Source organism: Neoarius graeffei, chromosome 23 (genome assembly GCF_027579695.1).
Source record: "Neoarius graeffei isolate fNeoGra1 chromosome 23, fNeoGra1.pri, whole genome shotgun sequence".
NCBI lineage: Eukaryota > Metazoa > Chordata > Actinopteri > Siluriformes > Ariidae > Neoarius > Neoarius graeffei.
Genome location: NC_083591.1, coordinates 46,227,697 through 46,334,804, shown reverse-complemented (window position 1 = coordinate 46,334,804; position 107,108 = coordinate 46,227,697). Strand labels below are relative to the sequence as shown.

At 43.1% G+C, this 107,108-nt stretch overlaps 5 protein-coding genes across 5 annotated transcripts; 3 read left to right on the top strand and 2 right to left on the bottom strand.

The window, feature by feature from the left end:
* Window positions 1-6,975: 6,975 nt before the first annotated feature.
* Window positions 6,976-11,449, bottom strand: si:dkey-10o6.2 (uncharacterized protein LOC100124608 homolog). Its single transcript, XM_060906261.1, has 7 exons — window positions 11,221-11,449; window positions 10,998-11,122; window positions 10,841-10,907; window positions 10,586-10,739; window positions 8,958-9,103; window positions 7,951-8,061; window positions 6,976-7,847 (listed from the first exon to the last, which is right to left on the bottom strand). The coding sequence occupies exons 1-7, from the start codon at window positions 11,374-11,376 to the stop codon at window positions 7,668-7,670; spliced, it is 939 nt and encodes a 312-aa protein (XP_060762244.1). The 5' UTR covers window positions 11,377-11,449; the 3' UTR covers window positions 6,976-7,667.
* A 2,826-nt stretch (window positions 11,450-14,275) lies between these two features.
* Window positions 14,276-45,482, bottom strand: ncstn (nicastrin). Its single transcript, XM_060906252.1, has 17 exons — window positions 45,383-45,482; window positions 44,949-45,050; window positions 39,796-39,919; window positions 37,671-37,789; window positions 35,672-35,817; window positions 31,229-31,379; window positions 31,017-31,129; window positions 28,747-28,899; window positions 26,968-27,072; window positions 26,813-26,890; window positions 26,530-26,699; window positions 18,982-19,084; window positions 18,782-18,880; window positions 18,589-18,691; window positions 18,329-18,492; window positions 15,741-15,953; window positions 14,276-15,587 (listed from the first exon to the last, which is right to left on the bottom strand). Exons 1-17 carry the CDS (start codon window positions 45,480-45,482, stop codon window positions 15,465-15,467), a joined length of 2,166 nt encoding a protein of 721 aa, XP_060762235.1. The 3' UTR covers window positions 14,276-15,464.
* A 4,203-nt stretch (window positions 45,483-49,685) lies between these two features.
* On the top strand, window positions 49,686-67,658 carry LOC132871765 (zinc finger protein 658-like). The gene is made up of 3 exons (XM_060906253.1): window positions 49,686-50,100; window positions 57,054-57,761; window positions 64,681-67,658. Exons 1-3 carry the CDS (start codon window positions 49,839-49,841, stop codon window positions 65,688-65,690), a joined length of 1,980 nt encoding a protein of 659 aa, XP_060762236.1. The 5' UTR covers window positions 49,686-49,838; the 3' UTR covers window positions 65,691-67,658.
* A 9,012-nt stretch (window positions 67,659-76,670) lies between these two features.
* On the top strand, window positions 76,671-82,698 carry LOC132871768 (hypermethylated in cancer 2 protein-like). Its single transcript, XM_060906258.1, has 3 exons — window positions 76,671-77,000; window positions 79,131-79,505; window positions 79,985-82,698. The coding sequence occupies exons 1-3, from the start codon at window positions 76,763-76,765 to the stop codon at window positions 80,749-80,751; spliced, it is 1,380 nt and encodes a 459-aa protein (XP_060762241.1). The 5' UTR covers window positions 76,671-76,762; the 3' UTR covers window positions 80,752-82,698.
* A 17,971-nt stretch (window positions 82,699-100,669) lies between these two features.
* Window positions 100,670-106,704, top strand: LOC132871767 (transcription factor hamlet-like). The gene is made up of 3 exons (XM_060906257.1): window positions 100,670-101,007; window positions 103,199-103,573; window positions 104,059-106,704. The coding sequence occupies exons 1-3, from the start codon at window positions 100,770-100,772 to the stop codon at window positions 104,943-104,945; spliced, it is 1,500 nt and encodes a 499-aa protein (XP_060762240.1). The 5' UTR covers window positions 100,670-100,769; the 3' UTR covers window positions 104,946-106,704.
* The last annotated feature ends 404 nt before the right edge of the window (window positions 106,705-107,108 follow it).

Genomic DNA, 107,108 nt, shown 5'->3' with positions numbered 1-107,108 from the left:
AATAACTCTTTTATTCTATCCACATTCACTGGATTTTGAGAAACAGAGCATTTTTATTTTCATTTTTTTGCAAATTCGATAAATAAAAACTTTATACAAAACGTCTGACAAAATCATTTCCGCTTAGAATGTAAACAAACCAGCGAAATGACAGTAGCAATTTGTGAAAAATGCTATAATAATAATAATAATAATAATAATAATAATTCTTGAAAAAAAAAGTTCTTACCATCAAATACTGTTATTCCATATTTTATTGCTTTTTTTGTATTTTTATTTTTTGGGGGGGTTTCAAGTAGAGTTTTTATTTTATCCTCGGTTGGTGAAGCAACATTCTCAGTCATTTTGTTTTGCTCTACTCACGGTATACAGTATGAGCTGATATCCTAGTAGTACAGTAGCCAATAAGCGCGCGCAATTGCTCATATCCAGTGAATGTGGATGGAAAAAAACACATTGTATACAGTATGTTGGAGTTTTGGAGTGAGGTTTGAGGCGGATATCCAGTATAGTTAAAATATAAAGCAAGTTTATAAGCAAACCCATATTTTAACTTGCGAAGTCTTGCCTTAACATTCATTATTCTGCAAAGGGTCTAACAGGAGTGTAATGATCAAACAATTAGATTTGATGCATTAAGTTAAAAGGCAACAATTGAAATTTGTCTGTGAAGATTCTCAGTCATCCAGGTCATGGTAAACTGTGGGTGGTAAAAGAGAGCAACTGGACTTGCTTGAAGATTCTTGAAGACGTTTCACCTCTCATCCGAAAGGCTTCTTCAGTTCTGTCTGACTGGTAGGGAGCATCAGGTATTTATCCTCTCATGGATGAAAAGCTCATCTAAGGTGTCATTGAGTCATCCTGTTGGTGTGGGTCACTGGGGGCTGGTTGTGAACGGCCTTGAGAGTCGTTAGGATGATCAGTGGATTGCCCGTTAGGGTGATCAATGGAATGCTGATTCTCACTGTCCTCCTGTGAGTCACTGAAAACACAGTTTTGAGCACACCAAAACCCAGCTATTTTCAGTGATATATTGATTAGAAACTATTAAATCAAATTGTATTGTTTCATAGTAGATTCCGTGATATCATCAAATGTCGAATAGTTTAAGCTCGAGAATCTAAGGTGGGGTTTACATTAGACCGTATCAGCGGATCAGATTAACGTTTTTAAAAACGATTAGCGTGCACACAGCAACGCCAATACACGATTCGCGTGCACACAGCAACGCCAATACACGGATACGCTAATCACATGACTAATTCGACACGTAAGTTGAAATGTGTCAGTGCGGCTCATCGCTTCCTCCTCAGCGGCTGCGCTCCAAATCACTCCGCCCTGAACAGCGAGTGCTCTCTGGAGGGTGCGCACTCCGGCCCTGCGCAGCTCACAGAGCGCGCGAGTGAAGCGCACGAGCAGTGATTCGGGACTGAGCCGCTGTGCGCAAGTCACTTACCACTTGCAAGTGGAAGGATGGCAAACCTAAAGACAATCATAACTACACAATGGGCAGTATTTGCATCAGTATTTGCAGTATTTTCATACTTTTATACTCTTTAATGAAAGGTGATACAAGGCGGAAGTCCGTGCCGTTTTTCAGCAGTCGCGTCACATGACCAACGCCAGCGAATCAGGAAGGTGGATGTCACAGTGACGTTGTCCAATGACGACGCCAGCTAGAGCTCAGCACAGCGTATCCACGTATTCTCAATGTTTACACAGCACCGGATCAGACACGATCTGGATTGAATACGTGGACCCTGGCGGATTCCCGTTTCCCGGCGTTTCCAGGCGTTTTAATGTAAACGGACAGTGCATCCGCGAAGAAAACGAGACAGATACGGTCTAATGTAAACTTGGCCTAAATTGTATCATATCATGGTACAATGGAAGCCTGAGTGTGTAACGTTTACATCACTCTAGTGGCCACTTTAAAATGAGGTGAAGAGTGTGTAGTGGAAACTGGAAAGTTTAATAAAAATGCATAATGTACCTTAATCTATGTCCTTGATAATTTGTACACCTTTTTTCCTGCATAGACTTAACTAGCAAGTTTCCTAACTAGCTTGAAATTAAATCAGCTATCATGAGTAGACTGAGACTGAGTGGTTATAATTTGACTGTAGCAAGTACATTTGGTCCTTATTCATGAGCCTGTTTTCACTGTTACATTCATAAATAGCTTCATCTACCATTCTTTTTGTAGAAGTGAAAAGGAAATTGCATCAGTTTCAAGATCCACTCCTGAAATCCACACGTAGGCAAGCTGGCCTAATTCTCTCATGTAACACACTTTATATGTAATGTAACACAGACGATTAAAATAATATATTTCATAAAGAAAGCCTGGTTTATGATTTATTTTATAATGTAGGCTAAAATGCAGGTATATATTCATTGAAATCATATTATCTCGCTATAAAAAAATCTAAAAAATTGAATTAAGCCTAGACAAATGTACAGAGGTGCTTGAAGGTTTGTGAACCCTTTAGAATTTTCTATATTTCTGCATAAATATGACCTAAAATATCATCAGATTTTCACACAAGTCCTAAAAGTAGATAAAGAGAACCCAGTGAAACAAATGAGACAAAAATATTATATTTGGCCATTTATTTATTGAGAGAAATGATCCAATATTACATATCTGTGAGTGGCAAAAGTATGTGAACCTTTGCTTTCAGTATCTGGTGTGACCCCCTTGTACAGCAATAACTGCAACTAAACATTTGCGGTAACTGTTGATCAGTCCTGCACACCGGCTTGGAGGAATTTTAGCCCATTCCTCCGTACAGAACAGCTTCAACTCTGGGATGTTGGTGGGTTTCCTCACATGAACTGCTCGCTTCAGGTCCTTCCACAACATTTCGATTGGATTAAGGTCAGGACTTTGACTTGGCCATTCCAAAATATTAACTTTATTCTTCTTTAACCATTCTTTGGTAGAACGACTTGTGTGCTTAGGGTCGTTGTCTTGCTGCATGACCCACCTTCTCTTGAGATTCAGTTCATGGACAGATGTCCTGACATTTTCCTTTAGAATTCGCTGATATAATTCAGAATTCATTGTTCCATCAATGATGGCAAGCCGTCCTGGCCCAGATGCAGCAAAAGAAGCCCAAAACATGATACTACTACCACCACCATGTTTCACAGATGGGATAAGGTTCTTATGCTGGAATGCAGTGTTTTCCTTTCTCCAAACATAACGCTTCTCATTTAAACCAAAAAGTTCTATTTTGGTCTCATCCGTCCACAAAACATTTTTTCCAATAGCCTTCTGGCTTGTCCACATGATCTTTAGCAAACTGCAGACAAGCAGCAATGTTCTTTTTGGAGAGCAGTGGCTTTCTCCTTGCAACCCTGCCATGCACACCATTGTTGTTCAGTGTTCTCCTGATGGTGGACTCATGAACATTAACATTAGCCAATGTGAGAGAGGCCTTAAGTTGCTTAGAAGTTACCCTGGGGTCCTTTCTGACCTCGCCGACTATTACACACCTTGCTCTTGGAGTGATCTTTGTTGGTCGACCACTCCTGGAGATGGTAACGATGGTCTTGAATTTCCTTCATTTATGCACAATCTGTCTGACTGTGGATTGGTGGAGTCCAAACTCTTTAGAGATGGTTTTGTAACCTTTTCCAGCCTGATGAGCATCAACAACGCTTTTTCTGAGGTCCTCAGAAATCTCATTTGTTCGTGCTATGATACACTTCCACAAACATGTGTTGTGAAGATCAGACTTTGATAGATCCCTGTTCTTTAAATAAAACAGGGTGCCCACTCACACCTGATTGTCATCCCAGTGATTGAAAACACCTGACTCTAATTCCACCTTCAAATTAACTGCTAATCCTAGAGGTTCACATACTTTTGCCACTCACAGATATGTAATATTGGATAATTTTCCTCAATAAATAAATGACCAAGTATAATATTTTTGTCTCATTTGTTTAACTGGGTTCTCTTTGTCTACTTTTAGGACTTGTGTGAAAATCTGATGATGTTTTGGGTCATATTTATGCAGAAATATAGAAAATTCATAAGGATTCACAATTTTTCAAGCACCACTGTATACAAGTCTAAGATATGGTGATATGAAGGTGTCTAACTTAAAGGAATTTAATAATTAGCAAACTAGACAATTTGTATACAGACCTTCTGATAGTAAACAGAGGTATAGCGCCCTCTGGTGATTAACTTTCCATACAGGAGTGCAAAAACATTCACACTTAGGAAAAATAAAATGTTTTCTTTCCTGCAATCCCAAATCAGAAAAAGTTGGGATGGTATGTTGAAATTGAAATTAAATCTGAAAACAGTGATTTGTCAGCCCTGTGATGACCTGGCGACTTGTCCAGGGTGTACCCCACCTTTCGCCCGTAGTCAGCTGGGATAGGCTCCAGTTTGCCTGCGACCCTGTGGGACAGGATAAAGCGGCTACAGATAATGAGATGAGATGGGAGATAATGGATGGATGGATGGAACAATCTCATCTCATCTCATTATCTGTAGCCGCTTTATCCTGTTCTACAGGGTCGCAGGCAAGCTGGAGCCTATCCCAGCTGACTACGGGCGAAAGGCGGGGTACACCCTGGACAAGTCGCCAGGTCATCACAGGGCTGACACATAGACACAGACAACCATTCACACTCACATTCACACCTACGGTCAATTTAGAGTCACCAGTTAACCTAACCTGCATGTCTTTGGACTGTGGGGGAAACCAGAGCACCCGGAGGAAACCCACGCGGACACGGGGAGAACATGCAAACTCCACACAGAAAGGCCCTCGCCGGCCCCGGGGCTCGAACCCAGGACCTTCTTGCTGTGAGGCGACAGCGCTAACCACTACACCACCGTGCCGCCGGATGGAACAATGATTTGTAAATAATCTTTGACCTGTATTGCATTCAGAATAACACAGCAGCACGTTATTTGATGTTTTACCTCATGAATTTTATTGTTTGTCAAAAGAAACATTTCAATTGAGAGTCTTGTAACACATTTCAAAAAAGTTGGGACAGTAAAGCTTTTATACTTTATAACATTTTGTAATGTTGCTATTCCTTCTCACAACACTTAAGATGTTTTGGGACTGAAGACACCAAGTGATTAAGCGTTTCAGGTGTTATTTTGTCCCATTCTTCCTGCAAACAGGTTGTAAAGTGTGCAACAGTATGGGATTGTCGTTGTCATATTTTTCATTTCAAAATCGTCTAACCACAATACACTGTGTGAAGGTCCATTCTAGATGCCTCCAAGTCCAGAGGAGTCTTCGGTGTTTCTGGACACAGTTGATATACAGACCCTTTCCAAAAAATTAGAATATCATGGAAAAGTTGTTTAATTTCCATAATTTCATTCAAAAAGTTAAACTTTCATAGATTATAGATTCAGGGCCCACAATTTTTAAACGATTTCAAGTATTTATTTGTTTATTTTTACATAATTTGGGCTTCCAGCTCATAAAACCCACGAAAACAGGAATTCAAAAAATTAGAATACTATGAACAAATTAGCCCAAATTTTGCAGGGCATGAATGTTTTAAACTGAGTGTCACACACTAATCATCTACTAAACTCAAAGCACCTGCACAGGTTTCCCCAGGTGTCATTAAATTGCTTCAGTTTGGTTCAATTGTCTCAGTTCCGTTCAATTTGGGGAAGACTGCAGTCTTGACAACTGGCCAGAAGACCATCATTGATACCCTCCATAGGATGGGTAAGCCACAAAAGTTCATAGCTAAGGAGGCTGGCTGTTCACAGACTGCTGTGTCCAAGCATATCAATGGAAAGTCTAGTGGAAGGGCAAAATGTGGCAGGAGAAGATGCACCAGCAAAAGAGATGACCGTGGGCTTCAGTGGATTATCAAACAGAGAAGATTCAAGAATCTGGCAGAGATCCAGAAAGAGTGGAATGAGGCGGGAGCCACAGCTTCAAAAACCACCACATTCAGACGCATCCGGGAGATGGGCTACAACTGTCGGGTTCCTCGGGTCAAGCCACTTTTGAACCTGAGCCAACGTAGGAAGCATCTCAACTGGGCCAAGGAGAAGAAGGACTGGACTATTGGTCAGTGGTCCAAGGTCCTCTTTTCCGATGAAAGTAAAGCGTGCCTTTCATTCGGGAATCAAGGTCCAAGGGTTTGGAGGAAGACGGGTGAGGAACAGAACCCAAGCTGCTTGAGGTCCAGTGTGAAATATCCACAGCCAGTCATGATTTGGGGTGCAATGTCCAGTGCAGGTGTTGGTAAACTCTGCTTTCTTAAATCCAAGGTCACCGCAACAGTCTACCAGAACGTTTTAGAGGACTTCATGATTCCTTCTGCTGAGGATCTGTATGGAGATGCAGATTTCATCTTCCAGCAGGACCTGGCCCCTGCCCATACCGCCAGAAGCACCAAAACCTGGTTTGATGCCCATGCCATCACAGTGCTTGACTGGCCAGCCAACTCGCCGGACCTAAACCCCATTGAGAATCTATGGGGTATTCTCAAGAGGAAAATGAGGGGCACCAGACCCAACAACAAAGAGGAGCTGACAACAAGCATCAAGGAAATCTGGGCTTCCATAACTCCCAGGCAATGCCACAGGCTGATTGCCTCAATGCCACGTCGCATCGAGGCAGTGATTAAGGCAAAGGGATTCCCAACCAAGTATTGAAGATTGACATATCGTTTTGAAAGTACCATATTTTGATTGATTTGATGTGATCCTAATTTCTTTCTTTTTTTTCTGCAAAAACTGAGAAGTAAATGGTGATTTGTTCACAGTATTCTAATTTTTTGAATTCCTGTTTTCGTGGGTTTTATGAGCCGGAAGCCCAAATTATGTAAAAATAAACAAATAAATACTTGAAATCGTTTAAATTGTGGGCCCTGAATCTATAATCTATGAAAGTTTAACTTTTTGAATGGAATTATGGAAATTAAACAACTTTTCCATGATATTCAAATTTTTTGGAAAGGGTCTGTAAGGCTTCCTTGTTGCACAGTAAGGTTTTAACTGGCATTTGTGGATGTAACTTCGTATCCTAGTGCTTGACAAAGGTTTGCCAAAGTAATCCTGAGCCCATGTGGTTATATCAGCGATAGATGAATGACAGTTCTTGATGCAGTGCTGTCTGAGGGATCAGCGATCACAGGTGATCAGCTTAGGCTTATGCCCTTGCCCTTTACGCACTGAAATTCCTCCAGATTCATTGAATCGCTTAAAGGTATCATGCACTATAGAGGGTGAGATATCCAAATCCCTTCATATCTTTCTTTGAGGAACATTGTTTTTAAACATTTCAATAATTTTCTCACGCATTTGTTGACAAACTGGAGATCTTCAGGCCATCTTTACTCCTCAAAGACTAGGCCTTTCCTGGATACTGATTTTGTAAATAACATCGTTATTTAATTGTTTTACCTCATTACTAGCCCTAAATTGCCTCCATTCCTTTTTTTTTCCCAAATGTGTTGCAGGCCTGAAATGCAGGAATGGATGTATATTAACAAATGAAATGATCAGACAAAACATGAAATATCTTGGGTTCATTCTGTCTGCAATGAAATACAAGTCAACGTCAATTTAGAAATCTTTCTAGTGTGAAAGATCCCATATGCAGAGATAATTTCTAAATGCAGTTGAGCATCCACTCACAATGAACAACACAGATCTATTTTCTGCCATAAGAGTCGTTGAATCTTGCGAGGAGATAATCCGCCGATGTCACTGGAGGATATTTGTCCGAGCCATCACAACACGTAATTATGGCATCATTATCCGGCTGCATGAAGAACGCCAAAGACTGCCTTGTGCTTGAGTCACCCACAGGAGGTAGTAGAACTCTGTGGACCTGCAAAAAGGTTTGGGTAACATAAAATACAAGATTAAGAATGGAATGTTCATATAAAACAAGATTATTACTGGATTTACTCTGAATTATTGGCTATATTTACAGCAGATACAAACACGTCACTGGTCCACCTCTGCATCAGATCTGCAATGTTGATCATCACTGTTCCAGGAATGCTTGGGGCTGAGATAAACTCCCCTTTACGATTTAATACCTTAAAGGAAAAATACAGCAGATGAAATATCTCATCTCATCTCATTATCTCTAGTCGCTTTATCCTTCTACAGGGTCGCAGGCAAGCTGGAGCCTATCCCAGCTGACTACGGGCGAAAGGCGGGGTACACCCTGGACAAGTCGCCAGGTCATCACAGGGCTGACACATAGACACAGACAACCATTCACACTCACATTCACACCTACGGTCAATTTAGAGTCACAAGTTAACCTAACCTGCATGTCTTTGGACCGTGGGGGAAACCGGAGCACCCGGAGGAAACCCACGCGGACACTGGGAGAACATGCAAACTCCACACAGAAAGGCCCTCGCCGGCCACGGGGCTTGAACCCGGACCTTCTTGCTGTGAGGCGGCAGTGCTAACCACTACACCACCGTGCCGCCCCAGATGAAATATTTATTTATTTATTTATTTCACTATGGAAGTCAGACAAGGGCATGAACTTACTGCAAAGAATTGTTAAAACGCTAGCAGGTACAGTCTGTAATGTTTAAAACTGTTTTCAGACCAATAATAATAATAATAACAACATATTAACAAAAAAAAATTAATTAAATAAATAATGACAACAGGAAATTATGTTTCAGGGCTGTGTTTTCTGGTCCTGAAAAAAGCCCCCCCGTCAGAACAGTTCATCATGTTGCCAGGCATAGTTTTAACAGACTGGGCAGGGAAAAACAATCATTTTCATTGTACATGCACTTCACCTAGCTAGCAGCAGAGGGCTCTAAAAATTACAAACTGCTCCTTTAATAAAATGTATCATTCTCTAGATTGATGAAAAATTGGTTCAATGATCACAAGAGCTGTAATATATACTGTAACTAATTTGTCCAGCATTATATTAGCAAATTTGCTGTGAAATCTTTCATACCTGCAAGCCTGCCTCTTGGCTCTGGAAGAGTAGTGTGATACTGCCATAGTCTGAGTGCTCACCACAGCGGATCTGACCTTCCTTCACACTCCCAGCCTTCACTGGAGGGTAATAGAGAACGCGCAGGGTGCTGACATTCTCATCACCTTAATATGGACAGGAATGTCATTCAGTAGGTCGGGGTTTGGGCTAGTAAATCTTTGAGTCATGACAGAGATTCACTGTGATTCTCTGAGTCAGTGAGTTTGAAAATCTTTTGGTCATGAATGATATTTATGCCATTCATTGATTCAGGGTTGGAGTTAGCAAATCTTTCAGTCATGACTGAGCTTCGCTCCTCTGTCATTGATGAGATTTGCTCCTCTGTTATTGAGTGTTTGAGTTATCAAGTCTTTCAGTCATGACCGAGATTCGCTCCTCTGTCGTTGAGTGAGTTAGTGTTTGAGTTAACAAATCTTTCAGTCATGACTGGGATTCACTCCTCTGTTATGGAGTTGAGTGTTTGAGTTAGCAAATCTTTCAGTCATGACGAGATTCAGCCCTCTGTCATTGATGAGATTTGCTCCTCTGTTATTGAGTTGAGTGTTTGAGTTAGCAAATCTTTCAATCATGACCGAGATTCACTTGTCTGTCATTGATGAGATTCGTTCCTCTGTCATTGAATGAGTTAGTGTTTGAGTTAGCAAATCTTTCAGTCATGACCGAGATTCGCTCCTCTGTTATTGAATGAGTTCGTGTTTGAGTTAACACATCTTTCAGTCATGACCGATTCGCTCCTCTGTTATTGAGTTGAATGTTTGAGTTAGCAAATCTTTCAGTCATGACCGAGATTCGCTCCTCTGTTATTGAGTGAGTTAACGTTTGAGTTAGCAAATCTTTCAGTCATGACTGAGACTCGCTCCTCTGTTATTGAGTTGAATGTTTGAGTTAGCATATATTTCAGTCATGAACGAGATTTGCTCCTCTGTTATTGAGTGAGTTAGTGTTTGAGTTAGAAATTCTTTCAGTCTGCAATTATTCAGTGGGTTATTCAGTGGGTTGGGGTTCGAGCTAATGAATCTCTCTTTCATACTGTGATTCACTCTAATCCTTCAGCAGGTCAGTTAGTGAAACTTTTGGTCATGACAGAGATTCGCTCCTCTGTCATTCAGCAGGTCAGTTTTGAGTTTGCATTTTTTTCAGTCATGACTGAGATTTAGCCGCTTTATCCTGTTCTACAGGGTCGCAGGCAAGCTGGAGCCTATCCCAGCTGACTACGGGCGAAAGGCGGGGTACATCCTGGACAAGTCGCCAGGTCATCACAGGGCTGACATGTAATAGTAGTCTGTGTTTTTTTTCTAAACATGCAAGTCTGTTCTAAAGCAACACAATAATTATTGGCTACTTTTACATTGATGAAGTTATTTGTTTGAGCAGCATGAGCTGATGGCACGATCAGGCTGAACATGTCGGCAGACTGGAGGTGTAACTGATTGAATCAGTGTACTGAAAGAACTCAAGTCATTCAAAAGTCACTAATCAGTTACTGATTTCATAACAACCTGCCCCACTGCTTCGATGGAAACTTATTGCACAAACTGCATAGCGCTGGTCATGTCAGTGCATGTGGGTGTGTGTGTTCAGCTTACTTCCAATGTGGCTATGTGCTTTGAGAAAAACCTCTGGATCCAGGCCTAAACTGAGAGCCATAACCCTGAGTACACGGAGAGCAAGCTCCTTACAGCGCAGGAAAAAGCCCACTTGGATGTCACGAAAGCGATCAACACCATCAGAGGGCCATTTCTAAGCAAGGTGAAGAACACAACAATTAGTGTTTCTTTCTTAATACTGTAAATTATATAACACTAGCTATTGCAGTGGTGTTTAAAATAAGAGGTAATTACAATATCTGTGCGCAAGGATGCAGTATTAAATGCCTCCTTCAAGTCACCTGGACGTCGAGGATTCAAACTGTTGAAAAGTGAGAGCGAACTGTCAGTTTAAATGACCATAAATATTTCCAACTCCGGTCTTTATATAGATGACAGATTAGCCAACTACCTTTCTGTCTCTGAAGACACCCAACCATGATTGCAGTTATTTGCGTAACTTCCCCTACTGAAAGGTTTTTTCCATTCTTCAGGAAGCAGGAAGAACTTCTTAGAAATGTCCATGACATGATCTACCTAATATAGATAAGACATTTTCTGCAAACACTTAAAATGAACTCATACTGTAATGGCCTGTTTTTAATTTTTAAAACTGTTAAAATGGAAATACACACCTCTTTTTGATCTATTCCAGTATTTTTGAGATACACAAACCCCACTTCGGTGAAAGCCTTTCGAAGTTCTTTGGATAACCCCTGCAGGTTCTTGTCAGTGACATCGCTGGTGCCAAGTTTGTAAACATTGAAATCAACCACAGGTATAAGTGCCATGATGTGGTTTATCCTAAAAATTGTATATTGAAAGCAGCTGCCTGGGCAAGTTAATATAAACCCCAACACACACTGGAGCATTCAAAAAAAAACAAACAAGCCAGGCCCATTGATTCCCAAAAGCCAACCACATTTATTCATCTGTGGAACATGCCTGCAAAGGTTGATAAGAAAAGTTAAAAAAATACAAATAAATCAGTAGCCAGCGCTCTCTACCACCATCATCATCAGAACATGAACTGAGGACACACTGTGTCTTTTGGAAGAACATCCAGTACAGTTCTCGAGACACTGAAACTTTTCTGGCAGCTAGTGGCAGTCCAATAGCTAACTAACACAACTTGTCTTTGTTTTCCCATTAATTTAATCCCCCATCTGTAATTGACGCCAAAAATATTTGCCAAATATAAAGTCCGCATTGAGGTATCACTTTATAGACGAAATGTTTAGGTTCCTGACCGTTTAGCCTAAATCGCTTGAACATTTTAAGAAATTATAAACAATTTTGCAACAGTAATGTGATATTTTATGCAATGCAGTGCAAAACCATTTCTCTCTTTTTTTTTACATTTTGACAAGTATGTGAAATCCATAGAGCCCCTCCACATTAAATTTGCATAGAATTCCAATGCTGTAAAGATAATTCATTCTCCTAAACTTTGCTACTTTGGACTCTCTTGCACTTTGGACCATTTTGAAGAGTTTATATCAGTGTTGCCCAGGTGACAGTATTGACTGAGTTACTTCCAACCTGATATCTGGGTTAAATTTTGTTCAGGCATTAGGGATAGTCTTTTGCATTCATTTGCTGGATTATATAAACCCTTTAGTAAACAGGTAAACTGAATTTGCAATGGGATCAGTAAACGCTTAGGCTCTTACATACAGTGGGGCAAAAAAGTATTTAGTCAGCCACCAATTGTGCAAGTTCTCCCACTTAAAAAGATGAGAGAGGCCTGTAATTTTCATCATAGGCATACTTCAACTATGAGAGACAGAATGGGGGGAAAGAATCCAGGAAATCACATTGTAGGATTTTTAATGAATTAATTGGTAAATTCCTCGGTAAAATAAGTATTTGGTCACCTACAAACAAGCAAGATTTCTGGCTCTCACAGACCTGTAACAACTTCTTTAAGAGGCTCCTCTGTCCTCCACTCGTTACCTGTATTAATGGCACCTGTTTGAACTCATCAGTATAAAAGACACCTGTCCACAACCTCAAACAGTCACACTCCAAACTCCACTATGGCCAAGACCAAAGAGCTGTCAAAGGACACCAGAAACAAAATTGTAGACCTGCACCAGGCTGGGAAGACTGGATCTGCAATAGGTAAGCAGCTTGGTGTGAAGAAATCAACTGTGGGAGCAATTATTAGAAAATGGAAGACATACAAGACCACTGATAATCTCCCTCGATCTGGGGCTCCACGCAAGATCTCACCCCGTGGGGTCAAAATGATCACAAGAACGGTGAGCAAAAATCCCAGAACCACACGGGGGGACCTAGTGAATGACCTGCAGAGAGCTGGGACCAAAGTAACAAAGGCTACCATCAGTAACTCACTACGCCGCCAGGGACTCAAATCCTGTAGTGCCAGACGTGTCCCCCTGCTTAAGCCAGTACATGTCCAGGCCCGTCTGAAGTTTGCTAGAGAGCATTTGGATGATCCAGAAGAGGATTGGGAGAATATCATATCGTCAGATGAAACCAAAATAGAACTTTTTGGTAAAAACTCAACTTGTGTTTGGAGGAGAAAGAATGCTGAGTTGCATCCAAAGAACACCATACCTACTGTGAAGCATGGGGGTGGAAACATCATGCTTTGGGGCTGTTTTTCTGCAAAGGGACCAGGACGACTGATCCATGTAAAGGAAAGAATGAATGGGGCCATGTATCGTGAGATTTTGAGTGAAAACCTCCTTCCATCAGCAAGGGCATTGAAGATGAAACGTGGCTGGGTCTTTCAGCATGACAATGATCCCAAACACACCGCCCGGGCAACGAAGGAGTGGCTTCGTAAGAAGCATTTCAAGGTCCTGGAGTGGCCTAGCCAGTCTCCAGATCTCAACCCCATAGAAAATCTTTGGAGGGAGTTGAAAGTCCGTGTTGCCCAGCAACAGCCCCAAAACATCACTGCTCTAGAGGAGATCTGCATGGAGGAATGGGCCAAAATACCTGCAACAGTGTGTGAAAACCTTGTGAAGACTTACAGAAAACATTTGACCTCTGTCATTGCCAACAAAGGGTATATAACAAAGTATTGAGATGAACTTTTGTTATTGACCAAATACTTATTTTCCACCATAATTTGCAAATAAATTCTTTAAAAATCAGACAAGGTGATTTTCTGAATTTTTTTTCCCTCATTTTGTCTCTCATAGTTGAGGTGTACCTATGATGAAAATTACAGGCCTCTCATCTTTTTAAGGGGGAGAACTTGCATAATTGGTGACTGACTAAATACTTTTTTGCCCCACTGTAAGTGCTCCCAGTGGTGAGTGAGGTACCTGTTAATTGAAAAGCATTCCAGGTAACTACCTCATGAAGCTGGGTAAGATGATGCCAATAGTGTGCAAAGTGCCAAGGTGAACACTGGGCTACTTTGAAGAATCTAAAATATGAAACCTCTCGTGTTCAAACGCTTCTCTCCCCTCCAAAAAAAAAAAACCCACAACATAATTCCATAGTTTTCATATGTTCAGTATTATGTAGAAATCATTAAAATACAGAGAAACCTATGAATGAGTAAGGGTGTACAAACTTTTGACTGGCACAGCATGTGTGTCTCTTTATGCAACACTTTTCTAATGAAATTTTAAATTGATTTTGCTTATATTTTTGGGGAAAAATCATTTAAAGTAACGTAAAATTTTAAATGAAATAACAAATGGAAGCTTTATCAGATACCAAGGTTTATTCAGACATCAAGTTCTTTCATTCATTCTCACAGAGGAGGAGGGAAAAAAAAAGACTAGAAATTAAAGCATTTCATCTACTGTTGATTTGATTTACCAGTGTTCTTGAATTCTTTAATCTCTGGTAGCTGCAGAGATTCATAGTTACAGAGGACCCCCCCCAAAAAAAAAAAAAAAAAAAAAAAAACACCTGTCTTGCAATCTTTAGAGTTTAGTAGTGATCTTTCAGATTTGACAGGAAATAATGCAGTCCTTTTTTTTGAGAGACTTTACACAGAAACTAAGGATTTTAAGTTTAATGAATCCTGTTACAGGTACACAAATGATCATATAGACAAATGCAATCATTAAAAATCATACTAATCGGTTATCTCACTCCTCATTTTCTGTCACACCACACATACAAATTAAAGATGCAGTTGGTAAGTCTTAAAATCCACTAAACCTGCAATAACCATAAAAGCTTGAAGGCCATTTCCAAAATGAGTCAGTCATAATATAATAGATGTAACAGCCCTGATTAGTTTGCTCCTTTCAGGTTTCTGTTTACATCTTTCTGGCCCAGAAATTAACTCATCCTCTAGTTGAAGCAAACCTTCAAGATTTTTCCTTAAAAGGCAACTCGCAAGTCATACATAGCTCCAACGTACCGGTGAAGTCCATTAGGCATGGGGGTCGTCTCCCCCCACACATTGCAAATGCCTTACAGACAGCAGAGGGCTCTAAAAATTACAAACTGCTTCTTTAATATGTAGTCATACACACAAATGACGAGCACTATTTATACATTAAAAAGAAACTTCAGATTAATGCCAAACCCAAAGTACAGCAAGCACAAATAAATTCTGCCATTTAAAAAAAAAAAAAAAAAATTATGGACATCTTCCCCCTAGCCACATTTTCTGTACAGTCTGTAAACCCGGCCTTAAAATATTGAGTTCAGTCCAGTGTGACCAGGTCTAGTTAAAGTCTTTACATTTTATGGTGCATTTTCTCTACCAGCTTATAATAAAGTTATTTCAGGAGCACAGGTCTGCATATGAAGAAACATTCTTGCAAGACGGTCCTTTGCACAACGACGTCACCAGGTGATAGTGGTAATAAAAGTTTGCATGAATGTATACGAGTGTGAAATCTTCTGTGGGCTGAGCATGAGAGAGAGAGAGTGTTCAGTAGGTGGTACTTGGGGCATCGTGGGCAGAACCGAACAGAACGTCTGCCTTTGAACTGATGAAATAAGTGACCACTAGAGATACCAGCAAAACAGCTATGCCCACTCCTAATGTCAGCATCTGTGAGGGGGTGGGAATTATAAAAGTTTGGCAATTTGCACAAAAACAAATAAAAACTTGCCTTTTAAATGACTAGTGGTGTAGAGCTACACAGAAACCTATAATATTCAATTTATAAAACAATCAACTGCTATATTGAAATCTCCACGTTACCTGTAATTGTGGACTTGCGACTAGAAAGATACGTGCTCCGATGTTCTTCCAGCGTGACTCTGTCCATGTAGAGTACTCCTTGGAACCATACTGTCGAAGCTCGAAGGCAGGGGACCATGCTTTTGCCAGGCGCACTGGTGCACGTACACAAAAAGGTTCCCCTGTCGTGTGGTTCTCCGACACAGGGCCAGACACCCACTCGTACGTGTACAGCTAAGGCAGAACAGCAAGACAAGTTCTCAGTACAATCTCAACACTGAATGTCTTTATACGCATACTAATAGAACAACTTATCTAAATTAGGTGATCCTTTACACAGCATATAATTAGAAGAAATCTGATACTGCATTATAACTTAATCATAAGGTTCTCCAGTGCACATCATTAATATGACTTGTGTATGTGTGCTAGTGTAACTGGATAAAAACAAGAGATGCTCAGGAAGAAGTCGTCAGAAGTCAGTCAAACACATCCTGTCTCTTTAGTGACTTCGCAGACAAAATTGCAAATCGATAGCAAATATTTGGAAGAAAGAAATCTGGGTCATTTAGTAAAAGCATGTACATCCAGAGTACCGAATCTTCATCCGTTGATCGAATTATCACCAAAAATTGTAAGTGGTGCTTGAAAGTTTGTGAACCCTTTAGAATCATCTACATTTCTGCATATATGACCTAAAACATCATCAGATTTTCACACAAGTCCTAAAAGTAGATAAAGAGAACCCAGTTAAACAAATGAGACAAAAATATTATACTGGTCATTTACTTATTGAGGAAAATGATCCAATATTACATACCTGTGAGTGGCAAAAGTATGTGAACCTCTAGGATTAGCAGTTAATTTGAAGGCGAAATTAGAGTCAGGTGTTTTCAATCACTGGGATGACGATCAGGTGTGAATGGGCACCCTGTTTTATTTAAACAGGGATCTATCAAAGTCTGATCTTCACAACACACGTTTGTGGAAGTGTATCATAGCATGAACAAAGGAGATTTCTGAGGACCTCAGAAAAAGTGCTGTTGATGCTCATCAGGCTGGAAAAGGTTACAAAACCATCTCTGAAGAGTTTGGACTCCACCAATCCAGTCAGACAGACTGTGTACAAATGGAGGAACTTCAAGACCATTGTTACCCTCCCCAGGAGTGGTCGACCAACAAAGATCACTCCAAGAGCAAGGCGTTTAATAGTCGGCGAGGTCACAAAGGACCCCAGGGTTACTTCTAAGCAACTGAAGGCCTCTCTCACATTGGCTAATGTTAATGAGTTCACTATCAGGAGAACACTGAACAACAATGGTGTGCATGGCAGGGTTGCAAGGAGAAAGCCACTGCTCTCCAAAAAGAACATTGCTGCTCGTCTGCAGTTTGCTAAAGATCACGTGGACAAGCCAGAAGGCTATTGTAAAAATGTTTTGTGGACGGATGAGACCAAAATAGAACTTTTGGTTTAAATGAGAAGCGTTATGTTTGGAGAAAGGAAAACACTGCATTCCAGCATAAGAACCTTATCCCATCTGTGAAACATGGTGGTGGTAGTATCATGGTTTGGGCCTGTTTTGCTGCATCTGGGCCAGGACGGCTTGCCATCATTGATGGAACAATGAATTCTGAATTATACCAGCGAATTCTAAAGGAAACCGTCAGGACATCTGTCCATGAACTGATATCTCAAGAGAAGGTGGGTCATGCAGCAAGACAGCGACCCTAAGCACACAAGTCATTCTACCAAAGAATGGTTAAAGAAGAATAAAGTTAATGTTTTGGAATGGCCAAGTCAAAGTCCTGACCTTAATCCAATCGAAATGTTGTGGAAGGACCTGAAGCGAGCAGTTCATGTGAGGAAACCCAACAACATCCCAGAGTTGAAGCTGTTCTGTACGGAGGAACGGGCTAAAATTCCTCCAAGCCGGTGTGCAGGACTGATCAACAGATACCGGAAACGTTTAGTTGCAGTTATTGCTGCACAAGGGGGTCACACCAGATACTGAAAGCAAAGGTTCTCATACTTTTGCCACTCACAGATATGTAATATTGGATCATTTTCCTCAATAAATAAAAGACCAAGTATAATATTTTCGTCTCATTTGTTTAACAGGGTTCTTTTAGGACTGTGTGAAAATCTGATGTTTTAGGTCATATTTATGCAGAAATATAGAAAATTCTAAAGGGCTCACAAACTTTCAAGCACCACTATGTTTTGCAGTCATATTTTTCCCCTTGCTTAAATTAAGCAACAAATTTAACAGGTGTCTGGAGTTCAACATTCATAATCCAACTCTCACATTTGTGGTTTAACAGATGCCTTTGCGTCATATCCAGAAATGCTGCAACGTTAAGCCAGTTACAACACAGGATTGAATATGACCCAAAAAACACACCACCCAAAAAAAAGCCCTGATTTGTGAATGGGTGTTCTCATTTCACAAGACTTCGAGATGGGCCACTGTGAAGCTCTATTTTCAGAGAGCATTAAAGTTTTTCCACCTACTCGCACTGAAACACTCGCACAGGGCAATAACACTGGAACTGCTAAGATCGACAGCTTTAGTCTACAAGTGCATTCATTTGACTAGACAAAGACATACATCTCTGCTTTCGCCGGAAATGTCTTTCGGATTCTGGCACTGACTCTGGTTCAGGCTGGTGGCAGTGCCAGTCATATTGGCCAGAATGTACTTCACAAAGGTGGTCACACTCTTTGGTTGTTGGCTCTGCGACAGGCTGACGTAGTACTGAGGAGGGCCTGAACCTGCAGAGGATGGAAGGAACAAGACAAGAATGAATGGAGGAGGATTGAAGAGCGTGTGCTGGCTAAGTATATTTGGAGAGAGCCCACACAACACACCCAAGATGGGATTGCGCTCCTTTGACACCATGTCACGGGGCAGCAGGGAACGGAACCAACTGTTATTGGACTTAACCAGAAAGCCATATAGCAACTTGGCCATCTGAAACACACAGCAAGAGAGATGAGCTCAGTGCCTCCACTTCCTCCAGCAACAGATCATGTGAGTGAATTAGTGAGTCATGTGGCACACCGTCTTTGTATCAGCAGTGATGTTGCTGAGCATGCTGTCTTCCCCTCCAGCCTGCTTATACAGCGAGCGAGCTACCAGAGTAGCCACTTTAGTCAGAGACTAGAAGAGAGCGAGAGTGCTTGATTAGGCATACAACCTCCATTTCAACATGCACAATGGTTGTACTGATCTAGTTGTACTTCTGACTTGGGTAACGGTACCTTAGCAGCCGCAGTCTCGTACTCTAGCTGCTCATCTGGGCTCAGGTTGGGAGGGTAACTCACGTTCAGGTACTCCGACGTGTCATACAGGCTCTCGTAATACCTACACACAGACAAAACGTTTAACAAACCCTTCTTTCAAGAACTAGATACATTTGTACATAACCAATTTGACTCAATGGGTCTCAACATTTTCCTTGACAATTGCTCAATTTAACCCCTTAACTGCCAACCAGAATTAATGTGCTGGGCATATTGAGGTATTTCACTCACGTGACCAAGTCATGTGATGCTGCCATTTTGGACGGCACGGCTCGAATCAGTTTGAATGCGAGGAAGGCGACAAACGAAAAACATAAAAGAAAAAGGAGCGAGATGCAGAAAACACCTTCACTATCCAGTGATGTAGGGCATTTACAGGGCGAGCAGAGGGAGAGGTATTTGCAAAAATTGAGGTTAGCAGGCTTAGAGAACGACGTTTACCTGCTTCCACCAGGATTGTTCACTGACGTACGGAAGTACACGAAGCCCTCGTCTTTACCTGACTTCGGCCCACATGATCTGTATACCTATGTCGTTAAAAACCCATCGGCATACACAGGTATTGATCTGAAAGCGTATACGAGTTTGGATGCCTACAAATATTTTGTGTCAGGCTGGGTAACATGCCTACATCAGCGGGTCGTCCCTGGAGCCGGTGGTCGCCATCTGATTACAGCTAAGGTTTGTTCACATTTTCATTTACTTTCGGTCCTCAGGATAAACAAAATGTTATTAAATGTCATTGAAATAACTTCTTAGTCTGTTGAGACATGGCCCGTTATAAATTTGCTGTTACCAGGCAATGACTAAGAACTGTATTATTAGGGTCGGTGTAGTTGTAGCAGTGTATTAGCAACTAGCTGTTAGCACTAGCTAATGTCAACAACATCGTAGCTGGTATGTTACTGTAGCAATATTTACGTTCAGTCATTTGGATGACTGTTAAAACCTTTCAGTCTCAAGTTTTTCCTTTACTGGATTTACTAGTTTACGGAGCCATCGCGCGCTCGCCGGCCAAGCCGGGAGCCATCGCGCGCTCGCCGGCCAAGCCGGGAGCCATCGCGCGCTCGCCGGCCAAGCCGGGAGCCATCGCGCGCTCGCCGGCCAAGCCGGGAGCCATCGCGCGCTCGCCGGCCAAGCCGGGAGCCATCGCGCGCTCGCCGGCCAAGCCGGGAGCCATCGCGCGCTCGCCGGCCAAGCCGGGAGCCATCGCGCGCTCGCCGGCCAAGCCGGGAGCCATCGCGCGCTAGCTCAGTAAACTAGTAAATCCAGTAAAGGAAAAACTTGAGACTGAAAGGTTTTAACAGTCATCCAAATGACTGAACGTAAATATTGCTACAGTAACATACTAGCTACTGTTGTTGACATTAGCTAGCTTGCCGTCCAAAATGGTGGACACCGGGGCGTCACGTGACCCTGTGACGTCAGGTGAAATACCTCAATAGGACAAAAATAGGTCAAAATTGGGATATTTTGATAATCTAACTTGTTCAGAACTTTATTTTTAATATTTGTATAGAAAAAAAAAAAAAAAAAAAAACGGGTCTCGTCAATGAGAACCTGTCCACGAACATGAATTACTAGTACTTGAAAACACAATGTACACCAAGGGTCCATGTATTCCAAATAATTGGGTACCATTTTTATGATTGTCTTTGGTATGACCCGACCGTGAATAGAACTCGTGATCTCCCGATTGAGAGGCGGACACACTAACCACTAAACCAACACGCAGTAATACGCCACTGTGAAGTAAAAGTAATGTGCCACGTAAGGTACATAAAAGGCGGTGTTTATGACTAGTAGCGTACGTCATAAGGCACAGCAGTAAAAGACTTCATGACGTACATGACTTGTCCAAGGGCACTGAAGGGGTTAAATAACACTCACCTACTCGAAAAGGCATCCTATCATACTAATCAGTATGGCACCAATAGGACCTGTGATACTATTTAACAAGTGGCAACATCAAGCTTTTCTTATTTTACACACAATACTCTTTTTGGGTCCCTTTAAACCAAACTGGCTTGCTATTTCACAGTATATATTAAAACACCACTGTAGTGCACTTTATATCCCAAAAAAATTACATTTGACTCAAATATAAGATGGATAAGGGCGAAAGTTTCATTTTAAAAAGTTGCCCGACGGCTCGTTGGACAAAACTAAGGCAATTTGCACAGTTTGCAAAGCCGAATTTAATTACCACAGAAGTAACACGTCTTTAGCGTATCACCTCAAAGCAAAACACCCTGCTGAAATTACCTCCACTGGACCTCGCCAGTTGACACTACAGGAGTGTGGCACTCGTGGGCGAATAACGAAACCTGTAAGTGAAAAGTTAACCAATTCCTTGGTTACTTGGATAGTTAAAAACTGCCGCCCAGTTAGCACAGTAGAGGATGATGGACTGAGAAGTAATTCGTGTTGCATCGGGAGATACCTCTTATAATTTACCCTTGAGAGGAACCATCGTGTCAAGAATACACACTTTGTATGAGGATGAGCGGGCACAGCGGATGAACATGCTTGTGCAAGCAAAGCACATCGCTCTCACGGGTAACCATTGGACAGCTATCAACTAGGGGTGTGCAATCGCGATACTAACTTTCACGATATACTGCATCGATTCTTGACGCCAAATATCGATTATTAATTTTAAAAAATGAATAAATAAAATTGTATGAATGGTTGGCGAACATCAGCTAAAAACAAGTAGAATACAACTTCCAGTCCTGTAGATGTCGCCGTGGAGTTTTTGACGCCCGCTGCCTTCATGCCAGTGGCATTTCCAGCGGCGGGCTACTGCGACCTAGACATTCTGCATAGACATCATATGCGACTGCGACTCTGTTTACAAATCTCGCTGGAACAGCGCGCACGACATGCTTGAGCGCTTTTTAGAGCAACAGCCTGCCATCCACGCTGCACTCCTGTCTGCAGAAATACGTAAATCTGAGAAGGACATCTGCACACTCACCGAGTCTGACATAACTGCTGCGGTACTACAACATGCTAAAAGAAATATGCTTAGTGAGTGTATTGTTTCCTAATTTGAGGATGCTCCACAAACTATAAATGCATAAGGCATTTAAATATAATGTAATGTAACAAATAATATAATGATAATTTAATGCACTGAGTAATATAGTATATATATTTTGATATTTATTATTGCCTTGTCCTCCCATACTGCAGGTGCTGCAAAGAAATTGAAAACTGCTGCTATTAGTTTTCTTTTATTATTTTTAGTTTTATAAATCCTATGCAATTTTTGTCATTAGTGTGTCCACTTGTTAAGTATGGAAACAGTAATATTCATTTTAATGGCAACTACCTCCAAAGTCGTTTCAATAAATTCAGTTATGAACTGAGTTGCTCTGAGTTATGCATCAATTGGAGACACTATCCAGATCGTACACAGCCACTGGTAATTATGCTCTTTTTTTTTTTTTACATTTTCACTGAAGTATGTTGAATATATCGCAATGCATCGCAATAATTCAAGAATCGTGATGCATCGTGATAGTATCGCATCGTAGCATGTGAATCGTGATTCGAATTGAATCGTGACTTCTTTGCCAATACCCACCCCTACTATCAACAACGATAATTATTTGGGCGTCACAGCGCATTTCATTGATCAAGACTGGACTCTGCAGTCATTTGCACTTACTGTGAGTAAAACCGAGGAGCGACATTATGCCGAGGCATGTGCTAACCATTTTCTGGATGTTGCAAATGAATGGGAATTCAAGGAAAAGTTGACCACACTCGGCACGGACAGTGCTCGTAACATGGTTGCTGCCGCGAGGCTACTTCCATTTGAACACCTGCCTTGCATGGCCCACTGTCTGCAAAGAACGGTCACAGTCTCACTTAAAGACAGTGGGATTTGAAAGTGTTCTGGCCAAATATCACAAGATTGTCGGGCACTTTAAGCATAGTCCATCTAACGCTCAGGAATTAAACGAACAGCAAGTTGCACACGGACTTAAGCAAGAATCACTTGCTCAGGACGTTGCAATAAGATGGAATTCTATGCTGGAGATGGTAAAGAGGATCCAGAGAAACAAAATCTCCACTGACCACTACCCTGGCACAGCAAAAGAGCAAGGTTACCATGTTGACTGACCAGGAGCTTGCCAAACTGCAAAAGCTGGAGGAACTACTTGGACCTTGCAGGCAAGTTATTTATTTATTGTTTCTCCTCCCTCTCTTTCTTTCTCCCTATCTCCTGTGTACAGTACATGTGTACCGTTTTCTCTCTCTCCCTCTCTCCCCTTCTCTCTTTCACCTGTGCGTGTGTGTGCGTGCACAGGTTCTCGGTGTTGCTAATAAAGACTTACTGAAATGTTTAACACCTTGTGCTTTCCATTGCAGATATGTGACTGAACTGCTGGGGGGAGAGCAGTACATCTCCTGTTCAGTGGTCTTGCCAGCCTTACGCCACTTGTTCAGAGTTATGGAGCCCTCAGACAATGATCCAGTTCATGTTCTGAGGTTCAAGAAGGCCTTTACCACAGACCTAGCTCAACGGAAGGATAGCACCAACCTCAAACGGCTGAAGATCGCTACTGCCCTTGACCCTAGGTTTAAAGACCTTACAGTGGTGCTTGAAAGTTTGTGAACCCTTTAGAATTTTCTATATTTCTGCATAAATATGACCTAAAACATCATCAGATTTTCACACAAGTCCTAAAAGTAGATAAAGAGAACCCAGTTAAACAAATGAGACAAAAATATTATACTTGGTCATTTATTTATTGAGGAAAATGATCCGATATTACATATCTGTGAGTGGCAAAAGTATGTGAACCTTTGCTTTCAGTATCTGGTGTGACCCCCTTGTGCAGCAATAACTGCAACTAAACGTTTGCGGTAACTGTTGATCAGTCCTGCACACCGGCTTGGAGGAATTTTAGCCCATTCCTCCGTACAGAACAGCTTCAACTCTGGGATGTTGGTGGGTTTCCTCATATGAACTGCTCGCTTCAGGTCCTTCCACAACATTTCGATTGGATTAAGGTCAGGACTTTGACTTGGCCATTCCAAAACATTAACTTTATTCTTCTTTAACCATTCTTTGGTAGAACGACTTGTGTGCTTAGGGTCATTGTCTTGCTGCATGACCCACCTTCTCTTGAGATTCAGTTCATGGACAGATGTCCTGACATTTTCCTTTAGAATTCGCTGGTATAATTCAGAATTTATTGTTCCATCAATGATGGCAAGCCGTCCTGGCCCAGATGCAGCAAAACAGGCCCAAACCATGATACTACCACCACCATGTTTCACAGATGGGATAAGGTTCTTATGCTGGAATGCAGTGTTTTCCTTTCTCCAAACATAACGCTTCTCATTTAAACCAAAAGTTCTATTTTGGTCTCCTCCATCCACAAAACATTTTTCCAATAGCCTTCTGGCTTGTCCACGTGCTCTTTAGCAAACTGCAGATGAGCAGCAATGTTCTTTTTGGAGAGCAGTGGCTTTCTCCTTGCAACTATCATGCACACCATTGTTGTTCAGTGTTCTCCTGGTGGTGGACTCATGAACATGAACATTAGTCAATGTGAGAGAGGCCTTCAGTTGCTTAGAAGTTACCCTGGGGTCCTTTGTGACCTCGCCGACTATTACACGCCTTACTCTTGGAGTGATCTTTGTTGGTCGACCACTCCTGGGGAGGGTAACAATGGACTTGAATTTCCTCCATTTCTACACAATCTGTCTGACTGTGGATTGGTGGAGTCCAAACTCTTTAGAGATGGTTTTGTAACCTTTTCCAGCCTGATGAGCATCAACAATGCTTTTTCTGAGGTCCTCAGAAATCTCCTTTGTTCGTGCCATGATACAGTTCCACAAACATGTGTTGTGAAGATCAGACTTTGATAGATCCCTGTTCTTTAAATAAAACAGGGTGCCCACTCACACCTGATTGTCATCCCATTGATTGAAAACACCTGACTCTAATTTCACCTTCAAATTAACTGCTAATCCTAGAGGTTCACATACTTTTGCCACTCACAGATATGTAATATCGATCATTTTCCTCAATAAATAAATGACCAAGTATAATATTTTTGTCTCATTTGTTTAACTGGGTTCTCTTTATCTACTTTTAGGACTTGTGTGAAAATCTGATGATGTTTTAGGTCATATTTATGCAGAAATATAGAAAATTCAAAAGGGTTCACAAACTTTCAAGCACCACTGTAAGTGCCTTCCAAAAGATGAAAGGAGTGAGGTATGGGCTTCAGTACATGATCTGATGATGAGAGACACGTGCACAACAACCACCTGCTAAGACAACAGAGGAGCAGTCACCAAAGAGGAGGACATCCATCTTGCTGGGTTCTTCTGATTCAGATGACGAGGAGGAGTCCATAGAGCACTGTCTGGATCGCTACAAAGCAGAGCCAAAAATGGACATAGAGGGGTGTCCACTACAATGGTGGTCAAACAGAGAGGGAGCACATGCCAGGCTGGCACCCATTGCACACAAGTACCCGTCAACCCCTGCAACTACAGTGCCTTGTGAGAGGCTGTTCTCACTCTCAGGCCACATCATTCAAAAGAAGCGAGCTTCTTTGTCCCCCGATAACAAACAAACTGGTCTGCCTAGTAACTGGCTGAGTGTAAAGAAGGACTAAGTAAATCATGTCTATGGAGAGAAAAATGTTCAATGTTCTGAACTTTCAACAATATCTTTGCTCATTCTTTTTTGTATTTGCACTGTGCATATGTGCACCTTAAGCCATTAAAATGGTTTTTGAATTTAAATATACTTTCTCTGTGTTTACTCTACATTAATTTGATGATTTTACATAAATATTCAGTCTTAAGTAGAAAAATGCAATTAATTTATTGATAGATTAATCGCGGCGGCACGGTGGTGTAGTGGTTAGCGCTGTCGCCTCACAGCAAGAAGGTCCTGGGTTCGAGCCCCGGGGCCGGCGAGGGCCTTTCTGTGTGGAGTTTGCATGTTCTCCCCGTGTCCGCGTGGGTTTCCTCCGGGTGCTCCGGTTTCCCCCACAGTCCAAAGACATGCAGGTTAGGTTAACTGGTGACTCTAAATTGACCGTAGGTGTGAATGTGAGTGTGAATGGTTGTCTGTGTCTATGTGTCAGCCCTGTGATGACCTGGCGACTTGTCCAGGGTGTACCCCGCCTTTCGCCCGTAGTCAGCTGGGATAGGCTCCAGCTTGCCTGCGACCCTGTAGAAGGATAAAGCGGCTAGAGATAATGAGATGAGATAGATTAATCGCGATTAATTACAGAAATTTGTCCGATTAATTAGTTTTTTTTTTTTAATCGATTGACAGCCCTACCGTATAAACCATAGACTCCAGTAAGTGAACTGCCTATAACATTTGGACATTTAAAAAAAATCCTTGATTTAGATATTAAAACACCTGCTTATAAAACGGTAAAGATTATAAACATTTAAATAGTATCTGAGCAGCGCAATTTGTTCTTCCAGCCTCGACGTGGACATAAACTGTCGTACCGGTTGACAAATGAGGATCGATGATCCGTCAGCACCACTCCTGGGATTGGCCGAGCCCTCAGGAAGCGCTGAAAGGAGGAGGGAGGTAAAGCCTGAGTGGCATTTGGTTCATCCAATGAGACATTCAACATGGCGGCTGCAGACTTGATGTTGGTCACCAAAGATACAACCTTGAGAAGACAGACAAGTGAATCAGGAGAGTTAGACAAAGATGCCATGGCATAGAATCTTTGACTTATTGCTTGATTTTTTTTTCCTCCCCCACCGCTTTTTCATCACCCACCTCCTCGTTGACCGTGTCATTCCTCCGAGATACAGGATCCGAATGCATCCACAGGTTCTGTTTATTCCACAGCCCCACCTGCACATACACCAGGGTCATTCTGTATCTGTGCGTGCATGCAATGTATATCTGATTGCATTGGGCATGTCACAAACCTGCCCGATCTCCAGAAACGAGTGCACGTTGTCAAAATCGATCACGGATTTATTGTTCTGCATATCATACACCATCCGGGAGCTACCGATGTAATCGAAGGTTTCCTAAGACACACAGTGACTGGGGTCAAATACTGAAGAGTTACAGTGCTGAGCGTAAATGAGTGCACCCCCTTTGAAAAGTAACATTTTGAACAATTTCCAAAATGGTGACAAGACAAAGTTTAATATAACATCTGTTTAACTTAACGTGAAAGTAAGGTTAATAATATAACTTGGATTACACATTTTTTTCAGTTTTACTCAAATTAGGGTGGTGCAAAAATGAGTACACCTCACAACAAAAACTACTACAGCAAGTACTTTGCATGGCCTCCATGATTTTTAATGACAGCACCAAGTCTTCTAGGCATGGAATGAACAAGTTGGCGACATTTTGCAACATCAATCTTTTTCCATTCTTCAACAATGACCTCTTTTAGTGACTGGATGCTGGATGGAGAGTGATGCTCAACTTGTCTCTTCAGAATTCCCCATAGGTGTTCGATTGGGTTCAGATCAGGAGACGTACTTGGCCACTGAATCACTTTCACCCTGTTCTTCTTCAGAAATCCAACAGTGGCCTTAGATGTGCGTTTAGTCATGTTGGAAAAGTGCATGACGACCAAGGGCACGGAGTGATGGTAGCATTTTCTCCTTCAGTATAGAGCAATACATCAATGAAATGCAGCTCCCCGACACCAGCAGCACTCATGCAGCCCCACATAAGGACACTGCCACCACCATGTTTCACTGTAGGCACCATGCATTTTTCTTTGTATTCCTCACCTTTGCGACGCCATACAGTTTTGAAGCCATCAATTCCAAAAACATTTATCTTGGTCTCATCACTCCAGAGTATAGAGTCCCGGTAGTCTTTATCTTTGTCAGCGTGGGCCCTGGCAAACTCTAGGCGGGCTTTTTTGTGCCTGGGCTTTAGGAGAGGCTTCTTTCGTGGACAGCATCCATGCATGCCATTCCTCTGCAGTGTACGCCGTATTGTGTCACAGGAAATAGTCACCCCAGTTTGGCTTTCTACTTCTTTAGATAACTGCAGTGAACCTACATGCCGATTTTCTTCAACCTTTCTCATCAGAAGACGCTCCTGTCGAGGTGTTAACTTCCGTGGACGACCAGGACGTCTCTGTGAGATGGTTGCAGTTCCATCTTTCTTAAATTTTTGTGCCACTTTTGCTACAGTATTCTGACTGATAAGTAAAGTTTTGCTGATCTTGTAGCCTTCACCTTTGTGGTGTAAAGAAATTATTTTCTTTGGGGAATTCTGAAGAGACAAGTTGAGCATCACTCTCCATCCAGCCACTAAAAGAGGTCGTTGTTGAAGAATGGAAAAAGATTGATGTTGCAAAATGTCGCCAACTTGTTCATTCCATGCCTAGAAGACTTGGTGCTGTCATTAAAAATCACAGAGGCCATACAAAGTACTAGATGTAGTAGTTTTTGTTGTGGGGTGTACTCATTTTTGCACCACCCTAATTTGAGTAAAACTGGAAAAATGTGTAATCCAAGTTATATTATTAACCTTACTTTCACGTTACAAGTTAAACAGAGGTTATATTAAACTTTGTCTTGTCAACATTTTGGAAATTGTTTGTGTTCACTGAGATAGTTTAAAATGTTACTTTTCAAAGGGGGTGCACTCATTTACGCTGAGCACTGTACATATGCAACACAACGTAATGGCGCTGGAGTACATATGTTTAAAATAAATAAACAACTCACCCCCTGGAAAAAGGCAAAGAAAATATTGCGTGGGGGCGAAGCCACTTGAGTGACAGAGCGGAGAGCTTCTGCAGCAGCCAGCAGGGTCACGATGCCAGACACGGTTCCCTCTGCTGATGGAGCGAGGTCGTAGAAAAATGATCGCCCATCCAACTGAGACAGTGAGTGAGAGAGAGGGGAAAATGAAAGAGATGCATACACATACATTCAGAAGGTAAAGAGTGGTACAGCCAGCCAGAACAAAGCTTGCTTGTCTACTACTACACTGCAAAAAATGGCCTTTCAAAAATAAGAAATAAAACAAAGCATATTTTGCTTGAATCGGGTGAAAAAAAAATTTGCCAATGGAACTAGTCAAATTTGACTTGGTAAGATTTCTTAAAGTAAGATGAAAAATCTAACCTGTTTTTAGATGAAATAATTCCAAAATAAGATTGGGGAACTTATTATGCGAGATCTGATCAACTCAAAATAATCAAAATAGTTCTTATAACAAGATCGTACTTCTTACATTTAGCCATTCAAGTCATTTTTATTTATTTCATTTTAAGGGTATTTCACTTAAATTCATGACAAAGTCTTAGCAGTAAAAACTGAATTTAAGATAAATATACTAATATTAGGATTGTTAAATTCTACAACTAAGCATTGCTAGCTTAAAAGGTTCTCCTTTTGTGACCTGTAATTAGTAAAATACTCTAGATATGAGACCAGAGACTATCTTGAATCAAGTTGACGACACGTATAGCATTGCAACAAGTTTATTTTTTTTTCCTATTTCAACATTCAAACATCTCTTAAGATTCCACTTCCCTAGGACCTCAGGCACCAAAAAATAAAAGAATAAAAAAATAAAGTCTATGCATTTTGACTTACAGTGCTTACACAACGCCAAAGCAACAGTGCATTTTGGGGGCACTGACTATTCATGTGTACGAGGGGTTTACAAGATCAGGCACAAAAAAAAAAAAAAAAAAAAAAAACCACTGAACTTAACTCACAGCAATCCAAAAAGACCTCACTAAAAACGCCCTCCACTCACTCAGCCTTTTTGAAGGCACTTGTCTGGTCTAGAGTCTGTACAGCATCTAGAAGGAGCTCACGCTGAATGACTGAGAAAACAGTCGCAATAAACTTAGGATCTGTAAGGTGGCGTTGAATTGTAATGAAAGATTCAAAGATTTCAGTAAAGTTCATTTATTCCCAAAACAAGCATACTTTTTTTTTTCTTGAAACAAGATGAACCGCATTTGACAAATGTCCAAAATGTACATCTCTCATCTCATCTCATTATCTCTAGCCGCTTTATCCTGTTCTACAGGGTCGCAGGCAAGCTGGAGCCTATCCCAGCTGACTACGGGCGAAAGGCGGGGTACACCCTGGACAAGTCGCCAGGTCATCACAGGGCTGACACATAGACACAGACAACCATTCACACTCACATTCACACCTACGGTCAATTTAGAGTCACCAATTAACCTAACCTGCATGTCTTTGGACTGTGGGGGAAACCGGAGCACCCGGAGGAAACCCACGCGGACACGGCAAGAACATGCAAACTCCGCACAGAAAGGCCCTCGCCGGCCACGGGGCTCGAACCCAGACCTTCTTGCTGTGAGGCGACAGCGCTAACCACTACACCACCGTGCCACCCCAAAATGTACGTACTTGTTTTTAAAAAAAAAAACAAAAAAAAACAAAAAAACTTGTTTTATTTTCAAAGGTGCTCCAAATAAGACTAAGACATTTTGTCTATACAAGATTTTCAAGATGGCCTTTCTAGCTAAATGAGGTTTTGCTTGTTGGGCAATTATGTCTTATAATAAGGGTGGCTAGATGTTTTGACTTGAAAATAGACAAATAAACTTCCTAAGATTTTTATTTTTTGCAGTGCAAGGGAGAGCGCAAACCCATCACAAGGCCTCAAACAAACAAACTACAACCACAAGACACATTTTCTCCCAATATTAACATGCGAGATTCCATAACTATAAGCAGATCACAGTAGTGTTCATGGAAGTGCTAGTATGTCATGCTGGCTCACTTAACTACTGTAATTTCTGACTATTTAAAATATTAAACTGAGGGTCCATAGAAATGCACCATATTTGATACTGATGACTCACCGACAGCTAAAAATGCCAAAACTAAATTTAGCAGCATGTTTGTAGCAGTGCAGCAAGCTGGCTGCCGATTTCACAGCAACGTTGAACAGACGAGCTACGCGAGACAGATATTATTGATTTCTTCGCGTCGTTCTCAGCACTCACCCTGGCTGCTGCGATGACCATGCTCTCGTTCTCCTTGTGTCCCTTGGCGGTGGCGTTAATGGGTCGGATGGTCGCCCACACGTTGAAGTCCATTAAAGGATCGCACAGCTGCTCTGATAGAGGAGAAACGGAAACAGGTGTACGTAACTCCAGGCTGTTTATCTGGGCAACAGATAACTCTTTAGTGAGAGCCATATACTTTGTGTGTGTACCTGGGTTGATGCTGAAGCTGTTTTGCAGGTCTGTGCGTCGCATACAGGTTACTGTATCTGTGACTGCGTGCATGTGAGAGAAGAGCTGCATGGCACACAGTGGGTACTCAGGAGCACTGCCATTCGCACGCATGTTGTGATCCTCGTAACACTACAGAGAGAGTGTGGATATAGAATAGAATGCCTTCATTGTCACCATCATTAAAAAGCATACAACGAAATTGAGTGCAACTCCAGTAAGGTGCCATTACTGTACACAAAAAAAAGTCTCACGTGATAGGTAACCTTCATCCTGTATGACAATCCGTTTACGGTAGTCTGGCTAACGCAACTTCAAAGCTCTGCGAGCATTTGGTCTGGCAAAGATATTAAGCCCAACCGTTTCCCAAAGCGCGTGGTTGACCCGCCTCCCTGAAATGCCTCAGTTTGCTACTGGTCGAAGCCAGAAAAGGCTGTGACGAAGCTTAAACCAATCACATCACTCTTTCCTCTGATGCATGTGACGCGACGGAAACTGCTTGAGTAACAGGAAGAAGATAAATACCTCCAGGGCTGCTCTTTGCTCTGTTTTCAATGAGAACTTCCCGTTGAATGCTTTCAATACAGCATCTACCGCTGTGTCAAAGGCTTGCCGCTGCTCCATGTTCGTAATGTTTCTAGTGAATGAAGCGCTTCCGGCATAGATTCTGTAAACAATCTATGGCTTCCGGTCGCAGTTCTACTACGTCACTGCCTTGAACACGCCTCTACCCAGGGCCGTTGGAGATGCTCAAAGTTGATTGGCTCCCGATTTTTCGGGAGCCTGGAAGAGCTGGAATTAGCTTGCCTTGCCAGACTAAGCTCGCAACAGGCCCCCGTGTTGCGTCATACTTAGGATGGGCGGGCCCAGGCTACGTTTACGGTGTGTATTGCTACAGGAAAGCAGCTGTGATCGAGTCCGTTAGCACGAGTCTTGATTGATGCACAAACGGCAATAAAGATGTAGCTATTTGGGGGCGTCATGGCTCAGGTGGATAAGGCGCCATACCATAAATCCGGGGACCCGGGTTCGATTCCGACCTGAGGTCATTTCCCGATCCCTCCCCATCTCTCTCTCCCGCTCATTTCCCGTCTCTACACTGTCCTATCCAATAAAAAGGTGAAAAAAAGCCCCCCCCCAAAAAAAAAAAATAAAATCTAGATATAGCTATTTGTCTGGCTGTAAAACATTAATAACCACCTTTTAAAGGAGCTCAAATCATTTATTTCTTAGGTAACGTTAAATTCATATAAAGACCTTCCAACTTCAAGCCTTTTTTTTTTTTTGCTGCAGTTCAAGCCTCTTCTGAACATATAGGCCAAATCCCACATGGCTTTGCATTCATTTTATACGCTCACTACACAAGGTATAACAGTGGTATCCCAGCACCCATCTGCTGCATCGTATACCAAATAAAACATTCAGAAAAAGCATGTACAAATGTTAAAAATACTCCTTATTTGCTTGACTTTCGGACATAAACGTGTACAACTGTACACATGAAGTTCCATAGCATTTTCCCTTGTGTCTGAAGGGGTTAAAGGGGAACTAAAGGCAAATTTATGATCAAAATTCTCTCTCATTTTATAAAATGTAAGAATGCATTTCTGACAGCTATTTTCATGGGTGCAAGTATTCAAAAACCTGAAAAGTCTGACAAGGTCAGATGTGTTGGGGGGGGGGTGAGCCCCCCTTAGGGCTTGAAAAAAAATTTAAAATGGTTGTCTCATGCAAACATTTATATTAGTTATATGATTTGCATATTCACACCAAATGTTTAATACATTTCACCAGTTCATCTGAAATAATATTTCAAGTACAAGGCTTGATATTTCAAAATATCTAGCAACTACTAATTTAAATGTTGAAACAACCATTTTTAATATGCTTTTGCTGTGATACCTTTTTTACAATATATACACTGGAATAGCTGTGTTGATTTGGTTGAATGACGGGCTACGTGCGGGAAACATATCATCACACATGTATAACACCGTGAAACAACGGGCTGGTCAGGACCGCTCGTCAGTGAGCGGCGTAGAGAGACACCACCCTAAAAAAAACTCAATGGATTTACACGATTTGGAAAAAATTACTTTTTCAGAACCGAAAAAAATGCCGGAAAACTTGCACCCATGTATTTTGTCACTGCTATAGCAAGTTATGAGTGTTTGAAATGCGCTATGTAATTTATATAAAAAAATCAGTCCATATGTCAAAGCAATGGCCGTAAACGAGATTCGCTGAGACCTGTGCGAGACATCGTAGGACGGAAGCAAAATGTACTGCGGAAATCAAAGTGACTAACATCTGCCAATGTTGTCAAAAGACGCGATGTTGTCAAGCTTCCTTCGAATGCTGACAATCGAGCCGGAAGTTTTCCGTGTCCAAAAATCACTCCCTATTCACTATATAGGGCACTATATAGTGGGGACGCCATTTTGCAGTGCTGTCTGAAACCTTAGTGAGGATTATGTGGGAAATGCGTTCAGTATAATATGTATTTATCACAAAAATACATGCATGTATTCAGGGTGCGATTTGTCAAAAAACCAGAAAAGGGGGGGGGGGGATGTTTTTTTTTTAAATCATGAAAGGTCACAAAATTAAGGTAACAATAGGCTAACAGCTCAATAACATCCGATATCAAATGAATAACACTAAATGAAAACGAACACTAAACCAGAGATAGTAAATTCATCTTCCTATCTCTCTGACTAAATACACGAACACAACAAAGTTCGCATTGCTTGTCGCGTTGCTGTGATGTTTCTCTCCCTCCGGATTAAATGGACAGTGACTCGAAAATCATTAAAATACATGAATACTAAATGAACAGTTTGCTCTGATGGTGCAGTTCACATTGTGCGCAGCTTTTCGATTTAAACTGTTTTTTTTCTCATCCTTATACTTCCTGTTTCATGGACTGTAACGGATTTGCTTATTTAGTAATTTTAATACAGAATTTACTTTGAAATTATAAATCAGACACTCCAACGCCCCCCCCTAAAAAAAAAAAAAAAAAAGGCCATGAAAAAGGCGCCATCCGCCAAAAGGCGCGCTGTTTGCATCCCTGCAGATACATTGATACATTGTAGATAATAATATCTTTGCGTTCTATGAGAACGCAAAGATATTGTTATTATCTACAATGTATCTATTTGCTGGGGACGTTCGTGAACATCAAAGCTGCCACTTCGGGTCATTTTGAAAGTGAGTGCAATGTAGACCATAGAAAACTGTGTCACAACATGCCTGTCATGTCAACTTTTTTTTTTGGTTTGTTTGTTTTATTGACGGGGTTGTCCCCGAGGATTTTTTTTTTCAGCAGAGATAAAAACCGGGGGGGGGTGATCCCCACCATCCCCCCCAGCAAATCGCACCCAGCATGTATTTATTATTTTGAAAACCCACCAGCTGCCTGATCGGGCACGTTTTAATTATGCAACAGTAACGATGTAAATACCAGCACGATGGACTAGTCCTTATCCTGTCGTCTTTCCAACTCTTCTCTACTCCACGTTGGTTCGAAGTCGTATGGAATAATCTCCATATCACGTACATCCGCCTCCCTTGCGTATGTGCAGAAGTATACACTTTATTAACGTGCCGAATATATACAGTGAGACAATATATACACAGGTAAACAATCCAAAACGGCAGGCTAGACCAAAAACAAGAATACAGGCAAAAGGGTCGGTCGAGGCGCCAACAGTACCTCAAAAGGTTAAGCGAGGACAAGAACGAGAAACAGGAAATCAAGACAACAGGTAGAAAGGCTCGGTAATGCATACATGTGTATCCTAATACTTCGATGCAAATGCATCAGCACAGTCCTTAAATAGGCAAACAGTTCCTTAACTGAGCTCAGGTGCACGCGCCACAGCACGCAGGACTGACACTCCATCACTGATGAAGCTGGCAAATCTCAAAATTAATCTAAATTGGAATAATATGGCGATCTGGCCGCTGTGTAAACAGTTTTCAAAATGGCAGCGCTGATACTTCACTTTTGAAGTCTCGCACAAGTCTCGTGAAGATCGCGTGGATAAGCGACACCTGCCACGGACCAAACGAACTACATTCAACATGGCTAAAAACCGAAAAGGCTGATAAGTGTAATATAATATGCCAATACAAGTCACGATATAAAGTTAATAAAACTGAAAATATAATAGAATAATGTTAATTAAGAAATAAAGCGAGTTTAAAAATGACTTCAGTTTCCCTTTAAAGGTCACCGGTTCAATTCCCTGGACCAGCAGGAATGGCTGAAGTGCTCGAGCAAGGCACCGAACCCCCAACTCCTCTCCAGACTGCTCTGGGTGTGTTGTACATTGCTCTGGATGATGCCTGTAATGTAATGTAACTCTTCCGACATCGTGGGATGCCTGCAAGTTGATCTGATGCAAAAAAACACCCACCTTGCGAATGACTTGAGTCTCATTGTCATCACGGAGAGAGAAAACAGGGAAAGGGAAGTCTTCGTAGGACAAGCCGTTCCCCAGAGGGTTCCACACTGTAGTGCTGCAGTTGGCCAGTTCAGGACCGTATTTCTCAGTGTACACGCCTGACAGCAATCAAGACCAAAATGACAGTCAAAAAAAAAAAAAAAGGAAAAAAAAAAAAGTCTCACACAATTTAAATAAATACAACTGCTAATTGCTTACAAAACCTCAAGTTTCTACACTCTGTGGCTCTCATCCATTTCCCAACTACCTTCACGCATGTACACGTTCATATCAGGGCTTTGAACCGGTTCAAGGAACGAAAACCGGGAACTTTTTCTATTTCACATGGAACAGAAACGAAACCAGAAACTTTATTATTTTTTATGTTCCCGAACAGAAACGCTTATTAAAAATAATGGTAACCGGTTAATACCGGTTTTTATTTCGTTCCTCAAAGTTTCCGTTAGGGATGTCCCGATCAGGTTTTTTTGCCCTCCAATCCGATACCGATCATTTGATTTTGAGTATCTGCCGATACCGAGTCCCGATCCGATACTTCTTATAATCCATAAAAAATAAAGACAAGGAAAGAAACGGATCCAGGACGTTCCTCATTTTTTATTTAACACCTTATTTTAACATCCAACAACTCCGTTAGCAAATAGAGTACTTACGTGAGGCAGTTTGAACAATAAATAACAAATTTTAAAAAATAACCTTAAAATACCTGGCAGGAATGTAAACAAATAAAAAAAATAAAGTGCCACAGTGCCGGTAATTTGCTTTTAAGAACGCGTCTCACAGTGGTGTACAGTAATTTCAATTAAGGAAATGAACGTTTTTCTTGATGAAAACAAGCATTTCTACCCTTTCAGGTTTGAGCCCGTTTCTTTCGTCATCCAACGAAAAAAAAAATGATCTCATGCTTTGCTTTCCGCTTCGAACTGCTTCCGTGTTCAACTTTGCCGGCAACAGGCAGCCAATAACCAATAGTGTCTCCGCTACAAAGTGATGTCATGCTGCACGCGTTGATGTTGCTGTGTTGAGACAAGAGGTCTGGTCTCACTCTGTGCCAACGCATAGCTATTGATGTGTTAAAAATGAGAATATATTATATAGATATATATCCGATCCCTGATTGGGAGGCAATGCCCGATTCCGATCGAGTCTGAAACCATGTGATCGGGCCCGATTTCCGATCACGTGATCGGATCGGGACATCCCTAGTTTCCGTAGCCTACAAACAAAAAAGTCATTCTTCTCCTGTGCAAGTTTCTATGACCCGCTGGGGTTCACTTCCTGTGTGACGTTCGCTGACTGAATGGAGAGAGCGGGAGGGTGGACTACTATCACGTCTCCACATCTTAAATAAGAGGTAAATATTGCAGTCTATCGTTATTCAAAAACGTCAATTTCAAACACGATATCAATATATTTGTCCACGTTAATGAGAGGCTCGCGAACATTAAATGACGTTAACCTCTGTTAGCCTATCAATGCATAGGGCCTGACTAGCCTTTGGTAACACACTAAATGAATTATTTCATTTTTGGCCCTTTTTCTGTTTGTGTAGATGGGAAGACATACTGAGAATCCAAATCGCCAACATTTGAAATAATTGTTTTGAATTATTTCTTGTCTTATTTAATGAAGGTTGTAATAGAATTAGCCTACATTTGGCTTAAGCTGGATGAGACAGAGACATAATTTTATAGCCATTTGTTAAACAGCTGACAGGGAACGTAATTTTTTTTGTTCTAACTGGTTCGGGAACGTCTATTTAATGGTGGAACCCAAAACTGGAAACGTTAAAATTCCGTTTCTGTTCGGAACGAACCAATAGGAAAAAAATTCTGGTTCAAAGCCCTGGTTCATATACACACCAAAACAAAGGGGTTAAGAGTTTCTTGTTTTATAATGGAGTACAGTGTCTGTCGCTCTCCATCTTTTGCATTGTGTGCATCATACAGACCCATGTTCTGGTTAGGGCATGATGTATGAGGAGAGAATCCCTGCTCTGGAGGTGTGCTCATGTGAATGACCGCCACTCCTGCAACCCGACTGGAGTTCTTCAGTCTCATCACTGTAGATCTGCACAGAGACAGAGGACACACTCAGTACTAACCAACAGGGTGAGTTTATAATAAAAAAATTAAAATAAATAAATAAGCCCTGTGATGGCCTGGCGACTTGACCTAAACATTTCCAAACTAAGAGGACTTATGTCAAAAAATGATCTGGAAAAACTAATACATGCCTTCATCTCTAGTAGGGTTGATTACTGCAATGGCCTTTTTACAGGCCTGCCAAAAAAGACCATCAAACGACTTCAGCTGGTTCAAAATGCAGCAGCGAGGGTTCTCACACGAACAAAAAGAACAGAGCACATTACTCCAATTCTAAGGTCCCTTCACTGGCTTCCAGTAAGCTACAGAATTGACTTTAAAGCATTGCTGCTGGTGTACAAATCTCTAAATGGTACAGGGCCCAATTACCTCTCTGATATGTTGCAGCAGCCTAACCCAATCAGATCTACCAGATCGCAACAGAAAAATGTACTATTAAAACCAGTTGTTAAAACAAAGTGTGGTGAAGCAGCTTTTAGCTACTATGCAGTACAGCTATGGAACCAACTGCCAGAGGACATTAAAAATGCTCCTGCTGTTGGCAGCTTCAAATCTAGGTTAAAGACCAAGCTGTTTTCAGATGCTTTCTGTTAAATAATTAATATTTTTACATTTTTTTATAATCTTTACTTTCTCTGCACGTTTTAAATTTACTTTAATTTTATTCTATTTTATTCCACTGGTTTCTTTTTCTTTCTCTCCTTTTTTCTTTTTGGCATTTTATTATTTTATTTCTACTATTGTTTAATTCTTATTATTTTCTTTTAATTCTTTTAATTAATTGTTTTAGATTAAAAATAAAATTATTTTATGTAATTTTATTTCTCTATTGTTTACTGTTTTTGTTTTTGCTTCTGTAAAGCACATTGAACTGCCATTGTGTATGAAATGTGCTATATAAATAAACTTGCCTTGCCTTGTCCGGGGTGTGCCCCGCCTTTCGCCCATGGTCAGCTGGGATAGGCTCCAGCTTGCCTGCGACCCTGTAGAAGGATAAAGTGGCTACAGATAATGAGATGAGAAATAAATGGCGACTTGTCCAGGGTGTACCCCGCCTTTCGCCCGTAGTCAGCTGGGATAGGCTCCAGCTTGCCTGCGACCCTGTAGAACAGGATAAAGCGGCTAGAGATAATGAGATGAGATAAATAAATGGAGGGGGAAAAAAAGGAAGGAAAAAGAAAAAAAAGGGTAGTGTGTTTAAAAAAAAAAAAGTGTCAAACAAGCATGAAAGAAAAGTATTCAAACAAAAAAGGAACAAGAATCATCAGGAGATGAGACATCTCCCCACATGAAACCTAACTCTAAGTTTTCCCCAAGGTGAATTGGTTGCCATGGAAATACGGGGGATAATAATAATCCCAAAATATCAAAAGGCACAACTTCTCTAGTCACTTATCATGGAGAAAAAAAAAAAAAAAAAAAGGAGGAATGAAGAGGGAAAAAGAAACGAAAGGATGAAAAGCAGGCAAAGAAGAAAGAACAAGGGAAGGAAGGGCAGAGAAAGAAAAAAGAATTCAAACAAAAGAAGGAACAAAAGGAGGAACGAAAAGAAAACAGAAGTAAGGAAAGACAAAATCCCCCCCATTGTAAAGCGACATTGGGTGTGAGAAATGATAAACTGAATTATTATTTATTCTTAATAATAAAAGAATGAAAGTGAAGGAAGGAAGGAAGGAAGGAAGGAAGGAAGGAAGGAAGGAAGGAAGGAAGGAAGGAAGGAAGGAAGGAAGGAAGGAAGGAAGGAAGGAAGGAAGGGGGGAAAGAAAATTGAGGGGAAAGGAAAAGAAAAAGGAATAAAAATGAAATGCAAGTTAAAAGAAAGGAAGAACTCACAGAAAGAAAACAATGAAATGAAGTGTAGAAAAAAAAAACAAATGAATGAAACAGGGAAGGGAAAACACCAAGGCAAAACAATGAAATGAAAGACAAAAACAGGAAGGGGGGGTTGTGTTTATGGTTTGTGAACAGCACCTGTTGAAGGCAGGCGACTCCATGAGCACCATGTATGGAGCGTGAGGCCCCGTTTTGATGATCCAGTCCAGGTCATCCTCCGTCTCCAGCACATGAAGAACCCCCGTGTCTCCTGATATGGACGCTAGAGAACGCAGATACACACATGAAATGTTGTCTAGTCAGATAAACGCTGTTCCTTCACAGTGGCAGATTAAATCATACATCTATTAATGTTCTGCAGCCTACTAATGGCATACGCTCAGGCACTGATTAATTTCCTAAAGTCAGCAGCTCTGACAGTTGCTCCAGCCGTAAATTAATGCACTTGTTTTAAACGTTTATTTAACCGTTTCTATAGTAACAACTCGTTCATGGGGAGATGTATGGTAGAAGCGCGACAATCTAAAACTATAAACAAAACACACTTAATTTTCCCTTTTATTTAAAAGTACATGTAAGAAGTGTCCAGAATCAGTGCTCTGTAATGCCGCTTTTCCACTACAAACGCGGCTGAGTCGGGCTGAGCCGTGCCGTGCTGAGTCGAGCTGAGTGGGGCTGTTGGAGTTGCATTTCGACTACAACCGCGCTGAACCGTGCTGGCTGGAAGTGGGTGGACATTTTGGGTGGAGTTAGCGAAAGTGGGTGGACGTCACGTGATGTCGTTAAGCAGCGCAAACAGTGACATCAGTGAGCTTTTAAGCGGTAGTCTCACGACCCGAATAGTAAACAATAAACATGGACATGGAGTCGTTAGTGTTGCTGGTCTTGGTTCTGTGGCTTGTTGTCACCGACAACGCCAACAGATACTGGCAAGAGCGTATAGATGAGGCGAGGCGCATAAGGCTTCAGAAATTCTCATAATTCTTCTTCCGGGTTTGCGGTGTTTACAGATCCCAGCTTGCTCGTGGGGCGTGTGTGGGCATGTGAGGACACTCCTCCTCACCAATCAGTGCACAGGGGTGTGTCTGCTCACGCCCCCAGCCTCACTCGGCTCGGTTTGGCTCGCTTCAGCCCCACTCCAAAACCGTGCGAGTTTTAGGGGCTAAGCAGGGCTGAAGCGAGCCGAGTCGTGCTGTTTTTTGGTAGTCGAAACGCGAGCCGTGTCGGGCTGAAGTGAGCTGAAAAAGGGTAGTGGAAAAGGGCCATAACAGACTTTTTCCCCCACCATGGGAAATTCTTCAGGAACATGACAAGCCACATTTTTGTTTTTTTTGTACTTTTAACATCAAAAGAGGGAGGAAGAAAGAGAGTGAGGTGAAGGAACAATCGGTTATTACTGCCATAACATGCATGATAATGGGAACAAACTTGTCTTACCAACCTTCCACAACATTAAAAGTAACTATAAAGAGATGAAAAGCATAGGATAGTTTGCACTTTATCAAGCCTAGCGGCATTTGAGCGAATTTAAGCGGGGGTTCGGGTGCAGCAGCCCCTATATTATCAAAAATAAAGAAAAACTTGCCTTGCTCCATTATATGTCAAAGTCATCAAAACTGGTGTTTGTCTGTGCTTTGGGATTGGTTGTTTGAGGGTTAGCGTGACTTTTCACGTATTTTAGTGCCTACTAAAGTACAGTAGCCCCAAAGCATGAAGTGTTAATTAATTAAAATTTCTCATCTCATTATCTCTAGCCGCTTTATCCTGTTCTACAGGGTCGCAGGCAAGCTGGAGCCTATCCCAGCTGACTACGGGCGAAAGGCGGGGTACACCCTGGACAAGTCGCCAGGTCATCACAGGGCTGACACATAGACAACCATTCACACTCACATTCACACCTACGGTCAATTTAGAGTCACCAGTTAACCTAACCTGCATGTCTTTGGACTGTGGGGGAAACCGGAGCACCCGGAGGAAACCCACGCGGACACGGGGAGAACATGCAAACTCCACACAAAAAGGCCCTCGCCGGCCACGGGGCTCGAACCCGGACCTTCTTGCTGTGAGGCGACAGCACTAACCACTACACCACCGTGCCGCCCCTAATTAAAATTTGTAATTGTCAAATCAGTGTAGAATAAAACGTGTTATTCTGGAGTGGGAACAGTAACTGTCCATCCAATTGTTGATCATGTTCCTATAACTGCATGTCCCTTTGTTTTATTCCATACACATCTTTCAGCTGCTCCCGATAAGGGTCACCACAGCAGATCTGTTCCTCAAGTTTGATTCGGCAAGGTTTTACACCGGATGCCCTTCCTGACGCAACCCTCTCCAATCTACCCGGGCTTAGGACTGGCACTAGGCATGCAGTCTTATACAACCCCAGTGGCTGGGTATTTTACCTAATCTGCATGTCTTTGACATGTGGAGGAAACCGGAGCACCTGCAGGAAACCCACACAGACACAGGGAGAAACCCCCTGTCGGCTGTGAAGTTCGAACCCGTAACCTTCTTGCTGTGAGGCGACAGTGCCAACCACTGCACCACCCGTTTTATTCCATACATATATCGTACCATAAAACATCTTTCACTGTTGTTACGTAAGGTTTTGCTCCTTACATCACCAGTGAATGTACTTTACTGTTTCAGTAGCAGGAAAGGTCAAGCATGTGTGTAGGGAGGAACTACACTCTAAGACAGACCTGGGCATTTTACGGCCCGCGTCCGGCCCTTTGGTTCATTCTGACCGGCCCGCGCAAGGTCAATTAGAAATTACAAAATAAACGTATTTTCTAATTTTACCTAATGCATGGACTGAATGTGCATTGCTTTTATTTTGAAGTTGTGTTCAACAAAAATGCAATGCGCGCGAAATCCCACGAAACCTAATCCCGCGATAACTACTTCCGTAATTTGTCCAGACCAACCACAAACTTGTACGTCATCCTTCAAACGGTCCAGCCAATCACATAATGTGACGTCACCAGCAGGCGCCGGAGCCCGAGCCGATCTGTAGATCTGATTCCTACACCGAATCGACTGATGATCATCTGTCAGCTGTGCTTCGCATCTCCACCTCAGACATTCAACCTGACTCTGATGCACTCGTTAAAGACCAACAGAGACTAGATTTCTCTCACTGAACAAATAAAAAACTGAAAAACACCAAATGAGGTGATTAGACTACAAATGTGGGCATCATTATTATAATCTGATGTATCTTGCTTGATATTTGGAGTAGAAAGACAATATTGTGATGTCTTTATTGTGTTCTGGGGTGAATGTGACTGGAAAAAAAAAAAAAATAGTACAAACATTCACATTTTGTTAACCATTGTTTTGGGAAATCTGATTGAATAAATGACAATTTTTTGTAAGGCAACCTCGTTTTTTCCATACTCTTACCAGTCTTAGCAGCTTGTAAAAACAATGTTATTTATTGCTTTATACAACCACGATTCCAAAAAAGTTGGGACAAAGTACAAATTGTAAATAAAAACAGAATGCAATAATTTACAAATCTCAAAAAACTGATATTGTATTCACAGTAGAACATAGACAACATATCAAATGTCGAAAGTGAGACATTGTGAAATTTCATGCCAAATATTGGCTCATTTGAAATTTCATGACAGCAGCACATCTCAAAAAAGTTGGGACGGGGCAATAAGAGGCTGGAAAAGTTAAAGGTACAAAAAAGGAACAGCTGGAGGACCAAATTGCAACTCATTAGGTCAATTGGCAATAGGTCATTAACATGACTGGGTATAAAACGAGCATCTTGGAGTGGCAACGGCTCTCAGAAGTAAAGATGGGAAGAGGATCACCAATCCCCCTAATTCTGCGCCGACAAATAGTGGAGCAATATCAGAAAGGAGTTCGACAGTGTAAAATTGCAAAGAGTTTGAAGATATCATCATCTACAGTGCATAATATCATCAAAAGATTCAGAGAATCTGGAAGAATCTCTGTGCGTAAGGGTCAAGGCCGGAAAACCATACTGAGTGCCCGTGATCTTTGGGCCCTTAGACGGCACTGCATCACATACAGGCATGCTTCTGTATTGGAAATCACAAAATGGGCTCAGGAATATTTCCAGAGAACATTATCTGTGAACACAATTCACCGTGCCATCTGCCGTTGCCAGCTAAAACTCTATAGTTCAAAGAAGAAGCCGTATCTAAACATGATCCAGAAGCGCAGACGTCTTCTCTGGGCCAAGGCTCATTTAAAATGGACTGTGGCAAAGTGGAAAACTGTTCTGTGATCAGACGAGTCAAAATTTGAAGTTCTTTATGGAAATCAGGGACGCCGTGCCATTCGGACTAAGGAGGAGAAGGACGACCCAAGTTGTTATCAGCGCTCAGTTCAGAAGCCTGCATCTCTGATGGTATGGGGTTGCATTAGTGCGTGTGGCATGGGCAGCTTACACATCTGGAAAGACACCATCAATGCTGAAGGTATATCCAGGTTCTAGAGCAACATATGCTCCCATCCAGACGACGTCTCTTTCAGGGAAGACCTTGCATTTTCCAACATGACAATGCCAAACCACATACTGCATCAATTACAGCATCATGGCTGCGTAGAAGAAGGGTCCGGGTACTGAACTGGCCAGCCTGCAGTCCAGATCTTTCACCCATGGAAAACATTTGGCGCATCATAAAACGGAAGATACGACAAAAAAGACCTAAGACAGTTGAGTAACTAGAATCCTACATTAGACAAGAATGGGTTAACATTCCTATCCCTAAACTTGAGCAACTTGTCTCCTCAGTCCCCAGACGTTTACAGACTGTTGTAAAGAGAAAAGGGGATGTCTCACAGTGGTAAACATGGCCTTGTCCCAACTTTTTTGAGATGTGTTGTTGTCATGAAATTAAAAAAAAAAAAAAAAAAAAAAAATCACCTAATTTTTCTCTTTAAATGATACATTTTCTCAGTTTAAACATTTGATATGTCATCTATGTTCTATTCTGAATAAAATATGGAATTTTATTCAGTTTAGTTCAGGCTTTTGGTCCACCCCTCCACAAAATTTTCTGTTTCTCATGTGGCCCCATGGAAAAAATAATCGCCCACCCCTGCTCTAAGACAAAAGAACGCTTCAGAGAGTTCACCTAGAAACGAGGAAACATATCAGTAGGCGTAAGTGTTCATGACATGTCATATGACCTCCTGTAGTAAGACAACAGTCAGATATTACCCTGAAGCCTGATCTTAACAGTATAAACAGGTTTACAGGATGCTCGCTGGATTATCCTGTCCATTCCTGGCACTGTACTCACACTGACACCCGATCTGATGGGTGGCATTGAGAAGCCGGACACATGGAGTCGTCTTGTTCAGGACCACATAGATCTTCTGCTCCACAGAACTACAGCTTACATCTGAGAGGAAGAAATGACACAGCAGTCTACCAAACACATCAAGTATAATGGAGCTCTGGGACTCTTTATGTCATTACACAACACCACAAGTGTATATAAACATAAAAATTAGACATTAAAGCGTGGACAAATAGAAATAAGTTGTTTATTCTCAAAGGAAACATGCTCCGTGGATTGACTCCAGATGAAGCCACTGTTTCCCCAGAGACTCAGCCATGGCTGCGGATTTCCAAACAGTCAGCAAGAACCAAACACGAATTTTGCTCAAATGTATAAATTACGACAGAAATTATGTCTAATTTAAAAGGCAAGACGTCTTTATTACGACTTACACGAATAAAAGGAACAAATGAGCACCAACTGAAGCCATTTTAAAGATATCGGTCCCATCTTCCTGATTTCTACACCTCTGACAAAACAAAGGAAGTCCATGAGCTCACTTCCGGATTTATTCCTTTGGTGATTTATTTTATTTATTTAACGTATTTATCTATTAAACATACATTTCATATTTATTTATTTCTCATAATTCTCTTAAAATATGGTGTTATTGTCTGATATGCTGAAGTGAACAATGAAAATTACTCTTTCTTATTTGATGTTTGTGAGGGTTTTTTAAAAAAAACGTCATTTCCGGTTCCGGTTTGTTCTTCTTTTGACGCGCAGGCTGTATGCTAATATAACAACAGCTTATTTTCTATATAGGTTCCCTAAATTGGTTATAAAATCGTTTCTTTTATGTTCTGTGTAGTTCGCTATATGTGATTAATAACCGAAGATTCAGTGTTCGTCTGAAAAACAAACAAAAAAACGTTGGTTTAATATTTTAAAGACAATTTACTGTGACTTGGAGTGGATATATTAATGAAATATATGAAAAACATAATGTGTATGAAAATACTTTGGTATTTTGCTTGAATAAAGTGCGATGTTTTTATTTGCTTTATGGCGAACGTTAAGTTAAATTTTATTTTATTTCTTCACTAGACCCCAGCAGTATTACATGCGAGTTTATTTCGTCGTTTACGGTAGCGCCTTAACCTTAGTGCAAGGTTGCCAGATCTACCTTTCATTCTCGATTGATTTTTTTTTTAACGGCAGTTATGAGGTGAGAGATCAGATCAGGGTGGACAAAGGAAGCCTGGAAGGCAGGAGTAAAAATAAAAAGGGATCCTCCTACACGCACATGAAGGGCGCCCATTAGGGCACTTCATCATGTTTCCTTACATGTTGGACACTACATCACCCACTAACCCTAGGACACTATATCACGTATTCTCCACTGGAAGGGCATGCTAGAGGGCACTTCAGCATGCTTTCAAGCAAATAGAAGCACCCTAGAGGGCACTGCATCATATAACCTCCACCTGAAGGGCATCATAGAGGGCATTCCATGTTTTCTTGCATGTAAGGAAAATGCATGTAGGGCACTAAAAGTTTTCACATGCATAGAAGTACCCTAAAATGCATTTTTATCCCCCACACCACCCTCACTTGTCAGGGCAGCTATAAGGGTGCTTTCTTATCTCTTAATGCTTCCTAAAGGGCACCTCATCACACTATCACACCATCTATTATAGAGGCAACTTAGAAGGCTTTTTTTTTCTTTTTCCAAGGAGAAGACGTGGTGGTGTCTACCAGTGCATAAATTTAAAGCAACCCAACACTGACCTAGTGGAATGGCTAATGATGTGAAACTTTTCCTAACGACCCAGGGTGAAAAATAGCATTGTACCAATGTTGGAATGTTGGCCTAATGTCCAAAATTATACTGAGCATTGGCACCAAATGGTGACCAAAGGACACTGGCCAGACAATGGTGCAACATCAGTTTGTTACCTTTCGTTGTTAGAGAGAGTGTACCTTTGCCAATATCAGCTATTTTTGCAATGCTAGGTTTCAGTGTTGGTCTGATATAATATTGTCTATTGGGCCATTGTTGGGCAATGTCTCTTGCCCATGCAGTCTCTTTTCAATTCACATTGCCGTCACTGGCATCACATTATGTATATAGAGCTAACAAGCACCCATAATAGGCTTTAATCCAGCATCAGTTTGCTATTTGGGAAAGAAAATGTCTTTATATGTTGGAGCATTAAAATTTTCCTTCACAGGAACTAAGAGGTTCTTATAGCTCTAAGAGCCTCTTATTTCCTATGAAGGAACTCTTTTCTTCCTAAAAGAATGGAGGTTATTATAACAGCAAAGGGGGAACAACTTTGGAATTGGATGCTCAAAAAGAAGATGAGTGTCATCATCAGGTGTCCACAAACTTTTGCCCATATAGTGTATATAGAGATACTGTATGAATGTATTATGTTGTGTATGAGAGACTTTTTCTTATAACTAATTTATTTATGACAACATATGGAATAAAGTGAGATTGTTATTTTCGTGGACAAGCTTTTTCAGGAAACGGATAAGCATAACTTATCGTGTAATGTACAAAACTGTGAAAATGTTTTAGGCACATGCAAAAAATTCTGTAAAGCAATGATGCCTTCAAATATAATGAAATTAAATGTTTCTGTGTTAAAAACATACTATAATAAAGAACAGTAAATCAAACAAAGGCCATACTTGATGTGACGGCCCTTTGAATACTGTGCAAAAGTCTTAGCACCCTATTGTTTTTTTTTTTAGTATAAACTTTATATGACTTCTACATTATCAAGTCAGTACGAAAACATTTCAGATTTCCAAACATTAGTTTTCCAGCACAAAATTAAATGTTACAAAAAACGGTTGTATGTCAGTAAAGAAAGCAGTACATTACATACTAACAGACCACTTTTCAGACAAAAACATAATGAAGGCTGCTGGGTTCTGGTGCAAAATGAAGAAGTGAGTGTGACTGTCAAAGTGTCCAGAAGAACTGTGGCTGGTTCTGTAAGATGCTCAGTAAAACCTACAGCTCATTTCCTGATAAAACTGCACTCATTGTACATAAGACTACTAATTTTTTTTAAATCAAAGGCTCGTCTCTCACCAAATATTGACTTTGTTTCATTTATTACGGCTTCCTGCTGTTTATAGTATTTTTTTTAAAAATGTTGAAGCATTTCATTTAATTATTTTTAAGCCATTTTGGGTTTACAGCATTTCTTTACATGTGCCTAAGGCTTTTGCACAGTACTCTGTGTGTGTGTGCGCACGTGTGCATGCATGCAGTTTTTATAAGGAAATTATCTGTAAGTTTTACTGAGCATCTTACAGAACCAGCCACAGTTCTTCTGGACACTTTGTCACGCTTACCTCTTATTTTTGCAGCAAATCCTAGCAGCCTTCATTATGTTTTTGTCTGTAAAGTATATCTTATGTAATATGCTGCTTTCTTTACTGACATAGAAACATTTTATTGAAACATTTTAATTTTATGCTGGAAAAATAAGGTTTGGAAATCTGAAATGTTTTTGTACTGACTTGGTAATGTAGAAGTCATAAAAAAAACATCTATTAAAAATAACTTGTACTTAACAAATAGAGTCCCTAAGACTTTTGTACAGTATTTTATATATTATGCAATAATAATAATAGGTGGTGTAGTGGTTAGCACTGTCGCCTCACAGCAAGAAGGTTCTGGGTTCGAACCCAGCGGCTGGCGAGGGCCTTTCTGTGTGGAGTTTGCATGTTCTCCCCGTGTCCGCGTGGGTTTCCTCCGGGTGCTCCGGTTTCCCCCACAGTCCAAAGACATGCAGGTTAGGTTAACTGGTGACTCTAAATTGACCGTAGGTGTGAATGTGAGTGTGAATGGTTGTCTGTGTCTATGTGTCAGCCCTGTGATGACCTGCCGACTTGTCCAGGATGTACCCCGCCTTTCGCCCGTAGTCAGCTGGGATAGGCTCCAGCTTGCCTGCGACCCTGTAGAACAGGATAAAGCGGCCAGAGATAATGAGATGAATAATAATAATATTTTTTTTCTTTTACTATTAAAAGTGTAAAGCATTTATTGTTCAAAGTTGCACTTAATTCGGTCTGATATCATAAAAAACGGTAATAATATATAACAAATACATAAAACTATGTATTGACATGAACTAAACTAAGAAATATTAATTAAACTGATAAAAACTACATATTAATAAAAGCTAAAGTAAATAATTTATTATTTAATTAATCAAAACTATATATAAAATAAAAACTAAACTAAAAGGATTATAAATTAAATTAAACACTTTATTATAATAATACGAATACTAATAATAATAGGCGGCACTGTGGTGTAGTGGTTAGCGCTGTCGCCTCACAGCAAGAAGGTCCTGGGTTCGAGCCCAGTGATCGACGAGGGCCTTTCTGTGCGGAGTTTGCATGTTCTCCCCGTGTCTGCGTGGGTTTCCTCTGGGTGCTCCGGTTTCCCCCACAGTCCAAAGACATGCAGGTTAGGTTAACTGGTGACTCTAAAATTGACCGTGAGTGTGAATGGTTGTCTCTGTATCAGCCCTGGGATGACCTGGCGACTTGTCCAGGGTGTACATAGTCAGCTGGGATAGGCTCCAGCTTACCTGCGACCCTGCAGAACAGGATAAAGCAGCTGGAGATAATGAGATGAGATGGATATGTATTAAACATGGTATATTTTTGGTGTTATATACGGATCTGGCAACCACGCCTGAGCGTCTCTTCTTCCGTTGTGTGCTTGTGCTGGCATTAAACAACGCAATCGTTGTCTTTTGGGAAAGTGTGCAGTCATAAACACCGAGCTTTTCCGTTTCTGCTGAACTGCACGGCGGAAAGGAGACGTGAGGGAAACTTCTCGGTTTGGAATCGGTTGGGTTTTATGTAAATGAGATGGACAACATGTCGAGCGGGGTCGCTCTTCAGAAGCAGATCGCATCGATCATGGACGAGCTCGCCAAAGCCGCGGTGGCTGAGATCAGTAAAGTGGTGGACGACGGCGTCGTGATGCTCCGGTTGGAGATCTGCGAGCGCGAGCATGAGATCGACTCGTTAAAGCGGAATCTGCAGATGGTGTCCGACGAGCTGCGCGAGACCCGGCGCGCGCTCGTCCGCCAGTGTGTGAGTGGCGCGCGCCCCAGACAGCCGCTCAGAGGTGACTGAACTCATAACACTGAGGATGAGGAGCAGGATGATGAGGATGGCTTATTGAGTCTGTGTGTGGGTGTGAGATATAAATTACACTGATAATTATTTACCTGAAATGGCTGTGTGCAAAAGTTTACATCCTTATCTCATCTCATTATCTCTAGCCGCTTTATCCTGTTCTACAGGGTCGCAGGCAAGCTGGAGCCTATCCCAGCTGACTACGGGCGAAAGGCGGCGTACACCCTGGACAAGTCACACTCGCATTCACACCTACGGTCAATTTAGAGTCACCAGTTAACCTAACCTGCATGTCTTTGGACTGTCAGGGAAACCGGAGCACCCGGAGGAAACCCACGCGGACAACATGCAAACTCCGAACAGAAAGGCCTTCATCGGCTGCTAGGCTAGGCTCGAACCCAGGACCTTCTTGCTGTGAGGCGACAGCGCTAACCACTACACCACCGTGCCGCCCTAACAATACACAAATATTGGTTATTCATCCATCCATTATCTGTAGCCGCTTTATCCTGTTCTACAGGGTCGCAGGCAAGCTGGAGCCTATCCTAGCTGACTACGGGCGAAAGCCGGGGTACACCCTGGACAAGTCGCCAGGTCATCACAGGGCTGACACATAGACACAGACAACCATTCACACTCACACTCACACCTACGGTCAATTTAGAGCCACCAGTTAACCTAACCTGCATGTCTTTGGACTGTCAGGGAAACCGGAGCACCTGGAGGAAACCCACGTGGACACGGGGAGAACATGCAAACTCCACACAGAAAGGCCCTCGCCGGCTGCTGGGCTCGACCTTCTTGCTGTGAGGCGACAGTGCTAACCACTACACCAGTGATTCCCAACCACTGTGTGCCGTGAGAGATCATCAGGTGTACCGTGGGAAATTATGCAATTTCACTTAATAACTGGTCCGAAAATTATTATTTATTTACTGCAAATAATTTGTCTTCGTTCGTCTATGCCAGCAACGTATAGTGACAGGCAGAACAATTAAATACTCTTCCACTACATGGCAGCAGGTAGCTAATTAACCTGTGTATCTACCTGTTGCTGGTGACTCTAAATTGACCGTAGGTGTGAATGTGAGTGTGAATGGTTGTCTGTGTCTATGTGTCAGCCCTGTGATGACCTGGCGACTTGTCCAGGGTGGACCCCGCCTTTCACCCGTAGTCAGCTGGGATAGGCTCCAGCTTGCCTGTGACCCTGTAGAACAGGATAAAGCGGCTAGAGATGAGATGAGATCTACCTGTTGCCATTCAAACAATAGAATTAGTAATGCTTCGGGGGTGACAGTGATGGATAAATATTTGAAAAGAAAAAGTACACAATCCAAACTGGGTCCTGGAGAAAATTCTGACCCAGATGAAGGCCCTAATATGAGTAGAGGTCAGAAGAAAGCAAAAAAGGTGATTTTCCACAACCTATCTATGGGTTAGATAGCTGGGCTTTTCAAGCATGACTGCTATAAAAACTAAAAAAAGAGAGTGACTCATAGCTGTTGAGGAAGATGTGTGTATCTTTCTTCAGTTCCTGCGAGTATATCAGCTTTGTGTGCAACTAAACAGGCCCAGGTTTCACACTGAGTAAGTAAATTGAGACTAGATGATCATATTTCATTATATGTACTTTTTGTGACATTTTTTGTTTGGTGGTGTGCCGTGGGATTTTTCGAATGTAAAATATGTGCCATGGCTCAAGAAAGGTTGGGAAACACTGCACTACACCACCATGTGAAAATGTCAATAATGAAAGTTTAAGAAGTGTTTTGTTTATTTTTTGTAGCACGCACTGTTCCTTCTCAACAGGCCTGTACACTGACACCGGCCAAAACAAACCTTCTTTTAATTTGTCTTTATGTTTTTTTTTTAAAGCACACTCCAAACTTTTTTAATTAATTTGTTCATTTTCAGTAATTGGCAGCACGCTGGTGTAGTGGTTAGCAAGTCAAGTTAATTTCTATAGCGCTTTTAACAATAAGCATTGACGCAAAGCAGCTGTACAAAATTTGAATGACTTAAAACATGAGATAATTTTATCCCTAATCTATCCCCAATGAGTGAGCCTGTGGCAACGGTGGCAAGGGAAAACTCCGTCAGACGACATGAGGAAGAAACCTCGAGAGGAACCAGACTCAAAAGGGAACCCATCCTCATTTGGGCAACAACAGACAACATGACTCTTACATTAACAGTTTTAACATAAAGTCAATTTCATTGATTGATACTTGAGTGCAAAACTGTTCATGACATCCGCAGTCCTAAAGTTAACAAATCAACTGTAGTCCTCAGCCATAAAAGCATTACTGTAAGTGTCCGGAGCGTCTTCCAAGTGTGACTTTCAACTGTCCATATGGGGCCGTCCTCCACAGGAGCGATGTGATGCGACTCCGACCAGACATAGGGCATTAGGATGGATCAGGCAGGTCTGAGGAACAGAAGAGGTCAGCATTTCGATCTCAGGATTGACATGTAACTCAGAGGGACAGATTTGGGGGGCGGGGGGAGAAAACACAGGTTGTTAGGTATGCCCAATGTCACCTGAATAAGTAGGAACAGTATACATTTTGTGTTGAGTGCAAGCAGGGACTCTGGCAAAACTAACAATGACAGGATAATTAAAAGGGGAGAGCCAGAAGGTAACACAGGCATGAGGGAGCCGCGGGACATAAAGCAGCCAGCCACTACACTGTCAACAAACTCGAGTAAGCAAGCGAGTGGGGGACTGACAGCATCCATCCAACCCAGTTTACCAATACACTCTGTCTGAGGACCCTCCAGATCTACACCTTTACCTCATAAACACCATTAACAAAAGGCTTGACTAAACAGATATGTTTTCATATCTGCACTGTTAGCCTCACAGCAAGAAAGTCCTGGGTTCCAGCCCAGCGGCCGGCGAGGGCCTTTCTGTGCAGAGTCTGCATGTTCTCCCCTTGTCTGTGTGGGTTTCCTCCGGGTGCTCCGGTTTCCCTGATAGTCCAAAGACATGCAGGTTAGGTTAACTGGTGACTCTAAATTGACCGTAGGTGTGAATGTGAGTGTGAATGGTTGTCTGTGTCTATGTGTCAGCCCTGTGATGACCTGGCGACTTGTCCAGGGTGTACCCCGCCTTTCGCCCGTAGTCAGCTGGGATAGGCTCCAGCTTGCCTGCGACCCTGTAGAACAGGATAAGCGGCTACAGATAATGGATGGACGGTCAGGGTCACGGTGAATCCCAAACTTATCCAGGGAGCACTAGGGACGATTCAGGAATAAGGTATTAGGCAGAGACCCGTCCACCCGTAAATTTGACGGGCGATTGCCGATTTCAACGGGCAAGTATACACACAGACGGATACTGAAACGGACGATAATGCCGAAAATTTTCGCACATGAATACTCCCACATGTCATCCGATAAATCCAGTTATGTTCCGCCCACACACGGACTGGCCATCGGGAGTAGCGGGAGTTTTCCCAGTGGGCTGGTGGTTCAGCGTGGGCCGGCGGAGAAAAAAAAAAAAAAACAGTTGCGCGCTGGCCTTTAATATGATAAGCAATGTTAACAGTTTCTTTAACAAACTGTTAACATTGCTTATTACAGTTGCGCGCTGGCCTTTAATATGATAAGCAATGTTAACAGTTTGTTAAAGAAACTGTTAACATTGCTTATCATATTAAAGGCCAGCGCGCAACTGTTTTTTTTTTTTTTTTTTTCTCCGCTGGCCCACACTGAACCACCGGCCCACTGGGAAAACTCCCGCTACTCCCGATGGCCAGTCCGTGTGTGGTTCCGCCATCATTTACAAATCGTAAGAAACACAGTTTAATACGAAAAATACTGAAAACTTGAAATGAAAAATCAGAATATTTCATCGTTTCCGCCATTTTGGCCCGCACTGAATCTTGTAACATGCGGACTGAATAAATCGCGAATTCTGATTGGTCGAAAATTGCCAAACACCCTGCGTTGTAGTTTCCTCTTTCTTGGCGGGAGAACCGCATTTTTTTTGCTGACTCACTCTTCTGGATCAAGATGAATCCCAACAAACGCCCCAAATTGAATGTGACAAAAACTGATTCGTTTTTCCACAAAAAGACAGAAAAGGTATGTGTGATACATTGATTAACAAGGGGGTTTCATTGGGGTATGGTAAAATAGAATACTGTTGGGTTTTTTTTTTATTAAATACTGTAACTAGATCAAAAGATTATATACAATTCATTGTTGTTTATTTTCTTTTCACTTTTGTTACCAAATCAGACACCATACATACATCTGATACATTCAGGAGTGAAACTGAAAAAAATACAAAGTAAAAATATGCAATATTTCTGATCAAAAATTACACGCCATTTCACCCTGAAAATGTCCTAGAATGCAGGAAATGAAGTCTAAATTTCAAAAATTTTCTGGGGGGGCATGCCCCCAGACCCCCCTAGAGGGACTTCGCGCCTGCGGCGCTCGTCTTCGCACCTGCGGCGCTTATCAGGATTATATAAAATATTATTTTTGACTGGTAAATTTCTTTTTCTGCCTAATACCCTATTCAGGAATACACGCTAGATGAGATGGCGGTCCATTGCAATGAACTATCCACATACACACACACAAACACATTCACAGCGAGGGGGAATTTATTATCCATCCACCTGCTGGAATGTTTTGGGAGGTGGGAGGAAACCAGAGAACCAGAATGAAACTCATATAGAGATGATGAGAATGCGCACAGAACTCTGAGCCCTGGAGTTCTGTTTCTTTTCTCTTATATATATACGAATACACGTATCCTCCTGGAAACCAAGAAAAAATGTGTCTCTCAATTTCTCTTTTGTTGTGATTTCCTTACTAGGAATTTCCCAGCAACCCTCCTAGTTACATGATATATCATTGGAAAGCCCAGGATGTACTCTTTATAAGACACCAGGATTCAAGTGAATAGCTTGAAAGAGTAAGAGGGTGTGCGTGTAAAACAAATGTCAACTACAGAGGACACAAGTCTATGGGTTGGTTCTCAGGAGGATATAAATTGTAATATTTTACCATTTTAATATTTCACGGTGGTGTCGTGGTTACTGTCGCACTGTCACCTCACAGCAAGAAGGTTCCAGGTTCAAAACTCATAGCCGACAGGGGCCTTTCTGTGTAGAGTTTGCATGTTCTCCTTGTATCTGCGTGGGTTTCCTCCGGGTGCTCCGGTTTCCCCCACAGTCCAAAGACATGCAGATTAGGTAAAATACCCAGCCACTAGGGTTGTACAAGACAGTGCATCCTTAGTGCCAGTCCCAAGCCCGGATAGATTGGAGAGGGTTGCGTCAGGAAGAGCATCCGGTGCAAAACCTATACCAAATCAAATATATGGAACAGATCCACTGTGGTGACCCTGAACGGGAGCAGCCGAAAGAAGAAGAAGAAGATAGAAATTATAATATAAAAATACAGATTTTTTTTTTTAATCCAGAAACCATGACGAGGTAGGGGTGTGAAAACTTCTGCACTGAGTATCCACCATTCTTCTGGCGAAGGAAGAACCCTTGCCAGTGTGAATTAAAATAGAATAAAATAAAACTAAAATTCCAGACTTTTTTTTTTTCGATTTTTATGATCACGCTAGGGCGGCATGGTGGTGTAGTGGTTAGTGCTGTCGCCTCACAGCAAGAAGGTCCGGGTTCGAGCCCCGTGGCCGGCGAGGGCCTTTCTGTGTGGAGTTTGCATGTTCTCCCCGTGTCCGCGTGGGTTTCCTCCGGGTGCTCCGGTTTCCCCCACAGTCCAAAGACATGCAGGTTAGGTTAACTGGTGACTCTAAATTGACCGTAGGTGTGAATGTGAGTGTGAATGGTTGTCTGTGTCTATGTGTCAGTCAGGGACGTCACTAGGTTTGAGAGACAGGGGTAGCTTAGCATCCAGAGGAGAAAAGGTATTGTGCGCGCGCAGCGTGCGCCGAACATTTTTCAGAGCACCTACTAAGGCTGTCAATCAATTCATTATTTCAAGAGCATCACACCTTGGGGACACACTTCCCATCATTTCTATTCTATTTTAAAATTGCTTTCATCATTTAATTGCTTGCTGAAGCAACTTCACCAGCTAAACTACAAAAATGTGAAAAAAACAATGGTAGGTGTCATGCATTCCTGCGCAAACTGAAGAGGGCAAGTGCTTCACAAATCATCATGTAAACATTCTACAGAAGACTCAATATAGCCTAGGTAAAGTTAAGCAAATGCAAACCACTGACATCAAATTACAATCTCACTGTGTGTGTCTGCAAATGAAAGCATAGAATTCTGACTCTCTGCAAACCCAACTCAATGGAAGCCCGCACCGCGCCTGCTGCAGAATGCCCGCGTAGTTTTTTAAGTCCTACTAGCCTACCACTCGACGTGACGCTTGACACAGAGCCAATGAGGAGGAATCATAACGATATTAATAATATTGCATTAAACAATAAATAAGCAAGCAGAAACTGTTGTTCGGATTAACTTGCGTTCTTGATGGCTCATGTTCAGTGCTTTACTGCCTTTGTTTTTTTTGGGAAAAAAAATAAAAATATAAATAATTTAAAAAAGGGCAAAAAATATAGGGTGGCTTTGCCATAAGATAGGGTGGCTGGAGCTACCCTAAAATGGGTCTGGCGACGTCTATGGTGTCAGTCCTGTGATGACCTGGCGACTTGTCCAGGGTGTACCCCGCCTTTCACCCGTAGTCAGCTGGGATCGACTCCAGCTTGCCTGCGACCCTGTAGAACAGGATAAAGTGGGTAGAGATAATGAATGAGATGATCACGCTACATTTATTTTGGTGAAGATTTGATGCTTTGAACAAATCTCTCTGACAGAATAATAATCAGAAGTTGTTCTGAGGTTATTAAAGAGAATAAAGCTGATATAAGGATAACAGAATCTGGCAGCAAGGAAAAGCTGTTGCTGGCTTTAATCTGTGTTCTCTGAACCTCCACAGGTACGCAAGAAAATACTCCAAGAGATGAAGAAAGGGAGCCTGGGACCGAGGACTCGATGAGAGACAGGCCGAGTGACGACGCGTCAGCATCCAGAGTAGTTGTGAAGCTTGAAAGTGTGGATGACGAGCAGGTGGTAGAAAACGGAAACCAGTGCACGAGAACAGAGCCTGACTTACACTCCGGTTCTGCAGATGATGACCAACTGGCCCAGGTGTGGTCATCAGAGAACAACACGGAGATACACGACCCTCATTTCTATTCGAAACACGATCAGTCTCAGTGCAGGTCGGAGCAGTGCTCTAAGGTAGAACAGAATTACGACCCGCTCGGGGGTAGAGCGGAGACACAGGGCCTGAGCGGAGAAGAGGAGCTGTCAGCGGATAGCCTGCATGCAGCGACGGATGAATTGCTGAGAGCGCAGCCGCACTCTCAGACACACAACGCGCTCGTGCACCCACCTCCTGATTGTCAGGGTGATTTCGGTACGTTTGCGCTGAGCATAGCGTCCAGAGGGAGACCGATGGTTGGGGCGGCCTTGCAGAAGAGACGATTCGCCTGCGCCTTTTGCAGCAAGAGCTTTGATCGACTCAGTCATCTTGATAGACATCAGCGCATCCACACAGGAGAAAAACCCTTCAGCTGCATGTTATGCGGCCGGTGCTTCACCCAGAAAAGCAGCTTAAAGAGCCACCTGAAGACACATCGAGGTGAGGCCTGTCGGGTATTGGTTAGGGATGAACGATATGGTATAATAGGGTCATTCCATGTCAATTCACACAAATGCCCAAAACCTCCCCAGTGACACCTCTTCAATTTGCCTTATTTTAATTTTCTTAGTGCCTTATGATGTCAAATGAAAGAATCCAAAATTTTAGCTTCCTAGCTCGAACGTTTTTTGAGTTATGGCCCTTCAAAGTTTGGGTGCCACGCCCACTTTTGGGGTCCGGGAATTGCGCACTTAATTTGCAAGCATTTTTGGAGGCCCATATTTTTTGTTCTAAGGGGGATATAGACCTGTAAATTGCTATATCTATGTATTCTGGCCCTGTCTATCAGATTATGCACCTATAAATAGCACAGGTTTACTAACTTTATAGATATTAACCCCTTAAAAGTGGATTTTTTAATGACACAATAATTTTTTTGACATTTTGGGGGTCCATATCTTGGAAAGTTTTTGTGTTGATAGGGTTTCAACTGATTTATCATCATATTTGGGAACTCTACTGTGTACTTAGAGAGTTTCAGGGCACTCAGAGGTTTGGTGGGGGTACAGGAGGGCCCCAAATATGGCTTTGGGACAAAATTACCATTTGGTACGCCCTACTTCAGGCCATTAGTTGGCCATGTGGGCACATGATGACTGGAATGAACCTTTAACCCTATCAACTGACACCTTTTATCAAACTTTTAAGCCAATAAAAACTTTGATTATCCAACTCCTTCAATATAAACTAAACTAATAGTATATGGTACTATTTTTGCATATTTTCTGAAAAATCCTAAGTCTGGAAAGTAGGTCAACTGTTGTTTTGACTGCCTATTCATGTTTAAGGTAGTAAAAGCACACCCATATAGTGATTTTAATCTATGGGAAGATTATTTATACCCAATACCCCATTAGTTATATTGACAATTACAAGGGATAAACCCTTTCCCGGCTGTTTCACGATGCTGTTTTTTTTTTTTTTTACATTTGACACCTTTCCCTGTATCCAACCAATCTCTGACCACTATACACTTAATAGTTAAATGCATCTTTCAAACAGGAAAGGGAAAGATGCAAACAAGGGGATGATCCCAAGAAAAACATCCTGGTTGCTTTACTACATTTGTTCTGACATCCGATCTGGAAGTTAAACCTAGACTCATCAGGTTTTGTTTTGCTTTTTTCAAGAAAAGGGGAAGGGGCCCCTAGCCGCTCATGTGGGGGAAATTAGCATATCAATTAGTAAAAAGTGGAAAGTGTGTAGTGGTCAGAGTTTGGTTGGATACAGGGAAAGGTGTCAAATGTAAAAAAAAAAAAAACACCAGCATCGTGAAGCAGCCGGGAAAGGGTTTATCCCTTGTAATTGTCAATATAACTAATGGTGTATTGGGTATAAATAATCTTCCCATAGATTAAAATCACTATATGGGTGTGCTTTTACTACCTTAAACATGAATAGGCAGTCAAAACAACAGTTGACCTACCTTCCGGACTTAGGATTTTTCAGAAAATATGCAAAAATAGTACCATATACAAATGCTTAGTTTATATTGAAGGAGTTGGATAATCAAAGTTTTTATTGGCTTAAAAGTTTGATAAAAGGTGTTAAAGGCTCATTCCAGTCATCATGTGCCCACATGGCCAACTAATGGCCTGAAGTAGGACGTACCAAACGGTAATTTTGTCCCGAAGCCATATTTGGGGCCCTCCTGTACCCCCACCAAACCTCTGAGTGCCCTGAAACTCTCTAAGTACACAGTAGAGTTCCCAAATATGATGATAAATCAGTTGAAACCCTATCAACACAAAAACTTTCCAAGATATGGACCCCTGAAATGTCAAAAGAAAATTTGTCATTAAAAAAATCAATTTTTAAGGGGTCAATATCTCTAAAGTTAGTCAACTTGTGCTATTTTTAGGTGCAGAATCTGATAGACAGGGCCAGAATACATAGATATAGCAATTTACAGGTCTATATTCCCCTTAGAACAAAAGATATGGGCCTCCAAAAATGCTTGCAAATTAAGTGTACAATTCCCGGACCCCAAAAGTGGGCGTGGCACCCAAACTTTGAAGGGCCAAAATTCAAAAACCGTTCAAGCTAGGAAGCTAAAATTTTGGATTCTTTCTTTTGACATCATAAGGCACTAATAAAATAAATATCAGGCAAATTGAAGAGGTGTCACTGGGGAGGGTGTGTGAATTGACATGGAATGACCCAATACTGATATGGTGATGAGCTTAAATTCTTGTGCAAATAAGAAACCGAAAGTGAGGAGATGATGGAATGGAAACCAAAACAAACAGACCAATCCAAGTGCTTGATTCTATTGTTATCTTTAATTCTTAATTACCTTAAAGGGGAACTGAAGTTATTTTTAAACTTGCTTTATTTCTTAATTAACTTATTATTCAATTACGTTTTCGGTTTTATTAACCTTTTATATCGTGACTCGTATTGGCATATTATATTACACTTATCAGCCTTTTCGGTTTTTAGCCATGTTGAATGTAGTTCGTATGGTCCGTGGCAGGCGTCGCTTATCCGCGCGATCTTCACGAGACTTGTGCGAGACTTCAAACGTGAAGTATCAGCGCTGCCATTTTGGAAACTGTTTACACAGTGGCCAGATCGCCATATCATTCCAATTTAGATTAATTTCGAGATTTGCCAGCTTCATCAGTGATGGAGTGTCAGTCCTGCGCGCTGTGGCGCGTGCACCTGAAGGTGCGCCTAGCGGACTCCAGCATGCGCGCCGTGAATAAGGTGCACCTGAGCTCAATTAAGGAACTATGCGTTTGCCTATTTAAGGACTGTGCTGATGCATTTGCATCGCGAAGTATTACGATACGCATTACCGAGCCTTTCTACCTGTTATCTTGATTTCCTGTTTCACGATCCTTGTGCCTGTTTCTCATTCTTGTCCTCGCTTAGCCTTTGATGTACTGTTTGCGCCTCGACCGACCCTTTTGCCTATATTCTCGTTTTTGATCTAGCCTGCCGTTTTGGATTGTTTGCCTGTGTATATATTGTCTTACTGTATATATATTCGGCACTTTATTAAACTGTATACTTCTGCACATACATCCGCCTCCCTCGCGTACGTGACATGAAGATTATTCCATACGACTTCGAACCAACGTGGAGTAGAGAAGAGTTGGAAAGACGACAGGATAAGGACTAGTCTGTCGCGCTGATATTTACATCATTACTGTCGCACAGTTAAAATGTACCTGATCAGGCAGCTGGTGGGTTTTCAAAATAATAAATACACGCATGTATTTTTGTGATAAATACATATTATACTGAACGCATTTCCCACATAATCCTCACTAAAGTTTTCAGACAGCACTACAAAATGGCGTCCCCACTATATAGTGCCGTATATAGTGAGTAGGGAGCGATTTCGGACACGGAAAACTTCCGGCTTGATTGTCAGCATTCCAAGGAGGGCGCACACGTCTTTTTTGACAACGTTGGCAGATGTTGGTCACTTTGATTTCCGCTGTACGTTTTACTTCCGTCCTACGATGTCTCGCACAGGTCCCGACGAATCTCATTTACGGCTATTGCTTTGAAATATGGACTGATATATTACATGGCATATTTCAAACACTCATTACTTGCAATAGCAGTGACAAAATAGCTATCAAAAATGCATTCCTATATTTAATAAAATGAGCTAAATAGAATTTTGATCATACAGTTCCCCTTTAAGTATGGAGCTTTGCTCTACTAAAGAGAATATGGTAATGCATCGACCTGATTTTTGATGGCTTTTGCAACTGTACAACGTCCGTACATATAGTGGTGCTTGAAAGTTTGTGAACCCTTTAGAATTTTCTATATTTCTGCATAAATATGACCTAAAACAACATCAGATTTTCAGACAAGTCCTAAAAGTAGATAAAGAGAACCCAGTTAAACAGACGAGACAAAAATATTATACTTGGTCATTTATTTATTGAGGAAAATGATCCAATATTACATATGTATGAGTGGCAAAAGTATGTGAACCTCTAGGATTAGCAGTTAATTTGAAGGTGAAATTAGAGTCAGGTGTTTTCAATCAATGGGATGACAATCAGGTGTGAGTGGGCACCCTGTTTTATTTAAAGAACAGGGATCTATCAAAGTCTGATCTTCACAACACATGTTTGTGGAAGTGTATCATGGCACGAACAAAGGAGATTTCTGAGGACCTCAGAAAAAGCGTTGTTGATGCTCATCAGGCTGGAAAAGGTTACAAAACCATCTCTAAAGAGTTTGGACTCCACCAATCTACAGTCAGACAGATTGTGTACAAATGGAGGAAATTCAAGACCATTGTTACCCTCCCCAGGAGTGGTCGACCAACAAAGATCACACCAAGAGCAAGGCGTGTAATAGTCGACGAGGTCACAAAGGACCCCAGGGTAACTTCTAAGCAACTGAAGGCCTCTCTCACATTGGCTAATGTGAATATTCATGAGTCCACCATCAGGAGAACACTGAACAACAATGGTGTGCATGGCAGGTTTGCAAGGAGAAAGCCACTGCTCTCCAAAAAGAACATTGCTGCTCGTCTGCTGTTTGCTAAAGATCACGTGGACAAGCCAGAAGGCTATTGGAAAAATGTTTTGTGGACGGATGAGACCAAAGTAGAACTTTTTGGTTTAAATGAGAAGTGTTATGTTTGGAAAAAGGAAAACACTGCATTCCAGCATAAGAACCTTATCGCATCTGTGAAACATTGTGGTGGTAGTAGTATCATGTTTTGGGCTTCTTTTGCTGCATCTGGGCCAGGACGGCTTGCCATCATTGATGGAACAATGAATTCTGAATTATACCAGCGAATTCTAAAGGAAAATGTCAGGACATCTGTCCATGAACTGAATCTCAAGAGAAGGTGGGTCATGCAGCAAGACAACGATCCTAAGCACACAAAATGTTCTACCAAAGAATGGTTAAAGAAGAATAAAGTTAATGTTTTGGAATGGCCAAATCAAAGTCCTGACCTTAATCCAATCGAAATGTGGAAGGACCTGAAGCGAGCAGTTTATGTGAGGAAACCCACAAACATCCCAGAGTTGAAGCTGTTCTGTACGGAGGAATGGGCTAAAATTCCTCCAAGCCTGTGTGCAGGACTGATCAACAGTTACCGGAAACGTTTAGTTGCAGTTATTGCTGCACAAGGGGGTCACACCAGATACTGAAGGCAAAGGTTCACATACGTACTTTTGCCACTCACAGATATGTAATATTGGATCATTTTCCTCAATAAATAAATGACCAAGTATAATATTTTTGTCTCATTTGTTTAACTGGGTTCTCTTTATCTACTTTTAGGACTTGTGTGAAAATCTGATGATGTTTTAGGTCATATTTATACAGAAATATAGAAAATTCTAAAGGGCTCACAAACTTTCAAGCACCACTGTACGAATGACATCCGAGCACCACCACAGGGAGCCCGATCGTAAGTGCAGGGCAACGTATCTCATAAACACTTGACCACCGGACAATGAAATTTGTATCTTTACTTACATAAGATAGATGTTTTTGTTTTGTTTTTGTTTTTTATCCAGTGCTTATTTAATTTGCGCCAGCAGTGCAGGATCTTCCTACTTTTTATTATTCTTTATTCTTTTTCTTCTTATCTTGACAATTTTTAGGATGCTATTTCTCCCTCAGTTTTCAATCAATCATCACCAAATTTCACATGAAGACTACCTCTGGGCTGAATTACATTGCTATGACTTTTGGTGCTGATCCAGATCACTGATCCAGAATGATCCATGAAAAACGGGATTTTTTTCAATCACTTATAACTCTGTCAATTTTCATGATTTTTTTTCCATCAGTTTTTTTATTTTGTTCAACAAAATTGCCTTCACCTTGACCTTCAGTTGACAAAGATCAGCTAGCGCAAATTACTGTGACTTTAGTCACAGTCTCTATCTAGTTATTATTTACTATAATAAACAGGTTTTTCTTATTAATGTGCTCTAAAAGCATATTGTTTAGCAAAGAAAAATATAAAATCGTTGCTATGGAGAAGCTTTCTGTAAGGACATGTTTCGTTAATTTATTTAACATTGATGGAAGGAGTCTCCAGTTTCAGTGCCTTTTTCTCTTATTAACATCAGGAGAGAGAAAAAATAGAGGCTGGTGAGGGAACGACTGTTTATAGCTGCTATAACATAAGTGATAAGAGCAAATAACTTGTTTCATAGGTAAGTTTTGATATGATGCTACAAGATTTAATTAATTAAAAATGATTCACATTGGCAAATTGCTGTGGTATAACACTTCAGGATATGGTGCTGTTGTAAAATAATCAATGTCACGGTAGTAAAAATAACTCTACTTTATATTGGGTGGCATCACACGACCGTGTCGTTGATTATTTTCATATGTTGTGTTGTAAAAACGTTGTTAGCTCGTGTTAGATCTTGTGTCTTTTTAATTTGCGCTAGCAGCGGTAGCACAAATTGTTACCCTCTCACTCAGGATCTTTCTACTTTCTTCTTCTCCTTATTATTATTATTCTCCTAATGTTTTTAGGACGTTATTTCTCCCTCAGTTTTCAACCAGTCATCACCAAATTTCACCTGAAGAATACCTCTGGGCTATATTACATTACTTTGACTTTTGGTGCTGATCTGGATCACCGAACCAGAATGATCCATGAAAAACTGGATTTTTTTCAATCACTTATAACTCTGAAAAAATCATGAAAATTGACAATCAGTTTTTTTAATTTTGTTAAGTAAAATGTCCTTCACCTTGACCTTCAGTTGACAAAGGTCAGCTAACACAAATTACTGTGACTTTCGTCACAGTCTCTGTCTTTTTTTTTCCATAATGTCTACATTTTTTCAGTTATGCTTTTTCAGTTATGCTTTTTCAGTTATGCTAATCCTTTACCTTTCAGGATTCACTGGCGAGTTAGACGCAGCGTCTTTGTTGCCGAGTGAAAACAATCTCTTCAGCGATGAGTGGAATATGGCGACTCACTGTGAAGAGCAGATCGCACACAACTTTGACCAAAACACAGAAGAACCGAATTCACACTCATCCTACCTGAGCCAAGAAGGAGCTCACTTCATAAACACAGATGAGGACAGCATGAACCAAGCATACGGAGATCAGAAGATTAGAAACTTCCCTGCAGGAGAAAATAAAAAGCCAGCCGATCTACCTGAGCTATATGAGAAGAATGGGCAGGAAGAGGAGGGAGATAAAGATCAGGTGTTATCCGATTGTCGGCTGGACGAGCCCAGGCACTCTGGATCTGAGAGTGTCCAGGACGAAAAAGATGCTCAGGCACACTCCTTGAATGCCTCAAGTTTCAGAAAAGACTCGATGGAGTCTGACTGCGTTAGCATAACCGAGCAAACCTCAGCTCCAAATCAACGGCAGTTAGAATCTACCTCAACAGTCCTACACACGTGGGGGGTCTCCAAGGCCAAAAGTGTTGCTGTGAACCAAATTCATGTGAAAAAGGAGGACGAGGATGCGCCCCGTTTAGACAAAGAAGAGTCCAATCCGAACCCAGAGGTGTCCTATGACCTGAATACAGCGTCACCTTCAGATCAGAACTCGACTGCTGACTCTCTCAGGAACACAGAGACTGCAGCGGTGCCTGATTTTCCATACGACACGTTACCTCAGAGACGGCGTGTATTGAACGGACGTGAGAGGCGCTTCCTGTGCGTTCTCTGTGGGAAGAGTTTCGATCGTCTGAGCCACCTGGACCGGCATCGGCGCGTGCATACTGGAGAGAAGCCTTACAGTTGTGGGATATGTGGCAGGAGCTTCACGCAGAAAAGCAGCCTGAAAGGTCATATGCGAACGCACACCGGTGAACGTGGTTTCAGCTGCTCTCTGTGTGGCATGAGCTTCCCTACACGAGCGAGTCGCTACCGGCACCACTGTAACTAACCATGACCTGTGTCTTACAGCTGAATCTTGGATGTTCCTGCTGTATGAACGAAACAGTGTCGGAAAAACGCTTTTAGGAAGAGTATTATAACTCATTAGCTTTGTACGCATTTCTGTACTTTAATACAGCTGTTTTCGTCTGTACAAGACCACATTTACTGTACAATGAATTACATTTCTGTTATTAATTGCGTGCAAACCAAACCATCGACCCTGCATTCAAGGGTTACAGGAAGTATTTCTATTTTTTGGGAAACGCCACATCAAGGACAAATTTTAAAGTTTACACTGATTTTTACAACAAAATGACACATTTTAACAACGACTTTTACCACAAGGACCAGTTTTAAACAGATTTTGTGCTTACTGTTAATGTGAAAGGTTGGCAACGCGATACAAATCCCCCCCAAAAATTGTTACACTTATGTGAAAATCATGATTACAGACAACAGCGTCAGCCTGCAAAACCTATCATTATGGACAAACATGCCCCAAACTTGCCTTAACCAAGCATTTATAAGCTCAATGTATCCTGACAAGGCCTGGAGAAACACTTTTCACACCTGTTTCTTGGCATAAAATAATGAATACACTCAGTCAGGCAACATTAAGAGGAAGCGTATACAGTGGGATTTTGCTGTGTAAGCAGGATCAAATCAAATGTCCATTCGTCATTCGTTCATAGGCAGAACTGGTTTTCTGTATGCGTTAGGAGCCAAGGCCAAGGTTAAAAAATCAGCGTGTTAAAGCAGTGGTGTCTTATTCTGTAGATAAAACCTGGATAGCATGGAACCTCCATTGGCTTTGATCTTGGTTATGCCATGTTTTGTGCTTTCTCTTTATGAAAACCATAGTAATTGCAGTTAACATTAACCTCCTAAGGCCCAAGCTGTTTTTTTACATGCATTTTTTATTTCTCTTTGCTATTTGGGCTTATTAGAACCTGATTAGAATAAAAACTAAGCATCATCTTTTGATAAGATGTACTTTTAGAGAAAAAGTATGTCCACATATGTGGATTCTTGTTCCGAATTTCTAAAAAGTGCTGTCCACGCATGTGACCGCCAAGCCCTAGGAGGTTAAATTGGGCTACTGTCCCTTTTCATTAAACGTGCTGTCAGGTCGTAGCAGCCAAACCCATTTAACATCTTCATTTTTGGGGGGAAAGGCGGGGTTTAGTGTAGAGAGAGATTTTGTCCATTAGGAATAGGATCTATAGCTAATTATCAGGACTGGACAGGAATACAGTATATCTCCTTTTAGTACTGTAACCACATGTTCTCTAGTGTGTATTTTTCATCGCCGGAAAGTTGGAAACAAGTTCTGAGCCATCAGCAAACTGAAAGCAAGACCGGGCAAGGTCTTATCACTGTAATCGTTTCTCTGCAGACGCTGTTAAATAATGCATTGCTAATGTATAAATGTTTTTCATTTTGCTTGATAAAGAACATGTTCAGTCATGGTCACCGGTTCTGATAAGATTTACAGAAATGATATTGGTTATTCTTGGCAACCCAGAATATACCTTTTTTTTAACCCAAGCTTCTCTCAGTTTTGTTATTGCTAGTTCTCGCCCGCTATCTAGATGTCTCCTATCTGACAACATCCACGAATGTGGGAGAACGACACTTACCACATACTTCCCCTGAGTCATCTAAAGTCACCATATCTGTTTAAGTTACTGCCGATGCATCACTTTACATGACCTAGCATACTGTGGTGACGAAGGGAGGGAAAAGAGCCATTCATCCCACCCACATCACAGGACAATTATATAGTCTTTAGCATCACAGGCCAGGCATATAGTATTCACAAGAGAGGGTGGTTCATCACTGATTGTGGACTACAAACCCCTATTTTCATATGAAGAGGAAAATTGACTGGCATGGTCAATAACCAACAGACCTTTTCCCACAGGGACGAAATGGAAAATGGAAAAAAAAAATAAAGCAGTGATTTTTAAATTGACTTTGACTTGTATTTCATTGCAGACAGCACGAACCCAAGATATTTCATGATTTTGCTTTGTTTTTTTCTGGTTGACTTCATTTCATTTGTTAATATACAATCCAAATTCCAAAAAAGTTGGGACACTGTGTAAAACATAAATTAAAACACAATGTGAAGATTTGTAAATCATGGAAACCCTATATGTCACTGAAAATAGTACAAAGACAACATATCAAATGTTGAAACTGAGAAATTTTATTGATTTTTGAAACATACATGTTCATTTTGAATTTGATGTCAGCGACATGTTTCAGAAAAGTTGGAACAGGGGCAACAAAAGACTGAAAAAAATGGTGTAATGCTAAAAAAAAAACCCACCTATTTTGGTTAATTGGCAACAGGTCAGTAACATGATTGGATATTAAAAAAAAAAAAAGCATCCCAGAGAGGCGGAGTCTTTCAGAAGTAAAGATGGGGAGGGGTTCACCGCCCTGTGAAAGACTGCCTGGGCAAACAGTGCAACAATTTAAGAATAACGTTCCTCAATGTAAAATTGCAAAGAATCTGGCGATCACATCGTCTATGATGTGATCATTAAAAGAATCAGTAGAGACAAGGCTGAAAACTGACACTGGATGCCTGTGATCTTCAGGCCCTCAGGCGACACTGCTTTAAAAGCAGACACGTGTCTGTAGTGGAAATCACTGTATAGGTTCAGGAACTCTTCAGAAAACCATCGTCTGTGAAAACAGCTCATTACTGCGTCCACAAATGTAAGTTAAACCCAGACATAAACAATATCCAGAAACACCGCCACCTTCTCTGGGCCCGAGCTCTTTTACGATGGACTGAGGCGAAGTGGAAAATTGTCCTGAAGTCTGACGAATCAAAAGTAGAAATTCTTTTTAGAAATCATGGACACCACGTCCTCCAGGCTAAAGAGGAGAGAGACTATCTGGCTTTTTATCAGTGCACAGTTCAAAAGCCAGCATCTGTGATGGTATAAGGGGGCATTAGTACACATGACATGGGTAGCTTGTACATCTGGGAAGGCATCATTAATGCTGAATGATATATACACATTTCAGGGCAATATGCTGCCATCCAGACAAAATCTTTTTCAGGGAAGGCCTTCCTTCTTTCAGCAAGACAATGCCAAACCGCTTTCTGCACATATTACAACTTCATGGCTCTGTAGTAAAAGAGTCCAGGCGCTAAACCGGCCTGCCTGCAGTCCAGACCTGTCTCCCATTTAAAGCATTTGGTGCATTATGAAGCACAAAATATGACAAAGGAGACCATGAACTGTTGAGCAACTGAAATTGTAGATCAGGCAAGAATGGGACAACATTTCACTTTCAAAATTACAGCAATTGGTCTCCTCAGTTACCAAACATTTACAGAGTGTTGTTAAAAGTAGAGGTGATGCAACACAGTGGTAAACATGCCCCTGTCCCAACTTTTTTGAAATGTGTTGCTGACATCAAATTCAAAATGAGCATATATTTTTCAAAAAGCAATAAAATGTATCAGTTTCAACATTTGATATGTCGTCTTTGTACATTATTAAATAATGATGTGATTTGAAATAGGTGATTTCAACAGGTGATTGTAATCATGATTTGGGACAAAATCAGTATCCAGGAAAGGCCTAGTCTTTGAGGATCTGTCAGATGCTCAACAATAACTGAAGCGAAAGAAAAGTGCTAAGAAAATGTGCTATTATTTAACAAAAATCAAACATGTACATCATTAAATAATACTGGTGTTGAGTGGTATATCAGATATATTCCATTCAGCTAGCATGATATTGAATGAGTTGAAGATGAGTTCAGTATCATGCTAGCTGAATGGAATATACAGTTAGGTCCATAAATATTTGGACAGAGGCAACATTTTTCTAATTTTGGTTCTGTACATTACCACAACGAATTGTGAACAAAACAATTCAGATGCAGTTGAAGTTCAGACTTTCAGCTTTAATTCAGTGGGTTGAACAAAATGATTGCATAAAAATGTGAGGAACTAAAGCATTTTTTTAAAACACAATCTCTTCATTTCAGGGGCTCAAAAGTAATTGGACAAATTAAATAATTGTAAATAAAATGTTCATTTCTAATACTTGGTTGAAAACCCTTTGTTGGTAATGACTGCCTGAAGTCTTGAACATCACCAGACGCTGTGTTTCCTCCTTTTTAATGCTCTGCCAGGCCTTTACTGCAGCGGTTTTCAGTTGCTGTTTGTTTGTGGGCCTTTCTGTCTGAAGTTTAGTCTTTAACAAGTGAAATGCATGCTCAACTGGGTTGAGATCAGGTGACCGACTTGGCCATTCAAGAATATTCCACTTCTTTGCTTTAATAAACTCCTGGGTTGCTTTGGCTTCATGTTTTAGGTCATTGTCCATCTGTATTATGAAACGCCGACCAATCAGTTTGGCTGGATTTGAGCACACAGTATGTCTCTGAATACCTCAGAATTCATCCGGCTGCTTCTGTCCTGTGTCACATCATCAATAAACACTAATGACCCAGTGCCACTGGCAGCCATGCATGCCCAAGCCATCACACTGCCTCCACCGTGTTTTACAGATGATGTGGTATGCTTTGGATCATGAGCTGTACCACGCCTTCGCCATACTTTTTTTCTTTCCATCATTCTGGTAGAGGTTGACCTTGGTTTCATCTGTCCAAAGAATGTTCTTCCAGAACTGTGCTGGCTTTTTTTTAGATGTTTTTTAGCAAAGTCCAATCTAGCCTTTTTATTCTTGAGGCTTATGAGTGGCTTGCACCGTGCAGTGAACCCTCTGTATTTACTTTCATGCAGTCTTCTCTTTATGGTAGATTTGGATATTGATACGCCTACCTCCTGGAGAGTGTTGTTCACTTGGTTGGCTGTTGTGAAGGGGTTTCTCTTCACCATGGAAATTATTCTGCGATCATCCACCACTGTTGTCATCTGTGGGCGTCCAGGTCTTTTTGCATTGATGAGTTCACCAGTGCTTTCTTTCTTTCTTTCTTTCTTTCTTTCTTTCTTTCTTTCTTTCTTTCTTTCTTTCTTTCTTTCTTTCTCAGGATGTACCAAACTGTAGATTTTGCCACTCTTAATATTGTAGCAATTTCTCGGATGGGTTTTTTCTGTTTTCGCAGCTTAAGGATGGCTTGTTTCACCTGCATGGAGAGCTCCTTTGACCGCATGTTTTCTTCACAGCAAAATCTTCCAAATGCAAGCACCACACCTCAAATCAACTCCAGGCCTTTTATCTGCTTAATTGAGAATGACATAACGAAGGAATTGCCCACACCTGCCCATGAAATAGCCTTTGAGTCAATTGTCCAATTACTTTTGGTCCCTTTAAAAACAGGGTGGCACATGTTAAGGAGCTGAGACTCCTAAACCCTTCATCCAATTTTAATGTGGATACCCTCAAATGAAAGCTGAAAGTCTGGACTTTATGTCCATGTCCATTATATAACTATAACTTGAATATGTTTCAGTAAACAGGTAAAAAAAACAAAATTTGTGTTAGTGTCCAAATATATATGGAACTAACTGTATCTGATATACCATGAAGAAAAGCCAGCCAATATTATTATTATTATTATTATAATACATACACATTCCTTTTGGGTGTTCAATGCATCTTTCTCTTTGAAAATTCTCTCAAAATCTTCCATATTTAATAAAGCAAACCTGGCAGCCATGTTTCTTTACAAATTGTCACAGTCGCTCGCTCGTGCGGAAGTTTTACGTCTCCGACGTCTGACGTCATGTTGGCTTGACAACGTGCAATATCGTAAACCATATTCAACGCTCATTCTCCATCGGATAGAGTGACATAATACACATAGGATAAGCGATATGCTAACAATATTGCATGCTATCAAACCAAATGAATGAAACCTGCTAGAAGGGAATAGAACATGTTTTTATTCCATCGAAAAGGTATCCTGTATGTATAATAATTGTTGATATGTTGAAGCTTTCTGTAAGTAGAACTTTATTTGATATTTATTGAAGGAGTCTGTAGTGTTGGAGGTTTGTAGGTCAGAATGTTTTCCACCATGGGAAAGTCTTCAGGACGGAGGACGTTCCAGTTTCTCGGTACACAAATGGTGTTTGTTAATAGATTCTCATCTCATCATCTCTAGCCGCTTTATCCTGTTCTACAGGGTCGCAGGCAAGCTGAAGCCTATCCCAGCTGACTACGGGCGAAAGGCAGGGTACACCCTGGACAAGTCGCCAGGTCATCACAGGGCTGACACAGACACAGACAACCATTCACACTCACATTCACACCTACGGTCAATTTAGAGTCACCAGTTAACCTAACCTGCATGTCTTTGGACTGTGGGGGAAACCGGAGCACCCAGAGGAAACCCGGGTGCTCCGGGTTTCAGAGGACACGGGGAGAACATGCAAACTCCACACAGAAAGGCCCTCGCTGGCCACGGGGCTCGAACCTGGACCTTCTTGCTGTGAGGCAACAGCGCTAACCACTACACCACCGTGCCGCCCTGTTAATAGATTAAAAATGGTAATTGTTAGCAAATCCTGGGATGCATCACACCATCCTCATCTCATCTCATCTCATCTCATTATCTCTAGCCGCTTTATCCTTCTACAGGGTCGCAGGCAAGCTGGAGCCTATCCCAGCTGACTACGGGCGAAAGGCGGGGTACACCCTGGACAAGTCGCCAGGTCATCACAGGGCTGACACATAGACACAGACAACCATTCACACTCACATTCACACCTACGGTCAATTTAGAGTCACCAGTTAACCTAACCTGCATGTCTTTGGACTGTGGGGGAAACCGGAGCACCCGGAGGAAACCCACGCGGACACGGGGAGAACATGCAAACTCCACACAGAAAGGCCCTCCCCGGCCACGGGGCTCGAACCCGGACCTTCTTGCTGTGAGGCGACAGCGCTAACCACTACACCACCGTGCCGCCCTGTTAATAGATTAAAAATGGTAATTGTTGGCAAATCCTGGGATGCATCACACCATCCTATCATTGATTAATTTCCTATAACAGCACATCCAGTCATGTTTCTTTCCTGGTTAAAATGAGTTTTAGGGTCAGGTTAGCTTTCAGAGCTCTGTGCTGGGAGATAATGTAGGCTAATTAGATGATGAAGATTATAAATATCACTTATACAGGAAATGTTGTAGATGGTTGTCTAAACTTGAAGCCAATTCCTGAAATTTGAGTTGAATGAATAAATGTAATACCACACACTGTAAACAAAACAGGCTAGCTGTTAGCTTCAAACTCAAATAGGAATAAAACCTGTGGTAAAGCAGTCTATTGATTGAACAACGAAGCTAGAAAACAATACAGAATTTTATCTCAAGTATGTTTTCCACACAACTTGGAGAATAACTTCATAAAGTGGCACTCTTATATGGGATTAAGGAAGAGGTGAATTTACGGCGCAGCAGTCCATACACTCGGGGTTTTACGGTAATTTCTGTCCATCAAATTTGACAATCTTGGCAATTTGACAGGGTTTCCAGATTGGTGCAAACAAAATTAAAACTCTAATTTGATCAACAATACACAGTAGGTACATTATATACATCTCATCTCATTATCTCTAGCCACTTTATCCTGTCCTACAGGGTCGCAGGCAAGCTGGAGCCTATCCCAGCTGACTACAGGCGAAAGGCGGGGTACACCCTGGACAAGTCGCCAGGTCATCACAGGGCTGACACATAGACACAGACAACCATTCACACTCACATTCACACCTACGGTCAATTTAGAGTCACCAGTTAACCTAACCTGCATGTCTTTGGACTGTGGGGGAAACCGGAGCACCCGGAGGAAACCCACGCGGACACGGGGAGAACATGCAAACTCCGCACAGAAAGGCCCTCGCCGGCCACGGGGCTCGAACCCGGACCTTCTTGCTGTGAGGCGACAGCGCTAACCACTACACCACCGTGCCGCCCCTCATTTAGAACTGATATAATCAATTAAATATTTATGATGTTGCATAGAATGGGTTTAAGGGGTGTGTCGACTAGCTTTCTTTGGGTACCTACTCATGTTGATGTGAAGGGAAATGAACAGGTGGATAATCTGGCTAAGCATACGCTCAAAAATAAAGATATAGATGTGCAAATCCCTATAAGTAAGGCAGAAGCTAAGATTTACATTAAAACTTATGTTAAATCAGCCTGGCAGGAGTATTGGGATAGCACTGAAACAGGAAGACATTTGAACAGTATTCAAAGACAGGTTGATACTGGAAGGATAGAGGGCAGGAGTCGGAGAGAGGGGCAAACATCCCACTGGGAAATGTACACACTGTAGCCACCCAGAAACTGTGAACATGTACGACACCACTGCAAGAAATATGAATATGAGAGAAAGCAGATTTTTCAATCATTAAAAATGGTAAATCATCATAATTTTACATCACCTGGTTTGCTAGGAAAAGCATCAAGTCAGATATATCACTTTGGTATCGAGTATTTAAAAGAAACAGAAATAGCGAAAAGAATATAGTTCTTTTTTTCCCTTCAATAGCTCTTGTTCCGGGCGGCACGGTGGTGTAGTGGTTAGGACTGTCGCCTCACAGCAAGAAGGTCATGGGATCAAGCCCAGCGGCCAGCGAGGGCCTTTCTGTGTGGATGTGCATGTTCTCCCCATGCCTGCATGGGTTTCCCCTAGGTTCTCCGGTTTCCCCCACAGTCCAAAGACATGCAGGTTAGGTTAACTGGTGACTCTAAATTGACCGTAGGTGTGAACGTGAGTGTGAATGGCTGTTTGTCTCTGTGTCAGCCCTGTGATGACCTGGCGACTTGTCCAGGGTGTACCCCGCCTTTCGCCCGTAGTCAGCTGGGATAGGCTCCAGCTTGCCTGCGACCCTGTAGAAGGATAAAGCGGCTAGAGATAATGAGATGAGATGAGATGAGAAATAGCGAAAAGAATATAGTTCTTTTTTTCCCTTCAATAGCTTTTGTTCCGGGCGGCACGGTGGTGTAGTGGTTAGGACTGTCGCCTCACAGCAAGAAGGTCCTGGGATCAAGCCCAGCAGCCAGCGAGGGCCTTTCTGTGTGGATGTGCATGTGCATGTTCTCCCCATGCCTGCATGGGTTTCCCCTAGGTTCTCCGGTTTCCCCCACAGTCCAAAGACATGCAGGTTAGGTTAATTGGTGGCTCTAAATTGACCGTAGGTGTGACCGTGAGTGTGAATGGCTGTTTGTCTCTGTGTCAGCCCTGTGATGACCTGGCGATTTGTCCAGGGTGTACCCCGTCTTTCGCTCGTAGTCAGCTGGGATAGGCTCCAGCTTGCCTGCGACCCTGTAGAACAGGATAAAGCAGCTAGAGATAATGGATGGATGGATAGCTCTTGTTCCACACTCCAACCCAGGCGGTGGTGGTAATGCACCTTTAAGTTGGTTTGCCAACTGCCAAAAACCCAAAAGAAGTTGAAGAGGTAAAGAAAATAAGAAAGAATTATTTGTCATTTCCTCTTCCCCTGAAAATTAAAGAAGTGAATTTTAAAACCTTAAATGAAATCTATCCGACCAACGAATTCCTAATATTAAGATTTAATTTTGATGTAAACAATTGTATATTTTATGAGAAAGAAATTGAGGATCTGGAACATGTATTTTTTAATTGAGACTTAGTATAACCTTTTTGGAACGATACGCAAAGCTGGTTACAGTCCAAAAACATTGACTTGTCACCTCTGACTGTAAACATGGTCAAATTTGATGTTTATTGATGATAGAAATCTAGATTTTGTTGTTAATGTTTTATTAATACTTGGAAAATTCTTTATACATAAATGCAGGTTTTTTAAAACAAAATCCTGTCTGATTAGGTGGAGGAATGAGCTTAAGGTCCTAAGTAAGTCGTTAAAGCAGATTAATGACAAAAAAAAAGCCCTTAAATTGTTTTCATTACTTGATACCTTTAAGTTAATATGAGAAAGCCCTTTATATTTTGTTTGTTTATTTTACTTTTTTATTTTATTATTATTTTTATTGGGGCGGCACAGTGGTGTAGTGCTTAGTATTGTCGCTTCACATCAAGAAGGTTCTGGGTTCGAGCCCAGCGGCCAACGAAAGCCTTTCTGTGCGGAGTTTGCATGTTCTCCCCGTGTCTGCGTGGGTTTCCTCCGGGTGCTCCGGTTTCCCCCACAGTCCAAAGACATGCAGGTTAGGTTAACTGGTGACTCTAAATTGAGCGTAGGTGTGAATGTGAGTGTGAATGGTTGTCTGTGTCTATGTGTCAGCCCTGTGATGACCTGGCGACTTGTCCAGGGTATACCCCGCCTTTCGCCCGTAGTCAGCTGGGATAGGCTCCAGCTTGCCTGCAACCCTGTAGGACAGGATAAGCGGCTACAGATAATGGATGGATGGATGTTTATTTTACTTTTTTATTTGATTATTATGTTTAATGGGAGCCCTGTGATGACCTGGCGACTTGTCCAGGGTGTACCCCGCCTTTCACCCGTAGTCAGCTGGGATAGGCTCCAGCTTGTCTGCGACCCTGTAGAACAGGATAAAGCGGCTAGAGATAATGAGATGAGATGAGATTTTTAATGGGGCGGCACGGTGGTATAGTGGTTAGTACTGTTGCTTCACAGCAAGAAGGTCCTGGGTTCGAGCCCAGCAGCCGACGAGGGCCTTTCTGTGCGGAGTTTGCATGTTCTGCCCGTGTCCGCGTGGGTTTCCTCCGGGTGCTCCGGTTTCCCCCACAGTCCAAAGACATGCAGGTTAGGTTAACTGGTGACTCTAAATTGACCGTAGGTGTGAATGTGAGTGTGAATGGTTGTCTGTGTCTATGTGTCAGCCCTGTGATGACCTGGCGACTTGTCCAGGGTGTACCCCACCTTTCGCCCGTAGTCAGCTGGGATAGGCTCCAGCTTGCCTGCGACCCTGTAGAACAGGATAAAGCGGCTACAGATAATGAGATGAGATGAGAAAAAAAAAGAAGGAAAGGAGGATTCTCTGAACAATCTGGCAACCGTGGTTGCAGGCTGAGTAAAGCGGAAGAAGCCGGTGATGCAGCGGAAGAAAAAGGGCTCCTGGTTTCCGTGACTGAGACATTTGGTTTGTTTATTAGGAGTGTAGATTACAAACAGAACTGACAAGATGCCGCCGTGTGTGACTCTGGAGACTCGGATTTCCTGTGTGATGGAGAGTTTGAGCCGAGCGGCGGTGGCGGAGATCTGTAAACTGATCAGCAGCGAGTGTGTGGAGATGCGGTTAGAGATCCGCAGGGGCCGGAAGGAGATCGAAGCCCTGAAGGGGAAAATACGGGATCTGAAGAGAGAAGCGCAAAATCCTTCTGTGGTCGCAGTGTCTTTAACTGAGAATCAGCAAGATGGAGGTACTGTTGAGTTCGGACCTGCTGACCTGCAGGTATTTTTACTGATCATTCCTGAAGACCAGTTTCACTCAAATTCAGCTTTTCTGATGGGTCTAATAGGTTTATCAGCTGTCAACCTCTAACCCCTCCCCCCCAAACATCTGCAATATAATCTCAGTGGGTGTGGCCCATGGGCGTGGACACATGGGTGGCAGGTGCCAACCCTAACGTTAGTCTTGCCACCCCAAATGCAACCCCAGTTCACATGACAGCGGTTCCCACAGACTCGAAGGAAAAGTCCATCCCAGTGTTACCAGCAAGCAGATAATGAATGCTCAAGCAATTTCTCTAAGTGCCAGAACTAATCTGTGTATGCATTTGATCCTCATGATCTTTGGCATTTTAAAATGACAGTAAGAAGGAATTTTTTTTTAAAGAAGAGAAAAATATTTTTATCAGAAGACATAATAGATTATATCTCTTTGGTCAATCTAACTATTTACACCTTTCCAAGGAAAAAATATAAAACGGTGATAGTGAGCAGTAGACATGAAGGATATGGTTATGGATCTCATCTCATTATCTCTAGCCGCTTTATCCTGTTCTACAGGGTCGCAGGCAAGCTGGAGCCTATCCCAGCTGACTACGGGCGAAAGGCGGGGTACACCCTGGACAAGTCGCCAGGTCATCACAGGGCCGACACATAGACACAGACAACCATTCACACTCACATTCACACCTACGGTCAATTTATGCCGCTTTTCCACTACAAACGCGGCTGAGCCGTGCCGTGCTGAGTTGGGCTGAGTCGAGCTGAGCGGGGCTGTTGGAGTTGCATTTCGACTACAACCGCGCTGAACCGTGCTGGCTGGAAGTGGGTGGACACATTGGGTGGAGTTAGCGAAAGTGGGTGGACGTCACGTGATGTCGTTAAGCAGCGCAAACAGTGACATCAGTGATCTTTTAAGCGGTAGTCTCACAACCCGAATAGTAAACAATAAACATGGAGGACATGGAGTCGTTAGTGTTGCTGGTCTTGGTTCTGTGGCTTGTTGTCACCGACAACGCCAACAGATACTGGCAAGAGCGTATAGATGAGGCGAGGCGCATAAGGCTTCAGAAATTCTCGTAATTCTTCTTCTTCCGGGTTTACGGTGTTTACAGATCCCAGCGTGCTCGCGGGGCGTGTGTGGGCATGTGAGGACACTCCTCCTCACCAATCAGTGCACAGGGGAGTGTCTGCTCACGCCCCCAGCCTCACTCGGCTCGGTTTGGCTCGCTTCAGCCCCACTCCAAAACGGTGCGAGTTTTAGGGGCTAAGCAGGGCTGAAGCGAGCTGAGTCGTGCTGTTCTTTGGTAGTCGAAACGCGAGCCGTGTCGGGCTGAAGTGAGCTGAAAAAGGGTAGTGGAAAAGGGCCATTAGAGTCACCAGTTAACCTAACCTGCATGTCTTTGGACTGTGGGGGAAACCGGAGCACCCGGAGGAAACCCACGCGGACACGGGGAGAACATGCAAACTCCGCACAGAAAGGCCCTCGCCGGCCACGGGGCTCGAACCCGGACCTTCTTGCTGTGAGGCGACGGCGCTAACCACTACACCACCGTGCCACCCTTATGGTTATGGATAGAATAACTAATTTTTTGTTATTGGTTAATATAACCCAAAAGAGAGCTTAAAATGAAGAATACTCGGATACATGAGTGAGACAAACAGTAACGATCAGTGACTGGTCATTGGGAACAGTGGCGATCAGTGATTGGTCTTGCCGAAGAATGCTGATTGGGAACAATAGGGATCAGGGATTGGTTGATGTGAACAGTCGTGACTGTGACTGGTCTTTGGGAACAGTGGTGATCAGTGATTGATGGATACAATGCTGATTAGTGATTGGTCATTGGGGGAAAATGGGGCTCAGTGATTGGGAACAGTGGTGACCATGATTGATTGGTCAGTGGCAATCAGTGATTGGTCATTGGGAACAGTGGTGACCATGATTGATTGGTCAGTGGCAATCAGTGATTGGTCATTGGGAACAGTGGTGACCATGATTGATTGGTCAGTGGCAATCAGTGATTGGTCACATTATCAACCCTAGTAATAAAATTCTAGTAGTAAAACTCGTTGTATTTGTTTTAATGTTTCCTGCTTAGGTAACAGAGTTGATGATCTCACCACAGCGCCTGATTGCCCGAATGAAGAAAAGGATAAGAAAACAAACACTCCAACACCAATGAAGAACTTGCAGGAGAATGAAGTTCAAAGAAGCAGGGATTCTCTTCTGAACTCCACGGGTAAACGGAATCAGACGAGTAGATTTTCCCCATCTGAAAGTGGAGTTTCTCTGAAGGAGTCCCAAATCCTCATGGACTCTTTGGCCACTGAAGCTGGAGCCGACGTAAGAGGACTCAACACTGCGGCTATAAAGGTGGAGAGTGCGAGTCCACCTGTGTCCACAGCCCAGTGTGTCTCTGAGGTCTTTCAAGCTGACCATGAGCAATGTACAAACACACACAGCCGTACAGTAGGTAGGTACACCATCCCAATGGATCATGCAGGACCTTCACATATATGCACAGTTACAATAATCTTTATACACAAGGATATTGAATTTTGTCTTAAGTATTGCAAGTTATTAAGTTGAACTCAGGTACAGATGACAGCCTGCAGCATTCGGCTTGTTTTCACCAAAGATCAGGAATTTTGAGTTAAAGGGTTTCAAAGAGTGTCCAGTACAAGAACTTTACAGTCCGAGGATGAGATCCTAGTTTGCATTTCCACCACTACTGTGGAACTGGGACAATTATGTGAAATAACATAAGTAAACCAAACTGCAAGCTGGACACATTTCATTCTTCACAGCACCACTGCAAACGTAAAATATGCTGAGTTTGTTGTCGTTAGGTTCCTGTTAGCTGTACCTTGTTTGCTGTTGAAAATTTTCAGACTGCGTTAACTGTGTAGTAAAGCTCAGTATGTTAAATCTGACCTCACATTATTTTTTTAGGAGAGAACAGTAATCACTTTGGCTCTGCAGAAGAGCTTTGGCCCCAGTCTCATTCTTCACCACATGTGCAGAACAAACGTCTCTCTGAAGAAGAATCAAAGTACAAATACGAGACGGACTTTAATCATATAAACGGGCAGAGGAGCAATGACAGGAACCCTAATCAGTTGCTTCTAAAAGCTGAGGAGAACGAAGAGCCTTTAACAAATACAACAAGTGAACTGGCACTATGTGAAATGATGGACAGCGAGGCGTTGTCATGGCCGTCTTTGACTCCAGTGAACTATCCGGTAAGTGGTGGAGGTCCAGGCTGCTCGTCTATGCTACAACAGGGTGTACATGCTACCCATCCTGAACAGGCTGCATTTCACATCGGTATGACTGGTGAGATTGCGTATACAGTTGAGCCTGAAGTGAAGCAGGCAGAAAGAAGAAATATACAGGACATGATTCCAACCACAGCGCTTGAACAGAGCTCCACAATGCAACCAACAGCCGACATGCGGTTTAAGCCGTTCTCCTGCTCTTTCTGTCCTAAGAGTTTCCATAGTGGTGCTGATCTGAAGAGACATCAGCGCAGTCATACAGGTGAGAAGCCGTATGGTTGCGCCATGTGTGGGAAGCGCTTCTCCCTCAGGGGGAACCTCGTCACCCATGAGAGAGCACACAGTGGCACCAAGCCCTTTATTTGCCACCATTGTGGGAGAGCCTTTGCCCATGGCTCCAACTTAAGGGCCCATCAGCGCGTCCATACTGGAGAAAGGTAGAACGGAATTACGACCCGCTCGGGTCCTGCTGAGTGGAGAAGAGGAGCTGTCGGCGGATAGCCTGCATGCAGCTGCGGGTGAATTGCTGAGAGCACAACCGCACTCTCGGACACACAACACGCTCGTGCACCTACCTCCTGATCGTCAGAGTGATTTCGGTACATTTGCACTGAGCATAGCTTCCAGAGAGAGACCGATGGTTGGGGTGACCTTGCAGAAGAGACGATTCGCCTGCACCTTTTGCAGCAAGAGCTTTGATTGACTCGGTCATCTTCACGACAGTTTCATATAAAACTAGTTAAAACAGGTTTATTAATCCACTGGCTTGTTGGACAGCTGTAACCAGGCAACTCTTTGACATCAAGTTTGAACGCTCAAGATTGCAGCTTGAACCCTTGGAGCTCATACACTACAGTCGGTTGAGGAATACGTTTTCCAGTAGTTGTTTTTTTTTTTTTTTTTATTCTACTGTTTTCTTTTACTTGCACGATTCCTTACTCTGCACACTCGTGCAAACATAATTATTGTAGACTTCAGTAGCGATTATGAGCATCTTTCCTTAGTTGTAGATAATCTAAACCTACCTACGTACCTACTTACCTATGTAAGGAGCCAAGGCCAAAGTTAAACCATGAGTGTGTTAAAGCAGCAGCGCTTTCTTCTGCAGATAAAACCTGGATAGCATGGAACCTCCATTGGCTTTGATATTGGTATGCCATGTTTTGTGCTTTCTTTTTATGAAAACCATAATAATCATGGACATGTAACTGTAGTTAACATTAGATTGGGATACTGTCCCTTTTCGTTCAATGTGCTGTCAGGTCGTAGCAGCCAAACCCATTTAACATCTTCATTTTTGGGGGGAGGGGGGAGTGTAGAGAGAGATTTTGTCCATTATAAATAGGATCTATAGCTAATTATCAGGACTGGACAGGAATACGGTATATGTCCTTTTGGTACTGTAATCACATTCTCTGGTGTGTATTTTTTCATCACTGGAAAGTTGGAAACAAGTTCTGAGCCATCAGCAAACTGAAAGCAAGACCAGGCAAGGTCTTCTCACTGTAATCGTTTCTCTGCAGACGCTGTTAAATAAGGCATTTCTAAGATATAAATGTTTTTCATTTTGCTTGATAAAGAACATGTTCAGTCATGGTCACCGGTTCTGATAAGATTTACAGAAATGATATTGGTTATTCTTGGCAACCCAGAATATACCTTTTTTTTTTTAACCCAAGTTTCTCTCAGTTTTGTTATTGCTAGTTCTCGCCCGCTATCTAGATGTCTCCTATCTGACAACATCCGCAAACGTGGGAGAACAACACTTGCCACATACTTCCCCTGAGTCGTCTAAAGTCACCATATCTGTTTAAGTTACTGCTGATGCATCACTTTACATGACCTAGCATACTGTGGTGACGAAGGGAGGGAAAAGAGCCATTCATCCCACCCACATCGCAGGACAATTATATAGTCTTTAGCATCACAGGCCAGGCATATAGTATTCACAGGAGAGGGTGGTTCATCACTGATTATGGACTACAAACCCCTATTTTCATATGAAGAGGACATTTGACTAGAATGGTGGATGAACAACAGACCTTTTCCTGCAGAGACGAAATGGAAAAAAATTAAAGCAGTGAGTTTCCAAATTTACTTTGACCCTTGTATTGCTTTACAGATGGTATCAACCCAAGATATTTCATGATTTTGTTCTGGTGAACGACATACAGTACATCCATTCCTGTGTTTTCAGGTCTGCAACGCATCTCATCTCATCTCATTATCTCTAGCCGCTTTATCCTGTTCTACAGGGTCGCAGGCAAGCTGGAGCCTATCCCAGCTGACTACGGGCGAAAGGTGGGGTACACCCTGGACAAGTCGCCAGGTCATCACAGGGCTGACACATAGACACAGACAACCATTCACACTCACATTCACACCTACGGTCAATTTAGAGTCACCAGTTAACCTAACCTGCATGTCTTTGGACTGTGGGGGAAACCGGAGCACCCGGAGGAAACCCACGCGGACACGGGGAGAACATGCAAACTCCGCACAGAAAGGCCCTCGCCGGCCACGGGGCTCGAATCCGGACCTTCTTGCTGTGAGGCGACAGCGCTAACCACTACACCACCGTGCCGCCCGGTCTGCAACGCATTCTAAAGGAATTTGGGACTGGGGTAATTTAGGGCGAGTAATAAAGTAGAACGATTAAATAATGATGCGATTTGAAACAGGTGATTTATAATGATTTGGGACAAAATCGATATCCAGGGAAGGCCTGGTGTAGAGCCCTGCACTCCCGCGGGACCCGACGCAAAGCAGTGCTGCGCGAGACAAATTTTGAAAGCTCATTGCGGGCGCGGGCGGGAGGGGGAGGTGATGAGCTGCAGTCCCGCTAACTAAAAGCGTGTTTAAAATAAAATGTATAAATTATTAATTTATGTCTATCATATATAATTTGTGCTGGATATTTTATTTGGCATTAATAAAAACATTTTAAGATGCCTAAATTTGCGGATGTGGTCTAATCTCGCGTACGTTTCCGATTCCTTTCCGCTCTTCCGTGTTTGAGATCTCCGATCATGGCAGAAGAGCAGAGCTCCTCTAGTGAAGCTCACAATGGGTATCTCTGTAAAGCCTCAGCTGCGCATGCTGCCTGGCAACGCGCACCCTCGCTAGGTGAAGGATCGGTCAGTGGAGAGCTCAGCTAATCTCAGCATGTTTAATTCCCCAAGCCAATGACAAGAACTTTCGTGAGGAAATAATGCGAACGTCTGCATCATGCAGGATTTGCGGGCGGGAGCGGGACAAAATATGGCAGGCGGGAGCGGGACTGAAAATTCTGTCCCGCACAGACCTCTAGCCTGGTGTTCGAGGACGTGTCAGATGCTCAAGAATAATTGAAGCGAAAGAAAAGTGCTCAGAAAATGTGGTATTATTGAACAAAAACATGTAGGTAATTGTTATGCTGAAGCTTTCTGTAAGTATAACTTTATTTGATATTTATTGAAGGAGTCTGTAGTGTCGGAGGTTTGTAGGTCAGAATGTTTTCCACCATGGGAAAGTCTTCAGGACGGAGGACGTTCCGGTTTCTTGTGCCGCTTTTCCACTACAAACGCGGCTGAGTCGGGCTGAGCCGTGCTGTGCTGAGTCGGGCTGAGCGGGGCTGTTGGAGTTGCATTTCGACTACAACCGCGCTGAACCGTGCTGGCTGGAAGTGGGTGGACACATTGGGTGGAGTTAGCGAAAGTGGGTGGACGTCAGGTGATGTCGTTAAGCAGCGCAAACAGTGACATCAGTGAGCTTTTAAGCGGTAGTCTCACGACCCGAATAGTAAACAATAAACATGGAGGACATGGAGTCGTTAGTGTTGCTGGTCTTGGTGCTGTGGCTTGTTGTCACCGACAACGCCAGCAGATACTGGCAAGAGCGTATAGATGAGGCGAGGTGCATAAGGCTTCAGAAATTCTCGTAATTCGTAATTCTTCTTCTTCCGGGTTTGCGGTGTTTACAGATCCCAGCGCGCTCGCGGGGCGTGTGTGGGCATGTGAGGACACTCCTCCTCACCAATCAGTGCACAGGGGAGTGTTTGCTCACGCCCCCAGCCTCACTCGGCTCGCTTCAGCCCCACTCCAAAACCGTGCGAGTTTTAGGGGCTAAGCAGGGCTGAAGCGAGCTGAGTCGTGCTGGTTTTTGGTAGTTGAAACGCGAGCCGTGTCGGGCTGAAGCGAGCTGAAGTGAGCTGAAAAAGGGTAGTGGAAAAGGGCCATTGGTAACCTGTACAAATGGGTAACTTGTCGTTCGTTAATAGATTAAAAATGGTAATTGTTGGCAAATCCTGGGATGCATCACACCATCCTATCATTGATTAATTTCCTATAACAGCACATCCAGTCATGTTTCTTTCCTGGTTAAAATGAGTTTTAGGGTCAGGTTAGCTTTCAGAGCTCTGTGCTGGGAGATAATGTAGGCTAATTAGATGATGAAGATTATAAATATCACTTATACAGGAAATGTTGTAGATGGTTGTCTAAACTTGAAGCCAATTCCTGAAATTTGAGTTGAATGAATAAATGTAATACCACACACTGTAAACAAAACAGGCTAGCTGTTAGCTTCAAACTCAAATAGGAATAAAACCTGTGGTAAAGCAGTCTATTGATTGAACAACGAAGCTAAAAAACAATACAGAATTTTATCTCAAGTATGTTTTCCACACAACTTGTAGAATAACTTCGTAAAGTGGCACTCTTATTTGGGATTAGGAAGAGGTGAATTTACGGTGCAGCAGTCCATACACTCGGGGTTTTACGGTAATTTCTGTCCATCAACAATTTGACAATCTTGGCAACTTGACAGGGTTTCCAGATTGGTCCGTTTGCACCGTGCAAACAAAATGAACAACACTCTTTAATTTGATCAACAATAAAGTATGTACATTTATACATATGTGTTTTAACAGTATTTTCCCTTTGAAAACCTGTTACATGTCAACCTTCCTCAGTTATTTCCCTTCCATCGACTGCTTTTTCTTCTGTTATTTTGGTTATATATTTGCGTGTATCCTATTTCCATTTCCAAATAAATATAAATAATTGAAAATAATTTGATTGCATGTTCTTAATTTCTTTACTACTTCACCATATAATGACCATTTTTTAAAAATTACTCATAATGAAGTAGAGCCCTGCACGCAAAGCAGTGCGGCGCGGGACAAATTTTGAAAGCTCATTGCGGGCGCGGGCGGGAGGGGGAGTGCACAATGCAGGCGGGAGAGGTGATAAGCTGCAGTCCCGCTAACTAAAAACGTGTTTAAAATAAAGTTTATAAATTATTAATTTATGTCTATCGTATATAATTTGTGCTGGATATTTTATTTGGCATTAATAAAAACATTTTAATATGTCTAAATTTGCGGATGTGGTCTAATCTCGCGTACGTTTCCGATTCCTTTCCGCTCTTCTGTGTTTGAGATCTCCGATCATGGCAGAAGAGCAGAGCTCCTCTAGTGAAACTCACAGTGCTTCAGAAGTAAGTGCTGCTTTAAAAAGAGGTACATTTACCATTAAAAAGTCGAGTATTAGTCCTAAGTATTAACTAGTATTAAAAAGGACTGTGTATCGCACAGATTGTTCAATTTAAAGCTAGAAATAGACAGTGTATAATCTGAGGAGCTGGTTGTGGTTGCGCAGCACTTCATATGAGAGCAGAATGAAATCGCGGTTGGAATCATAACGCCACAGACTCGGAAGTGGGAGTGCGAGAGCTGTCAATCAAAGCGAGAGCTGTCAATCATGAGCGCATGCAGCGCTCAACTTGGAATGTGTCAGCAGAATGTCAGAGTCTAAACAATAAACTTACAATAAATGAAGGATCGGTCAGTGGAGAGCTCAGCTAAGCTCAAAATGTTTAATTCCCCAAGCCAATGACAAGAACTTTCATGAGAAATAACGCAAACGTCTGCATCATGCGGGATTTGCGGGCGGGAGCGGGACAAAATATGGCAGGCGCGGGCGGGAGCGGGACTGAAAATCATAATTCTTTGCGGGAGCGGGCGGGAGCGGGACTGCACAATGCGGGAGTGGGCAGGAGCGGGAATGAAAATTCTGTCCCGCGCAGACCTTTATAATGAAGGCAAATATATCAAATTGGCATTAAACAATTTCATTTTGAAGATAAGGGTGTTCAAACTTTTGCACTCATCAATATTACACAGAGGTGGGCAAAGTCCAGATCCCACTGGTCAAATGTTACTCCGATACAAGTGAAAGTTGTACAGTCAATTTTTTACTTAAGTCAAAGTACTGAGGTACTTGCTTTTAAAAATACTTAAGTATTAAAACTACATTTTGTGTCAACGCATCGTTGCATTATTGCCACACCTAATGCCGTTACCAAAGACAGAAATGTGAATTCAGAAAATGAACGCATGCTATGACATCATAGTGGTTTAACGTTAAGCTAGCTAGCCAGTGAAACTCCACCTGACATGCTAGCAAACTCTTTTCAAACTCGAAATCATATTGGGTAGCTAATGCTACTAGAAAAGAAAGATTTCTACATTCTGTTTATTTGGCAAGATTATGCTAAAACAGATTTCTGAAAGGACTTCAGATAAGTTAGCATTATTCATGTTAGCGTAACTCTGTTTTTACATGCTAACTAGTTATTTGTTAACGTTAGCCACGGACAAGTCTATGGCAACTTGGCGGGCAAATCCATAGAAAGTCATGTGACTAACCAGACTGCATAGCTATTGCAATGTTATCGCTAGCTCTAAAAGCACAGACAACTTCGTTCCAAGCTTTCTCTTGGAATAAAACGTTTACAGACCTCAATATGCTTCCACAGGTTGGACTGGTTTTTGAAGGCCGTGATGTGGTTCGTTTTCGGCAAACAAAGCAAACACTTAAAACAAATCTTTAATCCTTTCAGAAAACTGAAACATGAGTTCTAGGTATTGCGACGAGTGTGTACATTCTCCAGAAGAACCGCCTCCTTCCATTCTGCCATCAACTGTTCAAATAACGCTGCTGAGAAATCATTGAACTTGATTTTATCCAGTCTATGGACGTGACCCTAGTGATTACTGATAGGCTGTCTCAGTGTCACCTGCGAAAAAACCAAGCATGTTTAAGAAAAGAAAAAACATCCACTTTCAAAGCCGCTTCATAGTAACGAGGACCTTGACAGAAACGTAGTGGAGTAAAAAGTACGATATTTGCCTTTCAAATGTAGTGAAGTTGAAGTCATAAGTTTAAAAAAAAAATACTCAAGTAAAGTACAGATACTCAAAAAGAGTACTTAAGTACAGTACCCAAGTAAATGTACTTTGCTACTGTCCACCTCTGATATTACATTACATGGCATTTAGCAGACGCTGTTATCCAGAGCAATGTACAACCAGTGCAAAAGTCAGGTGCACGAGTACTGAACTCCTAGACAAGAACATTCTAGTGCCAAGTAATAGGTGGGTTACATGTGACGTCACATCCGCCTCATTAGATATACAAGACATGAAGTGGTGGTCAGTTAAGCTCACTATTCACAAAGTGTTAATATCACTGGGGTACCTTGCTCGTCATTAAAAGGCCCTACATTTGCATTGTTTTGGGCTGTTCGAATTAAACAAACTGTGAAACTGATAAGTTTCTTCTGGGTTCCCCGTGAAATGATTAAAGGGTGAATGAGCAAAGGATTTTACCAAAAGACGACGAGAAAGGTGGCTCTTGAACCTTTTGCTGTGATGAAAGGGGGCAGAGTCGAAGAACGCTCGAGTTTGCAGTGATCACTTTGGGAAAGGTTTGTAAATTCCTCTGATTTATTTCGTTTGGATTTGCAAGTCACTTTTCTCACCATTTTCCGTTATTTCATGATGTTTGGAAGTTCAGGAGATGCTTAAAGTGCCATTCCACCATTGGATGTATTCTTTGGCATAAAATACAATATATTTTATGACAACATGACTAGACAGAGAAATCTTTTAGCTTCAAAATGATATATCAAACATAATTTTTTGACAACGACAAGTATATTAATTTTGCGACCAAAGTCACCTACCCTTTTAATTTCCGCGCGGTAGTGAAACATGATGTCATCGGCAGGTTCCCCTTCTTGTGTACCACGTGTCGGTCTATTTTTAGACCAGGAAACCCCCAAAGTGAGGGAGTCATTTCTCCTCGTATATGGGGGCCAAAAAAATTGCGAAAAATTTTGAGTTAATCTTTCAGTTAGCTAGATTTATTGGTATTAGCTAGATTTATTGGTATTATTTTTATCGCGTTCTATCCGCCATTGCTGATAATATGTGCCACGTCACACGTCACGTGGTACACAAGAAGGGGAACCTGCCGATGACATCACGCGCGGAAATTAAAAGGGTAGGTGACTTTGGCTGCAAAATTAATATACTTGTCGTTGTCAAAAAATTATGTTTAATATATCATTTTGAAGCTAAAAGATTTCTCTATCTAGTGATACCATTTATATATGTTGTCAAAATATATTGTATTTTATGCTAAAGAATACATCCAGTGGTGGAATGGCACTTTAAGTCCTCAGATGTGTTTTTGTTTACTGTTTGATCAGGGTTGCCATATTGTAAACTAACGCGTATGTTTTCATTTTATTTATCAGGATGTCCTAGCAGGGCGGCACGGTGGTGTAGTGGTTAGCGCTGTCGCCTCACAGCAAGAAGGTCCGGGTTCGAGCCCCGTGGCCGGCGAGGGCCTTTCTGTGTGGAGTTTGCATGTTCTCCCCGTGTCCGCGTGGGTTTCCCCCACAGTCCAAAGACATGCAGGTTAGGTTAACTGGTGACTCTAAATTGACCGTAGGTGTGAATGTGAGTGTGAATGGTTGTCTGTGTCTATGTGTCAGCCCTGTGATGACCTGGCGACTTGTCCAGGGTGTACCCCGCCTTTCGCCCGTAGTCAGCTGGGATAGGCTCCAGCTTGCCTGCGACCCTGTAGAACAGGATAAAGCGGCTTGAGATAATGAGATGAGATGAGGATGTCCTAGCAGTCTTTACAAGGATGATGATGTAGATTGGGCTCCTACACTGAAATAGATGGATAAGATAATTGAGATGATCCACAGAAACAGAACCCACAAGTTAGCAGCACGAAACTGCTTCCCCGGCCATGCAGTTACAGTGAGCCGTGATGACTTCTCCGTCCTGTTTCGCCAATCCCCAGGTCTTTAAAGGGGATTCTGTGGACCTCTGTGAATGATTTACCTGGAAGACAAGAGCAGGGAGGATTGAGAATCAAGTGGCTGTGCTTTGTTTACACTTAATACTAAAACTTGTAGTGTCCTCGCAACCACCGCAAAGAGGTGTACAAAAAACCCCAACATTTCTCCTTACCCGGGCAAAAATCAAAGAGGATTTATCTTTTTTTGATCCCCAGATCTTTAACCCAGCCACATATAAAAAGTTGTACACCTCCATGCTCTTCCAGGTTTTCATCTGTTTGTCCGTGTAGAACAATGTCTGCAGCACCAGGTAGTTTGAGATGTCGGGGAACTCAACGGATGGATAATTTTTCCAACTCGCAGGAAAAATCTTTCTTTGGTCATGTGTAAGGATCTATCCCATTACAAAGAGCAACTTTCTGAAGGTATCTTGACCGTGCATTGGCCTCTAAACTGCGAAAATAGTCGCAGACGGTTTCACTAGCTCTTTGCATCACAGCAGCCAAATTGGTTTGCCAGACCATCACTTCATTAACTGGAAGTAAACTCGCAAACAAAAATCACATGACTGAATGCAACCTATTGGAACCATTGAATGTTGGTCGTGATGTTGCTGGCGGTGATGTAAATGTTGATGCAGTGATATTGCAACGGATCTACTGACTCTGAAAAGACAACTAAGGACAAAGAGGCGAGATGATGGGACAAACAGTACTGATCAGTAGTTGGGGAAGTCATAGTTCAAGTTTCAAATCAAGTTTATTTGTATAGCGCTTTTAACAATAAACGTCGCAAAGCAGCTCTACAGAATTTGAACAACTTAAAACATGAGCTAATTTTATCCCTAATCTATCCCCAATGAGCGAGCCTGTGGCGACGGTGGCAAGGAAAAACTCCCTCAGACGACATGAGGAAGAAACCTCGAGAGGAACCAGACTCAAAAGGGAACCCATCCTCATTTGGGCAACAACAGACAGCCTGACTATAATATTGTGGCAGTTCCTTACGAGTGGGTGGAGCACAGAGGACGGCAGGACAGAGATCAGGTTTGTGTATAGGCTTTATTGCCACACTTTTCAGTCTAACAATAATTTTCCACAATAGAGAGAGAGACACACACACACACACACACAGCGTCTCGTCCGGGGATGAGCTCCCCTCTGCTCTCACTCTCCCTCCTTAAATAGGGCGCGGTTTACTGGGGAGAACACACACAAAACATAGGTTAATCACACTCAGGTGAAGCGATTCTGCCACTTACCTTCCCCAACTCCGCCCTCCTGTCACAGACCGGCGCTTGACCACGCCCCCGCTGCCACATGCCCCCGCTGCCACATACCCCCACCGCCCGACTCAGCCCGGGCGCCCGTCCGGCCCGCAGCCGACTCCCCCCCCCCCTTGACGGGAGAGGAAGTCCGCCACGACCATCTGCGCCCCCGGCCTGTGGACCACCTTGAAGTTGAAAGGTTGGAGCGCTAGATACCAACGGGTGATCCGCGCGTTGGCATCCTTCATGCGGTGGAGCCACTGGAGGGGCGCGTGGTCCGAACAGAGGGTGAAAGAGCGCCCCAGCAGGTAGTAACGGAGGGCGAGGACCGCCCACTTGATCGCCAGACACTCTTTCTCGATGGTGCTGTAGCGCACCTCACGCACCGACAGCTTTCGGCTGATGTATAATACTGGGCGATCCTCTCCCCCCACCTCCTGGGACAAAACGGCCCCCAGCCCTCTGTCCAACGCATCCGTCTGTAACAAAAAAGGGAGAGAGAAGTCAGGGGAGTGCAAAAGTGGCCCCCCACACAGTGCAGCCTTTACCTCAGAGAAAGCCCGCTGGCATTGCTCCGTCCACTGGATCGGATCTGGCGCCCCCTTTTTAGTGAGGTCAGTCAGCGGGCTGGTGACGTCCGAATAATTAGGTATAAACCTACGATAATAGCCAGCCAGCCCCAGGAACTGTCTCACCCCCTTTTTGGTCTTGGGCCTCGGGCAGGCCGCAATCGCTGCTGTCTTGTTAATTTGGGGACGCACCTGCCCGTTACCCAAGTGGAAGCCCAGATACCGTACTTCCACCCGCCCAATCGCACACTTCTTCGGGTTGGCAGTGAGCCCCGCCCGCCTCAGCGACCTAAGGACGGCCCTCAGGTGTTGCAGGTGCCGCTGCCAGTCATTACTATAAATGATGATGTCATCTAAGTAAGCGGCCGCATAGGTGGCGTGGGGCCGGAGGATCCGGTCCATCAGCCGCTGAAACGTAGCGGGCACCCCAAACAGCCCAAACGGAAGTGTGACGAACTGGTGTAAGCCGAACGGTGTGGAAAAGGCCGTTTTTTCCCGGGATAATGGAGTCAAGGGGATCTGCCAATATCCCTTCGTCAAATCCAGTGTCGAGTAAAAGCGAGCCGTGCCTAGTCGATCGAGCAGCTCATCAATACGAGGCATTGGGTACGCGTCGAATTTAGACACCGCGTTGACTTTTCTATAGTCCACACAGAACCGGACCAAGCCGTCGGCCTTGGGAACCAAGACCACCGGGCTGCTCCAGTCACTGTGGGACTCCTCGATGATGCCCATTTCGAGCATGGCCTGAAGTTCTTCCCGAACCACCTTTTTTTTGTGTTCGGGTAATCTATAAGGACGGCTACGCACTACCACCCCCGGGGGCGTCTCTATGTGGTGTTCTATGAGGTTGGTGCGACCGGGCAGGGGCGAGAACACATCCGAAAACTCGGCCTGCAACTGGGCGACCTCCGTGAGTTGGGTCGGGGAGAGGTGGTCTCCACAGGGGACCGGAGAGGTGCGAGATGCCAATGACCCTTTTTGGACCTCCGGCCCCAGCTCCGCCTTCTCCGGAACTACCGACACCAACGCCACGGGGACCTCCTCGTTCCAGAGCTTCAGCAGATTGAGGTGGTAGATCTGTAGCGCCCCCTCCCTGTCCGTTCGCCTAACCTCATAGTCGACGTCCCCGACTCGCCGTGTGACCTCGAAGGGCCCTTGCCACTTGGCGATTAATTTGGAGCTCGACGTGGGCAACAGGACGAGTACCTTATCTCCCGGAGTGAACTCTCTAAGGCGCGTGCCCTTGTTGTACAGGCGGGTTTGCCGTTCCTGGGCCTGCCGCAAATTCTCCTGAGTTAAGTGGGTGAGCGTGTGGAGTTTTGCGCGCAGATCCATAACGTATTGAATTTCATTTTTGCTCTGCGAAGGTCCCTCCTCCCAATTTTCCCGCAGTACATCTAAGATGCCGCACGGCTTACGCCCATACAATAATTCAAACGGGGAGAACCCCGTGGAGGCTTGGGGGACCTCTCGCACTGCAAACAACAAGGGTTCGAGCCACTTATCCCAGTTACGTGCGTCCTCACTTACGAATTTTTTGATAATATTCTTGAGGGTGCGGTTGAACCGTTCGACTAAACCGTCCGTCTGTGGGTGATACACGCTGGTGCGGATGGGCTTAATACCCAGTAGCCCATACAGTTCGGCCAGTGTTCGTGACATAAACGAGGTGCCTTGGTCAGTCAGAATCTCTTTCGGGATTCCGACCCGGGAGATGACGTGGAAGAGGGCCTCTGCAATACTACGTGCGGAGATATTGCGAAGAGGCACCGCTTCCGGGTATCGCGTTGCATAGTCCACCAGAACCAATATAAAGTGGTACCCTCGTGTTGACCGGTCTAATGGCCCGACGAGATCCATCCCAATTCTTTCAAACGGGGTCTCGATTAATGGTAGGGGGCGCAAGGGCGCTTTTGGAATGGCCGCTGGATTTACTAACTGGCATTCGCGGCATGCCGTACACCACTTACGGACATCGCCGCGAATCCCCGGCCAATAGAATCGGGCCATTATCCGGGCGAGTGTTTTATCCTGCCCGAGGTGTCCCGCCATGGGATTAAAGTGAGCCACCTGGAATACCAATTCCCGGCGGCTCTTTGGAATTAACAACTGGGTGACACGCTCCTTCGTCTGAGTGTCCTGCGTCACTCGGTATAACCTATCCTTTAAAATGGAAAAATAGGGGAAGGTCGGGGTGGCGTTCGGCTGGAGCGTTTGACCATCGATTACTCTCACTTGGTCAAACGTGTGTCGCAGAGTTTCGTCTCGCGATTGTTCCAGTGGGAAATCCGCGAGGGATTCCCCAATAGAAAGAGGAGGGGCCGGGGGCTCCTCACTCTGTCGCGGAGATGACGTAGACGGCTCTGCGACCGCAGCTCCAGCCAAAACGACACCGGGACCCCCCCCGCTAACCGGCAGGACCCACTCTTTACTAGGTGTGCCATCAGCCCCCGGAATCCCAGCCAATCAGTCCCCAAGATTAAAGAGTGGGTAAGGCAAGGATTAACCGCCGCCTTTACTATGGGTTTGTCCCCTCTGAGATGTATGTGGACCGACACCAACGGGTAGCAGTGAACATCCCCGTGCACACACAACACCTTCACCCCTTGTGCTCCCCCCAATGCCTCGTCTTGCACCAGGCTTTGGCGGATCGAGGTCTGGTTGCAACCTGAATCCACCAACGCCTGATATGTCGCCCCTTGTACACTTACCGGTATGCGATACGCTCCGGCCTGATCGAGGGCAGCCTCTGGCGCGTCGGGGATCCGCACCACCGCCCCCACCTCCATCCCGGCACACTGTTTCTGCAGGTGGCCCGGTTCCCCGCAGCGCCAGCAAACCGGCCCGGGCCTCCCCTCTGCAGCTGTGGTTTGAGGGTCACTCACCTGAGGGGGGGGGAGAGACAGACACAGAAGGGAGAAACGGGAGGGCACCACGGGTGCGGCGGGCCGGCTGGGGTGGAGCCGGCCCCCGCCTCCGTGGTGGGGGAATGGGGCGAGGACGGGACACGGGAGGAGGGGGAAGAGAGAGAGAGAAGAGGAGAGAGAAGATGATGACATCCGTTGTCCTGCCGCCGGGACAGCCACCAGATGATCCTCCGCCAGTCCTACGGCCTGATCCAGCGACGCCGGGCGGTGGCACTGGACCCACTCCGCGGTTCCGGCGGGTAGGCGGGCGATGAACTGTTCCAGTGCCACCTGGTCGATGATCCCCTCGGCGTCACGATCTTCGGCCCTCAGCCACTGCCAGCAGGCGTCCCGGAGCTGCTGGCCAAACGCGAACGGGCTGCCGACTTCCTCCATTTGCAGCGCGCGGAAGCGCTGGCGCTGCTGCTCCGGCGTGCGCCCCACGCGCTGGAGGACAGCCCAGCGAAGGTCGGCGTAGGCCAGCCGGTGGTCGGCGTGGAGCTGTAGTGCGGCTAACTGCGCCTCTCCCGTCAGGAGGGGGAGGAGGCGCGCCGCGCGCTGCTCCATCAGCCACCCCGAGGCTTCGGCGACCTGTTCGAACAACGCGATGAACGCCTCGGGGTCGTCTTGCGGGCCCATCTTAGTCAAAATGATGGGAGATGGGCCTGCGGCCGGGGCGCTGGTGGACCCCGCCGACGCGAGGAGGCGCTGGAACGCCTCTCGGTCTTCCTGTTGAGCCAGCACCAGGGCTTCGAAGCGGCGCTCCTGCTCCTTCCGGAGCGTGACGAGTGCCTGGTGCTGGCTCTGCTGAGCCGTGGCGAGGGCGTGGACCAAGTCCGCGAACGGGGAGGATTCCATGGGGCTGCAGGACAGGTGCTCCACTTTCCCGGGTTTCGGCACCACTGTGGCAGTTCCTTACGAGTGGGTGGAGCACAGAGGATGGCAGGACAGAGATCAGGTTTGGGTATAGGCTTTATTGCCACACTTTTCAGTTTAACAATAATTTTCCACAATAGAGAGAGAGACACACACACACACACACACAGACACACACACGCACAGCGTCTCGTTCGGGGATGAGCTCCCCTCTGCTCTCACTCTCCCTCCTTAAATAGGGCGCGGTTTACTGGGGAGAACACACACAAAACATAGGTTAATCACACTCAGGTGAAGCGATTCTGCCACTTACCTTCCCCAACTCCGCCCTCCTGTCACAGACCGGCGCTTGACCACGATCCCGCTGCCACAAATATTAACAGTTTTAACAGGTATAACCCTCAACTGTCCTCATGGGGCCGTCCTTCACAGGAGCGGTGCGATAAAACTCCGACCAGACACAGGGCACCAGGATGGATCAAGCAGGTCCGAGGGGCAGAAGAGGCCAGCATCTCAATCCCAGGATCAACATGTAACTCAATTTAGTTGTCAGTGATTGGCCATGTGCTGGACCGTGGTGATCAGTGATTGGTTGCAAGCGATTATCAATTATTATTCATTGTTATTAATTCAGGCAGGGGCGGCACGGTGGTGTAGTGGTTAGCGCTGTCGCCTCACAGCAAGAAGGTCCGGGTTTGAGCCCTGTGACCGACGAGGGCCTTTGTGTGCGGAGTTTGCATGTTCTCCCCGTGTCCGCATGGGTGTCTTCCAGGTGCTCCGGTTTCTCCCACAGTCCAAAGACATGCAGGTTAGGTTAACTGGTGGCTCTAAATTGACCGTCGGTGTGAATGTGAGTGTGAATGGTTGTCTGTGTCTATGTGTCAGCCCTGTGATGACCTGGCGACTTGTCCAGGGTGTACCCCGCCTTTCACCCGTAGTCAGCTGGGATAGGCTCCAGCTTGCCTGCGACCCTGTAGAACAGGATAAAGCGGCTAGAGATAATGAGATGAGATGAGATGGTTCCTTTAACTCAGCGGCCCCCAACCCCCGGGCCGCGGACCGGTACCGGTCCGTGGGTCATTTGGTACCGGGCCACACAGAAAGAATAAATAACCTGCACTATTTCCGTTTCATTCATTATCTGAGTCTGAACAATGTTTGATTTTGAAAAATGACCGGATTCTCTCCGTTACATCCGTCTATAACTCACGCTTGACCAGAGCATGTGAGCGGAGTGGAGCGGCGAGAATTTCGGTCCTCGCTCACGGAGGTGGTCGCTCCGCTCGCTCCCCGCTCAATGTCGCACCATGCCGCTTCGCCCGTTACCGCTCAGCGCTCCACCAAGATTGCATCCCGCTCCAGTCCACGCTCGCTCAAAAAATATGTGCACGCATGCGCTTAGCGGACGCGGAGCACTTCCCGTATCTCTGCCCTCTGTCCCCCGCACTTTTTACAGCCATTACAACCACTTAATTAATTTTTAACATGTGGAAACGCGTTTTTCCGAGCCGCCTCTAAACGCATCATGAGCAGGCGGAGCGCAGGTGGCAAACAAACACCGCTGTCGTTCATTCTGAGCCACGTTGGGCATGCTTCAGACTCGTGATGTGAGCGGTAACAGGGCGAAACTGGAGCGGGCCATTGCCTCGCTCCATCCTTCCCATCCTTGAAAAAAAAAAATCCTGCTCCGCGCTCTTTTCAAAATTCGTCCGCTCCGCTCACATGCTCTGCTCTTGACGCATGTCAAGACGCTTATCTCAGCGACCAAGAATGTTGGAGAGAGGACATTACTCACGTTATGTTGCTGACGCGATGTTACGAGGATGCTGCTAATAAAGTTGCATACGAGTACACAGTGGATTCACGTTTATTACTATATTTAGAAAATACCACAGTTTATCCACCACACCTTAAAGCAGGGGTGCCAGGGTGAAATTGGTAAGGGGGCCAGATTTTTTTCAAGTGGGACCTTGGGGGCCGAATTACACTTTTGGCCTGAAAAGACCAGACACTAACTCAACAAAAGGACATTATTTTATATGATTTTTGAAGGCCTATACGCCCAAAAGGAATTGTAAAGCTATAGCCTCAAAATGAGGCGCACAATAACATGGCAGACAAAAGCAATTTACCCTCTGAAAATGTAACAGTCTAAGCATGCAAGTAGCCTACATTTATAAAAAAAAATGCTCCAGAAATGGACTAAGACACAAATAACAAGTGTAAACTGTAAATGACTTAGATCAGATTTATTGATCTTGCACATCAAAAACATGTCAATGCATAGGCCTAATTAGGCCAATTAAAACGATTGGCAAGTAGGCCTAAACGAGTCCAAAGAAAGAAGTGCCAGGGTAAATAATTCCACCAATAGGTCAAGTGACTAAATATCCAGTAGCATTAGTTTAAAAGAGCCAAATATGACTGAACATACCAATAAAAACAAACTACAGATGGCACATTAACTTTGCTGGTCAAGTCCCACATATATTTCCACACACCCATCCTGTTTATTCCCCCTCAAGCACACAGCAACATGGGGGAGAAATACCAGCTACATTTTACATGTGGAAGCCAGAAGTCTTTTACTTTTTACCAGCTTGTCGACACTGGGGGACAGACTCTGGGCAGTTGCTATTTTCATGACATCGTTGAGATGTCCATGGGTCAGAAGACTACGCAGTTTCGATTTATTAATATTCATTACTGAAAATGCCTGTTCACATAAATATGTTGTCCCGAACATACAGAGTATTTTACCGGCAAAGGCCGTGATAATTGGGTACTCTGGTGGCAATGACTGATAGAAAGATTGGATTCCAACAGATGCGTATTTATCCTTGACGAATGCACCCTCCGAAAATGGCTTGGACACTTTTTTGCGATCTCCCACGCGATGATGTAGCTCGCCTTCACTGCCCCTAACATGAAATAAAATGTACAACAAAGATATTGAGATACCCCTCTTTGAAAACAGCCGCATTTAACATTAAAGGAGAACTGAAGATCTCATCTCATCTCATTATCTCTAGCCGCTTTATCCTTCTACAGGGTCGCAGGCAAGCTGGAGCCTATCCCAGCTGACTATGGGCGAAAGGCAGGGTACACCCTGGACAAGTCGCCAGGTCATCACAGGGCTGACACATAGACACAGACAACCATTCACACTCACATTCACACCTACGGTCAATTTAGAGTCACCAGTTAACCTAACCTGCATGTCTTTGGACTGTGGGGGAAACCGGAGCACCCGGAGGAAACCCACGCGGACACGGGGAGAACATGCAAACTCCGCACAGAAAGGCCCTCGCCAGCCCCGGGGCTCGAACCCAGGACCTTCTTGCTGTGAGGCGACAGTGCTAACCACTACACCACCGTGCCGCCCAGAACTGAAGATGATGTATGATATTAAAACGAACCTTCATGTGTCTCTCGAGACTTTGAGAAAGCTGCTTGCTGTTTTTGAAGGTTTGAGGCAAGCTCATTTAGCTTTTCAGTCCTGCGTTGCCCGGTGAATTGGCTGTATTTGTCGGCGTGGGTCTCGTAATGTCTTTTGACATTGTATTCCTTCGGTACAGCCACTTGTTGCGAACAAATCAGACAAACAGGTTTTCCCCCTACTTCCCAGAAAAAGTATTTCTCTCTCCATTTTTCCTGAAAGATGCGACCCTCAGAATCAACTTTTCTCTTTTTAAGGCCCGGTCCCACTGGCCGATGGACACAAAACGTATGCAAAAAGGACACAGCGGACGAGCAAAATTTCGGGGGTGGCTCTATCCGTTTTCATCCGCTCCAGAAATGGACAAAATTGGCGAAAATTTGCGAAAATAGAACGGAAAAGAACAGACGTGGGTAGTATATAGCGGGGATGTTAAACGCATGTTCATAGGAAGCCTAGCGGATGGAAGCGGATGGAAGTGGATGACAGCTCCGAAGGGGTTACCGGTGATAACTGAGAAGCGGACGCATAGCAGAAAGAGCGGATGCATAGCAGATGAAGGGGATGCATCACGTACGCCTAACGGAAACAAAGGGGATGTTGCGCGGATGTATATCGGATGCAGACCGTTCACTGCGCATGCGGGGGGTATGAATTGCGTCTGCTCTGCGGATATAAAGGGATGCAGCACGCACGCCGTCAGCATAAAGCGGAAAGACGTGCTGGCCGCTACATCGATACATCTCTACTACTAGATGATTTTCTCCCCCTTTTTATACAAAATATCGATTGTCCGCTAGGTGTCCTTCTACATACTCTAGACATACTCCAGACATCCTAAATATACGAGATACATCCCAGATATAAACGCTTTGTCCGTTTTGAATACTTTATATACGAGATGCATACGCTTACATCCTTTCTATTTCCGTGCTACTAACGATGAATAGACGTTTAATGTACCTTATCTTTCCTCCCCCTTTCCGTTTTCAGCTGCAGCGGATGTGAGTTGCGAGGATGCCCAGATGATGCAGAGAGGATACAGCAGACGTTTAACGGATGATGACGGACATAGAACGTTTGTTGCTCGTATATGTCGCGGATTTACATCGTACACGGCGGAAAGTTCATCCGTTCTAAAAGTTTTGTGCAGCTCAAAACTTTTTGCGCGGATGAAATCACAGTGGACGGATGCTCGATGGATAGAGCGTATGAAGCACGTATGCAATGAGTACACAACGGATGCATAGCGTTTTCCAACGGATGGCAAAGATTTTTTTACGTTTTACATCCTCTTTGCATCCGTAAGTGCAGTGGGACCGGGCCTTTAGACTGTTGTTGCTTGTGAACGAGCAACAACTAGCCTACTCTACATTAAGTCCGGGTCATTGCACCTGCGCGTGCTGCAGCAAGCAGAGAGCAGCTAAAAATGAACCGATGGATTACACGAAAATGGAATCAAATTGAAACATTAGATTTAAAATCATTACGAAAAAAAACCACATTCGATTTTCATCTCATGTCATCTCATTATCTCTAGCCGCTTTATCCTTCTACAGGGTCGCAGGCAAGCTGGAGCCTATCCCAGCTGACTACGGGCGAAAGGCGGGGTACACCCTGGACAAGTCGCCAGGTCATCACAGGGCTGACACATAGACACAGACAACCATTCACACTCACATTCACACCTACGGTCAATTTAGAGTCACCAGTTAACCTAACCTGCATGTCTTTGGACTGTGGGGGAAACCGGAGCACCCGGAGGAAACCCACGCGGACAACATGCAAACTCCGCACAGAAAGGCCCTCGCCGGCCCCGGGGCTCGAACCCAGGACCTTCTTGCTGTGAGGCGACAGCGCTAACCACTACACCACCGTGCTGCCCCACATTCGATTTTTATTAATTTATTATTTAAAAAAAATAAAAGTCTCATGAACCACCGGGCCGGATGTGATGACCAATCGGGCCGTTACCATGGCACCCCAGCCTTAAAGGGTGGTCCGTGAAAATATTGTCTGACATCAAACCGGTCCGTGCCGCAAAAAAGGTTGGGGACCGCTGCTTTAACTGGTTTGGTATGTGAAAGGGGTTTAATAGTCCAGCGGTGGAGGATTCTCTGAACAATCTGGCAACCGTGGTTGCAGGCTGAGTAAAGCGGAAGAAGCCGGTGATGCAGCGGAAGAAAAAGGGCTCCTGGTTTCCGTGACTGAGACATTTGGTTTGTTTATTAGGAGTGTAGATTACAAACAGAACTGACAAGATGCCGCCGTGTGTGACTCTGGAGACTCGGATTTCCTGTGTGATGGAGAGTTTGAGCCGAGCGGCGGTGGCGGAGATCTGTAAACTGATCAGCAGCGAGTGTGTGGAGATGCGGTTAGAGATCCGCAGGGGCCGGAAGGAGATCGAAGCCCTGAAGGGGAAAATACGGGATCTGAAGAGAGAAGCGCAAAATCCTTCTGTGGTCGCAGTGTCTTTAACTGAGAATCAGCAAGATGGAGGTACTGTTGAGTTCGGACCTGCTGACCTGCAGGTATTTTTACTGATCATTCCTGAAGACCAGTTTCACTCAAATTCAGCTTTTCTGATGGGTCTAATAGGTTTATCAGCTGTCAACCTCTAACCCCTCCCCCCCAAACATCTGCAATATAATCTCAGTGGGTGTGGCCCATGGGCGTGGACACATGGGTGGCAGGTGCCAACCCTAACGTTAGTCTTGCCACCCCAAATGCAACCCCAGTTCACATGACAGCGGTTCCCACAGACTCGAAGGAAAAGTCCATCCCAGTGTTACCAGCAAGCAGATAATGAATGCTCAAGCAATTTCTCTAAGTGCCAGAACTAATCGGGATATGCATTTGATCCTCATGATCTTTGGCATTTTAAAATGACAGTAAGAAGGATTTTTTTTAAAGAAGAGAAAAATATTTTTATCAGAATTGGACATAATAGATTATATCTCTTTGGTCAATTTAGCTATTTACACCTTTACTACGAACCCCCCCTATAAAACTGTGGTAGTGAGGAGTAACCATGAAGGAAATGGTTATGGATTGAATAAGTAATTTTTATTATTTGTTAATATAACCCAAAAGAATACTCAGATATACAAGTGAGACAAACAATGGTGAGCAGTGATTTGTCATTGGGAACAATGTGGGGTTCAGTGATTTGTTGTTGGGAACAGTGGTGACCATGATTGGTTGATTAATGCAATGCTGATCAGTGATTGGTCTTTGGGAACAGTGTTGACCATGATTAGTTGACGTGAACAATTGTGACTGGTCATTGGGAACAAGCTGATCAGTGATTGGTCTTTGGAAACAGTGGGGATCAGTGACTTGTTGTTTGGAACAGTGCCGGTCAGTGACTGGTCATTGGGAACAGTGGTGAGCATGATTGGTTGATTGATGCAATGCTGCTCAGTGATTGGTCATTGGGAACAATGGGGATCAGTGATTGGTCATTGTGAATAATAGGGTCAAGGACTTGTTGTTGGGAACAGTGGGGTTCAGTGATTTGTTGTTGGGAACAGTGGCAATTAATGATTGGTCATTGGGAACAGTAGTGACCATGATTGGTTGATTGATGCAATGCTGATCAGTGATTGGTCATTGGGAACAATGGGGATCAGTGATTGGTCTTTGGGAACAGTGTTGACCATGATTGGTTGATGTGAGCAATCGTGACTGGTCTTTGGGAACAATGCTGATCAGTGATTGGTCACTGGGAACAGTGGGGATCAGTAATTGGTCATTGGGAATAATAGGGTTCAGTGACTTGTTGTTGGGAACAGTGGGGATCAGTGATTGGCCGTTGGGAACAATGGGGTTCAGTGATTTGTTGTTGGGAACAGTGGCAATCAATGATTTGTCATTGGGAACAGTGTTGACCATGATTGGTTGACATGAACAATTGTGATTGGTCATTGGGAACAGCGGGGATTAGTGATTTGTTGTTGGGAACAGTGGCGATTAGTGATTGGTCATTGGGAACACTGGTGACCATGATTGGTTGATTAATGGGGTGGCACGGTGGTGTAGTGGTTATGCTGTCGCCTCACAGCAAGAAGGTCCGGGTTCGAGCCCCGTGGCCGGCGAGGGCCTTTCTGTGCAAAGTTTGCATGTTCTCCCCGTGTCTGCGTGGGTTTCCTCCGGGTGCTCCGGTTTCCCCCACAGTCCAAAGACATGCAGGTTAGGTTAACTGGTGACTCTAAATTGACCGTAGGTGTGAATGTGAGTGTGAATGGTTGTCTGTGTCTGTCAGCCCTGTGATGACCTGGCGACTTGTCCAGGGTGTACCCCGCCTTTCGCCCGTAGTCAGCTGGGATAGGCTCCAGCTTGCCTGCGACCCTGTAGAAGGATAAAGCGGCTAGAGATAATGAGATGAGATGAATGCAATGCTGATCAGTGATTGGTCATTGGGAACAATGAGAATCAGTGATTGGTCTTTGGGAACAATGTTGACCATGATTGGTTAACGTGAACAATCGTGACTGGTCATTGGGAACAATGCTGATCAGTGATTGGTCATTGGGAATAGTGGTGACCGTGATTGGTTGATTGATACAATGCTGATCAGTGATTGGTCATCGGGAACAGTCGCAATCAGTGATTGGTCACATTATCAATCTTGTAATAAAATTCTAGTAGTAAAACTCTTGTTGTATTTGTTTTAATGTTTCCTGCTTAGATAACAGAGTTGATGATCCCACCACAGCGCCTGATTGCCCGAATGAAGAAAAGGATAAGAAAACAAACACTCCAACACCAATGAAGAACTTGCAGGAGAATGAGGTTCAAAGAAGCAGGGATTCTCTTCTGAACTCCACGGGTAAACGGAATCAGACGAGTAGATTTTCCCCATCTGAAAGTGGAGTTTCTCTGAAGGAGTCCCAAATCCTCATGGACTCCTTGGCCACTGAAGCTGGAGCCGACGTAAGAGGACTCAACACTGCGGCTATAAAGGTGGAGAGTGCGAGTCCACCTGTGTCCACAGCCCAGTGTGTCTCTGAGGTCTTTCAAGCTGACCATGAGCAATGTACAAACACACACAGCCGTACAGTAGGTAGGTACACCATCCCAATGGATCATGCAGGACCTTCACATATATGCACATTTACAATAATCTTTATACACAAGAATATTGAATTTTGTCTTAAGTATTGCAAGTTATTAAGTTGAACTCAGGTACAGATGACAGCCTTCAACCTTCAGCTTGTTTTCACCAAAGATCAGGAATCTTGAGTTAAAGGGTTTCAAAGAGTGTCCAGTACAAGAACTTTACAGTCCGAGGATGAGATCCTAGTTTGCATTTCCACCACTACTGTGGAACTGGGACAATTATGTGAAATAACATAAGTAAACCAAACTGCAAGCTGGACACATTTCATTCTTCACAGCACCACTGCAAACGTAAAATATGCTGAGTTTGTTGTCGTTAGGTTCCTGTTAGCTGTACCTTGTTTGCTGTTGAAAATTTTCAGACTGCGTTAACTGTGTAGTAAAGCTCAGTATGTTAAATCTGACCTCACGTTATTTTTTTTTTTTTAGGAGAGAACAGTAATCACTTTGGCTCTGCAGAAGAGCTTTGGCCCCAGTCTCATTCTTCACCACATTTGCAGAACAAACGTCTCTCTGAAGAAGAATCAAAGTACAAATACGAGACGGACTTTAATCATATAAACGGGCAGAGGAGCAATGACAGGAACCCTAATCAGTTGCTTCTAAAAGCTGAGGAGAACGAAGAGCCTTTAACAAATACAACAAGTGAACTGGCACTATGTGAAATGATGGACAGCGAGGCGTTGTCATGGCCGTCTTTGACTCCAGTGAACTATCCGGTAAGTGGTGGAGGTCCAGGCTGCTCGTCTATGCTGCAACAGGGTGTACATGCTACCCATCCTGAACAGGCTGCATTTCACATCGGTATGACTGGTGAGATTGCGTATACAGTTGAGCCTGAAGCAACACCGGTAGGAAGAAGAAATATACAGGACATGATTCCAACCACAGTGCTTGGACAGAACTCCACAGTGTCCACAATGCAGCCAGCAGCGAAGGTTTTGCCGATAGCTGACGTACAGCATAAGCTGTTCTCCTGCTCTTTCTGTCCTAAGAGTTTCCAGAGTGGTGCTGATCTGAAGAGACATCAGCGCATTCATACAGGCGAGAAGCCGTATGGTTGCGCCGTGTGTGGGAAGCGCTTCTCCCTCAGGGGGAACCTCGTCACCCATGAGAGAGCACACAGTGGCAGTAAGCCCTTTATTTGTCGCCATTGTGGGAGAGCCTTTGCCCATGGCTCCAACTTAAGGGCCCATCAGCGCGTCCATACTGGAGAAAGGCCTTTTCACTGCTCTCTGTGTGACAAGACGTTTGCTTGGTACCACCCTTTCAAAAGACACCTCAGCCTGCACTTTCTGAGTGGTCAAAACTCCTGATTTGTGTTCCTGTAACATTTTCAAGACCAGCTTTTGTCTTGCAAACCACCACAGGCTTTCAGACAAAAATGAACACTGAGTATAGTCTGTACCTCAGTGTATGTGACTGTGGTTGTGTTTTAAATGGGAAGTCCAAATAATGTGCTATAAAAGGCCTCGAATGAGTTTCGTAGCTTGTTAGAAAACACTGTCATAAATTAACTAACCTAATAAACATAATGCTTAATAATATATATATTTTTTGTCTGAGTTCATGCAAAGGAAAAATCCATCCCGGTGTTCCCAGAAAGCCGAAAAATTGCTCAAGAAATTTTGCTAGTCTTACAATAGTCTTGAGAGCCTTAAAGACATTTCATGACATTCAAACACATCCAAGATTTATTGGTTGTTTTTTTTTTTTGCATTGTAAATGTCCTACATTGAGGAAAGCACATTGCCACTGCCATCTTGCACTTTGTATGTTCGCTTGCTGTAGTTTGTGGGGTGCTTTAACCTCAAAGCTGTTTACACGTTCTCAACTTTTTAACCGTGGAAGCGGACATTCGGGAATTCTTCTTCCTAGGCACTTCCTTACGGTTGCTTATATGACCGTTGGAGCTTCTCACACACACAGGAGACAATCAGAATTCAGAGGCTAATCATTTCCATTGTCAGTGTCCAATTCATATTCATACATGTATTATATTTAACAGTTATTCCATGAAATCGAGTCGTACATGAGCTGATAGCTGATGAAATACGTAGCACCGAGTTGGCAATAAGCCAGGTATGACGAGATTGAGTGGAATGACACTTTTATTCTATCCACATTCACTGGATTTTGAGAAACAGGGCATTTTTATTTTTTGCAAATTCGATAAATAAAAACTTTAGACAAAATAATTTCTGCTTAGAATTTAAACAAACCGGCGAAATGACAGGAGCAATTTATGAAAAATGCTATAATAATTCTTGAAAAATAAAAAAGATACTTTTTATTCCATATTTTATTTTTATTTTCTTATGTTTTGGGGTTTTGTTTTTGAGTAGAGTTTTTATTTCATCCTCAGTTGAGTCAGAAAAACGCTCTGCCATTTTGTTGTTGTTCTTTAAGGTTTTTGGAGGTTGGCAAACCAACTTAAAGTTGCATTATTGCCACCGACTGGGCTGGAGTGTAGAACAGATGCTAATGGGGGCGGCTATATTCTTTCAGGTACAATAAAAACCAAAATGGCGGGGGATGTCGTGGCTCAGGTGGATAAGGCGCCATACCATAAATCCGGGGACCCGGGTTCGATTCCGGCCCGAGGTCATTTCCCAATCCCTCCCCGTCTCTCTCTCCCGCTCATTTCCTGTCCTTACACTGTCCTATCCAATAATAAAGGTGAAAAAAAGCCCCAAAAAATCTTATTAAAAAACCCCCCAAAATGGCGGCTTTGTTATCTACTCGCGGTATATGAGCTGATATCCTAGTAGTAGAGTAGCCAATCAGAGCGCACGATTGCTCGTATCCAGTGAATGTGGATGGAATAAAAATAAATAGGCAAACAAAAATATAACACTCTCACACACACACTTTTTGTACATAGTTTATTTGTGTGTTTCTCCAGGTTACTTTTTTTTTGGGGGGGGGGTGTCTTTAAAGCATGTGTTCTGTGAAGCATCTCTAGGTGGAGACATTTCACTGGATATTAAAAAAAACCCTTCAAAATTGGTTTGAAAATGTTACATGTACAAGGTTTATTCATGTTTAATATTATTAAAACTAATGCTCCTAATATCCATGAGTTCAAAATTTGTTTTCCTGTATGTTTGGACATTTTAGCTTGCCATTTATTATTTTTGTTTTGTTTTTTGTTGTTTTTACTGTATCTTACATTTTATTACGCAATGATTTTTAAAAAATTAACGTGACCTCTTTATTATGAGTGTGAAACATGCTTTTTAAGTAAGCATGAGCAAAGAGATGGCACAGTTTCCCTCACAGATAACAGCCAAAATACAAATTCCTTATTTCTAGGGAAAGGCTGGTATTTCAGGAAGCTATTATATATTAGTCTTGTCACATGCAAACAAGATACAGAGCCATCCATGATTATTGGCGCCCCTTATAAAGATTAGGAAAAAAAAATGAGAGAAAAAATCCACCTTTTAGTGAAGTCGCTTCATTTCACACTGAAAAAA

Excerpts from the sequence above, each read along its gene's own strand:
- si:dkey-10o6.2 (XM_060906261.1), bottom strand. The coding sequence starts at position 11,376 with ATGGCACTTATACCTGTGGTTGATTTCAATGTTTACAAACTTGGCACC. Across the intron at positions 10,908-10,997 it reads GTGTCTTCAGAGACAGAAAG|TTTGAATCCTCGACGTCCAG; the intron begins GTAGTTGGCTAA and ends ACTTTTCAACAG. Across the intron at positions 8,062-8,957 it reads GCCAAGAGGCAGGCTTGCAG|GTATTAAATCGTAAAGGGGA; the intron begins GTATGAAAGATT and ends TTTTCCTTTAAG.
- ncstn (XM_060906252.1), bottom strand. The coding sequence starts at position 45,482 with ATGGACTTCCTTTGTTTTGTCAGAGGTGTAGAAATCAGGAAGATGGGA. Across the intron at positions 31,380-35,671 it reads AGACTCAAGTCATTCGCAAG|TGTTACGAGGATCACAACAT; the intron begins GTGGGTGTTTTT and ends CTCTCTCTGTAG. Across the intron at positions 28,900-31,016 it reads TGGTCATCGCAGCAGCCAGG|TTGGATGGGCGATCATTTTT; the intron begins GTGAGTGCTGAG and ends TCACTGTCTCAG.
- LOC132871765 (XM_060906253.1), top strand. The coding sequence starts at position 49,839 with ATGGACAACATGTCGAGCGGGGTCGCTCTTCAGAAGCAGATCGCATCG. Across the intron at positions 50,101-57,053 it reads CCCCAGACAGCCGCTCAGAG|GTACGCAAGAAAATACTCCA; the intron begins GTGACTGAACTC and ends GAACCTCCACAG. Across the intron at positions 57,762-64,680 it reads CCACCTGAAGACACATCGAG|GATTCACTGGCGAGTTAGAC; the intron begins GTGAGGCCTGTC and ends TTTACCTTTCAG.
- LOC132871768 (XM_060906258.1), top strand. The coding sequence starts at position 76,763 with ATGCCGCCGTGTGTGACTCTGGAGACTCGGATTTCCTGTGTGATGGAG. Across the intron at positions 77,001-79,130 it reads TGAGAATCAGCAAGATGGAG|GTAACAGAGTTGATGATCTC; the intron begins GTACTGTTGAGT and ends TTTCCTGCTTAG. Across the intron at positions 79,506-79,984 it reads CACACACAGCCGTACAGTAG|GAGAGAACAGTAATCACTTT; the intron begins GTAGGTACACCA and ends TTATTTTTTTAG.
- LOC132871767 (XM_060906257.1), top strand. The coding sequence starts at position 100,770 with ATGCCGCCGTGTGTGACTCTGGAGACTCGGATTTCCTGTGTGATGGAG. Across the intron at positions 101,008-103,198 it reads TGAGAATCAGCAAGATGGAG|ATAACAGAGTTGATGATCCC; the intron begins GTACTGTTGAGT and ends TTTCCTGCTTAG. Across the intron at positions 103,574-104,058 it reads CACACACAGCCGTACAGTAG|GAGAGAACAGTAATCACTTT; the intron begins GTAGGTACACCA and ends TTTTTTTTTTAG.